Here is a 144179-nt window from a genome sequence, read left to right as displayed (position 1 = left end):
AGTTTAAACACCTGTAAAACAGAAACCACAAATAGTTCACAGCTGTAATCTGCCACATAACCCGTGGAGATATAAATCATTGCACATGCAGATACAGCTAGATCAGACAACTAGAAGTGGTTCAGGGGCATTACTTATTGCACGCCCTCGTATATATATATATATATATATATATATATATATATATATATATATATATATATATACGTTCTTTTACAGAAAATCAAGTGCACATATATATATATATATATCAGAGAGGCGGTAGCACTCTCTATATAGGGATGGCCCGTACACGCCTATATACGCCTACAAAACAAAACTATCCAAATCTCAACTAAAATCAACTTGTAAGTTTCAAAAAGCTCATATTCTTACAGAGAAGCGTCTTACGAATCCAGCGAGTGTCAGAACGTCGGTTAAAATGTCAAAAGAGAGCAAAAAAAAAAAAAGGTACAACAATGGCCAATTGTTCTTCTTTCTTCTTTCTTCTTTCTTCTTCTTTCTTCTTTCTTTTGAGACGATGTATCTCGGTGTACGAACGGTCTCTGACAACAGTTCAAGCATCAATCGACTGCTCTTTACACGGAGAAGTGCAGTGACCCATCGCTTTTTAGCTAACTCCATAACTAAATAAGATTACATGTAATAACAAGTTTTAAACACTATATACCCAATGTAGACAGACCACTTCGAACACGGAACTTCTCTCAAAAGGGACAGCTCCAAATAATACACCGGATGCTCACAGACGTTCCAGTTTGCCAGTGGCCTATATTTCTTGGACGCTGAATATTTGAGGTGAACGTTAAGGTTTTTTCTTTAAACAGTAACTCACCAGCGTTAATGAAACCACGAAATCTTTATCTCAGTTGATCAAAATTTTATAAGAGTAACCTATCAGCAAGTACGACGTCAAAAAACAATGTTATAAAAACAAATAATTCTTCAGATTTTGGACTGTAAAATATGTACAAAATGTCAATGCTGTGACCAGGATTCGAACCTAGGTTAGCACGGCCACAACGTGGAGTCCTAACCTCTAGACGATCACGGCTAACACTGACGTCTGTCGCTCTTGGCAGAAAGACATATGACTACTGTCAAACTATTGAAAAATAAGGAGGAAACTTGAAATTCTCACGCATGCGCAAAAATACACTATAGCAACCATTGTTAAATGCAGCTGAATCTCTTCGCTCGCTAAGAAAAGTAGATCAGACCAGTTCTTCTAAGAACTCACCAAACGCCAAAGGAAATAAGTTAAATTAACCGCAAAAGAAACTGCAAGAAAGTCATCTTCTAAGAACTCACTGGAAGCTGACCAAAAAGAATCAAAATCCAAGCCCTAGCCACAAGAATAACTAGATATTGTGGCTTCTATACACAATCTACTAATAAAAACAAGTAAGTTTTCTAAAATAAACTACAATAAATTAACCAAGTAACCTCACACTGTCAATGATTAGGACTTCATATAAAGATAACAACTACACTATTGGTGTATATACCGTTCCACACTTTAACTATTGGTGACGGGGCAGTATCCCAATTCTACGAGAGTTGTCTTGCTATAAGATAAGTGATATTATAGTAAGATACACATAAGTGTTATATGTTTACATTTAATAAAAAATGCCAAAGTCAGCACGTAGTAAAAAAGCTCAGAGAAATATAGACTATGAAAAAAACAAAGTCAAGGTATTATCTGAGCAAAAAGAATACTATCAGAAAAATGCTGAAATAATAAAAATTAAGTATCATACAAATCATGAGGCAAAGATGGCTGCCTCACGTGCTGACTCAAAAGCACGGTATAACAGGGATCCCGAGGGGAAAAAACTGCCTCACGTGCTCTTTATAACAAAGAACCAGAAAAAAGAAGGCTGCTTCACGTGCCGGCTCAAAAGCACGGTATAACAGGGATTCCTAGGGGAAAAAAGCTTCCTTACGTGCTCTTTATAACAAAGAACCAGAAAAAAAGAAGGCTGCCTCACGTGCTGACTCAAAAGCACGGTATAACAGGGATTCCGAGGGAAAAAGCTACCTCATGCGCAAACTATTATAAATATAAATATCAAAAACTGCCAAATCTTTGCCAAAACGCCAAAGAATGAACCAAGAAAAATTTAATAGTGAAGGTATGAACATTTTAGAACTTTATAATACTCTAACTGTTTTATCAGAGAGGCGGTAGCACTCTCTATGTAATATAGAACCGATGGAGGACCAAGAGGCAACTCCTAAGGCCCAAAACCCAAAGACCTAAAACCCAGCAGAAAGCGACCTGCTACTAATGGAGGCGGCAATGAGCCGCCTCCTAAAAAAGACAATACTATCATGAATGTAAGTTTAAAAATAAGACTGTAAGTAAAAATACTAATTAACAAGAATAAAAAAGCATTGGAAATGCAAAAGGATATAGGGATGGTATGCCAAAAAGTATACAAACAAGATAGCTATGAATGGCTAGGCACATGGAAATAGAATTGCATCCAAAGTATAGCCCGATAGCTTTTTACAACCGTAATGATGGCACGGAATGAAGATTGGAGAAAAGCTATAGGGCTATACTTTGGATGCAATTCTATTTCCAGATGCCTAGCCATTCATAGCTATCTTGTTTGTATACTTTTTGGCATACCATCTCTATATCCTTTTGCATTTCCAATGCTTAGTGAGTTAGAAGAAAAGAGTGAGCTCAATTCTAAAGAGGAGACTTATCGGGACAATATAAAGCTCAACAAGTATTATTGGAGCTTATATAGTAGATTCTCCTATCTATCTATCTATCTATCTATCTCCTTATCGATCTATGTCTCTATCTATCTATCTATCTATCTAACCAACGTATTTATCTATCTATCTATCTATCTATCTCACCAACGTATCTATCTATCTAGCTATCTAACCAACGTATCTATCTATCTATATATCTAACCAAAGTATCTATCTATCTATCTAACCAACGTATAGATCTATCTATCTATCTATCTATCTATCTATCTAACCAACGTATCTATCTATCTATCTATCTAATCAAAGTATCTATCTATCTATCTATCTAACTAACCAAAGTATCTATCTATCCATCTATCTATCTATCTATCTATTTATCTATCTATCTATCTATCTATCCAACCAACCAACCAACGAACGTATCTATCTTTTATTTTTACAAAGAACTCACTACTTATGATAATCACTCAAATATAAGGATTAATCAATGAAGGTAGTAGTGTCGTAATCGTAAATGCTGTAAGTTAGGTGGAAACTGTATTATTTAAACAAAAAACTCATCAAGGAATATATATATATGTATGTGTGTGTGTGTGTGTGTGTGTGTGTGTGTGTGTGTAGAGAGAGAGAGAGAGAGAAAGAAAGAGAGAGAGAGTGTGTGTTATATATATAGTTACCGAGATAGATAGATAGATAGATAGATAGATAAAGGGGAGTTAACGAAAGTGAGATTTAACTATATGAAAAACAAGATGACCATAGATTGATAGATAGATGTTATCTGTAAAAGTGTTTAATTTTCTTTAGTGATCTGCTAGTCAATAGAAAGAAAATGTCGATCGGTTCCCGAAAGAATGATTGCTATAATCGATAGTTTTGGGATGGATCGAAGTCAGACAAGCAGAGAAAAAGAAAGAAATGTTTCTGATCTGGGGATGGTTTGGTGTTTCTGATCAACTGGAGTGCTTCTGAAAAGCCTATTATATTGCAGGAGTTAGGAATGATTGAAGTGAATATGCACTTCTCCAAGCGCTCATGTGCGAGGGGAATGGAATAAAACAGAAAGCACTGAAAAATCTCATAAAGTAATAATGAGAATAACAAAGAATAGGATCAAATTAATATATATACATATATTTATAATATGAAGCTGAACGTCTGTGTGTGTGTGTCTAGTCATGAATAGGCTCCTATATGGTTGACTATTATAGAAAACTGATCACATATAATGATAGAATATGTATCGAGACACAGGAATGGGTATGTTTGATCTGGCATAATGATGATTCATTAAATTTGTGGGGTCTGTGTACGTGCCTGGTCAACAAAGAATGGAAATAAAAAAATTAAAAAAAAAAACGTTTGCAAGTGTTTTTGATATAGATGTACATAATAATACTTTGATAAGTATATTTTAACTTAAATAGGGATGGTATAATAAAATTGTGGCATCTACATTCGCGCCTGGCCTCCATAGAATGGAAATAGACACAAACTTTAATAAAGACTATTCATATCTATCTGCGTAAGTATACTTTGATAATTATGTTTCAGTTTGAATAAATATGGTATAATAACATGATGGGGAGTCCGTTTGCGCCTGAACTCCATAGAATGGAAATATGTCACAAAGTTTAACAATTTTTTTTAATATAGATCCACAGAATATTGTGATAAGTGTTTCAGTGTGAACAGGTATGGTATAATAAATTATGGGGTTTATCTACTTTATTTTTACTTTCATCATATTTTGCTTTGGTTTGGATACCCCCAAATTCGAAGCTATCTCTTTACAACTCTTTCTTTTCATAATCTATCATACTTTAATAAATCAGAGTCCATTTTCTGTAGGCTGTTTTTGAACCCAGTCAACGACGCGTACTTTTGCTAGTATATATATATATATATATATATATATATATATATATATATATATATATATATATATATATATATATATATATATATATAGCTTAATGTAAAAGGAAAAGAGAGAGAGATCAATTCCACAAAAGGAGACTCATCCGGATAATGCCAAGCTCAACAGTAATTATTGGAGCTCATACAATAGGACAACAAGAGTATGAAATGAAGACACAAAACTATACATTATTAGATATAGAATGGATCATTTATTGAATAATGGAATACAGGTAAAATCTGGGGGATAGAAGGGACTCTTTATGCCAGGGCATTTCGAAGCCTATTGCTTTTAATCAGAAGAGTAGAGAAGGTGCACCTTATCGAATAGAGATGAAAAGCAATAGGCTTCGAAATGCCCTGGCATAAAGAGTCCCTTCTATCCTCCAAATTTTGCCTGTATTCCATTATTCAATAAATGATCCTTTCTATATCTACCTATATAGTTTTGTGTCTCCATTTACCACTCTTGTTGTCCTATTATATATATATATATATATATATATATATATATATATATATATTAAGAAGTAGGATAATATTTTTAGGGCAAGTAAACTACAAAAAAGACGTTCATGTTTAATTTCAAGGAAAAATCATCAGGCATTTTGGTGGTAGTAAAACATAAAACATTAACAAAAATCTACCTCTCCTCCTCCCACACAATCTCTCTCTCTCTCTCTCTCTCTCTCTCTCTCTCTCTCTCAATAATTAAGTACAAGAAGAAACAGATCGAATAAGTACACGTGAGATTATATATAGGGTCATATCTCATATATTAGTCTTTTTTATTTCTTTCAGTATTGTTTCTGTTTTTGTCTCTCGAACTCCTAATCTTTCTCTTGTGATATATATATATATATATATATATATATATATATATATATATATATGTATATATGTATATATATACATATAAACATATGTATATATACACACACGCACGCACACACACACACGCACACACACATACACACACATATATATATATATATATATATATATATATATATATATATACTATTATATACAAAGAATTGTGTCTTTGTGTCTTAGTGTGTAACTTCAGTCTCTATTAACTCGAAAACGGCTCGGTCGATTTTTAAGAAATTTAATACGAAAGTACTGTATGTGCCTGGCAGTGTTTAGGTTTAGTATCTTTATGTTTTCGATAAGTATAGATAATCGATTGTTGAAATAATCCCATAGAAACGGAACATACGATTTAACCACAGCCTGAGATAACATGCGAATTTGTGAAGTTTTATTACCATACAAGATATAAGGTCAGGCATATAAAATCAAGAGTAAGTTGTTTGATATGACAGAGGTGGGTTCTGAGCACGATTGACGCATAGTAATTGACTTTTGCATTTTAAACTTTAATGTGATTTGGTTCTCAATATATTGTAGTCTAAATTGCAATGTATACTACAATGTATTACAGCCTAGTCACTACAGGAAGGCATATAAAGCTTTCTTTCGGTGCATGTTGATAGGTCCCAACTAGAGTAGGTAATCAATTGATTTAATTGAAAAACGGTCGGTTTTACCGATTTGGATTACAATAAAAATATGGGAGTGTTAAACATTTGTCGGTGATCATCCAACCACGAGTCTCGATGCTAGTACACATACCCAGGAACACACACACACACACGCACATATACAGGGTGTCCTAATAAAATGTATACACTCTTCAAATGATCATAAAAACAACATCTATATTTATATATATATATATATATATATATATATATATATATATATATATATATATATATATAAAGCAAAATGTGTGTTAGTGTGTTAAAGTGTGTGTGTGTGTGTGTGTGTGTGTATGCATTTATGTGTATGTTCGGAAAAGGCTTTTTTGGAGGGAGTTCTCCGGGAGATTACTAAGTCCTTAGAACTTTTTATATACTGCTTAGATTAAAATATGTATCATTTATGAAACAACGTCGTAAATATCTTTTATTTCAGCGACAAAATTCGCGCAGTAAATTCGTTTCTCTACTACTACTACTACTATGGCGTGATATTTGACCTGGAAAACTATGTTGACATTCAACCACCTGCGTTTTTGCACGTTTATTTTCGGCTGTTCTGAAGTCCCTGCCTTCGTGAAGTCATGTTACGTCATCAGACTATATACCTCAAGGTTTCGGGTTCGAGTCTACCTCCCTCCCAAAACTTGTTTCGGTGTTTTTTTTATTTGTTTGTTTTTCCGATTGTTTTTAACAAGTTAACATCATTTTTTTTTTCATATTTAAACAGGGTTATTAATTCGCTTATTATTTAGTTTCCATTTTGCTTTGATCTGTCCCTCTACACACACGTCTCCAAACATCCGGGCAACGCCGGACACCCCCGCTTGTCTAATAAATGAAAGGCAAAATGTGCGTGAGCGTTTGTGTATGTCCACGAAAGGCATTTTGCGTCGGGGTTCTGGCATCGGTTAGATTCCGGGAGAAGTTTACTTATACTTCCTAGATTGTAATATCTCAGATGTGCAAACGGACATTGTCTCTATCCTTTTTTTTAAGCAAGTTTTAAAAAATCCCCTCATTTCAGGGTTTTGTTTGTCTTTTTCGTATAAATAAAGCGAAACAAATCGAATGAAAAACGCAAACGCCTGGCCTTCAAGCCGGGTAGTACCTGTTTTGTAATTGGTCCCTGGTCAATATAGGAGAAACCCTTCATACTGACACAATTACTATTTATTTAGATACTGCCAGAGTGCTCCCTTTTTAGGGGAGCTTGTCTTCTCCCACATTAAAAACGACCTTATGTCTTATTTGCTTTCGTGTGGAAACAAATAAATCCCAAGACAAAAAGCGGGAAGCTTAACTGGCCCCAGGCCAGGTTTTAAAGAAACGTTCATATCTGCGCATGCGTGGCGACTCCTTTGATTCTTAACGTAATTACTAACTCATTGAATTCACTATCCTCTTTCGACTAATTGTCAGCGAGGAAGACTAAAATATCCTACGTTTTCAAGATCGATCCCACCTCTCTCTCTCTATCCTTTTTTAAAAACTTATTTTTCACGTTCTTTTCCTCCTTCACTGTTCGGATCTGAGTCTGCCTGCCTACTACCTCTTTTTTATTGCTCAACACACACCCCAAACAGCCGGGCAACGCCGGCCACCTAGACCAGTCTATATAAATCACACGTGTCTGTTTAAATGTATGTATGTGTGTTTGTTTGTATGTCTCGCAAAAACGTTCGACAGAGGCGACGGATCCTGACAAGTCGATATCATTTTGAAGCTCGGCGTCTCGGACGACAAATATCGAAAAAATGGCTAAAAACATAATTTGCTTCACCCAAAACTTAGCCGTTTTGTACTAGGAGGAGTCAATTTTTCGCCGATATTTTAGCAAGTTATCGTCACCGTTGGATTGACTGCGGTTAATTTCGACGCTTTTGAATTTTGGTCGTGTCATGGAGACATCGACTTAGACGTCAGATTTTATTTCACTTTCTCTTCCGCGTTCGTATAATGGGTTCGAGCCTGCCTACCTACCACCACTTTTTTTAACACGTTTCTTCACCCTGGCTGTCTACTAATGTATTGATTCCCTTCCCACGCCACTACCATTTTTTTAAAACTTCTCTCTCCATATTCACAGGTTCGAGCCTGCCTGCTTTTACCACTTTTTTTCTTACTAAACACACACCTCAAAACACCTGGGCAACAGCGGCACCCAGGCAAGTCTATTATATAAATCTCACCTGTCTGTTTTAATGTATGTATGTATGTATGTATGTATTTAAGCATGTATGTTTGTATGTCTGCGTAAAACGTCCGACAGAGATGACGAATTTTCACAAAATCGGTATCGTTTTGAAGCTCGACCCTTTCTGACCACAAATATCGAAAAAAATGGCATAAAACATTAATTCCTTTACCCTGAACTGGGCACATTTCTACAAGGAAGGGTCGCTTTTTTTCGCCAATATTTTCGAAATTCATTCCCTCATTCCGATTGATTAATTTAAGCCTTCGTCACTTCCGGATTTGCGTTGGATGCAACGGAAAAGACGTCACTTTTTTTTTATTTCACTTTCTTTTCCTCCTTCGCGGGACGTGTTCGGGCCTGCCTGCCTACTACCACGTTTTTCTTTTTTGTTTTGCTCAACACACACCTCCAAACACCCGGGTTATGCTGGCCACCCAGGCTAGTTTATAATAAGAAAGAAAAGTTTCATACATCTAAATAGTGTGAACAAATACAGAAACTAGTTAATTATCGAAAGTGTTCAAATTATTGGCCATGGTGGTCCATGTATACCTTAAAACGCTCACTGATTGGATCAAAAACATTCCTAATCATAATCTAATTGTATATTGACACATCTTCTTTCAACTCAATCATTGTAGCTCGTTTTGCAGTGTGAATCCTGTGTTTAACATACCCCCTACATCGTCCCCCAAAAAGAGAAAAATCCAGGGTGCTCAAATTCGGTGAACGTCGACAGTACTCGATATTCCACTTTGTCTTTACTATCTGTTTCGTAGATGACTATCAAAGTATGCTCTTGCGTCATGATGATAGTGGGGAAGTACTCCATCCAGCTGGAAGTGCCATTCTTTATTCCTAAACATATCTTGGGAACGTGGCATAGCGTATTCATGTAGCAAATTGAAATAATTTAAAGAGTGTATACATTTTGTTGGGATTCGAGATAGATAGATAGATAGATAGATAGATAGAAAGATAGATAGATAGGGAAACATCGGTCTGGAACCAGGAAACAAGGAAAGCAATAGAAAGGTAAGTAGATAGCTAACACTTATAATATAGGGGAAAATATATAAATTACAACCACTCGCCTAGACTTCTGCCAATATATAATCAGCTGTATAGAATGGTCGATTTTCCAGAGATAAAGTAGAGTAAATAGAAGATAAAATTAATACATGATCATTTAGGTATGTTCTACGAATTCAAAGCCATAACAACGTAGAATTGTGACGATCGTTTCAAAGACTATATCATGTGTGCTTATATCCTATTTCTTTACTCACAAACGCGAGCAGGGGAAGGATCGGAACTAAGTTAATGAAATAACGACATCATAACTCTTTCGATCTCACATCTATTCGATGAGTAGCTAATCCTGTATTATAACGATGATATGGAATTGAATAAAAAACCATGAACATAGCCAAGAAAACTATAGAAGAATTTAAGGACTGAAAAAAATTGATATTCTTTCTAAAACAGTTGTACATAATTTAAAGTTGTAAATTGCTTTGACTTCTTCGAACATATGTAAATGATTTTTTTATTAATTTCGTTTACTTCGTATTTACCATGTCTTTCTTTCTCTCCTACCACGCTACACCCTTACACCTTTATCAGCGATTTGCTATTATTAATTAATACAAACCTCTTATCTCACATACATTATTTTAAAAGGGACAAGATTAATAATCGTAGGTCTCTAACTACGCTGTTAAGAAACCTTAAATTAATATATTGATTAATATATATCTTAAAGTCGGCCATCTTGAAAACGTCTAATGCGTCATACCCCAGCTATACATTCTGCCAACTCATCCTTTCAGAGGCAGCTTTAATAATATCCTTTTTTAAAAATAAAAAAATTCATATTGTAATTTCAAAGTTTACATGATTATATGTATTTGCGCATGTATGAGTGTGTGTACATATATATATATATATATAGAGAGAGAGAGAGAGAGATGATGGTATTTTATTTACTTTATATGCATATGCTTACCGATTCCGATATGCTTACTTGTACGTGTATATGCGTGATTATTTGTGTGTTGCTATCCTTAATAAAACATTGCTTACAAGCTATGTATTGACATCTTATTTGAAACCCTGTCTGCTTTCCCTCACATTACACTATTTAACTATTCTTGTTCTATTTCTCTTCTCCGTTTTACATATCACATTTCGGATTTTTTTGTTCTGTCTACTGAATTTCTTTACGTTTTCACTCTATTTTATTTTACCACGCTTTCTTCAATCTACCCATTTCCATCTTTTCCCCCTTTGTTTGTTCTTTCTGCTTTCCTTATCTTTCAACAACGCTTTTATACATTTTTATATTTATATTTTTATTTATTTATCTAGTATTGTATTTCTTTTTAATGATTTATCTTATATTATTATTTTTAATTATTTTTTTTTATTTTTTAATATTTTTATTATACATATTTTCTGCATTTAAATTTTTACTTATAATGCACTTTCCTTCTGAATGTTATAATTTTAACTTTCTTACTGTGCATTTTTAAATTATACCGAAGCTTTACAAACTTTTTGGAATAAGCATAAAAGTTTTTCGGATCTATTCTCAACATATAAAATTCTCTTGAGTGCTTTTTTTTTACTCAGGAACTTGTGCTGGAGTTTACTTACAGTGCAATTTACCTTAGAAAATTGTCGTATTTATCCGAAATAGAACTTTAAGGATATCGATTGGACAATCGATACAGTTTGGATTTTTCTTCATTTTGCTTTTACTTAAAATTTTTTTTTACTTTATCTTTCATAAATATATATATATATATATGTGTGTGTGTGTGTGTGTGTGTGTTACTTCCGCCTGCATGTTTTCTGTATTCTGTATATATTCCTTTCATTAGCAGTATTTTTGATAGGCTAATGTTTTTTTCTTTATTAGTTCCCATTATTTTATTCCTCATATTTTTTATTTCTAATCTAAATGTTGGTATTTTTGTTTTCACTTACGTAATGTTAACTTTTCTCCTCTTCTGGTGAGAAGCAATTAGCTTCGAAATGTCGAGGTATAAAGACGTTCTTTCCTAATCTGTTTTTTATTTTTTTTGTCCTTATAGATATAATGCTGCAATCGAGTTTGTGGTTTTCTATTATCTTAGTAGGTTCTGGTTAGTTAGGATAATAATTTGCAGATACCTTTATTACACACACACGCGCGCGCACGCACACACACACACATATATATATATATATATATATATATATATATATATATATATATATGTATATATGTATATATGTATATATATATTATAGTAAACAATAATTTCAGCTCTTATAGAAACTCGTTTCTTATCGTTAAGCAATTTCAAGTCGGTCAATTTAGCTCTTATGTGCAGATCATTATAGAACGACATCATATTATGACGTTTAAAAGCCTTTAAAAAAATAAATGTTTAAAGTCAACAGCATTTCCTGCGGTTCACGGTAGCCGAATTGATTAGTTCCTTGCTAATGAAGCCAGGGAGTGCTTCTGTTGCTGGGTCCGTATCTATCGACTGGTGTTAATTGTGACACCCAGCACTGATGATTCCCAAAAGGATTAAACACAAGGGTCTGTAGGTATTTTATAATTATTAGTAAATAATTATATATATAATTTCTTATAATATAAACGTTCAGGGAGCGAAGTAATATGAAGAAAAAATTTCAACAATCTTACATTTATAAGCGATAAAAATCGTGCATAATTATGGCAAGGACCCGGTGGTCCCGTGGTAAAACAACAGACTACTTATCGAACCGTTGTAGGATCGATCCTTGTCAATAAAAAATCTAGCTATACTGATGAAGAGTAAACTCTGAAACATGCATGTATATAGATGACTTATTTTTATGCACGTAATAATTAATATTTAAATAATATATATATATATATATATATATATATATTAAAGCAAATATTATTAAATGCAACAGATGCACTTTGCTTTATGATATTTTTTTTATTTTTCGATTTTCCGTTTTTTATATAAAAATCAAAGATATTAATAAATTTCCATAATTATTACTGTAACGAGCGCTTTCGATTCGTCCAGGAATCATCTTCATGTGTTGAAGTAAAAGTGCGAAGGAGCGAAAATGAGAATTAGAAGTGAACACTAAAATATACAGTAAACGGCGTTAATGGATGACAAGTTCAAATATGTAGAGAGGATATATATTCGATTAAAATCATAGGCCGATTAAAAATTCGTTGACACTGTTAACAATGTCCGTCCACTACAAACTACGAAAGATAGTTTAGAACATTACTGCTTTTCTCGAATGCAATATTATTTAGGTTGAAAGGTTCTAATATATGATGCTTCAAGATTTTTTTATTTTTTATATTATTTTCATGTTGTATAATTTTTATGTTATCGATGAAGACGTTTTTAAGATCGGAGAGGGATAATTATATTTTTTTTATCAAATGTTCATATATAGCACTAGTATTATATATATATATATATATATATATATATATATATATATATGTGTGTGTGTGTGTGCGTGTGTGTGTGTGTGTGTGTGTGTGTGTGTGTGTGTGTGTGTATATAAAACTCCCGATATTAGATGATCTGTAACCAATGGCATATCTTTTTCCATTTCTATTTTGATAGATATCGTCAATATTTTATCACATCATCCACAGAGATTTTTTTCTTTTTCTGCTTGTCTGACTTCAATTTATACCAAATCTATCGATCATATCAATCATACTTTAGGGAATTAATTGAGACTTTCTTTTTTATTAAATAGCAGTTACCCATCTCTCTCATTTGATTGATGAAATAATCTTTAATCAGATTTGATCTACTCTGCTCGTTCATCCACAAACTGTTTTTTTTTAATATATAAAATTAAAAAGTGATGACATCATCCATTCTGCAGCGTATCAAGAAAGTTACGTGGTTTAGTAGTATAAAAAACCTCGGGTCTAAACGATACCCCTAGTATGCATATTACATTGATAAGAGTATGCGCTGTATCTTCGGATTCAGATAAACAGACACTAATGATCCATTAGTTAGGATAAAACATATACTTAATAGATACGCACCAGTTTTATTGTGTTACATTTAACGAGCACATTATTGTATTTCTAGTACTGTTTCAAATTTTGAACCAGACAAATTTGGTCAAAATCTTCTAGTGGTCTACATAAACAGTCCAAAGATGATGGGGCGTTTAGCCAATTAAATGTTTCAGAAGATCACAACAATGCTGAGTCATTGGAAAATATGACCCCGCAGAGAAAAGGCGATTCGTGTTTATAATACGAACCTTCCAACATCTTCTCTATTTCCAAAAGAAAGTGAGCGAAATTTTCGTAAATTAATGAAAGAATTATTGCAAAATAATTTTGTATAGCTTCTGAGCCAGACAAACACCTTTTACACTAACCCTTAACAAACCTTTATCGAACCTTTACTCAATTAAAACTAAACACTAATCTATTATGTTTTTGTCGTGTTTAAAAGGTGTACTGTCCCACAACAAACATAAAGTTTATGAGAGGATCGTTTCATTGATTATAACCTTTGCAATCTATATAAAAACACAAGTTCTCAAAAATTATTTGATTTAGTTTGGTAGTCTAAATATAGATAACTAGTTAGAAAAATAAGTACACGATTTTTTTCATTATATTTTTTCTATTAAACAGTCGCCCTATTTTAATTTTTACACAGGTTCATTTAATTACGCTTTATCGGACTGTTTCATAGTATGTTAATAAAAGTTGGGTTTTCATTAGTTCTAAATCTGTACTATCACCGTAATACTCATTCACATGTATAACATCTATTATAAAAATAATGAGGTATTTGAAAGTTTAGGGTAGGCACGTACAAAATGAATGTCGATACTAAAAATGTATAAACATATACTTAAAAATTCACCAAAAATCAGTAAATTAACTAATTTTAATGAAATGTTCAGTATTCATAAAACAATGATCGCGGAATATAATCAACTAATTATTTTGATTTAAATATTAGTGAAAATGTATTATCTCGTCTAAACAAAAAATACCTTAACTAGTGTTATGATTTTCAGTAGTAAATAAAAAACGCAAGAATTTATTTTTGCTTTTTTTATGTAACTAAAGCATCGTAATTTGTAACAATAAAAAAAATTAATGGAACGTTACGAAAAAAGCCCCTAAAGTCCATATTAATGAAGTCGATATAACTCGAAGAAAAATTTATTTCCCGAAATACCAATATTATAATTGAATTAAGCATTGTTTATTAAATATTTTCACACAAAAAATTTTAATTACAAAAAATTAGTTCTACTTTTTATTACGCTTACATTTTTAACGTAATATTTACATTTAAAATTCTAATATTTCTATTGCACGCATGAACGTATGATCTTCAAAGTCAGATAATGTTCATATAATCTTGAAAAAAAATGAAAAAGATTTAAATTATAAAACAGGAACATAGAAACATAAACCAATTAAAAAATGGTAACAATTTTCGAACGTTCCATGTCGGTAAGTATGGATGTACAGATTAGAAAAGAAAACCAGTTTGTTCTGTCCACCCTTCTTCTTTCTTCAACGTTATGACATCTTTGTGTTTATCAACTTTAAATTTCAAGTAAACATTATGATAGTTTTTAACGTAGGTTTGTATTTTTTAGTGTGTACTTTTTTCAATAATTATAAATTGTTTACTTAACCGATTGTAATTCTGTATTAATATTAATAAATAATGGTGCTATTTTTTTTCAATGAATAAATTGTCAGTAGTATAATTAATGCATTTAATTAATTTTATGCATTTTTAAATAAACGACGGTGGTCTGCGACTCAAAAAAAAGTCGCTCAGTATGCCGGAATAATGTTAAATAAAGAAATAAATTATGTCTAATTTGTCCTTTCATACATATTTGAATTTTGCCACCGGAGTGGTTTTTTATACGATAAAGAAATCTCGTTCCTACCAGTGTCACATTTTTGGATAATTATTACTTTTTTTTAGCAAAAGTTAAGTACAGTTATTGTATTAATCCATTATCTTAAGAGTTTAACTTAATACTTAATTTGGAAATAATTCCAGAAAACTTATATTTTTCTTGGCAGAAAAATATAAACACGTCTTTGTCATAATGAATTTTTACGTGAAATGTAGTGTTTTTCAGATTTGAGATAAAATTATCTTATGTGTTTTTATTCTTGGAGAAATTAACTTTAAACTATAATCTTTCAAACACAAAAAAGTAATCGAAAATGAAAAAAAAATTATTATGATTAACCGGCGTTAAAATCCATGGCCCCCTACCGAAGCAGCCATTAAATTGCCCGTACCTAGTTTAGGGTAATCAAATAAGTATATTCGAATCCTCTATTTATTGTTTGACAACTATTTCTCTGACATTTGTGAGGTGGTAAACGGCAACGGGATAGGAATGCGGAGTCTCTTAACTGTATTCTCAGTAATTACTGCCTTCCATAGTTGTTGTCATCTCACCATGCTGTTATCCAACTAAGCCTTTGGCCGGATTTGAGTAGGATCGGAACCGCTATCCTCAGACAATGCTCACCCGGCACCGAAAAGATTAAACGTCTCTATCCACTGCGCAATAGGCCCCGAAGGGGTAATCAAGGTTGGATATTTTGGTCTTATATGTCCAAGTTTTTTGTTGTTGTTGTTTTCGTCGTCGTCGTCATCGTCGGCGTTGTTGTTGTTATATATATATATATATATATATATATATATATATATATATATATATATATATATATATATATATATATATATATATATTACTATGCTCCAAAGGATTCAAATAATAATAATAAAATATATTCGAACTTTTGTCATTTGAAATGTTTTAAAAAAATAAGAGTCTCTACTACTAGCGGGGCCTGGTATCATTTTATGGATGTTCGTTGTAAATGGAGACGTCTTGATATTATTGTAGCTTTATTATTAAAACTGCAAAAGTATTTCTCTAAGCTAGCAAGGACAGTCGGCAGAGCCGGTTAGTAAAATACGCTTTAATATGAAATTTCAATTTATGCGTATTTCAATTTCCTATCGAGTTTTATATATTATAAAGTTGGTATTTCAAAAATAATAAATATACTCATATTACTTGGAAGCATCAGCTTGTATTGAAACCGAATCTAAAACTTATGAAGAATATATATATATATATATATATATATATATATATATATATATATATATATATATATATATATATATATATATATTCAAATAGTTTTCTTCGCCGATGAGTGTCGAGTGAGTTAATGGACCCGATGGGGAGGGGGGAGGATAGTACCATAATGAGGGTCTACGTTCCCAAAGGATCAGGCCTCAACAAGGAGGTGTTGGTGTGATGTTCTGCGCTGCAATCATTGGCAATGAGCTGGTAGGACCATTCAAAGTCGCAGATGAAGTGAAAATTACCGCCCAACTGTACATTGACTTCATTAAGGAACACTTGGAACCCGGTCACAAGAAGAAGAATGTGGCATTCCGGAAAAAAAAGATGGTATTCATGCATGATAATGCACCGTCTCATTCTGCAAGGATAGCCACTGAATATTTGGAGCGAGTTTTTGCTAGACATTTGAAAGTAATGCGATGTCCAGCCTGTTCTCCAGATTTAAATTCCATCGAAAATCTGTGGAGCATCTTGAAACAAAATATTTAGTCCGGAGGAAAAAAGTACAACTCCAATGATGACCTCTGGAATATTATTCTGACTGCTTCCACAGACATTTCATCAGATGAAATCGAAAGTTTGACATCTTCAATGGACCAAAGGCTTTTTGCTCTTATCAATAAAAATGGCAATTATATAATATATTGATTTTACTATGAAACCATATTGAAATTGTTTGTTATTTATTATTGTTGTTCTCAATTTACAAATTACTAGAATAATCAATGTTTCGATGATCTTTTAACATTTCATCATATTGAAGCATTGGTTTGCATATAAAGTTGGCACGCTGAAAAAAATGCAAATCACCGAAATGGTTGCCAATTGTTAATTGCTGTACAGATTAGCTTAAAATTTTAGATCTGCGCTTATGTTAGTGTTGCCATATAACGTGAAAATTTCTAAACTTTTCTTTGAAAACTATCGGAGTTAGTACAAAAATATCGATTTGCATATTTCCGGCACGGGATATATATATATATATATATATATATATATATATATATATATATATATATATATATATATATATATAAAATAAAAATTACAATTTAATTTACTAAAATGATCCGAGATGGTAAAACTAAAGTATATTTTAAATATTAAGAATTAATATTTATAAAGTAATCTCAACCAGATGTAAAGGCTCTATAAAACCAAATAGGAGATAGAACATATAATAAGAGCAAACAGTTAATAAACATGGGAAAAAACACTTTGAAAAATACTTAAAAACATATTCAATCTGTAAAGGAAACACTTGATAAGTGGATAGTCCTTAATCGGCGGAGTTTTGAAGAAATACTTCCCTACTCATCAGAGGGTAGGATTTAGCAAAATGCGGAATCGGATTTTGCATACAAAATTATTTGATAAAACTGCAAGTAAGTCAAAGATCTTACTTGATAACATAAAGTGAAGCAGGGGGAATAGGGTGAGGAAAAAGGTGATTTCACGTGAATGGATAGTCTGGTGAAAGGTAAAGTATCCAATGATGGTAAAATATTATAATTTTGGATGACAAAGGTTATTAAGTTAGGGAGGTGCTTATTTTTAAGGGAGAAAAACCAATTAATTACGGAATCTGAATTTAGCCAAAGAGAGAAACTTACTTTTTCATTAATAGAAGGGATTATTCTATCTAAGATATTTTTGCTTACCGCACCTAAGTCTGAGTTAGATGCGCAGATCAATCTCATGGACCGGTTGTCTTAGAAATTAGGTTTATGATCTTGAGGATGAATCTAGGGGCACACGGAGAAATTATTTCAGTGAAGTTATGAATATTCATAGAAGTCAGTAAATGTTTAGCTTCAGAATTAATGGAATCTAAAGTCTTAGGAGAGACTATTTTTTTAAGATTTATTAAGTTCTTTATACAAAAGTCTTTTATATGTTGGATAGTCAAGTTTATAATATTTTTTGTCTTATCAGCAGGGACGAATATATGTTTATTCTTTTTACCTTTTTCGGAAAAATTATTTATTTTTCGAGTAACGGGATTATAATGGTGTTTTTGTTTCTTAAATTTAATTTTTTTGACTAAATTTAACATGGAATTCTAAAACTCCTCAAGGTAAGGGTTGTGTTTGGGGTGGGCAGTGGTTTTTAATCCGTAAAATTTGGCAGCGATTCTTTCGATGTTCTTTTGTTCTCTATGAGAGTTGATAGGGAGTTCAATTATTAATATTTATGGGTGAGGTTGGTTTTCAGAGGAAACAGGCGCGTTAAGTTTATTGTTAATGCTTAAGTCATGGTGATAAGCCTTACACCTTATATTTTTTAGGAAAGTGTTCAAAGCGATAACAAATTTGTGGATATATTCTGTTGTGTAGGAATAAGGATATTTTTGGCAGACAGAGGAATGTGTTCCTTTTAAAAGATATCTAGAGAGAATAAAAAGCTCAACCAAGCGGGAGCTTATAATAAAATAAAAATTACAATTAAATTTACCAAAATGATCCGAGATGGTAAAACTATAGTATATTATAAATATTAAAGAATTCATATTTATAAAGTAATCTCAGCCAGATGTAAAAGCTCGATAAAACCAAATAGGAGATAGAGCTTATAATAAGAGCAAATAGTTAATAAAATATGTTAAAAAACACTTATATATATATATATATATATATATATATATATATATATATATATATATATATATATATATTCAGGAGGACTGGAAACAATACCGAGATAAGGGGAGAGCACATACAGCACCAATAATTTCCAAATGGTCACCCATCTTGTAATAAATAGGCTCAACGTTGCTTTACTTCGGTGATCGTACGAGAACCGGTGTGTAATTGGGATTATGTTTTGTTTTCACTTCTAATATATAAAGACAGTTTTCCTCCCTGGCATCATTTGGTTATTTTCCTAGCAATAAGTCTTCTAGAAATTTTTATAGATTCAAATTGTTAGTTGTAAAGTTTTTCAAACTTCCAAAATTGAATGCAGCCGACCTTTTATTTCACGTCTCGTCGTTATGGCGGTAATCTTTTAATGTGTTCTAAGATCCCGGTAAAGTTTTTTTTTTTAGTTGTTTTTGTTATTCGTCTTTTCTTTTTATTTACTTAATAAATGATTTAAAATAAAAGTCTCGCTTTTTTGTGTGAGTAATGCGCAACTCAAGATTATTTCTGTGGCGGAAAATCGCATGATTTCCGTCCAGGTGAACTTTGGGTAAAGTATGTATTACAAGAACTACAATTAAAGTTCCTAATTTTTTTTACACAAGTCTGTAAAATATTTATTACAGTACGGAACTAACGCAAAAATGTAGATAAAACATCAAACACTTCAATTCTAACGACTGTGTTACGTCGGAAAAGGAACCAACATATTCTTTTTATAATTAACTAATAAGAGTCATTGTGAAGTAGGTTTGAGTTTACATCGGTCGAAACGTTGTTAGATTAACATTCAACATAAAAACAGTAGCCCGAATCCAAATAATACAAACTTTCATTAACGTTTACTGAGAAAGTTCGTGAGAGTCTAAACTAAAAACTCATTCATGTTATTAAATATGTGTTTTTGTCAACGTACGTAAGAAAGTGAATATCAACGTAGATTATATAAAAATAGGAACATTCCAATAAAAAAAATACTCAAGAATGGTAAGATTTAAGAAGAACATAAAGATATAATTCACGTTTACAATATTATAAAATGAAACTGAAAATAAATCGACAAAATAAAACCGAAACCAATAATAGGATTGTTTATCTTAATGAAAGATAAAAACGATCAACATATATAACAATTACGGTAAAAAAAAAATCAGAAAAAGTAAGAGATCAATTTTACATCCGCTATAGATACGGCGCGGTTTTGTAAAGAGAAAGAAGGTTAAACAAATTAAAAACACCTATGACTATTACTATAAGACTGATGCAAAAATAATGTTATTTTTTGACGTATATATATATATATATATATATATATATATATATATATATATATATATATATATATATATATATATACTAGCAAAAGTACCCGTCGTTGACTGGGTTCAAAAACAGCCTACAGAAAATGGACTCTGATTTATGAGAGTATAATAGGCTATGAAAAGGAGGGGTTGTAAAGAGATAGCGTCGAATTTGGGGGTATCAAAACCAAAGCAAAATATGATGAAAGTAAAAGTAAAATAGATAAAGCCCATAATTTATTATACCATACCTGCTCACACTGAAACACTTATCACAGTCGCATTGCATATATATTTATACTAGCAGTTCAACCTAGCTTTGCTCGGTCCTATGTTCTGTTCATAACTTTATGTGCATATATATATATATACATATATATATATATATATATATATATATTAAACCTACATCTAAAATTATAAGTGTTAAGACCGAAAATTCGCGGAGAAGTTTGGTAGAGTCAAAAGGTCAACCCATTTAACTTCGACCTGTTGGAAGCCAAATTATCGCCCAATATCTGGTGTAAAAGCTTGCGCATGTCTAAATACTGTTTATGTAAAATTTCACTTATTTAGACCCCAAATTGGCTGAATAGTTTGCTAGATATCGCAATGGTCAAATCTTTTGAACTTTGACTCATTTGGAAACCATATTACTGGCCAAAAACTGGTAAAAATTCTTGCCCTATGTCTGAATATACTTTATGTAAAATTTCACATGCTTAGACCAAAAATTGGCTGAGTAATTTAGTAGTGACCGCTGAGGTCAGTTTTTTAAAACTTTTACCCTTATTTTGACTTTTGAACATTTATTGTTTTGGGCTCAAATCACATGAAAATGTTTGATCCATGTCAAAGAAACCTACATCTAAAATTTCATGTGTTTAGATCCAAAATTGGCGAAGGAATTTTGAAGAGTTTTGAATGGTCAAATCGTTGAACTTTGACCCTCTTAACAACCAAATTTCTTGCCGAAAACCGATGAAAAAGATTTTCCCAAATCTCAATGCCCCTTTGATGTATATATTTATTTATTGTCGAGTTTAGCTCCTAAATATTAGCTTCTTTTTTACATCCCAAATATTTGCTTCTTAATATTTTACGATTCCTCCGGAGGAAAATAAATACAAACTAACCATATAACAATTAACAATATAACCACATACGAACGTTTATTTGTTAGTTATTTTATCACGACTACGATGACGGCGATGACGACGACAAACACATTACGTGTACATTGGTGATGTTTTTAAACAGTTGCATTGCATATATATATATTTTTTTATATTGCCGCTTTCGCCTCCCAAATACTTGCTTCTTTTCATTATGCGATTTCTTCGGAGAGGAGATTAAATACAAACTAAAATAAACAGCAATTAACAAAATACGAACGTGTATTGTTATTTATTTTATAACGAACACTATGACGACGACAAACACAATCCTTGTACATTTGTGATTTTTTTGTTTATATATTGCCGAGTTTACCTCCCGTATATTTGATTCTTTTATATTTCGATTTCTTCGGACAAATACTAAACATGATATCTTAATTTATGGAGATTGTGTATGTATTATTATAGAATCAGTCCTCTATTGAATTTTATATATTACGAGGAATAGTTCGCCCGGTGGACTAATTCACACACACAAAAATAAAACTAAAAATAAAAACTAAAAACTAAGAATCATAATGCTGTTTTACCATATTCTGTCTGTGTTTGTTTACAATATCACAGCAGTGGCTCCCACTAACAACCGTAGTTAAATTGTTGTTTCTGTTTTTTACAGGTGGGGTGTGGGGCATACTGCCACCGGGCAACGCCGGTACACAGGTCCTGCTAGTTTAAAATAATAATAATAATAATAATAATAATAATAAGAAGAAGAAGAAGAAGAAGAAGAAGAAGAAGAAGAAGAAGAAGAATCTTTAAGGTAATTAAAGTTGGGCTCTGTTTGAGGAATTAATAAAATGCGCTCAACTAACGATATGCAACATTCTGACTTCATATCGTTCAATTGTTTTCTGACTGCTGACTGTGTTATGCCAGCATTTGGCATTCGGGTGTTTAATTCCCCTTATTTCCGATGGCTCAGAGATAACGTCCCAGCCTATGAAGTCAAGAGTTATTTTGTGACTGAATTCGAATCTCCCGACCAGCAGCAATTATAATTTCTTAAACTGATGATTGCGAAAGCATAAAACAGTAGCGTATGTAGGTAATAAATAATTATAGACATACATAATGTCTACATATATATATATATTTATATAAAAGCGCTCAATCTTAGCGCAATGCAATATTCCGACGTCTGCCGTTGAATACTCTCTGACTGCTTACTGTTTATGTTCGTCTAATCGGTATTAACAAAGCTGAATTTCATTATCTCTCATTGTTTATCTGGAGTAAGAATACTTCTCAAAGACTGACTTTATGACCGGGTTTTAATCGCCCTACTGGCAGTAATTATGATTTCCTACACTAATGATAATGTGAGTTCGAAGCGCGCGTGCCTGTCAGTTTAAAAAATAAATAATAGCATTTATTCACAATTTATTATCGATATATATACATATATATATATGTGTGTGTGTGTGTGTGTGTGTGTGTGTGTGTGTGTAGCAAGGAGAAATTTGGGTTAAACATTTGGAACTCTAGCTCGAAAAAGACAAACCATCTACTGTATCCGTGATAAATGTGTTTTACTCTCTACCTACTTATGGTTCACTATATGTATTCCTCTTGGCATATATCGCACAATTTCTTACTGTCTACCTAGTTATGGTTCACTATATATATTCCTCTTGACAACATATATCGCACACTTGTTCTGTTCGTCTTTAAAAGTTCTTTAATAAAAATATATTTTTATTTTTTTAGAATATATTTACGGTTAGCACAATTAAGCCAATTTATTTTACAGACATAGTTTAAACATTCCTCTTTTATTTGAAGGAAACTCATTAATATACAACGCATAATACTTCGGAAGTATTAATTTCCTACCGGAAGTTGACTTATTTCACGAAGCAATAGCTAGACAACTCAGTTTTGTTTGAACAGTCTAGATTATGTAAACAATAGAGGTACTTGAATTTCTGATTTCTGAATCATTCATAGAGAAATGATTTAATCAAGTAGTTCTTACGTCATCAAAATAAAATAAAAATAAATTTGAATGAAATAAATGACCATGTGTACTAATATTATATCGTAAGGCTATAAATTTATCCAAAGATTACTGAAATAAATAATAAATGATGTTTGATCGTGTTACATATGTAAGGGATTAGCTCCTGGATGCTAAAAAAAGCGAACACTTGCAACGTCTAATCACATGGCAAAAACAAATGCTTGTAGCTGATAATATTTTCAATATTTTTATAATAGAAAAAATTGGTATTCTTTAGCGTAAGATATAGCTCTATGTAAAAAGAACTTCATTTTTTCCAGTCGATAATGAAAATATCAAAGGTATATAGTATAAAAATTCACTTAGATTGTAGCTAGCACAATGACACAGGGTAAAAATCCTGAATAATGATCAAACAGCCAATTCTCCAATCTCAACGTGAAAACTCACCACAAATAGCCACACTGAAATGCAATTGTACAATAAAATATTGAATAGGAACATATATTTGTATATCTGCACATTTTAACGATTCTGTGTGTTTAATTTTGATCATTAAGCTTTAAATTAAGTGGCTCCTTCCTCGAACCAACACATGACCTCTTCAATGGCATACATAGATATCCACGTGTTAAGTTAAGCTACTTCTTTCCTTGTGTAAAATTGTCTTAACAAGACAATGAAGAGTGTGAATTTCCTTCTCCTTATTTATCACTTGAGTACGTGTCATGAGGAATTGTCTATTCTCTCATAATGGACTCTTTTAACCATTATAAAAATTCCAAAAGTTAATACTCTCGTGAGAGAATTATCGAGACACAACACGGAATAACGTACTGTTTAACTTAACAATCAGAAATACCGACAACTTTGCTTGCATTACTTTATTTTACAGTATATTTTTTCTACTTGAACCTTCTGTTCGCATCTTGTTTTATGACTCTTTTCTATGGTAATAACAAACTGACATAGTCTTTTCTTGATTTTGTCGGACTCCAGTCCAAGGCTAATGGAGTCTACAAGTACTCTAATGGTGAATGCTCTGACGCATTACAAGCACTTGTACCCTCTCGACGTGAATGCCCTCGACAAACTCGACAAGCAGCTAAATCCCACCTCTTCACTGTAGAGATGTCTTGGTGTAAGAAAGCCTTCTGCTCCAACAGTTTCTTCTCCAGAACTGCTAGATTTGAAATTCCCTTCCCGGATTCTGATTTTCCAACTGTACTGACATGCAGAAGTCCAAATTACCAGACATTTTGCTACCTATCTCCTTTCATAATACCCCTGCAACTTATGTACCTGATAGTAATCCCCTACTTCAAAGTAGCACTGTGCTTTGTTTGGGAGTCATTTTTTTTAAGTGCTACTTCTGAGGGAAGAGAAGGTGCATACTTTCTTCGTATAATATAGTTTGTTGTAATACCTCAGAATATTTATTTGTATGTCTAATACTACTGTATTTTTAATATTTTGTCAGGGTTTATTTGTAAGGCGAATAAAATGCTTATCAAATTTTCTTGACTAACGTTGTACAAAGTGATCGAATGCACTCGAGTTTCTTTTCAAACTCTCACTAGTAGTTATTTTTTATGTATGAGGGACGTTCCAAATGTAATGCCCCCTATTTTTTATTCCGTCTGAATGGATGAATTGTTAACTGAACTTCTGAAAGCTTATGAGATGTGACACTAGAAAGTGTCATATCTCTGTTGCAGATATTGATGCTATGAGACTCCAAGATAAAAGCCACCTCTCATGGTCGTGCATTAGAAGTAGAGATGCAACATTGAATTTCTACATGCAGAAAAAATTGAACCGAACAGCATTTATTACCGCCTGTTTAACGTTCATGAAGCCGATGAAGTTGATGTTAGCATAGTTGGGAGATAGGTTTGTCGATTTCAGAGTGGCGACACAGATGTGAGTGATAAACCGCGCTCCGCTGACCCATGTAGAACCAAATAATTCATTGCAAATGGTCGTGGTTATGTAGAAAAATAAATTTTGGAGAACAAATGCTCTTTCGTTTTAATGGTGCAACTCCCGTCTTTGTAGAACTTCCAGTTTTTTAGTAAAAATTTTGGATGCATTTCTTTTAGAACGACCCTCGTATATTTGTGTGCAACTATCATTTTCAATCCGTGAATGTAGATAAGAGCATCAATTGATGTTAGCCCTTTTCTGTTTTACCTTCTGCCTTTTGTCTTTATATTTTAAGTCATAGCTGAATGAAACGATTTCTTTTTTTGCATCAAACATTAAATTTATTTTCAAAAGAAAAAAGTTAAACATCTCAAATGCACTTTCATGTAATACACGTATAAACGCCGCATATATCCTGGTGTCTTTTTAATGAGATCCAACTTATCAAGTCTAAAAGTCGGGATAATTAGTTAATTACATGTTTTATATGACGGTTATAATTATGAAGAGTATCATAAGCGACTTGAGAAATAAATTTTATAAAATGAAAAAAAAATGTATTATTTATGAGATCAATTTATTATAAGTATTTTAAAACGTCGGATTGGTAAACTATTCTTTTGTAGCCTGTATGGAAACAATTCTGTGGTAACGTGGTCCACATATGGGGAATTCTTGAGGAGGAAGTGTTTGCAGTAGTGGTGGAGTTCTTGTGAAAATGTTACAAGAAGAAACAACAAATTGGAGCTCAGTCGAACAATTTCCATGAAAATAACTTTAGAAGAGACACGGATTTCTACATTACTAATACAGGAAATGAATTGTGGAGAAAAGAAGAGTTCATCTATTATTATTACTGCTGATATGTTTCTTAGCCCAGGAATGAAGGAGTGCTTTCAGCGTTACTCTTCCAGCTGTCGAACTTACGTGCTATCTTATGACGTATCTGACTATTATATGGATATCATTCATATGTCTTGTATCCACAAAGAAGTAAATTAAAATTTTTATATTAAAATAAAATTTTAAATATTAAACAACGATTATTTTTTAAGTTAACAATTAATTATTGATTCTTAAGACAAGGATTTATATTTTCTTTCATATAATTAACAGAAAATACACCCACACCCACACGTATATATATATATATATATATGTGTGTGTGTATGTATATATATATATATATATATATATATATATATATATATATATACTTACATTTATGTTTATGCAAAGTTTTCAATCTGTTGTTGTCTAATACTAACTAGTTGTCACCGTGAGCAAAATGGAAAGTGGATTTATATAATAGATATAAATATTTGGAGATTTAGTAAAGAAGCTAACAAACGAAAAAAAGAGCGAACAATACAAATATATAACTAATAAATGTTACCAAAGGCAAGTTACATTTCTACTTACCTGGATGATTAGTATTTTAACGTATTTTAACGCTATTTTCAGTTCGAAAATCAACCAACGTTGAATTTATAAGTAAAACTGACACTCATTATGGCCGTATTCGAAGCGTGAAAAATGGCTCAAATGTCCCAAAATAAACAAAATACTGGTTAAAACAACTCAATCTGTGTGACTGTGAGACTTCGTGGCACTTATGTATGGGCGAATGGTGGCTTTGTAGAGGTGCATGATACTTAGAGGCATAGACTGGGATGTATTAAGTACTTTTCTTTACACCAATCGTAAGAAATTTATAAGAGAACTGCATAATTAAAGTCTTTTCATTTTATAGATTTTTAATTGAATACTGAAGCAGTTCATTGATTAGTTTATTTTTTATATAAAATGTTAATTAGCCTTAAGCGGAAACCGTACTTTTTGTCGTCATAAAACAAATCTATTTTTGCAAAATATATAAAATTAAACTTTATTCCAAATCTGAAGTCGTAGAATATATGCTACTATGTTTCAATTTTTCTTATTTTAAGTCCATTAAATTTAGTTAATACTTCCGTTTTTGCTTTAAAACAAAAGTCCAAATTGTATTTTTTAGTAAACCCGTTGGCTTTCTTTTTGTATTATATCATATTTAACCAATGAAATGTCTTAAGTATAAGAAACATGCAAAGAAAGACAAAAACGTAATCAGAGATGAAAAAGTTTTATTAAAATTATATTTCTAATACTTTAAAAAATAAATTAGAATTATATTCCAGTAAACATAATCAAAATTAAAGATTATATAAAAGTTTTGAGAAAATCGAACGGTTCTCAATATAATTCGAACCGTTATTGCATAATTCATAATATACAAAAATGACTTTCATTTTTAGTCTTTTATATATGAGAAAAATTGTTCGAAGTGTTTGCATTTGGGCATAAACATTGCCATCCAGTGTCCAATTATAATTAAAAAAAACAACATCATCACGCTGTTAATATGGAACATCAACTTTAGAACAGATATCGAATCGAGTGTTAAACGCGTAGAAACACTTATGTTGATTTACAATATTCCCAATTTAAAAATGAAAGCTTTAGAAATTTTTGCTAGAACAAGGTCCATAAATATGTGACAAACCTTGGAAAACATCTGTGCTATAACTGCAATTCATATATACAGGGTGACGTTTTTAATGTTATCTGTTCTCGTGTAAAATATAATTTCATTCACAAAGGAAAACTGAGAATGGTATTATCCCAAGAAGTTTTATAAGGTAATTACCTAGCGAAATTAATTTAAGTGCCTAACAACATATAAATTATTTATTTTCAGAAAAAGTATTTTTATATGATTTGATTTTCTGATGATGATTTACATTTACCTTTTCAATGCAGACAACGTTTTGTTATATATTACAATCTGAAAAAAAAATATTTCATGCTTATATTACATAATGCTGATAATTTTATTAAATAGATAATGTTTATTTCTGAATGTTTTTGATAGATATTGGATGATTGTATTATCTGTATCATTCCAACAAATGTTCTCATATTCAGTGATATTCTAAAGAATGTATCGGTCGATGTAACCTCCGACTTTCTGCATGTGTATCTTGTCGACACCAAAGACTTTCCTGTCGAACACGGGAATCTGCACGAGAATCATTTATCTAATCTACGGGATTATCATACCTTTGTATCGTCAACCGAGACCGGGTAAAATCACAAGTAATTCAGAATCGTTGAATAACAGATAAAGTAATAAATAAAATTTAGTTTCAAGTGACACTTTTCTTCTGGGTGTTGAAAGTTCAATCCTCACTGCGGACGATAGAAATAATATAAGTAAGAATTAATTAAAACTTTTACTCGGTTATAGTTTACGTAATATGACTACGCTATCCTATGGATTTAATAAAGGATGCAGTTGGTAATCATATACAGATGAAGTGGAGAGCAAAGTTCCCGTATTCGACGAGATATACATGAAGAATAGCGTAGGTTACATCGCCCTAAACATTGTAGTCCGAAATTCCCGTATTCAACGAGATATACCTGTAGAATGGCGTAGGTTACCTCGCCCTAGACATTGTAGTTCGAATCTATATATCTATAAAAGTGAAAATGTATGTCTGTGTGTGTCTGTGTGTGTGTGTCTGTGTACATTTCCCTACCAAATAATCTTTTAACAATTTTCGGTCTAAAGACTCGGGATTTTACATAAGGAGTATTGCGAATTGGGGAAAACTTTGTAATCGGGTTTCGACCAAATATTTGGCTGTGAAGAGGTCAAAGTTCAACGACTTGACCTTTGAAAACTCTACCAAACTCCTACGCCAATGTTGGGTCTAAACACTTGACATTTTAAATGTAGATTACTTGGACATGTATCAAACCTTTTAACTTGATTTGAGTCCAAAAACTAAATGTTAAAGGGTGAAAATTGAGGTCAAAGTTTACAAAAAATTGACCCATGCTGTATCTACCAAATTACCCAGCCAGGGTCTGGTCTAAACATTTGGCGGTGACTAGCAAACTACTCAACTAATTTTGGGTCTAAACATTTCAAATTTATACATAACGGGTATTCAGATATGCGGCAAGCATTTTAATCTGCTTTGAGGAGAAAATTTGGCTGCCAAAAAGTCAAAGTTGATAGAGTTGACCTTTGCAGATTCTACCAAATTCCTCCGCCAATTTTGGGTCTAAAGTCTTGAAAATTTAGATGTAGGTAACTTGGACAAGAGTAAAGCTTTTATTTTGATTTGAGATACAAATAATAAATGTTAAGGTGTGAAAAATTGGAGTAAAAGTTTTCTTTTTTAAAATGACCTCTGCGGCTTCTACGAAATTACTCAGACCAATGTTGGTCTCAACATTTGAAATCTTACATATTCACACGTTAGGCTACTAGGCAACTTATGAACAGTACACAGGGACTGAGCAAAGCCGGGCTGAACTGCTAGTAAATAATAAAAATTAAAACATATTTAATTCAAGAATATTTAAAAAGATATGAATAATTTAACTATAAAGAGCACATGCATTGGTTACCTAATATTTCTTCAAATTTATTTTCGCGTTAGTCCAAAAAAGACAACAAAATTAAAAAGAATTTAGAATGTAATACATTCAGCAAAAAAACAGTGATTCAAGTATAGTTTATGAACAAGTTATTTGAAGATAATTTTGCCGTAAGTAATGGAAACAGTGCCTGCGCACCCAGACTGCAGAAAAACGTGTAACTTAACTGGAATACGTGTGTGTAAATGCATGTGAAGTGACGTCACCAGTCGGGGAAAGGAACTATAAAAAAGAGAAAGAAAACGACTACGAGGGAGATGAGATAACGTTCGAGATCTCGTGACAGACCTAAAGAACGTTATAAATAACGTGAGTGACGTCACGACTGTACCAATAAGGAAATAAATATTGCTGCTACAAAGAACAAACGAGTTATTCTTTGACTTGGTTTCCTTTTCTATTGAAACTTCACACAACGTGAGTTGGTCCGCGGACAACAGCGAAATTTATTAGGTCCCCATCATCCATTAATTTTAATGAATTTAACAAATTCATATTTTAACTTTTTTTTACAAATTAAACAAAAACGTAAATTCAGCTATGAAACCGCATATCCGTGCATTAAAACATGAGGATAGGCTAAGTCTAAGATTTCTCTATGTTTTATAGAGAATTCCGAGAAATTATGCTATGAAAATGGATTAGAATCAAAACGTTTTATCTTATAAAGATGAAATTACTGTTATCAAATAACATCAGCTCTGTTCATATAAAATTTCGCAAAAAAAAAAAAGAAGCAGAATTTTAAATTTCGTCCAAATTTCGACTATGGCCTACCTAGCGTTTTAAGATCGATCGTTAATGTTTAAATATAAGTTCTCCAACTACATTGCCAGTAGTCACGGTTGATTACGAACGTCTACGGTGACCAAACTTGAAGTTATCTTCAAATTCTGTAATGTAAGAGATTAAACTTATGCATTTAATATTGAGCTTTAAAAAAATTAAAAGAATAGTTTTTGAAATCCCAAATGAGAATAAATTCTGTTGCATATCCGATACCTCCAAAAACGTCCACTTGCAATTATATACATTTCGCAATTGCTATTTTGCTCATATACGATTACAATTGCTATTTTGCTTATATATTCGATTACAATTGCTATTTTGTTTATATATTCGATTACAATTGCTATTTTGTTCATATATGCTATTACAATTGCTATTTTGCTTATTTATACGATTACAATTGCTATTTTGCTTATATATTCGATTACAATTGCTATTTTGCTTATATATACAATTACAATTGCTATTTTGCTCATATATACGATTACAAAATCTTCTATTACTGTTTTTCTATTATATATAACTGACTTAGTTTGTTGGCATGTGCAATAGAAGTTGTTATTAGTATATTGTCTACTATTCTAAGATTAATGAGATTGTATGTTACATTTTTTTCTATTTTTGTATTCCGACTTCAAGATTATATCCAATCAACGAATTATCTTAGAAAATAACCAGGATTTATTTTTTATATTTTACGATCTTAGTTTCCACAACCACTAATGTATTTAATGAATATCTAATATACTCTGTATTCAAATTCCACAGCGAAAACCATTGCACTCGTTAGCTACCCCACAATAATGAACAGGTCATCTCATTCGAAATTTGCAAATTAAGACACACTTGAATGAAAAGGAACAGCATAATTTACTTTGCGAATATGTTAATAGTAAATTCCTGTCAATCGAATATTCAGAGAGTATTAGATTTATTTCATGGGTTGAATATGTCTGCTTATAAACGGTTATTTGTATAATGATTGCTTCCACAGACTAGGAATTATTTTGACTATAACGATATTCACGAAGCTTGTTAGAAATTTGTTAAATATATGAATATAAATATAACTATTCCTACAGTCAAACAATGCCGCTCCTCAAGCAAACCAAGAGTTTTAGACTCGAGTTCCATTCTTTATTTTGTTTATCAGTAAAACTTAGGATTCCAAGGCTATTACTCTGCCATTTGAGCAATTACACCATAAATTTCTGTGGAATATTAAAAAGATTCTAGAGAGTATAACATTAACATACTCTCCCATTTGAAAATTGAAACATTTCAGATTTGAACTGAATTTGATCTAAAGTGCTTAGACGCAAATTAAGCAAGAGTCAGTCAAGATTGAAAAATATTTTAAAACAATTGAAGTTTAAACGTATTTTTTTAACATTTTCTCAAATGAAAATTATCTAATGGATTTTTATCAAAATTGGAATACGGATTCAAGATATATAGTTTAGTATTAGTATACCTTGGTCTTAATTTGCACAATAATACTAATGCTTACTTTCTTTTCAAAAATGAATTTCCTTGTTTTCTGAGGAGTGCTATTTCTAGTGTATTCATGGGTCAAAAATTCAAAAGTGCGTATACTATTATAAACCCGATTTATAAATTCTCTGGAGTTATTTTTAATGTGTTGATATCTTTATTTAGATAGACACTACTAAAAATAACAAAACAATATTGATATTTTTATATTTGCTTTTATACTTTTTTTATTTCTTTTTTGTCGGTGGAGAATTGTCTACTAATCGCCATCTTTATTTTATTAAGTTTTGTGGGTTTTCTTATAAAATGGGGTCAAGCAAGTTTTAGACTCGAGTTTAACCCTTCTTCGTGTTCATTAGTAGATCTGCACTCAGCATTTAATAAAGAGAATCACTTACAGGCGAGGCGACTTTTCTGCCATTTGATCAACTACGCCACATACAGGAAAGGAAGACTTCAGTACTATTTGCGGTGTCAGTCAACTTGGACTTTTTTATGTGGTATGAGTTATGGGTGCGTAGTTTCAATCTCGGGCTTTAATGGTTTGTGTGAGATGCAGCGTTGTCTGATTGTTTAGATATATATTATCATCATCAGTAATCAAACACACATACGCATATATATATGTGTGAGTGTTTATATATATATATATATATATATATATATATATATAAACACACACACATATATATATATAATCTGAGGATATTGTTTTCCAGAGGTAACGAGGTTCATAGAAGAGTGCTCAATACCGAAGTAGAGCAAGATATACTATTTATTTGTTTTTACATAATCAGTAATATATTGCAACACAATCATGAGTATGTTTCAGTCAGTTTATACGAACGCAAATGTTGCTATGAAAATATCAGGTCTTCTTCGACACAGAGAGTCAATATCCGGAGGTTGCATCAATAGTTTTATGTACTATATTAAATAAATCTTATACATAACTTTCAAAGCACTAACTGTAAACTCTGACTAGTTTCAACCTCTCACAAATACCAATTGCACCATAAATTTCAACAGAAAAATTATGCACCGTTACATAACATAAACTTAAAGTCTAACTCTAAAATATTTTTATTTGAATCTACTCCAAATGAATAAAAAAAAACATAGATGTATTCATGTACATATATATATATATATATATATATATATATATATATATATGTGTGTGTATGTATATATATATATATTTTGGAGAGTGACTGGATTTCTGAGTTACTGGTACTTCCTTGTTTGGAGGTTGTACATGGAAAGTGTCATATAGCACTTCCATTGGTAACTCTTGGTGTCTGACTGTGTCTATGTATCGGGGTCTCAGTTGGTAAATATGTTTTTGTGGAATAAAGTCTGCCCTTTTATAATATAAACCATTCTCCCAATTCTTCTTGAGATTATGCCTTCTTCCCAAAAACTCTTCCCTGCCCGATAATTTTTGAAGAAAACTTTATCCCCGTCATTGTACCTTACATAATCCTTGATATTATTTTTACTTTTTCTCTTGGGATTAATCGGTCGAAGACTGTACGTACCTTCCAGGCAAACATAATTTCAGCTGGGGATAATTTAGCACTTGGGTTTGGATTTGGTGTTATCCTATATATTGCTAAGAATTTTTGAATGCTTTATTCTTCCGTGTCGATGTTATTATTTTTTTAAAGCTTGTTTTAAAGTATCGACAAATCTTTCCGCTTGTCCGTTTGATCGAGGGTTAAAAGTTCGTGTTGTAATGTGTTCAATGGCCAGTGCCTCACAGTAGTGCTTGAATTCTTGGCCTGTAAACATAGTGCGATTATCACTAAAAATTGTTTTCGAAACTCCGAACCGACTAAATCATTCGTCCAGCGCTTCTATTGTGTTTACCGCTGGGGGGTGTTTGTATTTAAAATTTTCTGGCCATTTTGGCATACTATCTACGATTACTAGGTAATAATATCCCTTCAGAGGTCCTGCGTAATCGATATAGATGCGTGTCCAGGGTACATCTGTTTTAGGTCAAGGTTGTGTCCGTATGGGGGGATTCTTGCGGCTAGTTGGCAACCTCTATATAATTTCACCATTTCCTCAATGTCCTGATCCATTCCAGGCCAGTATGTGAATCCTCTCATTAGGGCCTTCATTCTGGAGATTCTAGTATGTCCCATGTGGAATTCCTTTAGGATTTTCTTTTGTAATACTTGCGGTATTACCACTCTGTCTGCATATATCAGAGTTTAATCACACATAGAAAATGGAAATACTTTTAATCCTTTTCTATTCTTTTCGTCTTGTGCCACTTGTTTTTTTTATCTTGTTAATATATTTATCTGTTTTCGCTGCTTTCTTTATTTCCTCAAGTGTAACAGAACGTTCTCTAACAGTATTTATTAGTATATCTGTTAGTTCATTTTCTTCTTTTAGTGCTGCTATAACAGTTTCTCCAAATTCAGATTTACTGGGGATCAATCTCGACAAACCATCTGCATGTGCAATTTTACTAGATACTAGGTGTTTCATTTTGAAATCGTAATTGAGCAAAATAATACTCCATCTCTGTAATCTATTTGCCCTATGATTAGGAATCCCTTTTTTCGAACCAAAAATCGATAGTAATTGTTTAAGGTCCCTTTCCAAGACAAAAGATCTTCCATGAATGAATCAATGAAACTTTCTCACGGCATACACAATCCCCAACCCTTCTTTTTCGATCTGACTGTGCTTTCTTTCAGCCGGTAATAAACCCCTCGAGGCGTGAGAAATAGGTTTAGTAGATCCATCTTCCATTCTGTGTAGAAGCACCGCTACTAAACCATATTCGCTCGCATCTGCCACTACAATTAGATCCTTTTTCGGATCGTAATGTGCTAACGCTAGATCCGATAACAGACATCTTTTAATTATTTGGAATGCTTCCTCACATTTCTTTGTCCAGACCCATGTTTTATTCTTCTTCAATAATTCATTTAATGGTGCTCTTAGTTCATGCATATTTGGGATATAAGAATTATAGCAGTTTGCTAGATCCAAGATTGACTGTAACTTCACTACATTGTCTGGTCTATACATGTCTCTAATTGCTTCTGTTTTATTTGGGTTAGGTCTTCTACCTTTTCAATCAATTATTTGCCCAAATATTCAATCTTGTCCATACCAAAATTACATTTTTGAGAGCCACTTTAAATCCGTAGTCTTCTATTTTCTCGAATACCTTCCGAATATGTTTTTTATGTTCTTCAACATCTTTGCTTCTTATCAAAATGCCGTCTAATAAGCAATTGCAAAATCCAAGACTGCTAGCATGACATCCATAATTTGTTGGAATAAATTTGGTGCTACTTTAAATCCAAACGACAATCGTTTTAGGGAAAATAATCTTTTATGAGTATTCATTGTCAGGTATTTAGAACAATCTTCGTGGACTTTGACCTGCAAATATGCTTCTGACAAGTAAATTTTTGTGAAAATTTTTCCTCCATTTAATTAAGAAAATATTTGCTCAGGGATAGGGAGTGGATACTTATGATCCTTTAAGGAATCATTAAGTCCCGTCGAAAAATCTCCACATACCCTGATTTTTTTTTATTTTTATTTTTCACATAAACTGTGGATCATGCCCATTCACAGTAGTCCACTTTTTTATTACTCCGATTTCTTCGAGTCTATTTAATTCTTCCTCGAGTGTTTCTAATGCCGAATACGGAACCTTCCTTTTGGGTTTAAACACCGGTTTCGCTTCATCTTTCAGTTCAAATTTAACTTCCGTTTTAGTGCAGCAACCCAGAACTTCAGAAAATACATTTTTAAAATCCTTCTTCAAATCCCCAACAAATCTTCCTGCCAGTTTGGGACTTTCAGATCCTGTCATATTTACTCTTTTGCAAAATGAGTTTATTGGTTTCTGCCATAAATTGAAAAGTATCATCAAATCTATACCGAATAGATTATAATTTTTTTCCAGGTATCACATATATTTTAGTCTTTAACGTCTTTTCATTCTGGGTCACATTAGTATAAAATTCACCTTTAAATTTTAATCTATTTTCAGAAATTTCTCCGGCAATTTTCTTTGTGTCTTGCAGCTTTGGAGAACCCGATTTCGTCCATGTTGTTTCATCAATATATCACTTTCAGTATCCAAAAGACAGTTTACCTACTAGCCATTGATTCTAACTTCAATATATTTTCTTTTTTACCAATGGTCTTTATTTCAGGCTTACAGTATTCCTCCTTTTTTCATACTGTTGACTTGTGCCTTTTACGCCCGCACTTATAGCATATTTTGCTTTTGAAGTAGCACTTTTTGTGAAGTGATTCTTTCCTCCACACGTCTTACAATATTATTTTTACATAGTGGTCACCTTGCTTTACCCTTTGTATTTTGTCAACATTTTTCTCTTCGATGCTAGTATTATCCCGTTTTAAGTTAAAGAGTTTCTGCCATTCCTCAGTAACATTCTGTAAGGTTATTTCTATGTCTTGGTTCATAATGAATAATATCCTAGAACGAATCTCTTTACCATTCGAGGATGTTAACCGTTGCACACATATCAAGCATTTAGGTCTTTCAACTTAAATAGCTCGCATTGGGCATTTACTCTTGTTTCAAAATATTTAAACACCTATAACGAGTATAGGATTGGCTATCCCGTTCCTGAAAATGTTCGATAAAATTTCTATAGTCTCTTCAAAAGAAATATCTTCGGGTTTCGTTGAGAGTATAAAATTTGTATACTTGTTATTTTCATGGGAACCCAGTTTTTGCAACAATAAAATCATTATTTCATCATCCGACCAGGCCTGACATCGTTTGGAAAAATATTTTCCTATCTACGATGATATGCTGGAAATGTTAAGCCACTTGTTGTTTCATATACAAATTCTGTCAGCGAATTTGCAATTCCTTCCGGGGTGAACCGACAATCCTTTTTTTCTTCTTGTTTTATTAATATGGTTTTTAATACGTCACTTTGTTTTAACTGCTCTTTTTGTAAATATTTTATGTGACTTTGCTGCGCTGCCAATAATAATTGTATCGTTTTTGTAAACTCTGCTAATTGTTCCATGCTGAAGATGTTTTTAAACACAGTAATAAAAGAAAAGGTTATCAGTACTTGCACAAAACATTAATTAAATTCACAGAATATTTTTAAACCACAAAAACATTCTTCTGTAGACAAGGTTTTTGCAATACCAAATTGACACGAAAACACATCCTACACGTGCTTTTTCTGCCGTATTATTCTTCTTATTATGAAACAAATAAAATTTGAAATGGACACTTTCAAAAATTGTTCCTTTCAATGCTTCATAAAATGTGAATTTCTCTTTTTTCTGTAGGACTGCAACAGACTGAATTAAAAAAAATATAACTTACTTTTTGTGTGTCTTAGTTTTTTTCTTATCAGTAGTTGAATTTATCCGTGCCGTATATTCTTCTCTTTGTTTTCCAATACTTGTTGGCTTAAAGTTCTGCTTTTGTGAGTTCGAATCCTGTCGCCATTTGTTATATCCTTACTTTAAATAAGAATACAGAAAGAAACACGGGGTTATGGGTGAAAGACAAAGGGGTTTATTTACAAGGGAACGCAGGTGACATAGGAGTTACTCGACATCTTGTCTTATTCTCTTCCTCTCTTTTTTCTTCTCTCTCGGTCAGGTGAGAGGGTATAGTTCATTTTATCTATATGAAGGGGTGTTAGATCATTCCATTGCATCAAATATTAATTATTATTTTTTAAATTATGGACAAACGTCTTCTGAACCCTGTTCTTATCAATGGAACCTTGATTCCTGTAGATAGGTTTCTTATCCGAAAAATTGAAGATAAATATCCAGAAAGAGAACAAACTGAATAAATAGTAATTTTAAAAAATAATTATATAATATAGTGCTTATTAAAGAATATTTTTTATTCTAAATTTTTAAATTAAAAAAAAATGTTTTCTACTGATTCCCCAGTTTTAATTCATTTTTCGCGATTTCGTGCTTTTTAAATTTTTATATAAAAATAAGTTGTTTCTGCATAAAAAAAATGGATGGCAGCTTCGATAACACCAAGAAGAAATAACCTTACATATCATCAAATAAGATTCATTTAGGCTAAATAATCGATCTCCTTATATGGGTATATTATCCAACAATTTTAGATAAATTTAAGAAAAAAACTGTAGAATTCTATATAAATAAAACAGTACATGTTTGTGCCTGTATGAATATCTAACAGCTAATTTTTTAACTACTGGTCATATAACACTAAAATTATCACGAAATAATATCCATGCATCAAGGATTGTTTATAGCGAGTAATGTCTTTGTTTACATGCATGTATATCGCGTACAAACATTGGCAAATTTACATGCAAAATATCCATTTCCACTAGCCGACATTTTATTTTTATGCGCATGCGCCAGATTCGATTCATTCCTTCAAGTTTTTTTACTAATAAACTTAATGCATAAAACAACATCAGGCTGGAACGCTAGATATTTTGATTTTAATTCTTGCTAATGACACCAACTCAATTTTTTTGTACTGTTGCAGAATTTAACCCGGGTTCTCGGGGATCCCCGTCAAGCATTGGTCGGGCGCGATCGGGAATCATCGATATTTTTTAAATGTAATTTTTTTATTATTTTTTTTTGGGGGGGGGGTGATGTTAGGAGGTATTTTTCTGTTTATTTATTGATTTTATTAATTCAATAGCTTGACGCCCTTCGTTTCAGTAGAGTTGTTGTTCACAATAGCTGTACTTCATTTGTTTTGATAGCAGATTGTCTGCTCCGGTGTTTTCATTTCTTTTTCTAAAATGCATAAATTCATTCCCGTGCCTAGTATTATCGTTTTAGCGAATTTGAAACTAAATTTTTTTTTTTTTTATTATTTTCATTCAACCGGTGGGTCTCTCTCTCAATATATATATATATATATATATATATATATATATATATTGAGAGAGACATATATATATATATATATATATATATATATATATATATATATATATATATATATATCATCAAGGCTCCTGGAATTGCCTAGTCCTAAAATATACTTCCAGGAGCCTTGATGATATATATATATATATATATATATATATATATATATATATATATATATATATATATATATATGAAATGTGTTTTCTATTTGAATATACATTGTTATAAATAATGGAAAATTCATGTCAATTGCGACGTTTCTAAGTGATTCGTCTATCAATATATGTTAAATATGTTTTAAATTTACATTCTTTTATTATATACGAGAATTTGTGTGTAAAACGTTTTCGTGATAAATCTTGTACATTATCTCATCTCTTGCGTATTAATTAATTCCTATCCGAAATGATGCACTTCCTTACACATGGATAGTTCATGTTTATCTATCTTTTCATGGTATTCTTTAACTATTCAGAGATATGTATGCATGCATATATACATACATATATATATATAGACATGTTTGTAATATACTGAATTTTACTTGGTTCGTATGTTTCAGTAAATTTTTCATATACTAATGAATATAAGCCAAAAAGAGATGACTTAAAAGTAAGCTAAGAAACTTATCATATTTCATAATTGAGCATTAATATACTGTATTAATAAAACCAAGACTTCAAAAAAGGAATTGGTAGCAACAAAAAGTGTATTTCATTGTAAGTTACAATTGTTTCAATATCGGTTGGACAATTTCAAGCATTATGGCGTTTGAAAATCTTCACATAACCAGACTTTCATCACACTTCTTGAATAAAAAAACACTTAACGATAGAACATTATTTAAAGAAAATTCCCTTAAAGGAAATGATGCATGCGAAAAACTTTATCCTGGACGCATCCTTCGCCAAGAGCATATTTAAATATTAATATATCACCTAATTTTCGTATCCCTATTTAAAAACCTGTCATAAGAAGTTTCCACAAATCCCGTAGCCATTTTATATCTTTTCATAATGCTATTCATTGAATTACTAAATTCGATTTCTATATTTCTTTATTTAACATAGTTAATTCTTTTTTTTTTAATTTTACTTTTATTTTTATATTTATAATATGGCCAGAACAACCTAGCTATAATGTTACGGTTATTTTTAGTCTCGTATTCGCCCAATTGTTGCTTCAATATTTACAAAATATCGATTATTTTAGACCAATTTTATGTTAATATTTTATTAAATAGGGAAATAAAGAATGACATTACCTTATATTTATTAATCCTCATAAAACATTCAAAGTTAGGGAACCTATTCTATTAGTTTATTATTATTCAATATTTTATTATTCTCTCTCGTTCTAATCTATTGTGCTTCACGATAGTTGGAAAAGCTTAACTACGAAGGAAGATAATCCATCACCTTATAGATTTTCTAAAAATTAGTTAAAAATTATGTGGAAAACAGGTCGTAAGTAATTATAACATTTAAGCGGAAACAACTAGGACTGCTCGGTGTTTCAAGTCTAGTAAATACTAAAAAGTGTCTATGGTTTATTAATTAATTTAATTAAACAGATACAGAAAAGGCTATGATAGCTTATTTAACAAATTAAGAATTTAAAGTATATTTTAATCTTAAAGCTGACTACATACCCATGGGTTTAACCGACATCTGCCATTCATTCATAATTTACTGGGGGTTACTCATGGCTCCAAAACCAAAATTACAATTCGTGTATTGTGTTCTTAGATATCTAAATAAAATAATATATATCCTCATAATAATTATTCTGACAACAAAACCGGCCAATAGCTACATATGTGTTTCACTCAGATTAAAAGGTGTTGAACCTTGCATTTTTGGATAAAAACACTTCGAACAAGAGTAAATCAACCAGCAGCGATTCTACAAGCTTTAGTTTTCAGAGAACAATGTCAATTAATTTCCAATCCACTAATTGCTATTCTAATTTTTTAATAATTGTTAGTTTCTTGTGTAGTTGTTTTTATTGATCTGGAAACGGTACCACTTGTTTCATCATCAATACTACTACAACTAAATACTAAAAAATGGCCGCGGTTATGGAACAAGGTTTCTAATCTTTGTTGAGCTTTATAATTTATCTATATTTCTTATCCCGTTTAGAATAATAGAAACTATATTTGCTTACTAGATTTGGATCCTTCGTTTAGACTACATCATTCCAAGCTATTTAAGTCTACATTAAAATTTGGCCTTGTATCCAAGGATCCTAATTGTTATAAAAAGTTTTACCTCAGTTACATTTAAGGCGTGATAGCAGAAACGTATTCCCATAAGGAAATATATATATATATATATATATATATATATATATATATATATATTTATATATATATATATATATATATATATATATATCGATAATTTTTATATGTCTATTTCTATATATTCGACTAAGTATTTATTTGTCTTTTAAAATTCCGTGTGTTAATATCTATTTGTTGATATATATATATAAACATATCGGTATAAAACTCCATTTACTAAGAGCAAAGTTTAATATATTTTGCTGCTTAACTAATCTTTTCTATCGGAGGTCGTCTTTTCTAGAATAAAATAATCTTAATTTTTGTTTCAGTTCAAAATGCCCATTTTGCGGTCGAGCTAGATCTGCTCTATAGTAAAATCGACATTGTGTATTATTTTGCCCTCGCGGGGAGACAAATAAACAATATATATATATATATATATATATATATATATATATATATATATATATATATTCTACTTGTTTAATATTTAGTCTGTACGTTACGCTTTGGAAATCCAAATACAATTTCGATGGTCAAATTGCTTAAAAAAGCCAACTTCGCGAAATTTGGTTTTAAGAAGGCCTATCAATAAACCCTTGATAGGTCTATGAGTGGCCTCTCTTTGATGTAGCATCCTTTACAAATGTCATTTTAACAATAATATGTGATAATTGATGTAAATTTGTGATAAAGGAACCCAAAGTAATTTCGCTGTGCTGCGGTTCTTCACCGAACAAAATGTTAGTGAAACGTTACATAAAAAGGAGGCATTCGAAAGAAACAAATAAAATAAAGATAAACATTGTCAAAGGGATTCTGCACTGAAGGGGCAAATTAAAAATTGCCTCGTACAATCCGATTACACTATTTATATTGAACTATGTAACACAATATTACTTTTTGATTATATATTAGTGCTTATTTATTTTATTTGGGTCAGTTCTATATTTAAAATAGAATATAATGTATTTTCATAGAAATGTTAATAAATTCATATTTCCTGCATAGTACTGTATTTTTCTTTGTCGAAAAACTAATTTGTGAGCTATCCAGAAAATATCAGCTTTATAAAGTCTTATTTGTTGATGTATTCATTTTTTTTACGAATTGTAATCGTCATCTTCGTGGTTGTCGATCTTGTACAGTTTCAGGTAAGCATTGTCTTAAGATACCGATTTAAATCTTAGCCAAGCAGGCCGGAAGATTAGTTGAGCAAAACGTGGTGAGACAACAACAACTATGGAAGGCAGTAATTACTGGGGATACAGTTACGAGACTCAGCATTCCTATCCCGTCGCAGTTAATCACCTGAAGAAGGCCAGAGAACGAGTTGGCCGAAACGTAGTGAAACAAGAACTATGAAGATGAAGATAACAGTCCGTAAGACACAAATACACAAATATTAAAGCCTCATCTTAAAAGATTCCACAAAAATAAAAATAAATATAAATAAATTTAAAAAAATAGAATATATTTTTGATATTTTCGTTCCGCTTGTTATAAATAAATTACTTTATTTATTTGATAAGTTATTCAATCAATTATTTAAATTATTTAAAAACGCTTGTTATAAATTAATTACTTTATTTATTTGATAAGTTATTAATCAATTATTTATAAGTTATTTATTATTGTTGTAAAATATTATCTGACTCCTGCTCAGCTGTTTATATGCGCACAGTAATGATTCAATTATCCAGAAGATGAGGAATCAACATTTTACAGTGGAAGCAGATCTGACCCAAGACGCACATACACACGATTTCAGACAGAGTTCTATAATAATACCGAATTGAAAGCGACCTATTTTAATCTAACGAGCATGAACATAAATCTAGCGAACACTTTCGCCCAAGATCCGAGGCCATTGAGGACACTCAGCCATGTTATTCCTTATTCTGCTGAAACGTTTAATAATAAATAAAACTTAACAGATTAATGCGATTACAAAGAAGGTCCATTCACTAATAATATATTTCTATCCCACATATTGCATTCGTACGATATCAGTAAAAAAAAACGTTGCCTATTGTTTGATATATATTAACCACATAATGTAATAAAACATCTGTAAGTAAAAATATCGATCATTCGAAGATTTATTATGAGCTTGAAGATGTCCCGGAAAAGATAAGATGGTTATAAAATGAAAACAAAGCCGTACTTAAAACAACCGGGCAAAGTAAGACCTCTAGTTTACGGCATAAGGGTGGCTGGATAAAGCAGCTGACGTGGATCAGGCGAGGAATACTATACACCCAAAAAGTAAATGCCAAGAAGATGAGAGGGGTCTGATCTAATAAAAAAAATATAAAATAAATAATAATAATTGTGAAGTCAGTTGGAAAGAGCTAACTAAAGGAGTTTTTTAGGCTTATCTTTCTTAGACGTGTGGTTGTGTAGATATAGAAAAAATGTACTAGAATTTAAAAATGCGTACACTTTTTAAAAACAAGGATAGACGGAATGCTAGAGAATGGGTCGAGGGAGAGAGAGGAAGGTGGTAAATTATATTGTAGACACGTTGACCGGGTCAGGATCAGCTGATCGGATTGTGTGTGAGTCACGTGATCAGGTTAGCTAAATCAAGGAGATTTGGTTTGGACTTAAAAAGCGACGGACGGCTTCACGGACGTCTCCTCCTCACTGGGGGGGCGCTGACGTGCGTAGAAATAAGATCAAGAGAAACCACGCAAGCCAGAGATTCACTTTCCATCCTCCTGCGAGACATCTGGAAAGTGAAATAAACTATAAAACCAATTCATCGTTTTGGAGTGATTGAATCTTCGTCCAACAGGTACTAGTCTCCCTCCAAGACACGAGATGAATCCAGATAAACCAACATCGACGACGCAGAAAGTATGTCCGAAAATACATGTAACACACACGCACACATCGGCATATGAACATATCATAATAGACTGACCACTACACGATTACACAACGTTAACCCTGATTAGATATCACACACGCCATTCCCTTTATGATACAACAACACAACAAATACAAATTTTGGTGCTCGTTGGCTAGTCCACCCGTACCTGGGTGGAAAGAAAAAAAAATCGACACAACGAAAAAAATATTATACACGAGGCATAAAGATGAAAAGATAAAGAAAATTAAAGAAAAAAATCGAATCTGGAGGTTACCAGAGTTAAAACAAATATACATAGACACAACGAAAAAAAATATTGTACACTAGATATAAAGATGAAAAGATAAAGAAAATTAAAGAAAAAAATCGAACGCGGAGATTACCGTAGTAAAAAAAAAAGACACAACGAAAAAAAAGAAGAAAAATAGGCACATTAGAATTATATATAGATAGATTTATAGGCTAAATTAAAAAAAAAAAAGCAGATAGCTCGATCGACATGCAGATAACGAATTGTTGATTTTTAATATGAAAATTGAAATCACAGAAGAAAGAAACCAATATTAATACACCCAATGTGTAAAACGGAAAGAAAAAAGAAAAAGATGAGAATAGAACATATGAACTTTAGTTACAGTGTGGGTGAAATTTCCTGTCGCATTGAAAGAGAAACACGTCAATCAAAAATATTTGTCATGAATTAGAATGTTACATAAGTGTTGCAAATTTTAACTGTAAAACTCAGTGTACTTTTAGGAAAAACAATGTGTACTTTTTTGTGAAGAAACAATGGACAGGTTCTACTATCTCTTATATGAACACTCAAGAACACCTAATACATAACACATGGACTGCACTGAATCGAAGAGTTATTTATGCTATTTTTTTTCACTTTTCGCTCTGTTTTTTTTTGTTTTTGCTTTTTCCGAATATGTTCATCATTTTTTACCCTTATTTTGCTTTTTGTTTTTCTGGTTAGTTTTTGAAACCGGTTTACGTTTGTTTGTGTTTTTTTTTACGTTTTGTTTGTGTTTGTTTAAATTTTTTTTGTGGTTTTGGTTTTTCCGTTTTTTTAGGAAGTTTAACGTCGTTTTTTCTTTTTAATATTTAAATAGGGTTATTACTTCGCTTATTCTTTACTTTACCCCCCCCCTTAACACACTTTAATTTACCCCCTTAACACACACACACACATACGCACACATCTACAAAAACTCGGGCAATGCCGTCTACCATCGCTTGTATATATATATATATATATATATATATATATATATATATATATATATATATATATATATACATATATATATATATACATGTATATATATATGCGTGTATTTGTCTGTATTTGTACATAAATAATATCCAATATACCAAATTCTCATTTAAATATACATTGTAAAGGAAATGGAAAACTCATGTTTGCGTTTTTTTTTCATGAACTATTTCAAAAACCGAGGTAAACATTCATTTTATTTCTCAAAAGTTTCATTCATTTTTAAGTGCACCTTTCAGAACACATTACGTACTTCATTTTACGTTATTGTCAGTCGTAAAATGACGCTTGTTTCGAAGTGGAAACACTTGCATTTTTTAACATCGGAAATGATGGAAAATGAATGGCTATTGCTCAGTACATATTATGAATTCAGTGTTTTTTTTTCTTGATTCTAACTTATGAAACCTTCTTCATTCAAAGGAAAACTACGGTGTTACTTCATAGTGGCGTCGGTTACATTTTCAACAAATAACAAATTATTTTAATTCCTTGAAATCATCTAAAATTACCTCTCATCCATTCGGATAAAATAAAAAATAGGGACACCCCGCATCTATCTATCTATCTATCTATCTATCTATCTATCTATATATATATATATATATATATATATATATAAGTGGACGTGTCTGTCTGTGTGTGTGTCTGTGTACATTTCCATACGCAATAACTTTGTCAATTTTTAGTCTACAGACTCAAAAGCTGATATATAGGGTACTGAGATTTGGGAACATCTATGTGATCGGTTTTCGGCCAGAAATTTGGCTGTTAAGAGGTCAAAGTTCAACGATTTGACCTTTGAGAACTCTTCCAACAATTTTGGGTCTAAAAACCTGAAATTTTAGATAAAGGTTGCTTGGACATGGATCTAACTTAATAACTTGAGTTGAGCCCAAAACAATAAATTTTAAGGAGTCATAATAGGGGTCAAAGTATAAAAAAATTGACCTTTTTTTTTTTGTTTTTTTTTACTCAGCATATACCTCCAAACACCTGGGTAACGCCGAGCACCCATTCTATAAAAGTGAACGTGTATGTCTCTGTGTGTGTCTGCGTGTGTGTGTCTGTGTACATTTCCATACGCAATAACTTTGTCAATTTTCAGTCTACAGACTCGAAATCTTATATACAGGGTACTGAGATTGGGAAAATCGATGTGATCGGGTTTTGGCGAGAAATTTTACGATTAAAGGGCAAAGTTCAACGATTTCACCTTTGAGAAATCTACCAAACTCCTCCGACAATTTGGGGTCTACACACTTGAGATTTTAGATATAGGTTCGATGAACATGGATCTAACTTAATAATTTGAGTTGAGCCCAAAACAATAAATTTTAAGGGGGCATAATAGGGCTCAAAGTTTAAAAAAATTGACCGCTTTTTTTTGCTCAACATACACCTCCAAATACCCGGGCAACGCCGGGCGCCCATGCTAGTATATATATATATATATATATATATGTGTGTGTGTGTATGTGTGTGTGTGTGTATGTGTATGTGTGTGTGTGTATGTGTGCGTGTGTGTTGAATAAATATGTGTGTATTTTTATATATGAATATATATATACATATATATATATCGCAGTGTATACCATTTTTTCATTTCTAATATTTAAAATAGGTTATCATTGTGTAATCTGACTGTATCTAATATATGCACTAGGTCACTTTCCAAAATACCATCCATGGGATCTTTATATAAATACCGTAGTACCTTTAACGTACGTACGTACATATCTGTGTCGCGATTTTCTGATTTTAAATAATTCAATCGAAAAATTCTATTTACTAGAAAGGATGGTTAGAAGATGATAGCATACTACAAATATTAAACTATTAGTATATAGATTCGCGAGTCGCATGTTGTGTTACATAATTACATTCTATTCTCCTTTTTAATAAATACGGTCTCCCAATCACCGACGGCGCGATGTCAAATAAAATTCTAAAAATATACAGTCGCTCTTGAGCGGTAAAATAAAAATAAACATTATCGGTCTTCTGACAATGATATAAGGATAGTATATGTTCTGTCTAAAGATCGTATTATGATATCTTGGGGTTTCCGTTCGCGCCGGGTGGCCATACAATGGAAATATGTTACAGACTCTTAAGAGATAAACGTTAATAACCATATATATTCTGATACTACATTAACTAAACTACTTTGATAAATGATTTAGAGTTTTAACAAAAGGTGTACAATAATACCATGTGGTCTCTATTCACGTTGATCGTCAACAGAATGCCCAAAAGCAATATATTACATATGAAAGAGGCCGCTGTGAAATTTCCACAGGTCCTGCTAGTCATTATAAACATCCATAACACTTTCTGCAATCTAACCATATTTGCTACACATAAACGTCAGTCTATGCTTGATTTTGCTGTTATTCGTGTTATTCGTGTTATTCGTATATAAGTGTTATTCGTGTTATTCGTATATGAGTGTTATTCGTATATATTTAAAACGTTTATTGTAAAATGGTCACAACTTGTCAATGAGATGAGCTGTAAACATCCCTTCATTAATTATCTGGACATAAACATTACTTTTGACATAAATCGATAAAACAAAATCTAAGTGTCTGTGTGTGAAGCCCATTGAGGATCATACCTCGTTATGATAAGGCCTTCATAAAATGTAGAGCATATTCGGTGATAAAACAAAAACTGTTAGAACTTCACGATTGAGACTTAGTGGATTCCTCAAAAGTAGAACCGAGTTTACCTGGGTATTCAGCTTTATAGTCGACATATTTAAGGCAGCTTAAGCAACCAAACGAAACTCCGTATTATTTTTTCCTCGCTGAAATGCTAGCCAATTTTTAATGTGACTAATATTTAAAACGATTGCAAACAGTTAAAATAAAAAAGCTACAAAATTATAATGGAAAAGAGTCACTGTATGGTAATTTCGGTGACAAAAAGAGGTATTTGTGAAGTGTACGGCCCCTGTTGGAATAATAATTTTTTTACTTAGAAAGACGTGGTTACATAGAAAGAGCTGGGTAACTTTTAACTATTCTTTATGTTCACCTAACAATTTCATGATACCGTAATAAATTTATACACGAAAGATATATTTCGCCGATTGTCGGCTGCTGCGATTTCAATGCCTAAACGTTTCGGTACTTTACGGCGGTTTATATAATATGCCCGGAATGTGTCGTCGATAATGCGGTCCCTCTTATAATACATAAGTAACTTTCATTGCACCGAATATGATTGGATTTCATAATAGATTGTGGATTTTATTTATGATTTCATGGATGTGATTTTTTTATGCCACTCTCTACATACCATGACTTGTATTTATGCATCTAAAAATAATAAACAGTTTCATTATCTTCTAGCAGGGATTCCAGGCGTTGCCCGGGAGAGAAAAAAGTAATTTACTTTTATTAGTTACAATTGATTTCCGTCTGTTTTCATATTCGATGTAAATCTTACTGTAAAATCCGAAACTACTATTGGACATAAAAATTTAAAACAAAAAAACAACAAATACGCAAGTTAAATATTACTTAAACAACAAACACGCTGGTAAAGATTTACAACAACAAACACGCTGGTAAAGATTTACAACAACAAACACGCTGGTAAAGATTTACAACAACAACAAAAATATAGAACTATATTTTTACTACTTAAAAAAACAAGAAATTGCGAATTCATCATTATTCTCATGCATTTCTGAGGACAGCATCCGTGTTCCCGTGTATTAATTCCTATTTTAGTGCCGACAATATTTAGGGTGTGTTTTTGTGAGTATGAAAAAAGCAAAAAGTTCATTCCGTTATTTTTATTATCAGTTATCAAGATTAATTAGCATTTTCATCTATAATATAAATCTCGCCTATCTGTTTAAATATATGTATGCATTTATGTATGTATGTATGTATGTATGTATGTATGTATGTATGTATGTGTGTTCATGACTGGTTTGTTTTACATGTTGCATGTGTCGGATTTGTCATGAATCTCAGTGTTTTTTTTTGTTTGTTTTTTTTTTAATTGAGAGAAGCGTTTAAAACCGAGAGAGAGACTAGCTGTCGTACAAAGCTAAATCTCTGTTATAACATCTTTGTACAGATACTTCCTCGGACATTTGTCAAAAAAGGAAAAAAGAAAAAAGTTCTCTTGGCGATGGCTGGCCATATTAACAGGAACAGGAGATATGCTAAACGACACCCACTACAGCTTTGTTGCTGGAATGTGAGAACACTTATTGACAACGGTAAAAGACTAGAACGGAAGACTGCAATTTTGACTAAGGAATTGCAAAGATACAATATAGACATTGCTACACTCTCTGAGACATGTTTCGCAGGTGAGGATCAACTGGTTGAGCGTGAGTCGGGCTACACGATCTTCTGGTCTGGTAGAGCTGATAAGGAAAGGCGTGAGGCTGATGTTGGTTTTGCAGTTAAGAACCCCTTAATTGACAACATCGAACCCCTTGCTGCTGGTCGTTACATGAATGTTCTTTCTGTCAATGCGCCGACTCTTACTTCGTCTGAAGACGATATTACTTCCTTTTATCATATGCTTAGATCTGTTATCACCGGTTTGCCCAGTGCTGAGAGTTTGGGTGGTTCTTGGTGGCTTCAATGCACGGGTTGGATCAGACAATGAGACTTGTTCTCCATTGGGTTCATATGGCATTGGTAGAGTCAATTCAAATAGTATGCTGCTTCTCCATCTCTGCAGCGAACTAAATCTTGTTATCACCAACACTTTTTCCAACCAGAAAAACAAGGAGACCTGGTTCCATCCCCAAACATAACATGGGCATTTGCTTGATTACATACTGTGTAGACATGGTGATCTTGGAAATTTTTTGCAAAGTTAGAGTAATGCGTGGTGCTGACTGTGGTACAGATCATTTAATGGTCAGAGCTAAACTGAAAATTACAGTACGCAAAAAAGCCGTTTCAATGGTGTCAAAGTGCCTAAACGTATTGATGTTTCCAAATTGAAGGATCCAGTCGTACGAAGTTCCTTGAAATCTGCTTTCAACCAGGTGGATTTCTCAGATTGTGATTGGGAGATAGTAAGATATACAATATACGAAAAAGGTGTTGAAGCTCTTGGATTGAAGGTTCCCAGACATTGAGATTGGTTTGCTGATAATTTCAATCAAATTAAGCCTCAAATTGATAGAAAGCTGAAAGCCTATTTAAAACTTCTCAACTCTTCACCTCTGAACAAGCCAGCTTTCGCTGCCCACTTCTCTTCAGTGCCGAGTGAGGTTCAGTGTTGTGTGCGCCAAATAAAAAAGCAAATGGTGGTCAGACCTCTCCAGAGAGATACAGACGGCCTACGATCATAGAGATGTCAACACATTCTATACTTTTCTTCATCAGGTTTATTGTCTGAAATCCTCTTCAACTACACCACTCCTGGCGAAGGATGGGAAAACCTTGCTGAAAACCTCAGATGAAATTATGCATCGATGGCATGAACACTTTCATGATCTTTTTCATAATCCATCCAATGTTGATATTGTTGCAATAGAAAGAATCCCTCAATGTTCCCTTTGTCCGGAACTTATTGTTTAAGCGACTCTTGTGGAAACAGTCGACTGCATTAAACAGATAAACTCGAACAAAGCCCCTGGGCTGGATGGCACCCATGTCTAGCTGCTGATACGTTGTGGTGTCAATGTACATTGTGTGGTCCACTCTTTGATGCTGTCAGTATAGCAGAGTGACACGGTTGGCCAGGATTGGGTAGATGCCATCTTGGTTATGTTGTACAAAGTTAGGGGTAGAAGGTCTGATTGTGGAAATCATCGAGGTATCTCGTTGCTGACTGCAGTTGGAAAGGTATTTGCACGACTTTTGCTAAATCGATTAGAAAATGTCCTGATATCTTTCCGGAATCCCAGTCTGGGCGAGGAACTGTGGGCATGATGTGTTCTGCTAGACAGCTCTTGGAAAAATTATTGAGCAGCATATGCCTCTCTGCCAGGTGTTTGTATACTTGACCAAGGCGTTTGACACAATCAACCGCGAGACTCTCTGGAAAGTTCTGGAAAAATTTGGCTGTACACCTGCTTTTACAAACAAGTTCAAGCAACTTCATCATAGTATGAAAGGTCGCGTCAACTTCAATGGTCGGCTTTCGGAAGTATTCCCCATTGATAATGGTGTGAAGCAGGATGATATAACTGCACCAACATTGTTTTCGCTCTATCTGACTGCTGTGCTCTGGTATGGTTTCCACGATTTCGATATGGGTGTTTATATTAGATTCCGAACGAATGGAAAGGTGTTACACCTCAGAAGATTCCAAGCCAAAACACTTGTTAGTGATGGATTTGTTAGAGAACTGCTGTATACTGATGATACTCCCCAGTAGATATGCAACTAGTGATGGATCTCTTTACAAATGTTTGTACCTGCTTCGGACTGACAGTTAGCATTAAAAACCTAAAGTCATGTGGAACCTGAAATCTTCGTCTGTGGAAAGCGCCTTGAAGTCGTAAAAAATGTTGTCTACCTTGGGAGTACCTTATCAAATCATGGCACTCTTGATGCGGAAATAAGACAGAGAATCAGAAAGGCATCTGATGCTTTTGGAAGGTTATAAGATAGAGTCTGGTCTGACGGTAATCTAACTCTGACAACTAAAATTTCAATATATCAAGCATGTATAGTACCATCCCTACTCTACGTATCTGAAAGTTGGACCTTGTACCGGTCACATATAGAATTGCTCGAGAGGTTACATCAGCACTGCCTTAGACACATTCTTGGTTTAAAGTGGGATAGGTTTGTCCCTGATACATATGTCTTAAAAAAGGCCAAAACAACCAGTATTGCTACCATTGTTATTAAGAACAAGATGCGTTGGGCGGGTCACCTTATCCGGCTTAAAGACTATCGATTCCCCAAAAAGTTGTTCTATGCTGAGCTCTGTCTTAGAAAAAGACCCCAGCACAAGCCCAAAAACATTTTCGTGATAGCATCAAGGAGCGTCTGGTGAGCTTTCATATTCCCGTTGACAGTTGGGAGTCCCTAGCGTGTGATCGTGAGCAGTGGAGGACACTGATGTATAGGGGCGCGGAACACTTTGAAGCAGCCAAAATAGACCGAGCGAAGCTTAAGAAAGCGTGTGGGAAATGGCAAACGTTGCCAACCAACGATGGAGATCTGTGGATCTGTAAGGTGTGTGATCGGGCTCTGTTGTCTAAGGCAGGTTTTTTTTATCACATGAAAGCCCACGATGATACAGGTTCCGTGCTGTTAGTTACATACAAACCAGTGAACGTTTTCAGTGTCATGTCTGCTTGAGGGTGTGCAAGTCGCTGGCAGAGCTAAAAAGTAATCTTCGGGCACATGGACTTTTAGTGACTGAGGGAGTGGCTCTCGTCTGACAAGACGTTGCAATCATCATGTATGTATGTATGTATGTCTTAAACTTTCGACAGAGGCGACAGATTTTCAGGAGATCGGTATCGTTTTGAAGCTCTATCCTTCGGACGACAAATATAGAAAACTTGGCTAACGACATAAATGCCATCACTCTCAGCTGAGCACTTTTCTACAGGGTGAGGTCGCTTTTATTCGCCGATATTTTCGAAAGTCATTCGCCACTTTTCGATTGAATAGCCCTTATTTAAACTTTCGCATATTCCAGTTTGGCGATGAACGCAACAGCAAAGACGTCACCTTTGTTTTTCACGTTGTTTTCCTCCTTCGCGGTACGGGTTCGAGCCTGCATTTCTACTACCACTTTTTTTTAGCTCAACACACACCTCCAAACACCCGGACAATGCCGGGTACCCAGGCTAGTTTGTCATAAAGTACATTTCTCTACGTAAATATTCTTTTCTTATTATCAATTATTATTAATATTATGATGAAACCTTACTTGTTTCATCGTTAAAATAAAAATGCGTACGTGATTATTGAAACGTGCCGGACGGTCGTACGTTCACTCTTATTGCATAGATAGTTCAAGTCTTAAAATGTTAAAATAGAATCGATAATCAGGAGCATTTTACCGATCACATTTCATGCCAACTTGAAAGAATTCGAGCATAAAAGACATCAGCTTATTAATACTGCATAGAAACTTGGAGGAAATTTCACAGTATTAATCTGTATAAAATATTGTAAAGGATAATATACACGTTTAATATATAAATCTATACACGATTCAAAACTACTGATAAAAGATCATTCTTTCTTCTTCCGTAAAAATATTGTCACTTATAGCTGGAAAATCTCTTTAATAAAATTGGCATGTTTTTTTTTACTTGGATTCACCATCCATTGAGGCCCGAAGGCCACTCGAGGATAAGAGCTAATGAATGTAAAGTGGTAGTATACTAATCGTTAATGGTGTAGATTGGGTAGAATTGGATTATTTATGGAAACGGCTCAACAAGAACATGTTCCACAGGGGGGGAATTCTGGGAAAGGAACATTTTTCATGGAATCTACGTTTAGATTTAGACACAGATAGAGAGTGGGGGTATCTTATATAGTGGTTGTAAACAGTCGAGTGGTTTTGTTAAAGGTTGGGAGGGGAACCATAGATTGTAGTTTAGTTGAGCACTTGCCATGAAAATAACGATAGCGCAGAGACAGGTTTGCAACGTCTCTTCTGTAGGAAAGAAATTGCAGGAAAGAGTTTTAAAGGCCGGTTCTGAATTCTATCAAGGCTGAATAGGGAGCGCCGAGCAGATTCTACTCAGTTGTGGCAACAGTACTCTACTTTTGGAGCGTACCTGATTCTTATAAAGATAGATTATTACATCGGCAGTCAGATACCTAGTGGAGCGATGGAATGATCCAATCATATTTCCAACGATCTTGGCAATCGATTTGATATATGTGTCTCATTTCAAATCAAAAAGTTTGTAAATACATGTAGATTCCCCACAACGAGAACCATTCGTAACAATTGAGTGTGATGAGGCTCAGAGCGATTGTGATAAAAGGAGAGAAGCTTTGTTTCCGAGGCATTAAAATTAACCATCCACCTTTTTCCTCATTCCTTTACGTTCTCAAAATCAGAAGAGAGAATTGGAAATATCTTCATCATTGCTGGCCTTTAAAATGTTGCCATAGATTGTGGTGTCTCTCTGCATAAATGTCTACGAATGATCAAAGTGTGTGATTTGGAAGATCATTGTTGAAGACCAGGAAGAGGGTTAAGCCCAGGATAGAACTTTGAGGAACGCCAGTATTAATACTATAAGTTTTTATATTTCTGTCCATCAATGATTGATCTTATAAGTCTATCATAAAGAAAGGAGTAAATAATTAAGAGTACATTTCGAGCTATTACAAAGCTGGCGATCATGTGAATAGACTTTTATTCCATACCTTATCAAAAGCCTTTCATATGTCTAGAAACTAAGCTCCTGTCGAGAGATTTACTAATCCTGTGTAATTAAACAGGTAGTATATCAGCTGTAGATCCCGCAGAACGGAAACCATATTGCATGTCACTGAGCAGATTATTTTTGCGAAAGTGGTTGGCCACTTTTCTGTTTATCACAGATTCCAGCAACTTATTCATGATGCGCAGGATTCGTCAGTAATGAGAGGGAGATTACTGATCTTCGAAATTTTTAAATACCGAGCAGACTGATGAATTTTTTTTTGCGTGTTGTTGGGAAGCATTTCTTTTTAAGGCAATGCTTAAACAGCTTTGTATGTATGGGAGCTAGTTATGGTTGAACCTTATTGGACACTATGAGGGAATGCCATTCTAATTGGAATCACGGTTTTTGATGAGGTTGGCAACATTACATAGAGATATTTGTATCTCGCATAGTGTGTTTTCAGCCACAGGAGGAAATAATTAGACGGATTTGATCGCAATGGGTAAATTTGCTGCAAAATTTTTGACAAAAAATCTGGCTTTTCCAAATGTATTTTCCATATACATTTTAAGCTTTTTCTATGTCGTCTTGTGGTAAACACAATTATCAGATAAATATTCCTACTGTCATTAAAACGAATGGAACTTTGTGAAATCTATTTATTTAATTTTTTACAAGGGAGTCGCCATTTCTTAAGGCCCGAAGGCCACTCGAGGATAAGGGTTAGTTAATGTAAGGTGGGAGTGTAGTAAGCGGTTATAGTATGAATTAGGGAGAATTTGGATTATTTAATTGGACAGCTCGACAAGAACTTGTTTACATTGAACTTGAAGGCTGCTATATTGTAATACGCCAGGAAGTAGGCCAGCTGAACAGTGGTCATCAGGCGGGCAGTTTTAAGAAAAAAGCTGTGTTCATGGAATCTGCGTTTAGATTCAAGCACAGATTGAGAGTGGGAGAAATTCTTGATAGTCATTGTAGTTAGTCGACTGCTTTTTGTGAAAGTTTGGTAAGTGGGGAATAAAGATTGCAGTTAAGACATTTGCTATGAAAATAACAATGGAGCAGATACAGGCTCGCAACATTTCTTTTCTGGGAAAGAGTGGCAGACAAGAGAAACTATTGTACTATTTTCGTTTACCTGGCGACATGAATAGAGTCTTGGACCAATCCATTTTAAAACGCATAATATTTTAAAACCTTACCAACATCTGATTAATCATCAATCATCATCAGGCGATCTGATATTTTAAATATCTGTAAAAGGTGATAACGTACGTATAAACATAGACTATTGCGACAATATCAGAATTGAATGCTGCTTTCAAGATTAAAATACTTACTTTAATGTTAATAATAACACGCATTTTAAAATAATAATTGTCTTTCCGGTTAGGGGTAATTCTATTATAAAACTATTCTTTTCTCGTTCCGAAAATAGAATTATCATTATTAGCTAAGTATTGTTTACATAAATGAAACAAATAATTCTGTTGTTGCGTTTCTGAATTTGTGAGATGATGATCGGTTAATCGTATGATTTGGATTCTTCGGACTACTGTTCTCATCTTCAGTGTCATTTTCATAATGTTTACTTGATGTAACCACCAAATTTCTGAGTTCGATATAAATATTCCCGAATTCTATGAAATACACCTGAAAAAGGTCAAGGGTTACCTTCTTTAAATGGCACTCAAGATGAGAACAGTAATCCGAAAAATCAAAAAAAATACGTCTGCGTCTGTTCCGTGTTTTAGATTTTACCAATTTAATTCTCCAAAAACAAAAAAAAAACGATATTCTATGTCTTCTTACTGTTAAAAATAATTTTCTGCTAAATATTATACAAATCAATAAACTATATGTAATTTTTTAAAATCATATATTTTTTTACAAAGGAGTCACCACTTATTAAGGCCTAGAGGCCACTCGAGGATAATGGTTAATAAGTGTACAGTGGTCAATTGGGAAAGTGACGTGGTAATTGTTAGTGGTGGAAAGTTGGTAAATTGGATTACTTAAGGGGAACGGCTCATTAAGAACTTGTTTAGTCAGCCGGAAAGCAGGCAAATGGAAGAGAGTTCCACAGGCGTGCAGTTCTAAGAAAAAGATTTGTTCATGGAATCTACGTTTAGGTTTAGGCACGGGTAAAGAGTGGGGGAAATTATTGACAGTGTTTTCAACAAGACGAGTGTTTCTCGTGAAAGTTTGACGAAGGGGGACCATAGATTAAAGCCCAGACGAGCACTTGCCATGAAAATAACGATAAAGAAGAGACAAGCGTTAACGTCTCTTCTATGAGAAAGAGGTTGCAGGGAAGAGAAATGAACATCCGCCACTAAGCTACGAAGTTTATTTTGAACTCTGTCAGGGCATGATAAGATCTTTCTAGCAGTTCTTTCCCAAATGTGGCAGCAGTACTTTATACTTGGACGTAGCTGGCTCTTATAGAGGTAGAGAATTGCATAAGCAGTGAGATTGTTACTTGATAATTTTCCATTGATCCAGCAAAAATCTCACTGCTGATGCAATTCCCATCATTTTCTCAGCGACCTTGGCAGCGGATTTAATGTAGGTGTTCCTTTCATATCAGGAGTAATAGTCAACCACAGGAGCTTGTGAAAATATGGAGCCTCCCCAAGACGAGATCCATTCATTTCAATTGATGCCAGATGGGAACCAGAGCGTTGATGTTATAAAGACAAAAGCTTGGTTTTAGCTGCATTAAAAGTAACCAACCACTACGTTCTCCATTGTACCACATGCTCAAGGTCAGAAGGGAGAGAATCAGAGAGAATTCGGTCGTTTACGATCTTTGAGGTACTGCCATAGATGGTAGTGTCGTAAGCATAAATGTCTACGAATGATCTAAGGATATGATTTGGAAGATCATTTATTTAGATTAGAAAGAGAGTTGGGCCCAGGATGGAACCCTGAGGGATTCCAGCATAAATACTATGAGCTTCTAATTTTTGCCCATCAACTACTACTCTTATGAAACTATCAGAGAGAAATGATTTAATAATCGAGAAAACATATCCAGCTAAACCGTAACAGGAGATCTTGTGAAGTAGACCTTTCTGCCATACTCTATCAAAGGCCTTTAATATGTCAAGAGCAACTGCCACAGAAAGGAAGCCTCCGTCAAGAGATTCGCGAATCCTCTTAGATTATAACCATAATCACATGTGCTGCAGATCTAGCAGAACGGAAACCATATTTATGTCACTAAGAAGTTTATTTTTGCTGAGGATTATTGACTACTTCTCTATTTAACACAGATTCCAACAACTTACTCATGACGCACAGGAGACTTATGGGTCTATACAGAGGGAGATGACGATTACCTGAATTCTGAAATATTGGGCATACTGACGAGGTTTTCCAGGGTGTTGGGAAGCAATTCTCCTTACGACAACGCTTAAAAAGCTTTGTAAGTATGCGAGCTAGTTCTGGTTGAAGATTTTTAGCAGTATAATAAGAATGCCGCCAGGGCCGTTTGCTTTACTGGAATGAGGGATTTTGATTAGCTTGACAACATAACGCAGATATTTCTATGTCGCATAACGTGTTTTCTGATACAGGAGGAAATACTGGGGTTGGCGGCCTTGGTCACATAGGGTAAAATTAGCTGCAACTTTATTGGCAAAGAGTTTGGCTTTATCTGATGCTGACGAGATTACCTCAGGTCCATTTATGATAGTTGGGATAGAGCACACGCTTCTGTTCAGGATCCTGTTCACTATTTGACAAAATTGATTGGAACCAAGCCGCTGCTCAGATACTTTGGACTTGTCTAATTGAGCATACAACTCTCTCGCGTTCTTTATTATTTTTTTACATTGGTTGCTGGCAGTTCTGAAACCGTCTTTAGTCGCGGAACATCAATTACGTTGAAAGCAATGGAAAAAAAGTGGTTTCTAAGCGCAATGGCAGCGGCGCATGCTGAAGAGAACCACGTTGGCTGTTAGGTTTTTGCTGGAACTTTTTCGATGGAATAAAACGGTCTATACTTATGCTATAGAGAGAGGAGAGGTGCGAATGAACTCGAAATCTTGGCCATCAAAAATGGAACCTGGAATTGGATGACCTGGTCCTATGACGCAAGTCGGTTTATGGTTCAGACCGTTGAATGGAGCAAAGTTCGAATGAACTTAAACCCTGACCGACAAAAATGAAACCCAGAAATAAGATGACCAAGTAAGACCAAAAGCAAACGCAGAGAGGGTCAGAATGTGGGTCGATGACGTAAATTGATTAACGGATTACGAGGTCGAGAATTCATAAAAGTCAAATGATAAACAAAAGAACGAGTCAGTCAGAGAGTGACAGCAGAGAGGGGAGGACAGACGACGCTCAACTGCCTGTCACGATCGCAACCACAACCTCTCCACCACCACCTCCACCGCCGTATTATGTGTATATGAATGTTTATTAAATAAACCAAGTTTGTTTATAACAAAGTGTCTCGTTATTCATTGATAAATGAACAGCGGTCATTCCATTCACTAGATGACTTACAACAAACATATATGCATAAATGTCAAACGAACTATCTTTATATCTATCGAGATATTCCAAAATATCGGATGGTTAAAATACAGGCTTGGTGCTAATAAAATAGACGTCACCGCCATACCAACCAGTATATAAAATATATACGATTTGGTGCCGTGATCATTTTTTATTCTACAAGAATAAAATAAAAGAAAAAAAAAGAGGAACCACAAAAAAACGAACAATACCACTAAAACACAACGAGAAAAAGGGTCCTTTAAAAAAAACAACTTATTACCACGGACAGATTATTGAAAAAAACTCCCAAAATCAAGAAATCAAGACTGACAAATTAAAAACAAATAGGGGAAGAAGAAAGAAAAAAACATGAACAAAATACAAACGAGGTAAGTCGAATTCGATTCTTTCTTTGCTTGTTTCTGCTCTAAAGTTATATATATACATATATACATTAAAAAACACACATTTCAATTTTTCGGTAAAGAGAAAGAAAAAGAAAAGAAAGTAATTCGTGATTGTTTGACAAAATTACTCAAACAGAAAAAAAAATAATGTTTTTGTTTTCTTTTTGGTCTTTTAAATTGTACTTTTGTTTTCTCATGTGTTTGTTTGTTGTTTTGGTTTAGTTGACAAAAAAGATGGAACAGCAAATCTTTTCAAATTTCGTACAGGGCTTAACCATGGAACTTAGGAACGCGGTGGGGGCCATCTCAAAGACTTTACGAGGTGAATCCCTTCTAAAGAATATAAGAACTTTAGAAAATAGAAGAGACAGTGGATATAGGGTGTAGCTGCAAGAGTTAGAAAAATATTTTAGAATAGTCGGTGCTGGGGACGAAGAAAAATGCCAGGCAGCACTATTGACTACTAGGGGCCAGGTTGGACGCTTCATTAACGGATTAATGGCAAATAATGAAAGGTTAACTTGGCTAAAATTGAAACGGGCCTTAGAAGATTATTATGGAATAGTCGCAAATCCTAACAAGAACATAATAGAATTAGCTAATATAAGACAAGGTAGAGACGAAAGTATTCAAGACTATATGCAGATAATAGTGAGACTAGCAGAAGGAGCATACAGTGCCGTAGATGCAAGTAATGAATTAGTAAAAAACAGGTTCTAGGATTTTTTTATAGAAGGCCTCAGAGATAAGGATGTGAAAATGACCGTAATGAGGGATGAACCTACGGATATCCATGCAGCTTATGAGAAAGCTTTAGCAGAAGTAAGATGGAAAATTCGGCTCAACGCAAACCGTGAATACGATGATAAACCCATGGAGGTTTGTCATACGAGACGACAGGTTAGAGTCGAAGCCGTAGGTCCAGCAAAATTCCCAAAACAAGATAGGTGGAAAAGATTAGAGAATAGGGGGCCTGTATATAAGACTAGAGAAAAGGACAAAAACTAGACAGGGTATAAGGTGTTTCAATTGTGGTAAGGTGGGCCACATATAGAGAGATTGCAGACACCGTAGGCAGGGAAACGGATGCGCACCGTTCATACAACGCCCGACAGACGGAGCGAAGGCATACCGACGCATGTAATCGGTAACATGGGCGCTGCAAATTCCGTTTCTATTAGAATAGATATAAATAGACTCAGGGCTTTAGTAGATACAGGCGCAGAGGTTTCTGTCATAAAAAGTAGCGTTTTTAAAACACTAATACAGAGACCGGAGCTACATAGTGAATCAATGAATTTAAGAACAGCTAATGGGTCCCCATTAATTGTAGAAGGCATCGCCCGATTAAGGACAAGGATAGGAAGTCAATTCATCCACCATGATTTCGTTGTGGCGAAAAACCTCAATAGAAATATAATACTAGGCCGGGACTGGCTTAGGAAAAATGACGTGAGAATGTACTTTGACTTAGGGGCGATAAAAATAGGAAATGAATATATAGCGTTAGAAGAAGATGCTCAAATCTCAGCTATAGTAAGACTGGGGGGAAAAATAACATTAAAACCCCAGCACTTGCATACGTGCACAGCTCGTGCGGGTATTAAAAACGGTCAAGGCCTAGAGTATGAGGTGGAGCAAATAGATAGAGGATTTCTTAGTGATCTTAGTGGTATTTTAGTAGTAAATACCGTAGTAAAAATTATAGGATCAAAAGGTTTTCCGCTTTTAATAATGAACAACACCAACCAGACGGTTACCTTAAAGAAAAGGGTGTAAGATAGCTAGGTGTAGAGTGGCTGGTAAAATAATGGAGATTACCATGCCAAAGAAACATAGTGATAAGATCGCTGAAGAAAACTTTAAAGGGATAAAAGTGCCCGAAGAATCCAGTTAGAGATCAATAAGGTGCTTAAGCGGAATAAGGACTTGTTCGTTACGGGAGATAAGAACTTGGGCAGTACCGACACGGTAGATATGCGTATTGATACTGGAACGCATGAGCCCATACGGAAATGCCCGTACCGGACACCGCTTAAGCAAAGAAAAGAAGTAGAGTCTGCAATAGGGGAAATGATGCAGGCTGGAGTAATCGAAAGACCAAACGGCCCGTGAAGTTTTCCGATAGTTTTAGTAGAGAAGAAAGACGGAACTAAAAGGTTCTGTGTAGATTTTAGAGCACTAAATAAAATAACAAAGAAGTAGGCCCGAGCGTTACCAATTATTGATGATATTTTAGCCTCGCTTGGGTCGGCAAAGTACTTCTCAAAGTTAGATTTGAAGTCAGGGTACTGGCAGGTTAAATTGAATGAGAACGATAAGGAAAAAACTGCATTCACCTGTCACAAGGGGTTGTTCCATTTTAATGTAATGCCGTTCGGACTTGCGAACGCCCCCGGGGTCTTCCAGCAATTGATGTCCGTAGTATTACAAGGACAGGAGGAATTCGCTGTACCGTATTTGGATGACATTTTAATATTCTCCAATACAAAGGAAGACCATATAAAACATATAGATAAGGTCTTAGGTAGTTTGCACAAGCACAATCTTAGGTTAAAAGCAACAAAGTGTGAGTTTTTTTTTTAATAAAGAAATACAGTATATGGGGTTCCAAGTTAGTGAGAGGGGTATACAGCAAGACATGGATAAAGTCAAGTCTATAAAAATGATTTCGACTCCAACCACTGTAAAGCAAGCAAGAGCTTTCATTGGTATGACATCGTACTATCGGCGATTTATAAAAAAATTTTCCGATATCGCCGAGTTGTTAATCCGATTAACGAGAAAGCATGCACGATTTTATTGGGACGATGCATGTCAGTCTGCCTTTGATAGCCTAAAAACGAAGCTTGCAGATATGTAACACTGGCTTATCCCGATCCAGATAAGGACTACCGACTTTATACGGATGCCTTTGATCATGGGGTGTGTTATCACAAATGGTCTATGATCCAAAGGAGGGTAAAGAGGTAGAAAAACCTATTTACTTCTTATCCCATAAGTTGAGTAATACTCAAACGAGATGGTCAACGACAGAAAAAGAGGTATATGCGATACACTATGCCCTGAATAAATTAAATCACTGTTTACATAGTGCTACGTTCACCATCTATACAGACCATAGACCATTGGAGTATTTATTAAACTCACAAATTCCAAATAGGAAAATACAGACGTGGGTTTTAAGTATGAATAGCTATAAGTGCACCATACGGTACCTGAAGGGGAAAGACAACGTCTGTGCGGATCTCTTGTCACGCGCTGTAGATTCTAGCTAGGACAATGATGATCCCCCTGTAGAAATAGACAGTAAGAATTATACGGTGGGTGCAATAAACTCAAATCATTTTGAGCCAAAAGATTTTGCATCACATAAGGATGCTGAAGACTTATCGGTAACACACGAGCGTCCTACATTATCGGGTTTAGATGTAAGTAAGGAACAGGAAGCAGATAGGGAGATTGTAGATTTAAAGATGCGAATGAAAAACGGTAAAGCGTCCAAGATGGAACGAAAAAAGTACATAATAATGGACGATGTAGTATATTACTTGTCGCAACCCGACGACAGACCATTAATTAGGTTATATATACCGTCGCATCTAAGAGAAAGGGTGTTAGTTCAATATCATAATGATAATGGTCACATGGGCGTGGAAAAAACGTTTCACGCTATTAAGCAAAAATATTTCTGGCCTAGTTTATTTAAACAAATAAACGAATACATAGGTAAATGTATTTCGTGCCAAACCAGAAATTTGAGGAAACAAACAGCAACCTCAAATGCAGGATAGCGATTTGCCTCTCTTTCCTTTCGCTTAACTAGCGTTAGATGTTTCCGGGCCTTATCCAAAAACTCTATCAGGCAACCAATACATAGTGACTTTTATAGATATGTACAGCTGTTGGCCGGAGGCTTTTGCGGTTCCGAATAAGAAAGCAGAAACAGTGGTGCATCTATTGATTGACGAGATTTTTCCCAGATTCGGGGCACCACTGAAGCTTTTAACGGATAATGGGCCTGAGAACATAAATACAATAATGAAAAAGTCATTAGAGGACATCAACGTGCATCATGTGACCACATCGTTCTATCACCCCCAGAGTAACGGCAAAGTTGAAAGGAACCATAGAACGATGCATGACGTCCTAGCGAAGAAAATAGGGGACAATGAACAGCCGTGGGATATATACATGAATCAGATGTTAGCGGCTGTCAGATTCCATGTAAGCGAAACGACGAAATTTCCACCCTATTATTTACTCTACAATAGAGATGTTGTTCTGCCGTTGGACAATATTCTAAGACCCCGTGGAGTATACTCCATTAACATCATGAAATCGCTCTACAGGAAATGCATCGAACCTTCACTTTAGTAAGGAGTAATATAAAGAATGCTAGGAATAAAATGATAGATAGATCTAAGAAGAAAACAAAAGCCGTCGAATTTAAGGTTGGTGATTTGGTGTATTATAAAAACCACCGAAAGCGAGGAAAACTAGATGTACGATGGAAACCGTACTACGTAGTGATAGAAAAGACTGGGCCGGTTTCATATAGAATTAAGGAGCAATTAACGAGCTCTGTAACGAAGGCGCATGCAGAACATCTCAGAGCAGCGTCTATCGAGGAGTGGGAGATTCCCACTACAGAGAAGCCGTTAAGAAAAGCTGCATTGTCTGTTCCAAAGGAATCTAGTGATTCAGACAGCGAATCAGCCACAGACGAAGCTGATTATGCAATGCAGAGAAGTCGCCATCAACGGGAGGGGTCGGATGAGGAATCTGACGTACCGTTGATGGAACGAAAGATCGTGACACGGAGCATGACGGCGGGACGTGAAACCAATATAGATGAAATCAGCTGCCCGTATCCGTCGTATGCAGTGCACGAGAGTAGAAATAGCGACCAACCTCTCGTAAATAGAGTTAGTACGAGGTTTGGTAGCGTGGAGGAAGAACTGAAGAGAGGGAGTTGTTTAGGATGGGTTAGAAAAATTTAGGATGGGTTAGAAAAATACTCTGTAAATAAATTAAGGATCTACCGATTGAAGGCTGCAACATGACAAAACTGCTAATGAGACGAGTCTGGCCTACAGAGAGGTAGATTAAGTAAACTGCAAACACCGCCCTATTCAATAAAATAAAAAAATAAAAGATCCCTTATCTCCATGTTTAAGCAACTGACGTCTTAAGGAAAGATAGAGCTGCTTCACATTTCAAAAAAGTAATTGGAATGTAAAGTTAAAACTTAAGTAATTTGAACAGAAACAAGCGTAGTCTATCGGACGTCGGCTGCCTCAATGTCAATTTTTAAAATTGGGATGAAAATACCACATTTGTTATTTGAAATGAAATAAAAACATACATTGAGAGAGACCCCGGGAAAAAGAAATGAAAAAAATGTGTGTGTGTGTGTGTGCGTAATAATGGATTTGTTTTAATAATATTAAATTATGTCCACAAAGAAAAAATATATCTATAGAAAAATAAATAACTCAAATGCATTAACGATAGTGGACAAGAAAAAAAAATGATTTATTGTGGAACAGAAAGAGACGTCATTGGAAAAAGAACAATAAATATAAATAAATTTAAAAAAAAAAGAGAAATATGCATGAAATCTAGAATTTAAAAAAATTATTATATGTATATATAAAATTTTTTGGGGGGTGGTATGGGAGGAGTGTTATAGAGAGAGAGAGGTGCGAATGAACTCGAAATACGGGCCATCAAAAATGGAACCTGGAATTGGATGACCTGGTCCTATGACGCAAGTCGGTTTATGGGTCAGACCGTTGAATGGAGCAAAGTTCGAATGAACTTAAACCCTGGCCGACAAAAATGAAACCCGGGAATAAGATGACGTAATTCGGCCGCAAGTAAGACGAAAAGCAAACATCGAGAGGGTCAGAATGTGGGTCGATGACGTAAATTGGTTAACGGATTACGAGGTCGAGAATTCATAAAAGTCAAATGATAAACAAAAGAACGAGTCACTCAGAGAGTGACAGCAGAGAGGGGAGGACAGACGACGCTCAACTGCCTGTCACGATCGCAACCACACCCTCTCCACCTACACTATCTCCACCAACACCTCCACCGCCGTATTATGTGTATATGAATGTTTATTAAATAAACTAAATTGTTTTATAACAAAGCGTCTCGTTATTCATTGATAAATGAACAGCGGTCATTCCATTCACTAGACGACTTACAACAAACATATATGCATAAATGTCAAACGAACTATCTATATATATATATGGAGATATTCAAAAATCTCGGATAGTTAAAATACAGGCTTGGTGCTAATAAAATAGACGTCACCGCCATACCACCCAGTATATAACACTTATAATTACACCATTTTGTCAGGTCTGATACTATAGAGGACACATCTTTTTTAAACATGGAACGCAGAAGTAGATCTTATATAAATGTACAGAAGCTATCCCAATCAGCCTTAGTGTATCAATATACCGTACGATGGAGAGGTACGTCTGGGGACTTATTACATTTCGTATTTATTTTAACTGATACAACCGATTGGTCGGAAGATCTCAGTGGAGACAGAACGGAAGATGAACATAGCTCAGAGTAAGTTGTGAGAAAAAGGTCTAGGAGACTTGCATACTGTTCATCAGTGTGGGTTTGTGAACAATCTGAGTTAGATCATAAGTAATGGAGAAATCATGGCAGAACCTCCCTTCATCATCTGTTTTGTTTGAGTGGGTTAACCATTCCACACTGTGAACATTGAAGTCTCCACCGACGTGAATATTAGCCGAAGCATTAGCAGACAGGATGTGGTCAATTTTCTTACATATGCTTTTTATGTAATATTGTAGGAACGATAAAATTTTATATTGAAACAATTAATTATAAAATGTGTAAAGTCATATTTTTTCCTGCTTATCAGACGATCTCTTTTTATATGTGCCAAAAGTGAGAACGTACGTACGAACATGGCACGATTTAGCGTATTATAAAATAGATATGCTAAATCCGTGGAAACCCTATCCACTATCGTTAATGTAGTTTTATAATATGATAAGATTCTATTTGAAAATAATTTAAGAAGTTCAAATATATATTTCTTACGAAGGCATAGTGCGAATACATACTGCAGAATATTAGCGTAGCATTTTTAACAGAAAATACCTATCATATCTTGACGGCTAAAAAAAAATTATTAGTCCCCTGACAAAAGGATAGTGGACCTGCAAATTCACACCTGTCCGTTCGTCCGTTCGTCTGTTCGCACTTTTCTCAATAACTACGCCTTGGAATTTTATGAAATTGTTGTGGTAGGATCCACTTAATTAACATACGTGAAGTGTCAACCATATAAACATGGTTGGTACTGTTAAGACGGGAAAGACCCAACGAGAGGCCCAACGAGAGGCCCAACGAGAGACTCAGAGAGACAATGAGATCGAGTCGACGTTTACCCAGCCGACACCTTCTCCAGAGACGGTTTCCCATGACCTATAGTAATGGAATTTATGTAAATATTGTATGTACTTCCTTGCTTTAAATATATCTGTTCTATTTTACTTTTGTGTTGTAGTTATTTCCATATGTTCAGTCGAGTTTCAACAGAAATTTTGGCACAAACATTAAACATGATATGAATAAAAAAAAGTAACAGAACAGATTTTCTAAGAAAACTCTGGTTGACGGCCTTAGGGTGCCTTTTGGGTTAAAATGGCTAAAATGACATTTTTACGCTTACTAAAAAAAATGATGGTTTGGATTTTTATAAAACTTTCTGAAAAATTGTCACTAACTAATTTCTATATATTTTGTTTGTCTATACTTCACGATAAATCTTGGGTGTGCCCTCGGGTCCCTTTTAGGGATGATAAAACACTCTATTTTTGGGACTATTTTACCATATTTGGCCAAACTTTTCTGTGTATGTCTATTTAGCAGTTTCGCGTGGTGCTGAACTCAAATTTAAATATGTTAAGACGTTAGGGGCTTTTGGGGCTAAATGAGGGGGTCAAATGAGTGACTTGGTCATTTCTTTTTTTGCATGGTGCAGAACTCAAATTTACATATGTTGAGGCCTAAAACTGTACCGTTGGTTCATTTTCACCATGATTTGACGTCCCTAGGGACTTTTGGGGTAAAATGTGTGTATGTATTGTGGGGTGGGGGTACTGAACTTAGTCATTTTTTCATGCTTCGTTCACTGTACACTCACGGAGAACCATCAATGCTTCACTTTTTATTAGTTCAAGTTTCATGTTCGACACGATACGTCATTAGATGAAATTGAAATTATTATTTCATTATAGTTGCATTGTATCTGCGTCGCATGACGTATCTCCTTACATATAGAACGAACTTTGTGTGTTTGCGAGAGTTCGTTTTCTATGGACTCCAAAACGGCTGGATCGATTTTTTTTTAAATTTCACACAAATGTGCTTTATGTGGCTGGAGTGTCCTTAGACAGATTTTGTATCAGAATGCTTTCAAATAAGTATCAAAAATCGATAATCGAAGAAAATCCATTGACTAAGAGACAACCCAATTTTGACTAAAGTCAACACGTTTATACAGCCTAACATCAGAAGTGCGGTTGATGAGTTTTATCATCGCGCAAGCAGAAGATCTGGCATATAAAATCTTCATGTTGTTCTTTGAAAAGACGGGGATGCGTTCAAAATGAATGTTTCTGTTTAGAGCACAACTAAACCATTGTTCTTGATATTTGTTTTTAAACTTTATTTCAAGTTATTATATAAAAATAAATTTATAAAATCAACAGTAGGTTTTCTACAGTTCAATTTAGATTACTATGCTATGTGGAGTAATTCACTACGAGGAAACATATAAGCTTCCTCCCAGTGCACTGCGGTTAGTCTACGACTAGACCCGGTAATCGATAGATTTCATTAACGAATAGACGATTTCGCCGATTTCAATGACTATAAAAATTTTGGAATATAACAAAAATCTGTTGATCTTTATTCAATCCCGAGTAGTGTAGGATCTCGTTGCTGAGTCTTTTTTTTAAAAAAAAGAGGTGGAATTTACGTATATAAATTGCCTTGGTGAATTCGTGTATAGAATAGGCAGTGTTATTTTTACCCATGTACAAAAACAAACATGTCTTGTTGTATCCGTTTAACATGTTCCCGTAGAAACAGTTATTGCTTTTAAGCACATTAATTAAGCAGGTGTGTAATTCATTTAGTATTTCAAAGTATGTCTTCAGAGGGAGGAGAAAACAAATTGTAATCAAACATCTTTTGAGGGAATTCTAATCAAAATCGAAGGCATTGTCTTTGCAGTTCTTAGGGAGCAAAACAAATTTCAATGTATATTTTTATGAGTGTATTTTTTATTGTTTACTTACGTCGATGATTCTTCCTTATTCATTTTGTTGTTGGCGTACAATATTACCATTTATTTCTTCGTTGTTTTTTTTTTTCTCTTTTTCGCTTTAATTCATTCAAGCATGCAACATTTTTGTTCTTTTTTATTTTCTCTTTTTGTCGTACTTTCGTTTTTCTGTGTGTGTTTTTACATTTTAATTTCTTTCACCATTGTTTTTGTCTTTCCTTTTCTCTTGCTTTATTTGTATCTTTTCACATGCAGCGCGTTCTTTGAATTCCCCATTTCTCAACGATTGTTTTTTATTTCTCATTATTTATAATTACGATCATGAGATGCATCCATTTGATTTTCTAGTTTTTATTTCCTATTTTCCATATTTTTCGTCCTCCGTTATTCTGTTTTTATTTTTCTTTCAGTTCTGAATAAAACATTTTTTCTTTCATTATTTCGTTTATTTTATATTTTTCGATTTTTAAAAGAATGAAACCCTTCCTCTATTTTTCATGTAAATTTCCTTAATTTTCTTTGCTATAGTTATTTTATAATTGCATTTATTTTTCCTGTTTGTCTTTTCGGTCATGCGTAATTTCTCTTATAATTTCTTTTTTTTCTGTTATAGGATCCGACATTTTCTTGTGCTTGTCGTTTTTTTTTTCGTGTTAGGCATGGTATAGAAACAACGAAAATTTTGGATCCCTTAGTTCCCTACATGTGTAGTCCTTGTAACAAATGTGCATTGTACTCGCGAGGAGACATGTAAAATCAAGTCGGTGCCGCTTTAATTTCAAAATGTCAGCGCATAGCAGCTTGGGTCCAATTAACAGAAAGTGACAACTGCCTAATCAAATTTATTGTGCATTGAAGTGCTTCTCCAACAATAAAATCTGCAAGATTTTCAAACTGACAAGGTATTTGACTTATTTTGTATATGCACTTGTAATGTAAATCTCTCTTTCTGACTTTTCTCACTGTTTCTCTCTTAATAAGGAAAGAATTGAAATGATATTGTATGCAGTTCGGGTCCGATCACGGCCGGCGACAACAGTTGAAGTAGGGGCACAGAACGAAACAGGGCGCGTGCTTCGACTCTCCGAGTTGGAAATGTGAGACCGTCGCAGACGGTCGTACAAAGTTAGAATCTAAACTTGCGGGTTCTAAAATGCTCCTCGAATTGTTGAAATAAACCCATTCCTATATTTCTTTAAAAACACATGTATTGTTCTCTTGTTGTAAACGATGTACAATTTCAACAAAGTAGTCCTCGCCATCATTAAAGATGAAAACCCTGCCGGTAATGACACCGACAGAAGTCCCGGAAGATAGATCCGCCAGTAGACGTTGCTGGCATCGTATTGATCCCTTGATCTATAGGGGATGTGTCTATCGTTTCATCTTATTTAACAGTCGAGGAGCTGGGTACCGTGTTCATGACGTAACAGCCAACTCAGAGACGTCCCCACAACACGGACAAACCAAGTAACTCTCCCTGGCAAACGATCATGTTGTAATGTGACATTTTTGTTTATTCATTAATATTTCCATCTTTCATTATAATCAGTTTTCTTTATTTATGTAACGATTTTTTAAGACAATTATGTTTGTCCTCTTTATTTATTACTAGCGGGAGCAGGGGGTCGCCAGGCGTTGTCGTAAACTAATTCTGACAGCGGGAGGGGGTGCCCGGTCGTAAAATACGCTGAATTATATTTTAATTCATTTTTTGAAATGTGACAGTAGGGAAGGGGCGTTGTCTGGTTGTAAAATCTGCGTAGATATTATATTTTAATTTATATTAAATAAATCTGATTTCGACCAGAATGGAAACCGAAAGTAAAAATTGTAAGTAATAAACGGAGATAGACAGACAAATATAGTGAGTTTTTCGGTCGCACAATAATAAATAGAAGAAAATGGAGGGGCTTGGTAAGTGCACTTTAATTTGAAAAACAAAAGAAACGGTTAAAAATAGGAAAATGCTCCGTCACATTGTGAAACGGATGAAAATACGAAAATAAAAATAAACATGATTGTTGGACAGTTAGAAAAAGTTGAGAATATATGTTTTTATATTTTTTGTCTTAAAGTAGAATAGAAAAATCTTACTTATTGTGTTATTAAATAAAAAAGATGACGCGTGCCGGACACGAACTCGCAAAAGATGAGAGCGTGTACCAAGACGTCATTGGTATCAACACGTCACAAATTTATCTATTTAAAAGCGTTCGCGATTGCGCAGTTAACAAAGTGCCTCAAAACCAAGAGTTTTTCATAATCCTTCTTCAAACCAAATAAGATTTCTGCATGAAATAATCGAGGATATTTTCTAATTTTTCGATAATATTTGTCCGAGAGATCTTTTTTTCTAATGATATCAGGTCTATGCTGTAACGATGCAGTTGACGAAAGTTTTAGCGGGCATAGTAACACACATTTTTAATAACTCAGTCTAACTGTAATAATATATGGGTGCACTGTCCACATTACATCAGCCATTTTTGGGGTTGCCTTGTTTAATCGTATATATATTATTAAATTGGAATTCATTATTGAGATGAATATTATTTATTAATTTTTTTTTTTGCTGACTATTATCCTCATCTTTTTTAGTTGCTGCTTCACAACGTTTCGGCCAACTATTCCTCTGGCCTTCGTCAGGTAGTAACCGCGACGTGATGGGAACTCCGAATCCCCTGCATTCTCAGCAATTTCTGCCATCCATAGTTGTTGTCGTTTAACCACGTTTTTGGCCAAGTAAACTTCTGGCCGGCTTTGGGTAGGATTGAAACCGCTATCTTCATACAATGCTCACCTGGAACCGTAGAGATTCAATATCTTTATCCACTGCGCCACGGGCTCCGTTGATGCGTGTGTTTGTGTGAAAATATTTAACCGAAACAATCTTAAACTACTGGTCACATACTTACGGGCCCGTGGCGCAGTGGATAGAGACATTTAATCTCTACGGTTCCAGGCGATAATTGTCTGAAGATAGTGGTTTCAATCGTACCATAAGCTGGCCAGAGGCTTACTTGGCCAAAAATGAGGAGAGACTACAACAACTATGAATAGCAGTAATTACTGAGAATGCAGGAGATTCAGAATTCATATCCTATTATCACCTGACGAAGGCCAGAGGAATAGTTGGCTGAAACGTAGTGAAGCAATAATAGTCTGCAATAAAATAAATTAATTGTTTAATCGTCTTATTAAATTGTCTTGTAACCGTTGACGAGTATAAAGACAGAAAGAAACATCGAACAATGTCCACTAAAAATAAGCAATTACATGCAAACTATACTTAGATACATCAACTGTTTTCTTTATTCTGTTTGTATGCAAGTATTTAACCGAAACATTCCTAAACTACTTGTCACATGCACTGAAATTAACAGGAAATAATAATCATACACCAAGGATTGTTTATAACGAGTAATATCTTTGTTTGGGTGGATAAATAACACGTACAGAAATATGTGGGCAAGCTGAAATGCAAAATGTTCATTTGTGACAAATTTCTATTACTTTTCCGCATGTGTAATTTCGTTCAGAATCTGTAGTTGTTTTATTTTAAATATTTCTTATATATCTGTCGATAGCTTAAACGGTAGGAACACGGCTGGACCGCTAGTTATGGTTGCTTCGACTCTATATAACACTACAATGTATATATTCAACTTTAGAAATCAGTACTATGTATTAGGTAGAATATGATATTCAATAAAACAAACTATCTCTGTAATACTACATTCGAAATCTGCATGAATTAAAATATATTTAAGCGTATTTTACGATAGGTTAGGCCGGGTGCCCTTGTCTAATAGTAAATAAATAAAAATATGAAATACTGCGTGGTTTTGACGTATTTCAATATTCACTTTCGTTTGCAGAGAGAAGTGGAGAAGAGAAAGATAATGAAATAGACAAAGTGGAGAGGTAAGTAAACAGACCTTTAGTCAATACATTAATATTGAGATATTTTGTTATTCGCTGTCAACTACAAATGTTTAGTAATAAACTATTTGACTGTTGGTAAAATGATAAATAATTAAACTATTTATATTGTTTCCTTTGTCTTTGTCTTCAAAATAATTTCTTCTCCAAAATAATTTTGTCGTTCAAAATGGAAACTACTCTGTTGCTTATATATATATATATATATATATATATATATATATATATATATATATATATATACACACACAAGCACCCCGGATATCTTAGCACTAAGTGAGACTAACCTACACTCCTCCATCCCGTTTCACTTCTTTAACACGCCCGGATATCTCCCACTCTACCGTAAGGACTCTGACAGACATATGCACGGGCTTGGAGTCTCTATTCGAAACAACCTCCCCTTGACTAGAGAAACAAAGCTAGAATCGGACGATCAAGCCTTTATGTGCTTTAGACTTAACATGCAACAGAATATTAGTTACTTTTATTTTCTCTACTGCTCTCCCTCGATTCAGGACTGTACACTAATAAACAAAGTCTCTGACAGCATAAATACACCACTTTCCCTCGACACTAGCGCACAAGTGCATGTATTTGGAGACCTCAATGTCCACCACAACAACTGGCTTGGAGTTTCTACTTACACAGACGCAGCTAGTAGTACAACACATAGCTTCTCTATATCTCATTCCCAGATGTTCACGTTTCCAACCCGTTTCCCTGACCAGCAAGAACAACATGCATCACTTTTAGATCTGTTTCTTACCACAGTTTCTGATGATTGTGTAACGAACGCCCACAGCCTATTTGGGAATGCTGATCATGTAGTGATAATAGTTGAAATCAACCTAAACTCTAGAGACAAAATGGAATAGCCATTACTCAAAACAACGAGATATTATAAAATGGCTGACTGGGAAGCCATCAGGGATCTCATCAGATGCGCCCCATGGCGAAATATCTTTTCACTTCCTGCTGAACAGTGCGCAAAGGAGGCCACTGAATGGTTCAAAACAGCAATTGAAGCACATGTTCCCATGCGGAAATTTTATAGCAAGCACCACTCTCCCGAATGGTTTACTTCCACATATGCAACTGCCATTGCGCAAAGGCAGAACACGTACCGCAGATTTAACCGACATAAGTCCAGTTCAAACAGACAGAGGTATATAGAAGCCAGAAGTAACTGTAAGAAAGAAATAGCGACAGCTAAGAGAGAATTTATTGAAACCACCAAAAACGCATCGAAGCACAGAAATTAGGAACCCGTGACTTCTGGAAAATCTACAACAGTGTAGTAATAATGAGCAATAAAAAATTCCCCCACTATCCAACAATCATGAAGTTGTTTGCTCAGCAACCGAGAAGGCTAACATGCTTGCCAGTCGGTTTGCCTCCAACTCCACACTGGACCCTGCTAAACACCCTTTCCCGGCCTTTGCGGACGGATGCCACACTAGACGATCTGAAAATCACCCCTTCTCAGGTGCATGCTATCATAAAAAATCTTGACACTTCAAAAGCATATGGACCTGATCTCATCCCGGCTGTGCTATTAAAAAAGTGCTCCGCCGAAGTAGCTCCAATCCTCTCCAAACTTTACAACAACTGTCTTAATGAATCTTTCTTTCCTGCCTGCTGGAAAACTGCTTCTGTGGTACTAGTTTTCAAGAATTCTGGCGAAAGAACTGACCCAGTAAATAATCACCCCATTAGCCTCCTCCCATTTTTACCAAAATATTTGAGTCACTAATTAACCAAGCTCTAGTCCATCACCTTGCAGATGCTAAACTTCTGACCGACCAACAATATGGATTTAGGCAAGCCCGTTCCACAGCAGACATTCTAACTATAATCTCCGAGAGTATATACCATTCACTTGACAAAGTAGGGGAGGGTAGAGCGGTAGCTCTAGATATATCTAATGCTTTTGACAGGGTATGGCATTAAGGTCTTCTCAGGAAAATCAGATCATACGGTATCACTGGAAGAATACTTAACATAATTAAATCCTTCTTAGATAAGAGAAAAATCCAGGTTGTCCTCGATGGTCGTACATCTAAACAATATGATATAAATGCGGGAGTGTCTCAGGGGTCTATCGCTTGACTTCTATTATTCCTAATATTCATAAATGACCTCCCTGACAAAATTGTCTATGAGATGGGTATATATGCTGATGACACCATGCTCTATAACAGACACGACAGGAAAATAAATGACAACATATCTAAAGAAATGGCAGAAACACTAGAGGATTCCCTCCTCTCTGTAGTGGAATGTGGACAAAAATGGGTGGTCACATTCAATTCTGCCAAGACTATGGTGACATTCAATGCTACCAAACTTGTTTCCTTCAATAACTACAAGAAACCTTCTCTACCACCAATAGCAATGGCCAAAGACTCTTAATCTGAAAGCACATTTTTAAACTCCTCGGCCTAACGTTTAACTGAAATATGAGTTTGTATAATTACATTGAGAGCATTGCCAGGACCGCTGCAGAAAAGGTAGGTTCTCTCTACCGTGCTAGAAAGCTACGTACGTCCGAAAGTATCCTGTACCTCTATAAGGCCAAGATTCGCCCATGCACTCCTAGAAAAGGTTCAAAAGAGAGTCGCCAACCTAATAGGTCTTGAACTGTCATCCAAGCTTCAGCCTCTGTCCCATCGACGAAATGTAGCATCCCTCTACCTGTTCTACAAGTACTTTAACGGTGAATGTTCCGACAAACTGCAAACACTTGTACCCCCTCTACGTAAATACCCCCGACAAACCCGACAAGCAGTACAATCCCACCCCTTCACAGTAGAGATCCCTAGATGTAAGAGAGCCTTCTACTCCAGTAGTTTCTTCCCCAGAACCGCTAGATTTTGGAATTCCCTTCCAAGCCCTGCTTCCCCAGCTGTACTGACATGCAGAAGTTCAAGTGTAACGTGAATCGACATCTTGCTGCCTAACTCCCCACATATAGTCTGTGTCCCCAATATTAGCCCCCTACATCAAAGTGGCAATGTGCCTTGTTTGGGGTGAAAATGTAATAAAAAAAATAAATATAAAGCTTCAATTTGTATATAGTACTTTGGAAAAAATATTCTTAAACACTTTTCAAGAAATTAGTTAATCTACTTTAATATACATATACATATACATATACATATATTTTTGTTTAGATTGATAGAAAGAATTTAATAGTGTTGAATAAATTTTACATTAATTCTTTTAATTTTAAAATAAGAGCATGGTATTCATTTCTGAATGATGTTGGAGAATATCAAGTAAAATCAACAAAATACTCTCGGTGCATTTTAGAAATGAACAAATGTTATCCTCATTTATATTTAACACATACAGGAAGTCATGTGTCGGTTTGGAATAAACGTACACTATTTTTCTTTAAAATAAACGTGCACTAATTTTCTTTAAAATAAACGTACACTAGTTTTCTTTAAAATAAACGTACACTATTTTTGTTTAAAATAAACGTACACTAGTTTTCTTTGAAATATACGTACACTATGTTTCTTTAAAATAAACGTACACTATTTTCTTTAAAATAAACGTACACTATTTTCTTTAAAATAAACGTGCATTATTTTTCTTTAAAATAAACGTACACTATTTTTTCTTTAAAATAACGTACACTATTTTTCTTTAAAATAAACGTACACTATTTTTCTTTAAAATAAGCGTACACTAGTTTTCTTTAAAATAAATGTACACTATTTTTCTTTAAAATAAACGTACACTAGTTTTCTTTGAAATAAACGTACACTATTTTTCTTTAAAATAAACGTACACTATTTTCTTTAAAATAAACGTACACTATTTTCTTTAAAAAAAATATACACTATTTTCTTTAAAATAAACGTACACTACTTTTCTTTAAAATAAACGTACACTAGTTTTCTTTAAAATAAACGTACACTAGTTTTCTTTGAAATAAACGTACACTATTTTTTTAAAATAAACGTACACTAATTTATTTAAAATAAACGTGCATTATTTTTCTTTAAAATAAACGTACACTATTTTTCTTTAAAATAAACGTACACTAGTTTTCTTTAAAATAAGCGTAAGCTATTTTTGTTTAAAATAAACGTACACTAGTTTTCTTTAAAATAAACGTACACTATTTTTCTTTAAAATGAACGTACACTAGTTTTCTTTGAAATAAACGTACACTATTTTTCTTTAAAATAAACGTAGACTATTTTTCTTTAAAATAAACGTACACTATTTTTTAAAAATAAACGTACACTATTTTCTTTAAAATAACCGTGCATTATTTTCTTTAAAATAAACGTACACTATTTTTCTTTAAAATAAACGTACACTATTCTTCTTTAAAATAAACGTACACTAATTTTCTTTTAAATAAACGTACACTAGTTTTCTTTAAAATAAATGTACACTATTTTTCTTTAAAATAAAGTACACTATTTTTCTTTGAAATAAACGTACACTATTTTTCTTCGAAATAAACGTACACTATTTTTCTTTAAAATAAACGTACACTATTTTCTTTTAAATAAACGTACACTATGTTTCCTTAAAATAAACGTACATTATTTTTCTTTAAAATAAACGTACACTATTTTACTTTGAAAAACTATTTTATTTATTTTTTCTGGGGGTATTACTCAGAAAACAATTATACATAGATATTCGAATATTCTATTAAAGTCCCCCTTTACCTCTCAAACACCGAGTTAATAAAAAATAAAAGTTAAGAACAATTTTCTTCTCCGCAATTGAAATGTGATTTAGTGCATCTTCCTAGTGTTTTCTTGGTATTACTCGGTTTTAGAACAAGAATCCCTCTAGTCTGTTGGCGTATCTATTTTCCTGGTGTTACTTGGGTAACATCATTTGCAGAAGATGCATCATTCTTCGTACAACCCAATGTTGATTAGCTATACCGGATAGATTTATTAGGGCCACGAATACTATGTGATTTTGAATATTAAGCAAGAGTTTACTTGTATGGAAAATTTATCCTCTTGTCAGATTGTTCTTACAAACCTCTGTACAAAGAAACAGACACCAGAAAACAGTAACTAATAGACGTTCAAGCTGTCTCCACTAGTCGTTAAAGCTCCTCATATATGCATAATCAAATACTAGATTTTCTTGAAAGTTTGTAGTGAATTTTAAAGGAAATCAAAAGTACAGATAACATACGCAATTAAATATTTAATCAAATATTTATGATAAGTACAGTTCGATATGTTTAACCTTTCTGTTTATTCTCGTTTTGTGTAATATATGTGTCTTCATTTGTTATGCCCGAATCTTATTGACATTTATTATTTAAATCTACAGATATAAACTTTGCAAATCATTTCGGTATAATTCTGTTAACTAACACATCGAAGTTTGCACATATAGTATTTATTGTTTCCGGGGCATTTTTGTCATCAAGAAATAGAAAACTCATCAAGTATCCAAAATTTTCCGTTTAGAAAGGACTCCAAAATTACCACAGCTTGAATATTTGTTTTGATTTTCTTCCGCAAGGGTTATCTTAAAGTTTTTCTAACAGGAAATGTATATATACTTTATATATATATATATATATATATATATATATATATATATATATATATATATATATATATATATATATAAAAGCGAAAATGTATGTATGTATTTATGTTTGCATGTCTGCTAAAAACTGTTGACCGACGGAACAAAAAATCACAAACTTGGTATCATATGAAAGCTCCACCCTCCGGACGACAAATATCGAAAAATTGGTCCAAAAAGACCATCAGAAGTGCGTCAACTGATCGAGTTTCTGCAGGGGGCGCAAAAAGGTGACATTTTAATGTTAAACATTACATATTTTTAAATCGATTTATAACTGCCCCAAAAAATACGGGCGCTGACTCTTCTACATAAAGTATACACGGGGCTGTTTATTTTGGGTCAACTTGTACTTAAAACCCGCTGAGTCATGCTACGTGATCTTGACGTCAGCAAGTTGTAATGTCAGTCTGAATTAAAAAGAAACATTGTTGTTATCGGTGAAAAACAATTTAACCCACACACAAGCTAAACTATGAACTTCTACGCTATGACAACGTTACCAAAGTTATTAGCACGTTAAAAATAGTTAGATACGATAGTTAAACGAAAAATAACAAGCCAAAAATGTAAAGTAAAAAAAAATACGCTTACAAAAAATATTAACGATCGAAGATTTTACAAAAAAACAAACCCAGACGCCATTTTATTTTTTAGTAACAATCTTTAGAGTAAGGAAGACGAAGTGTGAGAGAGAGACGCAAACAGAGAGAGACGCAAACAGAGAGAGAGAGAGACGCAAATACAGAGAGAGAGAGAGTAGAGAAAAAAAGTTAACTTTTTCACCCCGAAATCGACAATTTTCGACAGGGGGGTCAACAACGCATGCATCAGATGACGTCATGACGTCTTGACCTGATTTACTTTAAATACTTTAAAAACCGAACAAATCCCATATACGTCGCTTTAGCTCAGGTAGTTAAGAACTTGTTCATTATTTAAACGTTTTGGGTTCGAATCGTGGTGTGAGATGGGTTTTTTTTTCGATTTTTTAAATTTAAATATTGAACCCTGTATTATTTAAGTTATTTTTCATGTAACGTTCGTTTTCCTGTTTTTTTTTTGTTTTTATTTTAATTCGCTTATTCTTAGCGACACCTCAAAACACCCGGGTACCCATCGATTTTTTTAATTTTAATATGGAAACAGGCTTATTTAAGCCATTTTCGCGTGTTTGTAAATCTGTTTTCATCGTTCGTTTGCCTTACGTTAGTTTTTTGGGGGTTTTTTCGATGTTTTGATTACCCCCTCCCTCGCTTAATTAAAACGTTGTTTTCTTTTCTTACTTCGCTTATAATAATGCTTACATCGTCATCATCGTCGTCGTAACGCTCGGCGACTTTCAAACAACTTTCACTTATTCGCTTATAACAATGCTTCATTCTGGCTAGCCGATTTTATTTTCAAACTTCGCCTCAGGGCTTCGGCTTCAATCCTACCCCCCGGTTTCTTTTTTATTTAACACCACACACACCTACAAACACCCGGGCAAGGCCGGGTACCCCTCGCTAGTCTAATATATAAAAGGCTGTCTGTCTGTCTGTCTGTTTCTATATTTTCAAACTCTATCTCTCAGAAACTAAAAGTAATAGAGCGGCGTTGGGGACCTCAAATAATTGTGGGTTTTTTTTAATGGAATGTTATTTTTAGGGTTTTAGCCGGTTAAATTAGTTTTCAAGGGGAAAATGGGTAAAAATTGAAAACATTGTCATACATTTTGTACATTTATCTTAGTTTATTTTTAATTTTAATCAGTTCATAAGCGTGTCATGTTGGTATAGTCGTAACGTTACCAGCTTTGAATGCCACAGTTTCGGTTTCGATTCTAGCTAATGACACCGAAATATTTTTTTTTTTTACATTTGAAATCACAACTCTATAATAATATATACGAAATCTGGACGAATTAAAATATCATATTTAAGCGTATTTTACGCCCGGGCATGGCCTCCCGCCTCTCACCTCCCGCCCCCGCCAGTCTATCAAGAATTTGATATCTCCAAAATTGATATCTCTGGATAATATAATGTGCGCACATAAATATATGAATTGCAAATAAACCAAATTAGATATATAACCGGCTAAATGTCTGTCTGTCTTCCATCTTTTCAAACTGTATCTTCTCCGAAACTAAAAGTCGCAAAGTGGCGCTAGGGGCCTCAAATGATTTGATGTTTTTTGGGTTTTTTTTTTTTTGCAGGCCGTGTTTTATGGGTCTTTAGCCGGTTAAATATGTTTTAAGCAGTAAAAAATGGGTCAAAATTGAAAAAAAAAACGTTAAGCATTTTGTACATTCATCTTAGGTTATTTTTAATTTACTATTTTTAATCGGTTTATATGCGTGTCACGTAAGTACAGTGGCAACGTCGCCAGCTGTGAATGCTACATCTTCAGTTTCAATTCTAGCTGAATGCACCTAAATCCCTTTTTTTATTTTTGAAATCACGGTTATATAATAATATATAGGAAATATTGACACATTAAAATATAACGTTTAAAATTATTTTACACTTAGATAAATCCCCCCGTTAGTAATAAAATAAATCTAAAACAAAAGAAAATATATAAATAAATTAAATATAAGTATTTGCACAATTTTCTTTTACTAATACTAATAGTACATCTAAATTATAAATTATAAGATGAAAAAATAAAGCTATCAATAAAAACTAAAAATAAATCAAATATCTAAGTTGCAAATGCGCTAATTTGTTAATGCGCTAAGCGGCTTTATGTTCGGACTTACATTATCACCTTTAAAAGACGGTTTAAAAATTAGGTGGTTCAATCAACAAAGCAGGTGATCGGTGAATTATCTGATGCCGCGAAAAAAAATCAGTTTTTTAAAAATTATTTTAAAACTAGCCTGGATGCCCGGCGTTGTCCGGGTGTTTAGAGTTGTTTGTTGAGAAAAAAAGTTGTATGCAGGTAGGCTCGAGTCCCGTACTGCGGAATATGGAAAGAACGTGAAAAAACGTAACGTCTTTGCTTTGTGTCAATCGCCAAACAAGAAGTGGCGAATGTTTAAATTAAGCCTCGTCAATCGAAAAGAAGATATGAATTCCGAAAACATCGGTGAAAATAGCGACCCCCTCTTTGTATAATGTGCCCAGTTGAGGGTGAAGGAATTAATGTATTAGCCAATTTTTCGATATTTGCATCTGAAGGGTCGAGCTTCAAACGATGCCAATCTCATGAAAATCTATCGCCTCTGTCGAAAGTTTTAGGCATACATACATACATACATACATACATACATACATACATACATTTTAACAGACAGGTGAGATTTATATTATAGATAAATTGATCCAAAATTAAATTATGCCAATTTGTGGACGCATACCACGATTGTGTCATAGCGCGGATGTGCGGATGCAAATGCATGGAAAATGATGTCAGCGGTACGGAAGAATAAAGACTTTAAAGTGGAGATTACGTTAGAAACAGAAATAGCATTTGAGATCACGTAAGAGGCGTGGATAATGTTCGGGAACACTATCACTTGAGGAACTTCACAGTGGTAATGAGAGAATAAGAAAATAAATGTTATTTTACAAAAAAAAAAAAAAATTCGAGGTGAATTTATATATATATATATATATATATATATATATATATATATATATATATATATATCTGTCCCGTTTGCGACTGAGCCTACATCGTGTTGGCTCTTGGATAACGTTATACAATTTTAAATAAAAACATTACAACAAAGTGACATTTGTTTTATTGAATTGCAGCATATTAATCTGACAATTATTTTCACACTATAAAGGTAGAGAATATTTATTGCTTTAAAAAGAATTAACTAGTTTCAAGTTTAAAATTTAAATCAATAAATAACGCCTGGGGCCTGTAGAAATTCCACAGAGGTCTCGTTTATATGTAATATATTGATGTTTCATTCTGTAGAAATTCAGTGTAAATGGAAATTCTCTTGTAGCTTCTTTGTTAAAAAGTATTTACTAAACTAGTTGCCCGGTCGTAAAGTACGCTTAGATTTTAATTCTTGCACATTTCGTATATATTATTATAGAGTAAGTGTTCTATCAATGTTTATATATTATAAAGTTGCGATTTCAAATATATATATATATATATATATATATATATATATATATCCATATGACCTGGGTGCATCAATTTGAATCGAAACTGAAACCAAAACTGATGAAATATATATATATATATATATATAGATACATATATATATGTATATATATGTATATATGTATGTATATATATATATATATATATAACTTGAAAACTTTCAGCTATAATCGAAACCGAAACCAAAACTTATGAAGAATTCTTGGTAAAATTATTAATAAAAAATAGATGACCTAAGTACCATCAGCTATAATGGAAACCGAAACCAAAACTTAAGAAGAATGCTTGGTAAACTTATTTATTACAAGCAGGATCTGCTAACCGTTGCCCGGTGGTAAGCATGCCCCCTTTCCTCTCGTAGAAGAATTGAAAGTGCGGTGGCTGTTGCCTAACAACTTATCTCTTCATGTTAGGAAAGGTTTTCGGAATAGACATTCGCAACCTTCTCATGTTAAGAACGGTATTCGGACTGGTTACAAGAAACATTCCTATATTAAGAACGGCTTTCGGAATGGTCACCCCATTTTGATAGTGTGGTTGACTGTCTAAATATTTTCCGCAAGTATAACTATGATAATGTCTGTCAAGATCCCCACGCGCAAATACTATGAATCAAGAAATAAGTTGGGGTGGCAGTGTCGGTCAGATATAATTAGATTTGATTCTCACCCGTGCATACTAATCTGGCGGCCAGTGATATAAAGTGCATAATACAGGCTTTATATGTGGAAAACTACTTGTAGCCGGCAAATATAAATCAGGTGTTTTTAATCAGCATAGCGGAAAATATCTTCATAGGAAAGTGTGTAGGTGGATCTAAGATAAAAAATTTTCTACCCAAAATGCTCTATAATAACCCTATCGTAAAAACAATACAGTACTGTTATTGTTGTTGTTGTTGTTGCTGTTGTTGCTGTTGTTGTTGTTGTTGTTGTCAACCTCCCAAACTCCTCATCGTAATAACGGCTTTCGGAACGCACCTCCAACCTCCTCAGGTCAGCCGCAACATCTCAACATTAAGGATGGCTCTCGGAATAGACAGCCCATATTGTGAGTGGGAAGAATTTCGTTCAAATATCATGTCATAATGTAGGACGCTGAAACGAGACTTTTACTTTGTTTTTATGTTTGTTTTTAGCGTCCAAAATTATGATGGCTAAATGAACGAATCTCAGTAAACGAGACAAACTTTTTTTTTAATGTTTGGTTACCCCCACCCCCCAAAAAATTAAACACACCAAAAACAAATGAAGGTTTTTCGTTTGTATTTGATACAAAAAATCCAAACAAATAAAAAGCCAACAAGAAAGACAAAAAAACAAATGTAATGGTTTTAATCAGAAATCGAAAGTTTTATAAATGAAAAAAAAGCAAAACACATGAGTGAACATATATAAATAATGAACCCCACCTTACCCCCTTCCTTTCAGATGGAAGAATAAGTATATAAGAAAACGAAAAATAAAAGAAATGTGGAGTATATAGTTTGGGTTGCTCATTATTTTTTTAATGTTTCTAGTTGGTTAAAATGCAACTTTTTTTTACAATGATACAACTTTTGTTTATTTTTCCATTTATATATATATATATATATATATATATATATATATATATACTAGCATGAGTGCCCGGCGTCGGCCGGGTGTTTGGAGGTGTGTGTTGAGCAAGAAATAGGGTGGTAGTAGGAAGGCAGGCCCGAATCCGTACGGCGAAGGAGAAAAAGAACGAGAAAAAACATGACGTTTTTGCTGTTACGACCACCGCCAACCCGAACGTGACGTAGGTTTAAATTAAGGCTAGACAATCGAAAAGAGGTGATGACTTTCGAAAATATCGCCAAAAACCGACTCCTCCCTGTAGAAAAGTGCCCAGTTGAGGTTGAGGAAATTAATGTTTTTAGCCAATTTTTCGGTATTTGTCGTCTGGAAGATACTGATCTTGTGAAAATTCGTCGTCTCTGTCGAAAGTATTGTGCAAACATGCAAACATAATATATAGATTTATATATTGGTAGCTCAAATTTTACACCCAACCCGATAAAAAAAAGCTTGCTCATCTCTGAATACCCTTTATGTCAAATTTCAAATGTTTAGACCAGAAATTGTCTGAGTAATTTGATAGAGACCGCAGAGGTCAATCTTTTTAAACTTTGACCCCTTTTATGGACCTTTAACATTTATTGTTTTGGGCTCAAATCAAGTTATTAAGTTATATCCATGTCCAAAAAATCGATATCTAAAATTTTAAGTGTTTATACCAAAAATTGGCGGAGGAGTTTGGTAGAGTTTTCAAAGGTCAAATCGTGTAACTTTGACCCCTTAACCGCCGAATTTCTGGCCGAAAACAGATTAAAAAGATTTTCCCAAATCTCACTACCCTGTATATCAAATTTCGAGTCTGTACACTGAAAATTGACAGTTATTGTGTAGGGATATGTACAAATACAGACAGACATACACTTTAACTTTTATATATATATATATATATATATATATTATTTATGTAAAAATTATTTTATATGTTTTTTTGTGATTCATAATTATTATTATTATTCTTATTATTATTATTTATTTATTTCATTTATTTTCTTTTATTAAAATTATTTTTTTGTATTTATTTAAGTTTGATTTAAGCTTTGATATATAAGATGTGTATTTTAATCTAAAATCTATAGTTGAATAGTCTTTTCTAACATTTGATAGTGTATCTTTAAGAAACTTAATTTATCCTTATAAAAATTTCATTTCTCCATGATATTTTGGATATCTTTAAAAGTAAGTATTTTGAACTATATTATTGGAACTACTTAGCAGGATATTTTCCAATATATGTTAGGGAATAGGTACACTTTACTATTTAAACCGATATATTAAGTGCGAATATAGTACTACAGAAAGTGTATTAGAGAAATAACGGCCAGAGCTTGGGTATTTATTTTATTGAAGGTTTTCTTGTTACATTAGTTAGCTTGGTGTTAACTGATGGAAAATTTGTATTTTGGGCTTATCTAGTTGTTAGTGGTAGATTTAAACAAATGTGGCACACATAGAATCATACATTATATGCATATATATGCATATATATCAAACCATACGACATATATACATATACATGCTCAAGCATATATATGTAAACATGCATACATATATCGAAATATACAGAAAAATACACACATATATATATGCATATATACTGCATGCAGATATTCTATCGTCTTCGTTAAGTTATGGATTTTTATGTACTTCCTCGTTGTATCAAATCAATTATTAATTTGTATCTTTAAAAGTGTATATATTAAACCTTATAAAATAATAATTATTATGACTTAGTATACCTAGATACACACACAGACACACAGACACACACACACACACACACATATATATATGTACATATATAGTTTGTGTTATAAAAACTATGTACATACGTATGTATTTATGTATATACCTATATCATGTATTCTTTTATTATTATTCATAATTATTATTGTTTACTTATTATTATTCGTTTATTTTTGTTTATTTATGATTTAGGTTTTATGTTTATTTATTTTTTAGGTTCTTTTATGTTTTAATATATAAAAATAGTGTATTCTTATCCAAATTTCTCATCAAAATTTCTTTCAAATGTTTTCCAAGGAAACTTTAAATGTGTTTAATATCATCTGTAATCTCTACTATTTGGAAGTTTTTTTCTAAAAGTCTATAGTGTTTTATTTTTAGGAACTAAAATTAATTTTATAATACCCCCAATTTTCTTAATTTTTTATATATGTTTTGAAGTATATTCTTTAGATTATACTATAGGGGTTCCTCAAGTCAGATTTATTTCGATATATGTTCGGGAATAAGAGCAGTTAACTATTTAAATCAATATATTAAGTACGAAATAAAATAAATACGCAAACTCGAAGGTTTTTCTCCCAACATGTTTTCTTTATTTCATAAAGCAGTGGTTGTCTTGGATGTGTGCTTTTGGGTCATTGCCATGCTGGAACACTGCTCTTCGTCCCAGTTTCTGGAGGAAGGGGATCATGCTCTGCTGCAATATTTGAAAGTACATGTTGGGCTTCCTGTTTCCCCCAATGAAATGTAACTCTCAAATACCTGCAGCACTTATGCAGCTCCAGACCATGACATTCTAACCATCATGCTTGACTGTAGGCATGATAAACTTAGCTTTGTACTCCTCAAATTGGTGTGCATGGCTGTCACCCCAGGAGGAAGACTCTTCTTAAGACAATACACAAAAAAAGTCCGCAAACAGTTTGCTGAAGACATGTAAACAAAGCCCATAGATTATAGGAACCATACCATATGGTTTGATGAGACGAAATTTAATTCGTTTGGTTCTGATGGCCTTATGCCTGTGTGGCGGCGAACAGGTGAGGAGTACAAGACAATCGCTACTTTACTGAAGAGGCTGAGGGTAAAGGAGATGGACTGGCCAAGCATATCTCCAGATTTGAACCCAATAGAACATATTTGGAGCATCCTCAAGCAGAAGCTGGATATGCACAAAGTCTCAAATATCCGCCAGCTCCGCGCGGTCGTAATTGAACAGTGGAAGAGCATTCCATGTGAAGCTCTGGTAAGCTTTATGCCCAGGAGAGTAAATGCAGTTTGGGATAATGATGACCACACAAATTATTGAGAGTTGATATGTTGTATATTAATATTGACAACTTCTCGTAATGAGAGCATTTTTGTTGCTAGGGATTTAGCTTTTAATGGCTATATTTTGAGTTATTTCGAGGGGAAAATAAATTACTTTGTTATATATGTTGCAGAAAAACTACTTTTTATTATTTCAACAAATCATTTGTTCAATGTTGTCCATGAAAAGTGACTACACCCCTCACATTTCTTCAAATATTTAAAGAAACGTGAGGGGGTGTATTCACTTTTGTGATACACTGTGCAGTAAATGTGCGATCATTGAAAATGCAAGGCAACTTACATATGTTCTAAAATTTCATCTGATATTGTCGTTGTAAAAATGAATATCAGGTAAATATACTTTCTTGGCTTTCTGCCTAAGATTAAAGTGTAGTAGTTGTTTTATAAAAAATAAGCTTGTGGGTTCTGCGATCTTGCTGGATCCATGAGATGAACATATGTCACAAACCTATTTAATGATTTTTGAGATACAAGGTGAAACAATAAAATTGCTGCCCTAAAATAAATAACAAGACAGCTTTATTTTAAAAATGTTATTGAAAAAATAAATTCAGATAACGTGGTTATGTAAAAACAAAAAAAAGCTGACATCTACACAAATTAGCTGTCTTCAGTCTTAATCAACTCCTAGATACGGGTCCGCAACTGGGGGCATGCCTTTCCACAAGCGCCGGTGGGAGCTCGGCGATAATTCAGCGGAGGGCGGCGATCAAGTTGGAAGTCATGTTGCTGGTATTTTCGACGTATGAGAAAACGAAGCAATTCAGGGGGTTCAAGTCGGTGAAGAGAGGGACCAGTGAGAGAAGAGTACAAAGTCGTAACATCCCTAAAACCAAGCCTGAGTCTCTTCGGACTTGTGATTCTGCACAGAGTCCTGCTGCCACACTCAGGGTTTTCCAGCGACTACCTAATTGCACCAGGGGATCACCACACTCTTCAACACATCCAGGTACACTTTTGATGTTTACTTTACAGATGTGAGGTGGCATGATGACTATAACCGTGTCCGAAAACTTTACGGAATTTTGTCCCCACGCGTTGAACCGTCCGGATTTACATTTTGAATGTGCTGGCAATGGTCCTGTTGTCATAAGTTGGACCGGTAGAGAGTATGAGTTGTACAGCGCCACATTTCCTATCTTGCTCGTTGAACATTATTACACTTTCAGACATGATAGACGCCTCCTAAAGCTCTTGAATTTTGTGCACAACAAGCGAACTAGAAAATGGTCTGCAACAAAGAACGAACCCGGTTTTCATCAAACGAAAATGGAATCATGTCGTCTTTTCTAGAGCGACAATTTTATCGCTGCGCCTTGTAAACTCTTTGCCTGCAATCAGATATATTCTGAAACTACATAAACCAGAATACTTTAATAAGTACGTTTAAGGTTGAATAAAAGTGTTAAAAGAATATCGTGCAGTCTATGTTCAACCCGAATGTAGAAATAATACACATCGCAAATATATATCAGATGAAATATAAAACCGTGGAATTTTAAAGATGTCACTTGGATTATTTTATTAATAAGCATGATCTGTGGAAATCCAACTGAATGAGTAATATATGGAATCAACAAATACGTATACAGAAAACGTGGACAGAAAAACAAATAGGAATTTACTAATATTTCTATGAAAATATTGTCCATTGTATTTTAATTATAGAACTAACCCAAATGAGATAAAATAATAAGTATAATAAATACCCAGAAAGTAATATTGTGTTTCATAGTTCAACACAAATAAGAAAATCACATTGTAAGTGACAATATTTAATTTTCTTTTTTAGTCCATCTTGGCAAAAATGTTTTTTTTTGTTTTGCTTTATTTCTTTCGAATGTTCCCTTTTTAGCGTACTGTTTCGCTGACGTCTTTATTCGGTGAAGAACTCTGCACGGCGAAATTACTATGGTTTCCTTTCTCGCACGATTACAACAATGATCATGTATTATTATAATGATATTCGAAAACGAGGCTACAAAAAAGAGAAGTTACTCTAATATTCTTGTCTAAAGTTTCCAGATTAGAGTTTTTAAAAACAAATTTTGTGAATTTGGTTTTTTTTGAAGATGTTTGACATTCGAAACTTATATGTTTATTGCATTTTCAAACCAAACATGGTACAGTGCAACTTTGATGTGGGGATTTACAATCTGGAACATAAATTGCAGGGATACTATGTAGGGGGGTTGAGTGGCAAGGTGTCTGTTTGCATTACACTTGAAGTTCTGCCTATCAGTAAAGTCATAAAAACAGGAACCCGGGAATTAATTTCAAAGTCTAGCAGTTCTAGGAAAGAAACTATTAGAGTAGAAGGGTTTCTGGTATTTGGGGATCGCTACTGTGTAGGGGTGGGATTTTGCTGCTTGTTGGTTTGTCGGGAGTATTTACTTGCAGTTCATTGGGACACCTATCATTAAAATACTGGTAAAACAGGCAGAGGGATGCAACATTTTGTCGATGGGACAGAGGTTAAAGCCTTGCTGAAAGTTTGAAAACGATTAGGTTGGTGACTCTCTTTTGAACCCTGGCCAAGAGTGAGAGACTAGTAACAGATGCACCAGCCCACATGTGGCAACAATACTCCATACAATGGCCAAATGGTGGCTTTGTAGAGGTACAGGATACTCTCAGGCGTCAGGAACTTTCTAGCACGATAGAGAAAGCCCACCATCCTCGCAGCAACCCTGACAATGCCTTCTTAATACGTAAGTTAGGGAGAAACAACCAGTATGTTATCTAGATTAGAAAACAAAAATCGTGAATAATTTCTGTCTTCAACTTTTTTTCTTTTTTCTCTTTCTTTGCGTAATTAGTTTTTTTTTCTATTTTCTTGAATTACTCTCTCAAATGTAGCCGCGTTTTGGGTTTAGACTGATGGATAACACGTTAGTTATCGACTTTTTTTACAATATAGAACCTGTTATAGTCAGATATGCACTAATATGTTTGTGAAAGATATGACTGGGAAATACTTTCCAGTTATCGATAAAATAGCAAATTGTGTTCAATCATTTTAATAGATTGTGTTAATAAAATCATTTTAGTAGATTTTGTTTATGGAGTAACATTTGTTGTTAAGAATTGTCTGTCTTTTTTTGTTTCGCCGATTATTATGTTCCAGCTCGATTGATGCATTGGTCTTGTGCGCTACATCAACACACAGTATAGGTACATCGTTAATCTATATCTTTATAATTCAGTAGCTTCTGTTTAAGAACTGTGGACAACTGGAACTTTCTTCCTGCTGAATGTTTTTTCTGCTTCCTATAAGTTTGATCTCTTCAACACTACGATCAATATGCATATACTGGTTTGGCGTCCTTTTTATCTCCTAACAGCAAATGGAATAATGTGTCATATTGGACGATTTTCATAGAAAAAACATGAAAATAATGAAAAATGGTTTATTCAATGTAAAAAAAAACAGAATTAGCATTTCGCAAATCAGATATAATAAAAGGAAATAACGAATCATTTTAACAAAGATTGTGTTTACGCATCAAAGAACACAAGCGAATTGATTTGCCATAAAATCAGCGAACCACAGTAAAACGACAGCATTAAAGTGTAGTAGCTGTTCTACTACACTTTTCCATGTTTTAGTCAGTAAAAAAGAATAATTTTTTTCTAAACTGATTCATTTTTTTTCTGTCGCAACTCAGGGCAACTCTTTTGGGAGAAATGATTTTTCTTCAAATTAAAAATACACACATATTCCTTGTGGCGACAGGAAAATTATTACAAAGCTGAAGAAAGACAATCATGAGTTTTAGATGAGTAAGTATGGTTTATGTCTCAGAATTTGACACCCGGGCAATGGCGCGTTGTTCTATAAGTTAAAAATATCAACTGAATCGCATGACAGAATTGGGCTTGTCCCTACGTCCGTCACAAATAAAATAAAAATCGGAAAGCGTTGAATAGTTTATACTTTTAATATCGGTCTTTATAATGTAGATCTTTAACTGATAAACTACTTATATATTTATGCTTGCTTCTCACCACATACGCACACTAAACCCGCCATTTTATGAGAGATACATAAAGATAGGAGAATATACGTAGATCCGAGCTGTACAAACGACCCTTATCTATTTTATTCCCCGTCGCTTCCCATTCATATCCTCATTTTTAATGGTTTATTTCATTAGTGATAATTTCCCCAGAGCGACTAACAGTGTACATTTTTCTTTATTATTCATGTTGCGTTCATTTCTATATCAACGGACATTAACGAGCTTCTTGCAGACTTTGTCCCAAAGCAGATGGCGCCATTACTGTTGATATATTTTCCCGCCAAAATTGACAACAACCTTTACATCTCGCCACACTCAACCAATCAGACTATGATCTATTTAGTTTTAGAGATATTGTGTGCTTATTAATATTCCATGGATATTAAAAGCATCACAAAAACAGTTAATCTAAAGAGAAGTAGCTACTTAAGTTCGGAGCAATTACATCGTCATGAAATAATTATTGCTTTGAGGTCTCGTGGACGTTACTTGGCTATTGGCACGTTCGCGTGTTCCGCGTATTTATCTTTAGAAGTAGGCACATATTATTTAGCATTTACACTTGCCTCTAATGCATTAACCTCTGTGAAATGTGCGAAGAACAACGCTAATAATTAACATAAATTTAGATAAATTAGCGAATAAGATTGGAGGGATGGGGAATAAAATATGACTATCATGAATTGGTCTCCATGTAATATTTTTTATAAACGAACGTTAAACAAACGAACTGTTCGTACATGTTCACACAAATACGTGTCTGTACGCATGTGTGGTTTTGCCACTGAGTAATCAACTTAACAAATAAAACACATGTTGTCTCTTTTAAACATATGTGAACGGTCGTTAGTTTTCATTCTTTTTATCCTTGTTAGACCGCGAGGCTCTCGTGGTTTGGGGGCTTTTATTTAAATAGAGAAATAATCTGCTCATGCATAGAAACACATGGAGACTTGCCGGCATTTCAAATGTTTAATTCAGAGAGTTTGTACTTGTAGAAAAGAAATCAGGTAAATTATTATTTAATTAAGGTTCTTACTTCGTCTTAACATGGTCGATGCGCGAACAGAGTCTCGGGGCAATATTCACTTAGATTTTTTATACATTTTTAGAACGCATATCGTATCTCTCGCTTCCCAGGCTCGACTGGTTAGAAACTGTATTCTTTGTCCGCGAACACGCGACGTAATCTCTATCATATATTATTAGAGATCTGCATTTCTAGCGCGTCTTGTCTAAGAAACTAGCATTTAAACCACTGCTTCAATCACGCTAGTTGCATGTGGTCTATTTTTGTTTGGCGCCTGGTTATGCGGACATGTACTTAGTTAACCTCGCTAAAATGCATACTAGTTACCATAATCTCTACCTACTTTCTTAGGGTCCCAATACATAACCGATTAGCAAGTGGTTATTTAACAACGGGATTTCGAGCATAAAACTGATAAAACATGCGTTAACGAACAAACTATATTTGTATCAGCAATTTCTTCGAGATTTAAAATATACTTTGAAAGACTAACGTTTGTTTAGAATTTTTTATGTTTTTGAATAAGAATTAGGATATTTCATCAGACAGTTCATTCAAATTCCGTTGTGCGTATGCTTATCTTCTGAGTGGCTGAGTTTAGGTATATAGAAGCTGGCTTAAATGTATTTCAAGGTAATTCCAGCCGATATATCTAGAATCATTGTTGTTGATGCTGAGTTTCGAGACACGTCGTAGATGTCACTGAGAAGAACGCTGATTTCAGTTTAGCCAATCACAGTTTTATAGGCTTCGTTAATTTGACAGAGGATTGTTATCGTTTGTGTTTGAAACGATTTGCCCTAGTTGAAATTATTTCGAGTTAACACGTTCTTGTGAAAACTAACTCACTTTAGAAGTGACATGGATATTGAATTCCAAAGAAACGGAGAAAGATAAAAAAAAAAAAAGATTCGACCAATTTGCTAACACCCTAATTGAATCAACTAACTGTTCCTATTGTACTTGTTATTAAGCTATCCAAACGGTTATCTGTTCTACATGGTCATGCTCGTTGGTTATAGCTATTCTTTAACTTGAGAGATACAAAAAGTTGCATTCAATTTTTCTCACGAATGTCAGTGAACATGCTTTCTTAGAAAGCATATGCTTTAAAACAGATTTTATAATAAAAATATTCGATATTCGAAAGAATAGCGTAATGAAAATAATCTTAAAGTTCAGAAAAGAAATAACACGAATGGAAGGTAATTAACACGAAATTGCATTACAAGAAAGTACAAAATTAATGTATTGGCAGGGGCTCCTTTTTAACTTTTATTCATAGGTCATAGTATTAAGTAGAGTTTTTACTGTGACGGAATAGGGTATATCATTTTCACGATAATGAAAATAACTACATAAATTTTCTGTGACAAAATCCTTTAATATTGATATTTTTTTTCTTTAAACGAGTAATGCAAGAGTAGTTATTCGCCGATAATAAAAATCAAAGAAAACTATTTTCAATCTTTTTTTTAATTAAACACAGATTATAACATAACTATGCAACATATGAATATGCGAAAGGCAAGAATAAGTAACTTTACTGCTAAAATAAAATTTTTAAAAATTACAAAACGTTGACATGTAAGATGTTTCTATCAAATCTGATTACTTACATGTAAAATTATCAGATAATTAAGTAACATGATTATTACAAACTGATTTACAAGTCACTTTGATTAAATTAAAATCCCTAGAAAAAAAGTGAGGCCTCGCTGTAGTTCTTTTTCCTGTGATAATATAGCAAGCAAGTCTCCATATTTGTCTGCAAAATGTTAATATTTGAAGTCACCTTCTGATCCGAACAAATTTCTTATTGATTATTCTATTGAAGGACACCGTCATTCTAAGATTTTACTTTTGAGACGAGATTTTCGCTTATGTGAAGATTGATGTTTTCAACTACCGTGGAATTTCCACAAGTTGTGCTAAGTAATACTATTATTATTATTATTAGTAGTAGTAGTAGTAGTAGTAGTAGTAGTAGTAGTAGTAGTAGTACTTTAGTTTGGATCTCTTATTACACGGTTAGCATGCTCAACGCTAACTTTGTTATCAGTTTTCCCAATTGCTTTTAGCATATGAGTGTTTACTGATTTTGGTAGTAATATAAGTATAAGCATTATTACTAGTAGTAGTAGTAGTAGTAGTAGTAGTAGTAGTAGTAGTAGTTATGGTAGTAGTTCATTAAAGAAAAAATAATAATTAAGAGCAAAAACAAATTGCTAAGGCAGATGGACTGCATAGTTGTTAGAGACGAATAAAGACAAATGCATGGATTAAGAATGATCAGAATACTGCTCCATTTCATTGGCTACAACAGCTAGATTTATTACAAAGGATGCACTATTAAATCAGCGCATTAAGCCTATGCGAGTTGAACCGGCTTCCTCCGATGGAGGAAGTGTCAAGGGAATATTAAATTTTTAGGAGACTTTCAGTCAAATGTATATCACGGTCAGGGGAAATAACGACGTCAGGCATTTGACATTTCTGCAGGGAGGTGTCGGCGTTCTACTATATACAACGTCTAGCATTCCCAAATGGTCAACCGTCTGAAACCGGCCAAGCTCAACGTTGCTTATCTTTGATAATCTAATCCGAACCGATGCCTCAACGTGATTATCTGCTATATATGTACGGGGGCGGGGCAGTCTTTTCTATATATATATCCGAACGTTAGTAGGGAGACATCAAGTAATATTTTTTGAAAATTATGAACCCGTGTGATTTGTCTCTATCCATGAGTTAAATGGCGGAATAGACTAGGGTCCCAAGTATTTGTTGTGTAACTTAAAGTCTTAAAGCAGAAAATATCCGGGATAGCAAAATTCATTATTTGTTTAACTTGTTCCCAATTGCCATTTCCTTCTTGACATATAACTAAAGCAGTGTTGTTTCAGACGATGTGAAGTTGTTCATTACTATGGACGCAGTATAGACTCTTCACTCTTGTGACTCTAGAGGGCAAACAACGACTAACATAGTGTGTGTTGTGTATACAGCGACATGTATGTATTATATGGATATATCATTGTATGCGGCCAAGCATTCAAGTATGCACGAAACACAGTCTATCCTGCCTTGACAGAGTACAAAATAGACTTCGTGGCTTAGTGGGGGATTCCATTTTCTCTTCCCTGCAACCTTTCTCCCACAAAAGAGATGTTGCGAGTCTGTCTTTGTTTTATCGTTATTTCCATGACAAGTGTTCGTCTGAGCTCTAATATCTGGTCTCCTCTCACCTATTTTTCACGAAAAACACCCGTCTAGCAGAAACCACTGTCATTAATTTTCCCCACTCTTTATCTGTGCCTAAATCAAAACGTAGAATCAATGAACAAAGCTTCTTTCTTAGAAGTGCACACCTGTAGAACACTGTTCCGTTTGCCTGTTTCCCACCTGACTACAACTTGGATGTCTTCAAGTTCAACATATACAAATTCCTGATAAACCTCTCCCTTAAGTAAGACACTTTATCAAATCTCCATTACTAACGATTACTACGATATTATCCCATTGAGTACTGTACATGCAATAACGTTTATCCCCGAGTGGCTTCCGGGCCTTGATAAGTGGTGACTACCATGTAAAAAAAGAAAAAAATGTATTCTCAAGTAGATTTGACGGTTGAGTTCTACTAATTGACTGACGTGTTTCACACACGTCGTTTTGGGCGGGAGAAATCGCAGGTATATTTTTTCCGTTCATGGATGCACACCGATTCGAATATAACACACACTTTAATTTGGCTGGTAGGGAAGAGAAGCGACAAATACATTACTCGTGTAAGGCTACTAATTTAAAAAGAAATGCTTGTCACTTGTTCGAAATAAAATAAGTAAAAACATAGAAATGGTGTGTTATTAATGTAATGAAGGTAGGAAATTTCTGATAGTCATTATCAAAGTAACTAATGTTTTCCTACGAGCCAAAATAACATAAACGAAACAAAAATAAGTTAAATGATTATATCGGCACTTTACGCCATCTTTACAAGCAGAATAAACGACAAGCTCTGAACACTCACAGCGTCCATAGCGACCTATAAGTAATACAAATACGCTGCTTTTCCACAGAGATTGCGTTTCAACCACGTGCGACTTCTTCAAAATCCTTGTTTCGTTGACTCACTTAACTAGGGAATATTGCTAGTTTCATTAGCTTTACGGGCGCGTATTAATCTCAACTATTCGTAGAAATGCTTTGAACCTGTTCTAAATCAACCAAGCCAGCAGTACATCCGGTGAAATATCCTAATACTTGTATATTGGGTTTTGAAAAATAATTTATTTATTAAACGGGATTATTATTTATTAAAAAAATATAATTGATCAAAACATTTCTGTTATTTTTTTAATTTTAGCTTATAAATATATATATATATATATATATATACATATATATATTATAATTTTCCAACGAAATACTAAAAATTAGATATAATTTTTTATATAGTTTGCAAGGTTTAAAAATGCTTCTAAGACTGTATACACACACACACACACACACATATATATATATATATATATAGAGAGAGAGATAGATAGATAGATAGATAGATAGATATGCTAGAAAAAGTACCCGTCGTTGTATGGGTTCAAAAACAGCCTACAAAAATGGACTTTGATTTATGAAAATATGATAGGTTATGAAAAGGAAGGGTTGTAAACAGATAGCTTCGAATTTAGGGATATTAAAACCAAAGCAAAATATGATGAAAGTAAAAATAAAATAGATAAACCCCATAATTTATTATACCATACCTGTTCACACCGAAACACTTATCACAATATTCTGTGGATATATATTAAAAAACCTTGTTAAACTTTGTGACATATTTACATTCTATGGAGTTCAGGTTCGAACGAACACCCTATAATTTTATTATACAATATTTCTTCAAACTGAAACATAATTATCAAAGTATACTTACTCAGATAGATATGAAAAGGCTTTATTAAAGTTTGTGCCTATTTTCATTTTATGGAGGCCAGGCACGAATGCAGACCACACAATTTTATTATACCATCCCTATTTAAGTTAAAACATACTTATCAAAGTATTCTTATGTACATCTATATCAAAAACACTTGTAAACGTTCTTTTTGTAATTTTAAAATTTTTTATTTCCATACTTTGTGGACCAGGCGCGTACGCAGACCCCACAATTTAAATGAATCATCGTTATGCCAGACCAAACATACCAATTCCTGTTTCTCTGTACATCTTTTATCATTATATGTGATCAGTTTTCTATAATAGTCAACCATATAGGAGCCTATTCATGACACACACACAGACGTTAAACTTTATATTATAGATATATGCATATGCATAATGTATATAGGTGATTGGCTTTATATATATATATATATATATATATATATATATATATATATATATATATATATATATATATATAAAACACTGGTCAACAGCAAATTTGGTGTCTCAGTTTTGTAAGCTGATTTTGGACAATTTTGATGTGCTGAATCCAAAAATAACACTCTTTTTGCTTGGTCAGGTCGACATTTTAAGCTATCGTTAATTTTCTATTTTTTAACTTTTAAGTACCCGAGACAGGTACAACAGAAGTATTAACCATTTACCGTTTAAAGTTCTATTCCCTGAACAAATTAAACATTTTTTAGCACTAGCAATACAAAGAATAAAAAATTTTTGATTAAATTTTAATTAAGGAGTCTAAGTTTTGCGATTATTATGCGATATTTAAAGATAAGATAAGACTTTATTTGGCCCATACGGGAATTCAATGGTAAAACTTGTTATTAAAACACACCAACATATGAAAGCAGACGAGAAGATAAGTCTTACGTATTGGTTCTGTGTGTTTCAGAGTCAAATTGTTTCATTACTATGCGATTAAAACTGTTCGCAGGACATAGATATAATTGTGCGGAATTTTTTTGATACAGACTTTAAATTTCATGGAGACAACGAACACAAATTTAATTTTTAATTTTTTTCAGGTATACAATGGCGACTCGAAGAATGTGTGTAAATAAGCCAGATGTTTTTTGCTATGTTTGTGGTGAATACACACTTGCACCAAATCGCAATACTGTCACCACCTTTATCAAGCGCGTTTACTATGCATATTTTGGCATGAAGCTCGGCGATCAAGAAAAAAGTTGGGCACCTCACATGCTTTGCAGAAGATGCACAGAGCATCTCCGTCAATAAAGCAAAGGCACGCGAAAGTCCATGAACTTTGGCATCCCCATGATTTGGCGAGAGCCTTCAAATCATGCAACCGATTGCTACTTATGTGCTATCAATGTCATGGGGATTAACAGAAAAAATCGCACAACACTGGAGTATCCCAATCTGCCGTCAGCTATGCGCCCTACTCCTAATAGTGAAGAAATTCCCGTACCTGTATTTGAAGATACAAGTATTTAAGAAAGCAGCAGTAGCCAGGATGAAACTCAAAGCATTACCACTACCGATGATCATCATGATGCATCCTTTCCCGATGACAATGATGAGCAGCAAAAATTGTTTTCCCAAAACGAACTAAACTTTCTTGTTCTCGATTTAAATTTGCCAAAAGACTCTGCCGGATTTCTTGCATCTCGTTTAAAGAACAAGAACATGCTAAATGGTAAAGTTAAGGTAAGTTTCTTCCGTTCCAGGCACCAGGAATTTTTAAGATATTTTGCTCAAGAAAAATAATTAGTCTATTGCAATGACATAGTAGAGCTACTGAAACATCTCGGCGTACCTGAATACAAATCAGAGGACTGGCGACTTTTTATCGACAGCATCAAAAGGTCTTTCAAATGTATGTTGTTACACAATAGAAATCAATTTGCATCTGTGCCATTCGCACATTCGACAACATTAAAAGAACAGCATGAAGCAATTAAGTACGTCCTAGAAAAAAGTTCTTTTGACCAACATGAATGGCTGATTTGCGTTGACTTAAAAATGGTCAACTTCTTGCTTGGTCAACAGTCTGGATTTACCAAATACCCATGCTTTTTATGCCTCTGGGATAGTAGGGATCGTACTCAACATTACGTGAAAAAAGAATGGCCAGCACGTGAAGAGCTTGCAATTTGTAGAGCAAAAAATCGGATAAACAAGCCTCTAGTTGACAAGGAACGTATTTTATTTCCTCCACTGCACATAAAGCTCGGTTTGATGAAGCAATTCACAAAAGCCCTGGATAAAGATGGACGGTGTTTTCAGTTTCTGTGTAAAACCTTCCCCAATTTGTCAACTGAAAAATTAAAAGCTGGTATTTTTGATGGTCCTCAAATTAGGCAGCTGATCAAAAACTCTCCCGCGTTTGAGGAGATCATGAATCCTGTTGAGTAACAAGCGTGGAATTGCTTTGTTCAGGTCGTGATGAATTTCCTAGGCAACACAAAAGCAGAGAACTATAAAGATCTAGTAGCAAACATGTTAGTGGCCTTTAGGAACCTTGGCTGCAATATGAGCATAAAAATGCACTACCTGTACTCGCACATGGACCGCTTGGCTCTTTAAGCGATGAGCATGGAGGGCGCTTTCACCAGGACTTGGGAGAAATGGAATTACGCTACCAGGGAACGTGGGACATGGTGATGATGGCAGACTATTGTTGGAATTTAAAAAGAGATGTGCAAGCACCAAAACATTCGTTACAATCAAAAAAACGAAAATTTAAACCGTAATAATGCAAACATTAAGTTTTCATTTTTAGTTACATGTACTGTACATGAAGTGTATATGATTCTTTGTTAGAATACAGCAATTTTATCATAAAACTGACATTTTGCCATTGAAACATCATTAGTAAATCTTGAAAACATTGTTTTCAAAAATATAAGTCGCATAATTTTAAATTCAAATTTACAAAAGATTTGACATCCGAGAGCAAAATGGATGTTATTTCTAGATTTAGCATGGCAAAAATATAGTAAATAAGTTTTAAAAATATCAGACACCTTTTAAAAAGTTTCTTTTTGTTGACCAGTGTAATACATACACACCTGTCTGTATATTTCTTCTATATTAATAAAATAGAGTAAATTTTTCTCAACTAGAAAAATCATTATATGAATACACACATAGACGCCATCATATAAAACATATATATTCATGCTACTTGCCAACACCGATACCTGTTTTCAGAATCTTATCAGTGGAGTTTGTTCAATATCGTAAATTCCTATAATATGTTATAGGAGAGCCACGTTTTTAGCAAGTCATTTTTACCGGTATTAGGAGGCTATTACGCAGTCATTATCATATTCCTTACCGCTTTCGGTTTTAAGCGCTAGAAAACATTTCATAATTTCAATTATTACGCGCGTTTGTTATGATTAATTTCCTACTCTCTTTTCATCAACAACCATCTACTGCTAATGCGGTTTTATTGCTTCTGTTAATTTGAATTCTCAAATTCGTACCCCTGTTAAAGAAATTGCATTTTCAAACCGTTTTAGAATCAGTTTCGTAAAATTCAACACAGCGCCCGTCATCATTCGCTTCGAAATAACATATACAATTTTAATTTTCCCATATACCATAATATGACACAGCACAGACATTTAAACTGCTTAACGAGATAATACAGTGTTATTATCTTCTTAAAACACACAATACAAAATTCTCTACGTTAAGTGAATACGTAACTTTCCACGTTTATCAGAGTAAATCATTCTGGAACTCCCGTAACTAAACAAGTAAGGTGTATTCTCTCACGGATCGATAGCCATTTTACTTTCGTGCTGTAAAGTCGACACTAAAAACAAACGTACGTGGTTTGATCACGTTCCGTTCAATAAAAACAAACTGTTTTCTTACATTTTTTTAAAGTATTTGAAACGGTCTTTATAGGAATAAAAGTATTATGGTTGCCACCATGTTTTCTTTTTAATGTTTCTTTTAATAATTTACATTAGAAGTATTTTTATCCTTAACTTTCTTATTCACATCGCAATAAAAATAAGCATTTTTTTTCGTAAATCTCAAACACTGAAGATGTTTTTATTTTTCATTTCGGTGGATGAGGATTTCCCTAAGATTAATTATGATTCAAATTTTCTTAATGTAGCCGATAGAACCTCCAATTCTTAACTACCCTATCGTTTATCTTATAGTATTTTATGTAAATTTTACAAATTACTGTTTCAGACAAATATTTATTTACTGAGAGGGCGTCCGGCGTTGCTCGGTCATAAATACGCATACATTTTATATTTTAATTAATGCAGAACTCTTATTTATTATAAACAGAAATACATACGGTATTTCTGTTTATAATAATAATATAATTTTAAAGTTCTTTTAAAACATGACGTAAAAAAAATGGAAAGAAACTGAGACATATTCATGCGAGTATTATGTATTTTCTAAAGTGTTCGCTTCTTGCAAGTACAAAAATAGCTTAGATCGACAGCAAAACCTAAAGACAGTGAGTCTAGTACAGTAACTATTATGCCAGCTTAACATAATCTTTTAAAAGTGTTTTCAAATCTACTTATGCTTAACATAAAGGAACTATCATGGTTCATGGCCGCGTATGCGTATTCGTTGATAAACATAAAAATCCGGTGTCAGCCAATTACTAACTTTTCAATTTTGACCATTTAACAGCTTTTTTCCGGATGAAAACTAGTTTTAAAAAATTCCATATGTCCGATATACCATATATACCCAATTTTAAGTCAGCAGATCAAGAATTCGTTGAGTATATAGGTCGAGAAGCGCCCTCACACGCACACATACACATTCACTCTTATACAGATATATAGATTGTGTTTAGTAATATTCTTAAATTGAAATGATATTTTTAGATTCTTTTTTAAGTCAGAATGCAATGTTTTATTTATCGAACAGAGACAAACTATTCATTTATAACTTTGCAAAATAAGTAAACAGAATATCTTCTTTACGGAAGGATAAAAATCGTGCTTTATAAACTTTGATTGCTGACGAAAGTAACTTTAACAAGTGAATTAAAACGGCTAATATATTCGTTTGCATATTTTCAAACTAAATCATATCTAAAAAATAGCACGGTTCGTAAACTGCAGAAGTACTAAACAGATAAAAACACCCGCATTTTTGTACTTCTGCAATTATTTTTCTTTGAGTGACGCTGAGACATAAAGCGACGCCCCCTCCTCCCGAAAAAAACCCATAATTACGTCGAAACTCACCCCCAGACAAATATATATTATCAACTAAATCAATTACCCAGGCAGGAAAACATAAGATCTTTCTCAAAAGAAAATCGAAGAAAAAAAAGTGAAAAAAAAAAAAAAACGCGTAGGAATATATCTGATATAAAAAGCATTACTTTATCTTGTTTCTTTTTGAAAGTATTATGGAAACGATAATAAAATTCAGACAGTCAAGTGAATAGTTGAAAAATGATTTTAAAATCGTCCGTAGGAAATAAATTTTAACCTTTTGGTAAACGTGCTCACGCCTTACAATGAATCGACATTTATAGCCGAGACTTTAATAGAGGACTAACGATTTAAAATATTTCGTCGAAAAATAAAATCATCCTTAGCCTAATTATCTATTTTTTTTATCAATATTTGTAACTTTTACATTTATAGAAACTTTTATATGGCTTTTATCGTTAAGCACTAATCTCAGCTGACATAAATGTGAATAAACACAGACGGAACTTGATTGTAACCTATTTTTCTTTTAAAATGACGTATATTGTGGAAAATGTTTTATTAAACCGTTTATCGTATGCATTATTAAGAAAAACTTTTACGTCTTTCCCAAAAAATATAGTATTGATTACATTGCATTTTTATTTACGAGTTCACAGTTAACGTCTAAATAAATTTTACATATACATTGACTTCTTAATTCAGAGAGGCGGTAGCACTCTCTATATATAGGGATGGCCCGTACACGCCTATATACGCCTACAAAATAAAACTATCCAAATCTCAACTAAAATCAACTTATAAGTTTCAAAAAGCACATATTCTTACAGAGAAGCGTCTTACGAATCCAGCGAGTGTCAGAACGTCGGTTAAAATGTCAAAAGAGAGCAAAAAAAGGGTACAAAAATGACCAATTGTTCTTCTTTCTTCTTTCTTCTTTCGTCTTCTGCTTTCTTCTTTCTTTTGGGACGGTGTATCTCGGTGTACGAACGGTCTCTGACAACAGTTCAAGCATCAATCGACTGCTATTTACACGGGGAAGTGCAGTGACCCATCGCTTTTTAGCTAACTCCATAATTAAATAAGATTACGTGTAATAACAAGTTTTAAACACTATATACCCAATGTAGACAGACCACTTCGAACACGGAACTTCTCTCAAAAGGGACAGCTCCAAATAATACACTGGATGCTCACAGACGTTCCAGTTTGCCAGTGGCCTATATTTCTTGGACGCTGAATATTTGAGGTGAACGTTAAGATTTTTTCTTTAAACAGTAACCCACCAGCGTTAATGAAACCACGAAATCTTTATCTCAGTTGATCAAAATTGTTATAAGAGTAACCTATCAGCAAGTACGACGTCAAAAAACAATGTTATAAAAACAAATAATTCTTCAGATTTTGGACTGTAAAATATGTACAAAATGTCAATGCTATGACCAGGATTCGAACCTAGGTTAGCACGGCCACAACGTGGGGTCCTAACCTCTAGACGATCACGGCTAACACTGACGTCTGTCGCTCTTGGCAGAAAGACACATGACTACTGTCAAACTATTGAAAAATAAGGAGGAAACTTGAAATTCTCACGCATGCGCAAAAATACACTATAACAACCATTGTTAAATGCAGCTGAATCTCTTCGCTCGCTAAGAAAAGTAGATCAGACCAATTATTCTAAGAACTCACCAAACGCCAAAGGAAATAAGTTAAATTAACCGCAAAAGAAACTGCAAGAAAGTCATCTTCTAAGAACTCACTGGAAGCTGACCAAAAAGAATCAAAATCCAAGCCCTAGCCACAAGAATAACTAGATATTGTGGCTTCTATACACAATCTACTAATAAAAACAAGTAAGTTTTCTAAAATAAACTACAATAAATTAACCAAGTAACCTCACACTGTCAATGATTAGGACTTCATATAAAGATAACAACTACACTATTGGTGTATATACCGTTCCACACTTTAACTATTGGTGACGGGTCAGTATCTCAATTCTACGAGAGTTGTCTTGCTATAAGATAAGTGATATTATAGTAAGATACACATAAGTGTTATATGTTTACAATTAATAAAAAATGCCAAAGTCAGCACGTAGTAAAAAGCTCAGAGAAATATAGACTATGAAAAAAACAAAGTCAAGGTATTATCTGAGCAAAAAGAATACTATCAGAAAAATGCTGAAATAATAAAAATTAAGTATCATGCAAATCCTGAGGCAAAGAAGGCTGCCTCACGTGCTGACTCAAAAGCACGGTATAAAAGGGATCCCGAGGGGAAAAAAACTGCCTCACGTGCTCTTTATAACAAAGAACCAGAAAAAAGAAGGCTGCCTCACGTGCTGGCTCAAAAGCACGGTATAACAGGGATTCCGAGGGAAAAAAGCTGCCTCATGTGCTCTTTATAACAAATAACCAGAAAAAAAGAAGGCTGCCTCACGTGCTGACTCAAAAGCACGGTATAACAGGGATTCTGAGGAGAAAAAAGCTGCCTCACGTGCTCTTTATAATAAAGTACCAGAAAAAAGAAGGCTGCCTCACGTGCTCTTTATAACAAAGAAACAGAAAAAAAGAAGGCTGCCTCACGTGCTGACTCAAAAGCACGGTATAACAGGGATTCCGAGGGAAAAAAGCTGCCTCATGTGCTCTTTATAACAAAGAACCAGAAAAAAAGAAGGTTTTTGAAACTTATAAGTTGATTTTAGTTGAGATTTGGATAGTTTTGTTTTGTAGTAAATAAATATGTCTACGAGTTAGAAACGTTGTTTTGAAGCGTCGATAATGTAAACCAGATTAATATCTCGTATTAATATTAATAGGCTTGCGTTTTCATTATTTCTGTACGTTGAAAAATTATCTCAATCTAAGAGGAATTCTCAAACAAGAAAAATATTCATATTATTTGGATTCATCGGACTACTGTTATCATCTTCAGTGTGATTTTCACAACGTTTCGGACGGTGTAACCGCCGACCTTCTTCAGGTGTATCTTATGGAACATGGTTATGTTTCTGTAGAACTCGGGAATTTGGACAGAATCTCGAGCGTAACTCTTTATTATCTTCACAGGGCTTGCATACTCTTGATCCCTCAGCCATGACTGGATAGATGTCCTAAGTAATTCGCAATTGTAATTTTCGGTCGCCCACACTGAGGATTGAACCTTTTAACTTTATCTTTTACAATCGATTTTTTTCAAGTACTTTAGCAACTGGGTCCCGGATCCTTGTGGACAATTCCAGTACGAATTTTAAACCTATTTTTTATTTTTAGTTGTAAATATCACTATTAATACTAATTATTACCATATATTAATGTGTTTTACTTATTACTATGTATATTAATGTTTTAAATTATCACTTGTATATATTATCTATTGTTTATAATTACTGGCTTCCATATAGTATTGAATTCTATACTAGGTCTACTTAGTAGTTGATTATTCCCCAACATATAGCCGCTTCTTCCAGTCGTTTTACTCTCCACCGTTCCTCTCTGTTTATATTTTTACTTTGTCACGGAATGGTAGATTGCTTCTCTTTTCCTTCCAGATATGGTCAGCTATACTTGATTTTCACCCTCCCCACGTACTGTGGCTTTTCGATGTTCTTCTAACTTTCAGTGGACGACACGTTTCACCTTTGTGTGGTTTTTTACATTTACATGGTATTTCATATACACAGTTCTTAGTCATTTCAGGGAGGGGGCTTGATTCTCACAAGCTGTTTCCGGAGAGTTGAATCACTCTTGAATACTGGCCTGATGTCATATGGATTACATATTCGTTGAAGTTTTTCAAACAAGCCCTTCATATATGAGATACAAACTGTGGTGAGTTTCTTAGTCGTGTCTTTTGTGTCTGGTCCAGATTTCTTAGAGCTGATGTCATGCTCTCTAAATAGTTGTGTCGGTGGAGAGTTTCTCTTAAACTGTCCATCTCCTCTTGATATGCACTGCTGTTACAACATGTTCCTTTTGCTCGGTGTTGTAGGCTATTTCTTTCTTTACATTATATGGGTGGTGGGAGTTGCAGTTTAGGTACTGTCTAGTGAAAGTTGGCTTTCAGTATACAGATGGCGTAAATCCCTGACCAGTGATTCAACTCTCCGGAAACAGCTCCCTCATCGTAAAAATTCAGAAATGTCAAGAAAATTATTGCAGATACTGAAAAACAAATATTTTAGCGTTTAATATACATATTTCTTAACAATGGTCTAACGAAACGACGAAAGAACAGAGATAACAATAACAAATATTTTCGGCATTTAAAAATACTCATGTCGACCAAATCTATACTTAGTCAGTCTCGGAAAATTCTAAAACAATAAAATATGAGAAATGGTGAAAACCAAATAGGTTCTGCATTTTTAAAATCGTATTTCGAACAAATCAATTGTTACCTCAATTGTGGATGAATTTCCAAAATAAAGAATATTAGAGGAAAACAAAAAACAAATTGTTTAAGCATTTTAAATATTTATTCAGGAAAAATTATAAAATCCCTAGTGGAAGAGACAGAAGAAAAATGAATCATTTCTGTATTTTAATTACCGTTAAGAGAAATTACTTTATGGATTTTGAAAACTTTAAAACGTAAGTGCGATCATAAATACAATTTTTGTACAATGATATAAGAAATATATCTCTACAGGCAACGCCGAAAAACAGGTCGTGTTAATATATATATATATATATATATATATATATATATATATATATATATATATGTGTGTGTGTGTGTGTGTGTGTGTGTGTACCTGATTTTATAAATATATCTATACTCGCAGGCCACCCAGCATTGCCCGGTCGAAAAATACGCTTAAATATGATATTTTGATTAATGCAAATATCGTATTTATTATTATATTATATTGGACTACTTTTTCTCTTTGACGTTAATGCTTGAGCTATCAATATCTGTTTGCTTCAAGGCTAAAAGTACAAAACATGAAGCAGTAGCAATTACGTAACGCATGCATATTCGTAATGCCATCGTTTCATCTTCACCTGCCAAATACCTTTTTTATTTTCCCCACTTTTGCAGCGAATTTCCCCGCCTAAAACCCAAATATAAAGTTTCGCATGGGTTCGAATACCCTGTATATAAAGTTGTATGTCTGTAGACTAAAAACTGACAAAGGAGTTAGGCAACAGTTTTAAACAAATATATATACGCATACATAAATATATATAAAAGAGGTTTTACACAAATATTACGCACGTATAAATCATGTATAATATCTGCATAAATATAATCGAACATAATAGATATCTGAAGGTGATCATCCTATAAGAAAACAGAAATAAACTAATAGAGAATTAATTAAAATAAATGTTTAAAAGAATATGCAAATTAACTGGATATTTGGCAGATGAATGCAATTCCTCGATCCATATATAACAAACATGTATTTTCCTTTAAAATGACTGAAAAATAGGGTTTTCCAAATGAATATCAATACACAAAAAAAATTCATATGAGTATAGATATATAATATGTGTATGTATATATATGTATACATGTACCTAAAATTATAATTATACATATACATTACGTTATATATTGAGAGAGAAAGACAACTTTATAAATATACATATACAAAACTTTATGTAGATATGCATACATGTACGTATAGAGAGCTCAGACAACGTTCAATATATATATATATTTATATATATATGTATAAAGCTGAACGTGTGTGTGTCTGTCTGGTCACGAAAAACTGATGACATATAATGATAGAAGATGTATCGAGGATGAGGAATGGGTATGGTTGATCTGGCAGAACGGTAGTTCATAAAAATTGTGAGGTCTGCGTTCGCGCCTGGTCAACAAAGTATTGAAATAAAAAATGAAAAAAATAACGTTTACAAGGGTTTTTGATATAGATATACATAAGAATACTTAGATAAGTATGTTTCAACTTAAATAGGGATGGTATAATAAAATTGTGAGGTCTACGTTCGCGTCTGTACTCCATGGAAATATGGCACAAACTTTAACAAAGACTTTTCATATCTATTTGCGTAAGTATACTCTGATAATTATGTTTCAGTTTGAAGAAATATGGTATAATAAAATTACTGGGTGTTCGTTCGCGACTGACCTCCATAAAATGTAAATATTTCACAAAGTTTAACAGGTTTCTTAAAAGGAGTGAGGGTCCACAATAAGACTTTAACTTTAATCTTAATTCACGTTAGCTTTTATTTATTTTTTTTAGTTGAATCATATTGTGTCGAATAAATTCACCTCATAAATGTATGTTCTTATTAAAGTGAAAGCCCCCCCAAAAGTCGGAACTTTAGACAATTCTAAACACACATTTTTCATAATTCTGTTTTTTCCTTCTCCACTTGCACGTGGCGCTCTTTTGACAATAGTTAAATAAATAAATAATAAAAAAATAAGAACGTCACTTGTTATCGTGTCAAAAGCAGGACAAAAATCATGCTCACGTGATTACGTGTCTTTTAAAAAAACATTTACATAAGATTTTTATTTTTTTTATTTTATCTGTTTAAGCTTTTTTTCTTAGTGTACTAGAAGTAATTTAATTGATTACAACCCTTTCTGTGTGTTCTTTACATTACAATAGTACAACCCTGAATCCGGCGGAAAAATACTACACCGTTCAATACTGTAAAACTGAAACGAAGCTGTTCTGCTTAAAAAGGGCACAATTTTCTTCTTATTACAATTTATAAATATACAAGAAATAAATGTTACCATAGTCAATAAAAGTACAGTCAATGTTTTTTTTGTTTTGAAATAGTTTTTAATGCTCTTTACTTGAAATAATTTCAGCGAACCGAAATTAAAACGAAATTTGAGGCGATAACTACTTAAATGAATTTTTATATAAACCACAAATGTCATAATCGAATATTCCTCAAACACAAAATAACGGAAAACATTAAAATATGTTTATAAATATTTCTTACGTTGACGGAACTCTCTTAAATACAGAATGTTCAGGTGCCCCTCCTTCGAAGTGAAAACGGGGCTCTCCATTTCAAAGTCGCTGCCATTTTGATTTTTTTAAAACCGGTTCGTAAATTAAAAGAAAAAATTACAAACTACTTAAAAATACAAACCTATGAACTTTTCTACCATAAAAGTAAGTTTTATTGACTATGGTAACATTTATTTCTTGTATATTTATATATATATATATATATATATATATATATATATATATATATATATATATATATATATATATATATATATACATAACATTTTCTCTTTGTAAGGGAGCATCATTTTGTTGGTCACTCTTGGCTACGAATGGAATCAAAGTTGATATAAAAAAATATATTTTCGCTTAGGGTAAAATTTTTGAGTATCAAAACCTATCTCTTTACAACCCCCTCCTATAATACTTTCATCAATCACAGTCCATTTTCTGTAGGCTGTTTTTGAACCCAGTCAACGACGAGTACTTCTGCTAGTATATATATATATATATATATATATATATATATGTGCGTGTGTGTGTGTTTTATATGCTCATCTCTAATTTCAATAGAAGATGAGCATATAAAAAGACAAACAACCACAGAATTCGCGCATAAGCCTGATGAATCCTAGAGTGGATGACACGCGGAATATTCAGTGTAGCTTAATCGCCATATACGTTTTATAACTTACTAACTTGCTCTACCTACGTATTGAGCACTTTTGAAGTAAATACTTAAAGTTTACGCATAAATCTATAATTTCGTATATTAATTTTATGTGAGTAAATTAAGTAGTTATATATATATCGATATATATATATATATATCGATATATATATATATATATATATATATATATATATAATGAGATCTGAAAAATACTTTGTAAAACGACATATCCGAGTCAGCAACCTTTGTCTTTCCGTATGATTACTCAAGCCGACTGGACTTTACAGTCTGTCAGTTGACTATCGTCTGCGACGACGGAGCGGCGATGATTGATTTCAGTGGAGACGACACTGTATAAACATCTTACACTTCTGTTATTTCATGCTGTTCGCATCTGACCATTTTCTATGTCCTATTTCACTCCATCGATTCGTTTACTTATGATAGATACTATTTATTTTGACTTTACCCATATACATACTCTTTCACAACAATCTTTTGTTGACATGTTCAAAACCGAAACAAATTTACACATGGTAGCCTTCGTCGCAGTCGTCTTGTTCTGATTTGACGTCAGTTGTCAACCGATTTTTATGAAAAAAATATGCTATTTAGTTGCCTTCCTTATTATTACGAGTAGATATATGCTATATCTCTGTTAGTATCAGAGTATGGTATTATGCCGCAGAAACATATGCTACACTGTCCCCACTAAAGGCGGAGATGATTATTGCATAATTATAATCGAACATACTCTACACAATCTCCAAAGAAAAAGGCTAAAGCTGGCAGAATGGTCTCATGATAATCTTCTATGATATAAATCTAATCTGTCTGTTTAAATGTATATATTATGTATGTGTTTGTATGTCTGCCTAAAACTTTCGACAGAGGCGACGGATTTTCACTAGATCGGTGTCGTCTTGGAGTCGACCCTTCGGACGACACATATCGAAAAATTGGCTAAAAACATTAATTCCTTCACTCTCAACCGGACATTTCTATACAGGCAGGTGTACCTTTTTCGCCGATATTTTCGAAAATTATCCCCTCTTTTCAAATGACTAGCATTAATTTAAATCTACGTCACTTCCTGTTTGGCGATGGACGCGGCACGGTTTCTATTCTGAGTGCACGTTTTTATTTATTTTCTTTTGCTAAACACATACCTCCAAAAACTCGGGAAACGCCGGGCACTCAGCCTATTTTAGTATATAGTAAACTATCTCGCATTATAAAGAAGGGAGTAATGTCTAGGAAGATTAAATGAACTAGATTCTTGCTTTGTACACCCATGCTTTTAGTCCGTTTTTATTCATAAATAATAGTATAACGCATACAAATATTAAATCTGTATGGCAAAGGGTATTCAATAATTAACCCCTATCTCTGATCAAGTTGAATTTTTTATATGCAGTGATTTATATTGATATAGATAATGTAGCAAATGATAGTTTATAACTTATTGTAGTTTCTGATTATATATATTAAACGGATTCAGGTGCGGAATCGAACTTATTGCGTGCCGTGAAGTAATCCGGTTTCTCTGTTTGAAGAGACGCACACCGCAGATAACTTTTGATAAAATAAAAGAAACGCATAATAATGATGCCTTATAATAATGATGCCTTATAATACGACCCTGTCAAATACTAGAATCGTGAATTTAAACATCACCGGAAATCTTTTGAAACCGCCTCCAGATTAAGTAGTCTCCTGTTATAAATTAAGAATCTGTCAATCAAGTTGAGGCTGTCATTTTGTAAGATTGATGCATGAATATTTGTCGAATAACTCAAGAGGTTAAGATATGTACAGTGGCTGTAGAAACTATCATACTGACCATTCACATATGTATACCATGTCTGCCAGATAAACTCCAAGATGGCCGACACCTGTCCACAATCGAGAATGCGTAGAGTACACGAAGATGAATTTGCTGAAGTGGCAAGAAGATGAAACAAATATTTTCGAAAGATTGAATATACAGAATCAAACCTGTGTCTATCACTATGATCCAGAGATCTAAGCCAAATCAATGCCGTGAAAGGACTTGAGCACAATCTCTGCAGCCTTTTACTGAGAAGGTGATGCTCACAGACTTCTTGGGCGGGGTAGTGATGACAGGGCTTCTGACAAAGAGTTCTTCAGTGAAAATGGTTTCCTTAGGCTTCAAGTCGGAAGAAATTAAAAGAGCATATAAAAATGGAGAGGCTGAGTAAGATTCGCAATTAGCAAAGCTATCCTCCCCTTTTAGACCAACGCGCTGGGCACGACACGCATGTTATCAGATTGGAAGCACAGGCTTGTGACTATGAAATCCTTTCGCATCTCCCTACTCTCCTGACTTTGCACCCACTGACTTTCGTTTTTTACAAGTTGCGATTTTTTCCCCCAGATTATGCAGCTTTTATATCCGAAGTTATGTCTAGGTTGTAAGATCAACGTAGTGTTTACGGTCTCCAGAGAAGCATAAATAGAGGAGAGAACTACATAAATCAAGTTCTCTATGCCGAGGTCCATTGCTATACTTCTATGAGAAGGGGGCCAAATGAATTTCTTATTGAGCATCTCTGGTAGTAATAGGATCATTCGTGTTTTAATAATTCTGAGTGTTACAGGCGACTCATCATCATAACGAACAGGGTCTGAGTGACAAAAAGTCTCCCTAGATTTGTAATACTCTCGACCTCTGTAGATAATCATTGCAAATAGATTTGCGTTACCGCAATAGTAGTCTAAAATTAATTTTTTGCTAGCAACGACCGTTGGTCTTTTCTGGAATCTAAGTTTCCAGTGCTCTTTGCAGTCTTCTCTCTCTCTCTCTCCCTCTCTCTCCCTCTCTCTCTCATTTACTCTATATCCTGAGTCATTCCATTTTCCTTTACCTTTCCTGATTATTCTATGTGGTATAAATCAAGACTGATGTCACCACATATCTGCCTTTGCTTTTTCTTGTTGTTGTTGTTCTCCTTTTTTTCTTCTTCTTCTTTTTCTTCTTCTTCTTCCTCTTTTTCCTCTTCTTCTTTTTCTTTTTCTTCTCCTTTGTCTTCCCTTTTATGTTCTTGGTGTTTCCGAAATTTTGAGTTATAACAAATCTCTTCAGATTTCCGACACTTTAACTCGCTAACAATTGCAAAGAAGTCTGCAGTATCATCACAGCAGATTACAATTGATTTCTCACTGGCACCCCCCCCCCCTTTGAATTATGCTTCAAAAACTTACCCCCTAAAAATTCCCGCACATACAAAACAATATATAGATATACAAGCCTGCTTTATCGCTTCTGTCTACTATATTTTCAATTCTCACCTCTACATGTTCATTTGTTTTTTGTCATATAATGGATACTGTGGATACGAACTGATACATGCATTCTTTTTAAATGAACAATGGAGAAAGTAATAATTTTAAGGCAGAAGTCAAAGCTGGAATGGGGATATTATCCGTTAAGTAGATCCGTGAAAGTTTGACCAGCTAGATACAGAGTAAAAAAAAACAATAGGAGTTTAGGAATACGCAATGAATGCCATATATAAGTCGTCAGACGTCAAAGGAGCTAACCAGTAACGTTCCAGAAAAAAAGTTTACTATTTTATGTAAAAGGTGCCAGAATTAGCGCTATAAAATAATTTATGTTTACGTTAAGCTTTTTAAAATGTTACGCATTTAATACGTCATGTTATTAATTGTAGGTTGCGATGTTTTAGGGGAGATAGCTTCGTGGATTTTACACATTATTAATTAGTTTCAGAATTAATTATTTTTGTGTTATAGACTAAAATTTATTTTAAATAAGAGCAAGTCTTTCATGAGTTATAAATGCTGGTAAATGTAAGTATGTCTTACTAGGTCCCTTATGCGTGTGCGGGAAAGGGCAATGGTTGTAATATACTCGAATTATATATAATAATTATTTTTATTTAAAACTCTTAACTTTTTTGTTTATTTGTGAAAAGTTTTATATATATATATACATATATATTTATATATATATATATATATAAATATATATATATAAATATACCAGTAGATCTATTGCATTACACCATTCTGATATATATATATATATATATATATATACATATATATATATATATATATATATATATATATATATATATATATACTTCAAAATCGTATAATGCAATAGATCTACTGGTATGGAAATCCAGTGATTATTGGTCTTACAAAATACTATTGACAGTAATATTTTATAAAGATAATCCCAACAAAATAAAAACTGCTCAATATACAAGATATAGCAAATAAATCATAAATTAGATATTTAAATACTATGACGTGAAATCGTTAAGTTTTAAATCTAGAATTATTTTTGTGGAAATTAAAGAATACAATTCAAAAAGTATATCTTCTTCACCGATAGGTTTTCGATGGAGACATCGGTAGACATCGAAAACCTATAGGTTAAGGATATATACTTTTTGAATTGTATTCTTTGTCTTGCATAATAAACATTATAGATTTAAAACTTAACCATTTCACGGCATGGAATTTAAATTACTAACTTATTATATATATATATATATATATATATATATATATATATATATATATATATATATATATGAGAGAGAGAGAAGGGGGGAAGAACCAGAGAGATAGCATTCTAATCTGTCAATTGACCTTGATAGATTATTATCAGCATATATAAGTAATCATTTGCAAAGAGTCAAAGGCGGTTGACTATTTCCGTGACAGATCTTGATGTGGAAATGACGTTCTTTCAAAACTATCAGTCAGATTCCATTTGTAGATGACGCTATCTCATCTTCCATGACAGGATGTCCTCCTAAATGATAGGGAAGACGTTTGGGCGTCAAGATGGCCAGTGACGAGCAGATTGCTATCTACCTTTACATTTATTTTACACACCTGAGAATTATTCATTACTTATCAACTGCGCAAAAGTATGGTAGGTTGATCGTTCTGTTCTGCCATGGAAACTGATTATAACCTTCTCTGGCTTTCCGCTTCCATTTGAATAAGTTTCTTCTCTGTGTCTACTTACGACCTGCTATGCATTCTCTCAGTCTTGCCATTTTATTATGCTTCCATATATAAAACATATAGTAAAGTATCTAAGTATACACAATGAATTATTCAGTGTCTTAATTATTCACTTTGTAAATAAATTAAAGCCGATTTTTTAGGATCAAATAAGACTTTTTTTGTTAGGATTATTTGAATATTCTGGATATACTTAAGAGCTTCTTACCACAACTGAGAACAACATCCATTCGTAATCAGGGGCTTAGGAATAGAGGTTGATCTTTTGCTGTCTGGTTGAGTAGAATATACTGTTGCTCGCATTGCGACTTGTCTAGACATTTTTGGTAAGTAATTCTTACAGCCATCTACCTTGATAATGCTGCTGTCAGATCTGACATAGTAATATGGAATAAGACAGAGTGCGGCAACCTTGGGTGAATTGAGTGTCGCTAATGATGGAGGTCGGAACAGAGCTGAAAGAGAGAAACAGACGAAATATCATGGTCTAATATATGACATGTAGAGAAACTGGAATCTTAGGGAGATATCAATCGCCCCAGTGATTTTAGGTGTCACAGGTTTTATGAAGAACTCAAAGCCTATCCAACCAGTTTTCCTGGTGAACCAAGTGAAAGCGAGATCCAGAAAATTGCACTTAAAGGGACAATTAGGATCCTGAAAAAAGCTCACGGTTGGAGTCAATAAAAGCGAGTGAATGTTAGCAACTAGTGTGGCTAACCCATACCTAGCTTAAATCCAAAAATACTACATTGAAAGTTCAGCTTTTATTGATAACAATGCTTTTCGTCGAAGTTGCGATGTTTTCTCCGTTGTTAAAATGTTATTTATTTAGTATGTAATGTTACTAATTGTAGTTTGCGATGTTTCACTGAAGATAGCTTTGCGGATTATAAACATTTTGGAATAAGTTTAAAAATTTCCTATTTTATTGTTGGTGAGTAAAATTAATTAGGAATAAGTCAAGATTTTCATATTTTATAAATGCTGGTAAATAAAATTAGGTTTACTAGGTCCCTATAGTGTGTACGGAAAAGGGAAGGGAAAAGGAGAAGAGTAATAATATCATCGAATTATATATATATATATATATATATATATATATATATATATATATATATATATATATATATATATATAAAGCTGAATATGTGTGTGTGTGTCTGGTCACGAATAGGCTCCTATATGGTTGACTATTTAAAAAAAAATAATTACATATAATGATAGAAGATGTATCGAGACACAGGAATGGGTATGTTTGATCTGGCAGAACGGTGGTTCATTAAAATTGTTGGGTCTGCGTTCGCGCCTGGTCAACAAAGTATGGAAATAAAAAAATTAAAAATGAAAAAAAAACGTTTACAAGTGTTTTTGATATAGATGTACATAATAATACTTTGATAAGTATGTTTTAACTTAAATAGGGATGGTATAACAAAATTGTGGGGTCTGCGTTCGCGCCTGGCCTCCATAGAATGGAAATAGACACAAACTTTAACAAAGACTTCTCATATCTATCTGCATAAGTATACTTTGATAATTATGTTTTAGGTTGAAGAAATATGGTATAATAAAATTATTGGGTGTTCGTTCGCACCTGACCTATATAGAATGGAAATATGTCACAAAGTTTAACAAGGTTTTTTAACATAGCTTATCTGTTTTGGGAATTTTTTACTTATTGTGCTTAACCTAGGTAAACGAATGTAAATTGGACATTTAGCCGCCATCTTAGATTTTATCTGAGAAAAATTATTTATTTTCCTTTTATGACGAAGTTAATCACATCAAGTGGGTACCCATTACTGGACAAAGTATTGATTATCGTTTTTCATTCTTCATCCAATTTAGATTGTGAACAAATCATAAGGACACGATCAGAAATTAAATACGTTTTAAGATTGACGATGTCAACATTTAGATTAAGTTTTATGATGATTTGTCAAGACATGTGAAATCTAAGGTATAATCAAACAGACTAAACGGAAAGCATAACAGGGCATGAGAAGATATGTGAGTTATAAAACCATTAATGTATCACTAGCATTTCCCTTTCAATAAACATATTCATGGGAATATAGATTTACTAACACTATTATTAAATGTTTACATTGTCTAGTCCTATTCGTTTTTGTTTCGAAAATATCGATTATTAATTCGTATACACGCTTTTAATGATTTGATGCCAGTTTCACGGAGCCAGAAAGTTTGAATATCAAATAGAATACATTTTATATCAAATATGTCCATATTTAATTTGCTATAAGTTAATAAATAAAGGAGGATATATGTCCTAAGTGTGGTAAATCTATGCATTTCAGTAGATGCAGTATACGATCTATTACACAATTTAGAAACATTTTAATGTTTTAATACATACATATACATGTATATATACACACACATATATATACATATATATATATTTATATTTATATAAATATAATAGGTATCTACTGATACGTGTTTCGCCGTCAGTACGACTCAGCAACGTGGTTTATTAGGGCAGGATTAGAACTAAAGACAACCGAGAGTATATTCTTGTCTAATATATATATATATAAAAATGTGATTGCAGAAATTCCCCTCTGTAGTAAATTAGCGTAGATTTGCAATAACAGATGTCACATACAAATTGAATATGTCTTATGCAACTGTAGAATGGCGTTTCATGTCTTATGCAACTGTAGAATGGCGTTTCATAAATATTTGTTCGTTATAAAAAATCCTATAATCCACCTTAGGAGCGCCATCAATACTATTTTCAATACCAATAGAGAAAGTAGTTGGTATTTTCCCCGCTATTAAAAAAGTACTCCCACCGACCCCACTCAATACCGGGAAATATGATTCACACTGCACATATACCGCCCAAACTGCCTTCGTAATTGCCTCATGAACTAATGCACTTCATTTTTCCGTTAAAATAAATAATACTTTCTCTCTTACAGACATCCGGCAAATCTCATTGGCTTGGAGTAAACAAATCACTTATTCCCGATTACGCCTACTCGTAAATAAACGAACACACTATACTTTTACAAAAAATGTCCGCACACTACTCAACCTGCAATGCTTACAACGTGAAACACACCAATTGCTTTTTTTCGGCACAATTACTTAAGCACACACACAGACACACATCCACAGAGAGAATGACACATAGTAAGAGAGAGAGAGAGAGAGAGAGAGAGAGCGTCATTTCAAAGGCCCGAACGTAACTCAAGAATCGAACACACACAGATACAGACAGAGAGATAGATACATAGAAAGAGAGAGAGAGAGGGAGAGAGGGAAAAAGACAGAGAAAGATATATAGATAGATAGAGACAAATACAAATATAGACGGAGGATTGTCGTTTAGTTATATGATTACTCTCTAACTGTATTTCGAGCAAAATCTAATAAAGTGGGTGACACAGCTATCACACTGAACGTAAACAGAATGTAAACAAATGAATAATATAAGTTACGAGTTTACATTAAAAATAATTACTTTTATTTTATAAGTAAAACTTTTTCACAAAAAACTTTTCACGATGAAAATAAAATAGAAAATTTTTAAATCACAAACACAATACGTTTTCATAAATAAAGAAAAAAAAGCAATTTTATCGCTACTGGTTTTATTTTATTGTAACTTTTGGGATATCATTTTTTACATCTTAATGTCATAGCCTCCTTATTGTTCTTGAATCCATGAAACATCATTTTTTTATAATTAAATGATTCATCTTGACATTGTTTAAACTTGAAAGTGTTTTTTCAGTTTTATCTTTATCCTGAATTTTTTTTTATAAGAAAACGTTAATAAAAGTTTGGAAGTCTTCATTTTACTTTTTTATGTTTACTTGGGTTGTCTATCGTCACAAGATTAATTACATGTACGTGTTAAATCGTACTTGCACTAAGACTAGATATTGCTTCGCTAAAATTCGGTAATGAGCTACAAGATCCAAAAGGCGACCACACAAAATGAAACAATGATTATTGATGGTTATAAAACAAAAAGGCACTGATTTATTTATTTGATACATGGATTTTAAACCGAACTTTTAAAATCTGCATAAGTACATTGTTTTATTGAAATCTGAAATCAAATTGAAAAGTTCTGTTTTCTGTTTATTTGTGAAAAGGTTTTAGTTTTAAAATTTAAAAAAATATTTTTATTAAAAATTCTTAACATTTTGTTTATTTGTGAAAGACTTTTACTTTTAAAATGAATTAAATTATTTTCTTAAACTCTTAACTTATATTATTCGTTTGTTTACATGTGAAAACGTTCTGTTTACGTTCAGTGTGATAGCAGCACCCACTTTATTCCTTTTTACTCGATATAGGGTTAGAGAATATTCTTACAACAAAACCACAATCCTGCCGATAGAGATAGATAGATAGATAGATAGACAGATAGATAGATAGATAGATAGATAGATAGATAAAGAGAGAGACAGAGAGAGATCAAGAGATCTTTAACCTCATTTCATTCATGCGCGTGGTTACGTAAAAATATTGTTATTTCGAATTTTCAAACGTCGTGGTTTCACTAAGGCCCATTCGATTAATATGTTTCTTTGTTTTTCTTTACATCTCCTTTTCGTTTTGCCATCGCTAATGCAGGTAATTTTTTATTCTTTTATTTTTGCGCTCGAACAGGTAAGCTCTGCTATTTACATAATTTATACATTTTTCTTTCCAGATATCCCGCACTATTAATATGTCTCCTTTTTTTTATTTTTACACACAAATGCGTCATAATGCAAAATACCATGGAAGTTTAAAACTATTTGTGCGTAATTTAATCCATTATAACTATTATTGACTGTTTTGTTATTCATTTTTGTTTTTACCTGAATAGGTCACAAAGCTAAATATACTGTTTTATATTATTACATACCTTACATTTCGGGCTATTTTCTTCCCAACCACACCCACACTCACAAAATGGGGTGTCTAATTTGAAAGCCAATCTTAACTTAAGTAGGATAGGGGTGTCCAATCCTATTGCCGTCTTAACATGAAGAGGTTGGTGGTTGGAATACAACAACAACACCAACCGCACTTTAATTTTTTACGCGTGAGCATATTACCACCGGGAAACGCTGGTTAATGGGCCATGCTAGTATATATATATATATATATATATATATATATATATATATATATATATATATATATATATATATATATTGTCATGCTTGACGGTCATCTTCGTCGCCAACTGTTATATTTGCAGGTTGAACCAAATGACGTATAAGGCAATACAAATGAAGACCCAACAAACAAAGGTAGATCAATAAGAAGTGTATTATAAAAAGTATATTCACAGTATATTTACATAATGGTTGTCAGGTAAGAGAGTCTTGGCTGGAGAACATATAAGCTCTCGGCTCGGCCTTCAGTGGCTTCTGGTTAACACACACTCAGACTAACCGAGTCTTGCTATTTATGTGTAATATTATCCACATATGTAAATGAGTGGGTGCCACCACAACATATACACACACAGACACACACATACACACACACACACACACACACACATATATATATATATATATATATATATATATATATATATATATATACGTATTTTCAGTTTAACATGGCGGGATTAAAAAATAGAGGATTTAATAAATGCCAGACTTGCATAATTTACTTGTTTCTAATAATTGGAAACATTATAAACTAATCGATATGTTCCTAGCAGTTCTAGCAAACAGTAAGTGACTGTAGAAAAACGATGGTAATGAGGAATTATTACCTCCTAAGGTGACGAACAAAAATATAATAATATGTAATGGGGAACTTTGTCAAATATTCGAAAATTTGACAAGTTTAATTTGAAAATTTAGAACACCAAATGGCATTATATATTTTTATTAAGGATTTAAATTATATAATATTACCCGAAACGTTGTATAAAAGAAAACTCAATATAAGAACACCCGTAATAATGATTAAAATATTAAAACAATGAATCCATTATGTATTTTTTATATTCTTTAAGAAAATATCGATAATATGTTTGTATATGTATGTATATATGAATGTATGTATGTATATATATATATATATATATATATATATATATATATATATATATATATATAATTCCATGTAAGTGCCATGATTTCGGAAGATTTATCTATGATATAAAATTGATTTGCTATCAATTTTGATTAATGCTTGTAAAAAGAATTGACTGCGGGACGAGACGATAACATTGTCGCCCTAGAAAATACGACATAATTGTATTTACGTGTGATGAAACGACGTTTTCTGTGTTTGGTGCAGACTATCTACTAGTTGGCCAGTTATGTACAAATCCCAAGAGTAGTAGGATCTTTCTGTCATGTCTGAAAGTGACACAATGTTCAACGATCAGGAACGGAGATGCGCCACTATACAGCTCTTGCTCTGTACCGACCCGAGTTATGACTACAGAATCATTACCAGCACCCTCAAAATGAAAATCAAGACGATTAAACGCTTGAGGGCATAACTCAATGAAATTTCCCGCCACAGTTATGGTCTTTATTCTGGTTTCAAGTGATTACCACATCATGCTACCTCACATGTTCGAAATCGGTTGGAAAGTCCACACCAAAATGTACCTGGATGTGCTGAAGAGTGTGGTGATCTACTGGTGCAATCAGATGGCTGCCAACCCCTGGGTTGGGGAGTAGGACTCAGCGCCAGCCCACAATTCTAAAACGACCCACGCTTAAGAAGGAGTTCTACGACTTTGTACTCTTCTCTCACTGGCTCCCCTACTTCCTCGACCTAAACCCGCTGAACGACTTCGTTTAGTCATTTGTCGAGAACATCGCCAGCATGACTTCCCCCAACATCAAAGCAAGCCTGATCGCAACCATCCGTCGAGTATACGCCAAGATCCTGCCGACGCTTGTGGAAAAGGCATGTTCCGGACTCTATCGAGGCGGTGATTGAGGCTGAAGGCGACTACATTGAATAAATGTCAGCTCTACTACACAATCAAATGACCTGCATTGCTTTTTTCAATAAAATAATGCTGTAGTGTTTTCTTTGGGGCGACAAATTTATCGTCCCACCCTATATATGAGGTGTTTTTGGTACGAGAAATAAAGTTTGATAGGATTATAACTGTGGCGTATTGAAATAGTTGAGATCAAGCGAAAATATGAAATAAGCAGGCAAGTTCGTGTAGATCTCCGGATCGTATAACCCATAGCTAATCTTTCAGGACACAAACCACGTTGAAAAGAAAAATGATGCACTATTAGTAAGTTTGAGTGCACATACTATCATAATATCTGAAGTAAATGTTATATCAACTAACCAGTAGATGTAACCGCAGGAGATTAACTTAGGGGTTAAGCATAAAATCTGTAGATCTATAGGCCCGAAACAGGTCGCATACTTTCCTGATGATTCGAAGCATGCTGATATTTTCCTGGAATATCTGCTGTTTGCATTCTAACATATATCTGCTCACGTGTGAATATAGAACAGAGTAACACGAAATTATTGACCTCGCTTCAGTTGCACATCAATCTTGTTTAATGATAATTTAATGTTTAATAATAATTTAATGATAATTTTATGATAATTAAATGTTTAATGATAATTTAATGATAATTTAATGTTTAATGATAATTTAATGATAATTTAATGATAATTTATTGTGTAATGATAATTTAATGATAATTAATGTTTAATGATAATTTAATGATAATTTAATGTTAAATGATAATTTAATAATAATTTAAAGATAATTTAATGTTTAATGATAATTTAATGGTTAATGATAATTTAATGATAATTCAATGTTTAATGATAATTTAATGATGATTTAATGATAATTAAATGTTTAATGATAATGCAATTATAATTTAATGATAATTTTATGTTTAATGATAATTTAATGATAATTTTATGTTTAATGATAATTTAATGATAATTTAATGATAATTTATTGTGTAGTGATAATTTAATGATAATTAATGTCTAATGATAATTTAATGATAATTTAATGTTAAATGATAATTTAATGATAATTTAAAGATAATTTAATGTTTAATGATAATTTAATGGTTAATGATATTTTAATGATAATTTAATATTTAATGATAATTTAATGATAATTTAATGATAATTAAATGTTTAATGATAATGCAATGATAAGTTAATGATAATTTAATGTTTAATGATAATTTAATGTTTAATGATAATTTCCTAGCGACGAATAAAATTTAATATGAAATAACTTCCTGGTTGCCATCTGACAAAAATATTTATCCACAGCTCGAATGTGCGAAGTTCGAATTCAGTTTGTTTTCAAAAAAACACTTTCACTTAGAGATGTTGGCAATTTTCACGTGGTTTCTTCCCGTGTGACCCAACCAGCTATGATGGTCGAAAATTGCCAACAAGGTTAATGAGAGCTGAATTTTGGCATTTTATTTATGTGACAATCTCAGGGGTATTGTCGAGTAACCCTGCTAACTGAAAAAAGAAGAGGAAACGGCTTTATCGCCGATATGAAATACTTTTACTAGGTAAAGGAAAAAACAAATTCGGTAGCATTAAACAATGTTGCAGTGAGAATTAATATTTTGAGTAATCATGTTTGGTTAGAAAGTGACCTTTTAAATGATAATTTTAATGTTAACAGTCGACCGGTGTGTGAGAAAGAAATTCATGGAATTATTTGTCGCTAACAGAAAATCACCTGGTTCATGTGCATATGGTGATGTGGCTAATTATCCAATCAAGATGAATCAGAATATGACGTAGCAAGCAAGAGTCAGTTGGATGGGAAAGTCCATTTTGGCTAAACCTTTCCCAACACCTACATTTAAAAAGGGCTGCAGATCAAAGAAAGATCATTTCTTTTTAGTTTGAGTCAGAAGTTGGAAGTTTTGAGTAAAGAGCCCGCGTTGTCGTCCACCGCCCCCTTACGCGTTAAAAAATCTGTTCACTGACCGATTGATAAGCGAGAAATTCGGTTTTTATAAACAAGAAAAAGTCCCCGTTGAACAACTATCGAGTACTGTCAGAAAGAAGAAAATATAATCGATATGTAATTTTTTTTATTTTTCATAACTGTACATGATTATATTCTATTCTGTCCTAATTAGTTCTTATAACGAAAACTAGAACCCAGCATCTGTGTCGATTATTCATCGATTATTGACTTCTGAGTTAACTTCTGAGACAAAAAAACATATTGAAGATATCTTTTTCAGCGAACAACTAGCAAGAGAGAGGATCGTTAACCTACCGTTCATGTCAACCCTGCCATCGTGGAAGTGGTTGAAACTGCATCGTTATACTTTTGTGGGTGTTCGACCGAACCATCTGGAATTTCACTTGTAACCGGGTGTAATTATCTGTCACATAGCATTTTTAGAGTTATATCGGTGATGGATATTACCCCTGGGAAACTTCTTTTTTTTTTTAAATTACATTTTCACCCCAAACAAGGCACATTGCCACTTTGGTGTAGGGGGGCTACTATCAGGGGAAACAATTACTGGGGTACTATGTAGGGATTTGGACAGCAAGATGTTGGTTCACGTTGCACTTGAACTTCTGCATGTCAGTACAGTTGGGGAAGCAGTGACCTGGAATGGAATTCCAAAGTCTAGCGGTTCTGGGGAAGAAACTACCGGAGTAGAAAGATCTTTTACATCTAGGGATCTCTACAGTGTAGGGGTGGGATTTTACAGCTTGTCGGGTCTGTCGAGGGTGTTCCCGTCGTGGGGCCACAAGTGCTTGCAGTTCATCAGAGCATTCACCATTAAAATACTTGTAGAACAGGCAGAGGGATGCAACGTTTCGTCGATGGGACAGAGGCTGAAGCTTAGATGCCAGTTCAGGGCCTTTCAGATTTGCGACTCTCTTTTGAACCCTGTCAAGGAGCGAGAGACTAGTAGACGATGCACCAGCCCAAATATGACAGCAATACTCCATAAATGGGCGAATGGTTGCCTTATAGAGGTACAGGATATTTTCGGGTGTTAGTAGTTTTCTAGCACGGTAGAGAGAGCCCACCTTCCTTGCAGCGGCCATGGCAATGCCCTCGATGTAATTGTCCCAACTCATGTTTCCTATGAACGTTAGGCCAAGGAGCTTGAAAGACGTACTCTCAGATAAAGAGTCGTTGGCCATTGCTATAGGTGGTAGAGAAGGTTTCTTGTAATTATTGAATGAAACCAGTTTAGTCTTTGCGGCATTGAACGTGACCATCCATTTTTGTCCCCATTCCACTACTGATTGGAGGTCATCCTCTAGTGTTTCTGCTATTACTTTAGATATATGTTCATTTGTTTTCCTGTCGTGCCTGCTATAGAGTGTGGTGTCATCAGTATATATACCCATCTCAGAGGCAATTTTGTCGGGAGGGCATTTATGAATATCAGGAACAGTAGAGGTCCAAGGATAGATCCCTGGGGCACTCCCGCATTTATATCATATTGTTTAGATGTATGCCCGTCGAGGACAACCTGGATTTTTCTCTTATCTAAGAAGGATTTAATTATGTTAAGTATTCTACCAGTGATACCGTATGATCTAATTTTTCTGAGGAGACCCTCATGCCATACCCTGTCAAAGGCCTTAGATATATCTAGAGCTACCGCTCTGCCCCCTCCAGCTTTGTTCAGTGAATGGTATATGCGTTCAGAGATTACAGTGAGAATGTCTGCTGTGGAACGGGCTTGTCTAAATCCATATTGTTAGTCGGTCAGAAGTTTAGCATCTGTAAGGTGCTGGACTAGAGCATGGTTAATTAAGGTCTCAAATATTTTGGCAAAAAGTGGGAAGAGGCTAATAGGCCGATAATTTAATGGGTCAGTTCATTCGCCAGAATTCTTGAATACTGGTACTACAGAAGCAGTTTTTCAACTGCCCGGAAAGCAAGATTAATTAAGGCATTTGTTGTAGAGTTTGGAGAGAACTGAAGCTACTTCGGCTGAGCAATTTTTAATAGCACAGCTGGGATGAGATCGGGTCCACATGCTTTTGAAGTGTCAAGGTTTTTTATGATAGCATGCACCTGAGCAGGGGTGATTTTCAGGTCGTCTAGCGTGGTGTCTGTCCGCATAGGAAATTGAGGTAGGGGGTGGTTGGAAGGGTCCAGTGTGGAGTTTGAGGCAAACCGACTGGCAAGCATGTTAGCCTTTTCGGTTGCTGAGCAAACAACCTCGTGATTGTTGGTTAGTGGGGGAATTGTTTATTGCCCATTATTTACTACACTGTTGTAGATTTTCCAGAAGTCACGATTTCCTAGTTTTTGTGCTTCGATGCGTTTTTTAGTGGTTTCCGTAAATTCCCTCTTAGCTGTCGCTATTTCTTTCTTAACGTTAGTTCTAGCTTCTATGTACTTCTGTTGTTTGTACTGGACTTATGTCGGTTAAACCTGCGGAATGCATGCTGCCTTTGAGCAATGGCAGTTGCGCAAGTCGAAGTAAACCATTGGGGAGAGTGGGGCTTGCTATAGATCGGACCGTGTTATATTGATTGCAACGAAAAAAGAATGACCACCGAAATTGAAAAAAATAGAGAAAGGAATTCTAGACGAACTTAAAATCGATCAGGAAACATGATGATAAAGAGGACGAAAAAAATCCATGAATCACGGATTTTTTTTTAAATTATTATTTTTGAAATTCCCGCACTTTTTCGTCACTGGTTGTGACTGATACGCAGAATTTCGGTTCGAGTAAATTTACTGATGCACATCAGTTTTCACCTGCTATGGCTGGTGCAGTCGCACAAGATTTCAGCTTCTGAGAATCGTGTCAACTACAGGTCGGTGAGTTCAGTTGTATTTTGTTTCTTTTTACTTCATTTATTTTGATTTTTTTTCGTAAGATAGAAGAAGAAAGGTTGATTTGCATCATATTAGTTTTGTTAATTAAAAAGGAATTGATTTGTCGCGTGTATATATATCGTTGATTGATTGATTGGTGCGTTTGATTTTCTAAACGATGTCGGGTGTGTATTAAAGAAAAAAATTAAAAAAAATCATTTTTAAGCGTGAGTCGAATTTTGAAAAAAAAAGGCAGAAAAAAAGAGAGAGAGAAGTTGCTTCGTACGCATGTTGCGCCTGCTATATTGTGTCGGTTTACATAATTGTGTGTATGTGTGTGTATGCGCACGCACGTGCAGACCGATATACGAAAAGTAGTAACTGCTTCCTGTATAGAGCAGAGATGCGAGCGGAGATGAACGCCTCAGTGAAACAAGCATATTTAGAGCCTTCTGATTTTTTTTATCATTAATTAAGAAAATAAAAGCAGAATATTAATGAATATCTGAATTTTTTTTATATTTATAACAGTTGAGAGCGAAGTTTATTAAACTTTTTTGAATGAAAAACTGTTACGTGAACTGGATTTTGAGCAGAGAATAGTTAATGTGTTGTATACAGCAACGACGCTGATGAGAGAATTACTAGTTGAGTTATTTCTAATATATGGAAAATTCACATTCGTAGCATCGCAATGTGTATTTTTTCTTTATTCAATAGCAAGATGTATTCTTTTTCTGTATTCAATAGCAATGTGTATTCTTTTTAACTTTTGCTCACTGAGTTCGATCTTAACATTCTCCTTTAATAAATATTATTTTTGATCCTATTTACTTCGTTTCTCTAATTACCGGGAGCTGATTCCTTCCATATACAACATATTCCCCCACCCACTATCCTACATGCCTAAACCTAAACGTGGATTCCATGAACAAACCTATTTTCCTAAAACTGATCGCCTGTTGAACTTTGTTCCGATGGTGTGCTTTCCAGTTGACTACAATTTTGTCGTTTTCAAGTTCGATGTAAACAAGTTCTTGTCGCACTGTAATAATCAAATTGCACCAAATTTCCATTACCAATTATAACTACGCTATTTCCCTTATGACTACCGTACGCAAATAAACTCTTATTCTCGAGTGGCTTCTAGACCTTCATAAGTGGTGACTCTTTTGCACATATATATGCATATATACATATATAGATATATATTTAGCAGCCTTCCTTGTAATAGGCATACGTCTTTGCGTGCTTTCAAAAATCTGTCTGCTTGTTAGCCACCCCCCTATCTCTTTTAGCCATGTAAAATAACATTCACTTCTGGTTAAATATATTCCAAACAAAACCAATAATAAATCCAATAAAAATCTTTTTTTCCTCTTTTTCGACAAAGTCTACAACGTATTGAGTTCGTACAGTGTGTGTAAACGTGTGCAATTTTACAACCAGGAAAGCTTTTCAATACCAGATCATAAGGACTATAAAAATGCATTACAGAAGAAACAAATCCTATTATAATAGGACCCCTACTCAATATCAAAAGACAATGTACACACTTACTTAAGGCTCATTAAAATATCACCAAAGAAATTTCCTGGCCTGCAAGGGAAACATACCTTTGGAAATTATTCAAAACAGAGACTGTTGCAGAAACAGTATTTCTTTTATTTATAATTAAAATTTTACTAAAATGTTCATCGTGCATTAAATTGTCTTTATTAAATAAGATGTGGCAGAAAGTCAAAATTGGGTGAATTCGTTTAAAAGTCGGCTGTCGTTCTACTGGTTTTCTTTATCTGTTAACCAGTTCCAATCACCAAAATTTTACATTCACATATGCAAAACATGTAACATTATCTCCGATAGTTTGAGATGTTCAGTTATTTACAAAAAATATATATGTATAAATTCATTGATTGAAAAAATGATTGAAAACGATAGAGATTGCTGAAAACTAAAATACTAAGGATGATAATCAGTCGATAGTTAGTCGCAAATCCATCTAGATATCAGCTGTTCACGGTCACAAACTAGCAAGAACATTTAAACTAGAAGGGAGAAAAAAGCTGATGCACAAATTGCCATGTCTTTCAGGATAAGTACCATTTGGGAGCTGTTTAGGGACAAATAAAAATGGTGAACGGGGTTCTTAGATTATCTCTGATACCAAAAATAAAGAAAAAGAAGAGGGGCAATATCTCATATATACAACTGACTAAAAAAACTTAGATAATTAATTTAGAGTCTGATAACATCTCGGGTTGGCATGCACCATTTCTATGTAGGGAACACATACCCAGATTCGTTCCTTCAAAACACACACAAGTTAGACGGGTGCATCCACCCTCTTTGTGTTATTTCCATCTATGCAACATTTGATGGCTTCACTTTTCAAACTTTGAGTAGTTGTTATAAAACAGTGGTCTGTTCTTTTGTGCAACTATCCATTACCAGGCTTTTAAGCCTCTGAGTTTTCTGTTTTATTTCTCTTTTTGTTGTTGTTGTTGTTGTTGTTGTTGCTGTTGTTGCTGTTGTTGTTGTTGTTGTTGTTGTTGTTACAATTGATGAAGATGGTTTTTTCATCAAACTTGGTGGCTGATCCTGGTTTGCTTTTGTCATGACTTAAATGCCAGAAATAGGAAGATCTACACCATTGTTTACATTCTAGTATAAACGGGTAAAAAAGTGCTTCTATATCCTCAGTGCTGTATACAAGTACATACTTTTTGATTTTGTACATATTTTACATAGGTTCCTCAGTGTCTATAGCTTTTAATTTTTTAATTTTTTAATTAAAGCTGCCCACTAATAATAGGATTACTCCGCTCGCAACCTGAGGGACATACTGGATGGATCTATGAGACGGCACACACTTTTTTAATATTTGGTCAAAGATTAGTTCACCTAGGAAGTATATGTCATATACTGAACACCGATAAATTTTAGACACCTAAGATTCACTTGTTGTCAAATTAATCTTAGTTTGCTTTGATATGTTTTTAGCAAACTATGATTAGTAGTTGTCGGAATATAAAAGAGTTTAACACGATCGTGGCATTACCGTTTCTTTACAGCAGGGAGTATTGCTATATCGTAGATCTCCCCGAATACTGACAGGTTCGTTTTTGGTTATCTTTGTACCAGACGACGGAGAAGCTGTTTCTCTTTAGTTTTCGCTTTTTTTATATACACTTCGTTGCAATGTGAAACAAATAAATCCAAACTGATTCTTTTATTTACCTATGTATCAGATTTTACGGAAACTATGATGCATGTTGATTCGCCAATGCGTTTTATACAGTTGACTTGACCGACACACACACATAGTGGAAGATTTTGTTGAACATCCGAATCTTCGAACACTTCACCAACGTCAGAAACATTCAATAAATGGGCATAAAATCAACCGTCACTATGTAATGAGTATTTAAGAATCATTTTGCATTACACTTTCCTCAATATCCTTATATCTATTACTAAGAAATGAGTGCAGGGAAGTATCAAAAAAGTATATTGCACCAGAATTATAGATCGTGCAGACCTGTTAGAAGTCATCTAAAGATTTCTATTCTTGAAGTTATATATACTAATTACACGTTTCCCAATCAGATTGAGCCCCGCGTGATAACAAAGCTAGCCGGCTATACAGAGGCAGTAATATCATAATAGAGTAATAAAGATCAATTACCAGTCAGAAATAAAAAAAACATCTTGATACTTGTCACAATCTGGAAATAGACACAAAACAACTAGGATCTTAGCACAACTGACGTGACTAATAATAAAATTGGTTGGCGAAATTTGCACTAGAATGTCACACACATAAATGTACAGCAGATTAAAATAGAAAGTTTGATATTGAACCTCTTATTAAAACCCAAATGTGCGTTATACTGAGTTATAGTGTTGTCCAACGTTACGTATGGTTTTAATCTGTATCTGTGCGCAAAGTTCAAACTCGCGGGTATCTCTATATCATGCGATAACTGCAACACCGGGTGAAATGGTTAACGACTAGAAAACTGGGTCTTCCAAATTCAAGTCTATTTTATTCCACGGAAACACTCCTACATAGGGATCCTAGCAACATTTACATAGTCCCTTCTGTAAGTACATAATGTTTTCATACACGAATTCAAACTAGAAAGATATCGGAGAAAGAAATGCCAAAAATATTCATCTGATTTTAGACGAAACGAATGAATGATGTTCAACAACAACAACAACAACAACAACAGCAACAACAAAAACAACAAATGCGACACCATTTCAATGTTAAATGATGGAACTATCGGCCAAAGAAAAACATCTCAGGCAACGTCGCAAATACACACACACACATATATATATATATATATATATATATATATATATATATATATATATATATATGTATATAGTGATTGGAAGTATCTATTTAAGTGCTGAAGTATCATAGTCTAAATAAGTAGACATACTAAATTATAAGGGTCTTTCTAAAAGTAATGTCCCATTTTTGTATTCAACCGAATGGATCAAAGGGGATTTAATATTGCCTTTTAATATTGATTTAACTTAGCAATCATGACCTGACAGTTTCATCTCTCTGTTGCAGATATTGATGGTATGAAACTCTAAGTTAGCAAACTCTGTTATAGGTATGCGTAAGAAGCAGAGAGGCGTCATTGAATTCCCCTATGCAGAAAAAAATTGAACAGTTCAACATTCACTGACCCTTGTGGAACGTTTATAAATCTGATGCAGTTGATATCACGGTTAGGAGATAGTTTTGTCTATTTCTGAGTGACGACACAGATGTGAGTGACAGAACATGCTCCTGGTGCACAGGCACAGTCATATCTCTAAAAAAATACTGTGCGTCTTCTACCAACTAATCTGCGCTTATCGAGGGATAACGGTGAACGAAATTTAAGTAGAGTTAAATTTGAGTGTCAGTGAACTAGAAACGATGTGGTTATCCCTATAACACAGCAAAGTGTGTACTAGGTGAGGTCAACGAAGGTTCGCGCAAAACTAAATGGACCAACGACGGGATGTCTATAAGGACCTTTTTGAATCAGTAAGAAGCCGAAAGTGACGGATTCTTGGATCGCATCATTTTGCGTGACGAAACGTGGTGTCACCACTATGAGCCTGAGTTCAAATGGCAATCGATGGAATGGTGCAAGTCATCTACTCAACAAAAACGTTCAACACGCAGACATTTGTAGGAAAAGATATGTGCACCGCCTTTTGGAATAAGAAGGGCGTCATTCTCCTGGATTACTAAAAACTAATGTTGACTAATAATTCTTAATGTGAAGTTGAAGAATTGACAAACATGAAGACTTAGATTGTCTGGAAACATTTTCTTTGCAATACAACAACGCCAGACCACATACAAGTTTGAAGATCTAGAAATGTGTGATAAAATCTGGCTGGAGGTGCTGTCTAATCCGCCGTATTGTTCTGGCCTGACACTGTCAGACTTTGTTCGGATCTCTTACTAAAAGCATTATTTAGGTAGCATTTTCTCGACAACAACGCCGTAATCGAAGTCATGAAAAAATGGACCGCCTTGGGAGTCGCTGACTTTCATGAGCGATACACCAAGACTCGTTCATCGCTGGAAAAATTGCATCGAGAAAAACACATTCTTTAGCACAAAAGATCGCTTGTTAAAATTGTACCTATCCCGTCTTTGAAGCTCTTCAACTATTTGAGTTAAAATAATAGGAGTCATTACTTTTGAAAGGCTCCTGCTACATTTAAAAAAGAAATATATGGTTTTATAAACAGACTATGTAAAAATGTAAAGAGATTCAGATGTAGAACATGAGTCATAATAATATCTTGGCTGTCAGTTAGCATATAATCAACAGAGATAGAGGCAGATAAAAAGTAATTGTTTGCTGGACATCACCAACGGATTTGATGGACAGTTAATGATATCGATTTTTTGTTGGTTTCTCCTTATGTCGGTGAGATTTTATCCATCTGCCTTTTTGTCTATCTAATAATCATCTCATTTATGTATGTGTCTGTGTGTAAATATCTACTCATCTATATATTGGGTTATCTTTCTGTGTGCATCATTGTTTCCTTCTAAAAGAAAAGACGCACACTTGACAATAGTATGCTTTCTTTCTTTTATTTCCGTCGATGTTCTCAGAAATCAACGGACTCTTCTCTGGGGGGGGCTAACACCTGAGCTATCTATGTGATACATAGATGTTCAAACATTCAATGAAATCATTATTCTACATCCCAAACATTAAGTTAGTAAAGAAGTTTGGAACGTATTTTCCTCTGCATTATTGATCATTTTAGTATGTCCATAGTATACCTTCCTTGTAGTCCATTAGTCTTACTAGATTCCAGAACACGAATTTATCTCTCTGATGGATTATCCAGTTTTGTGTTGTTACTTGATGTAACATGCATTTGAGAATGTCATCATTCTTTGTGAGAACTACATGCCGAGGAGATATTATTTGGGCTGCGAATACTATGCGATTTTAAATATTTCGTCAGGTTTTACTTGGAGGTGAAAGTATTCTCATACCAGGTTGGCCTGACAAACCCCTGTAAAAAGAGAAACCTTAGATAGTCGACATTGTCTACTGAGCATTCGAGTTCTCTCAAAAGACATTAGATACTCGAGGGCAGTATCTATCAGATAAACACGAAAGTTCTTGCGAATTTTAACTTTTAAATTCAAATGAATATATCTCGCTTCAAACAAAAGATTCTTGATCGAAATAAGCACTATCAAAATCAACACACTTTTTGCCAAATGCAAAACAAGTTGGTTATGAAAGCAACGTAAAAATTTTGCGTTCTGGAAGCGATGAAGTCGCTGAAGGCCTTTTGGATATCGCTTAGGTTTTTGAAGCATTTCTCAAGCAGAAGGTTGTCGAGATGCCTCAAAAAGTGGAATTCGGTAGGTGAGAGATCTGTAGAGTATGGCGGATGATGCAGAGTTTTGTAGCCCAATTCGTTCAACTTCTGCAGCGTTGGTTATACAACGTGTAATCGCGCATAATCGTGGAGGAGAATTGGTCCTTTTCTTTAAACTAATGTTGGAGATTTCATCCATTTTTGATAGTACTTAACCGCCGTATTGGTTTCGCCTTCACTCAAACACCTGTAATAGAAGAGACCGGTCGCAAACCACTAAACAGTGAGCATGGTTTTCTTTTTGTGCAACTCTAGCTTTGGGAAGTGTTTTGGAGCATCATCAACGTCAAACCACTGACTTGAGCATCGCTGGTTGTCGTAAAGAACCCACTTTCTATCGCAAGTCATAAACGGGTAGGGAAACGGGTCGTTCTTGCTGCGTAAAAGAAGAGAAGATGACACTTCATAATGGCGTTTCTTTTGGTTGTCGTTTAATTCGTGAGGTACCCATTTATCAATTTTTTTAACTTCCCAATCTTTCTCATATGGTTAAAAATTGTCGTATACGTTACGTCTAATTCAGAAGCAAGTTCATGAATAGTTGTGCGGGGATTGATTTTGACTAAGGCTCTTAATTAATCGTTGTATACATTTGATGGCCGTCCACTATGCCCATGATTTTCAACTCTCTTGTCTACACAAAATTTCTTAAATCACCCTTGTGCTGTGCGTTTGGTAGTAGTTTCTGGGACACACGTTTCGTTGATAATCCGGACTGTTTCAGCAGCTTTTCGGCCTAGCTTGATTTGAAATGAAACAATTATGCTAGTTTGCTTTTTTCTCATCTTGTATTCAAGTTCTGAAAAGAAAACATACTTTTTAAAACGATTTTAATTTAAACGAATAAATACAGCGAAAAACGCAGTTTAAAATGATATATAAATTAAAAGCATTATAACGAAAACGTATTTGAAAATACATCATTTGAAATCAAAATTAAAAATTTCACAAGAACTTTCTTGTCCAAATAATAGTAGCCATTCAAGTTTTCTCATTAGATCTGAGACATTCAAGGACAGTTTCTAGTAGGCATTATATATATATATATCTGCTTGCCTTTATATATGTTTTTATATCTCTTTATATGTCTATCTATCTCTATATTTACGTGTATAAATAATTTTAGAGCATTTTGAAAAAATATATAATATGCGTAATTACTCTATCCATCCTGCGATTAACATATGACAATTTATTTTTGGTAGCTTAAATAGCTTAAACGCTATTTATTTGGAAAAACGCGGTTCAGTACTTGTCCGCGTTGAACCAAATTCTTAAAACGTTACATTATGTGTCTTTACATTCAACAAATTAAGGGGTGAATCAAAGAAAAATGGAATAATTTTAGAAAAACAAGTGGCTTACTCCCCCTATACTCAGTATATCAGTTAATTAAATGGTGGTCTTCGGTTACATTTGACTATAATCGGGCATTTACCTTATTCACTTGGCAGGAAATTGTATCTGGTTTATCCAATTTTTTTAATATAGGATACTGTTATATTAGATAAATTGCTGGTGGCATGAAGTTAAGATGCTAACCTATAAGCTAAGGGTGAATGTGTCTCTAAGTTCAATAATTATCACTTCATACACTGATGATTGCATAAGTATTACAAACTAGTACGAATAGAGAAAGGTATAAAAAAATTGTTAATGTTCCTCTTGAAGATATTATATTATTATAGTGTGTGTGTGTGTGTGTGCGTGTGTGTGTGTGGTAGTATTTTAAACCTGTACGAAGATTAAAACAAATATAAACTATGCTTATCTTTATGTCTAGAATCCTTAAAATCGATAAAATGACTTTTCTTATTGAAAATTTATCATAGAAAGCTAAAACATCTTCAGATGAAATTGACATTCACAGTATTTTCTTTAATTACAATTGAATTGCTATGGATAAAATTCACTGCGGAATTATGACGCTATCGGTTTCCGGAGAGATACTTGTTTGAAGGAACCAACTCCCGAGTGTTAGACACGATATTAAACGATTGACACATGGAAACAGCAGATGAGATGAGGTTGAGATGTCGTCAGCAATAACCGGCTGGCATGGCTTGAGTCCCATTGCGTCGTTACAGGCAGCATTTCCATCGTCGGCATTAATGACAGGGACAGCGTGCTGAAATTGAACGCTTGTACAAAATAGCGAACAAATGTATTTTTATACAAATATATGATTTATTTAACATTAACAATGGAGTAGCATAGTTAGTCGTCGATCCATGCGTGTGAACAAAACTGCTATCTTCTTTTGTATCGTATAGGATGCACTCTCTAGCTGTTTAAAAGGATCAAGCATATTCATTGAAAGAAAAAGAAATGGGGTGAAAGAGAGAAATAGATAAAGAGAGAGAGAGAGAGAGAGAGAGAAAGAGAGAGACAGATAGAGACCCGCATGCAAGCCTGAGCTTTTCCGGATGATTTTGACGCCGCCAACTTTTCATAAACACTTCTCAGTCAAACCTGGTTGATATATTCTAACATTTTCCAAATCACAAAACACCTCTATGACACGTTTCCACTTTGCAAGTACAGAACAAGGTATGCACAAGGATTATTAATGTGGAAGCCCCAAGCTCCTCCAAAATGGGAGTTACGTCATTGTGCCATATTATATTTGAATATTTAAATAAAACGTTTTATCTATATTATGGCCATAAAACACTCTAAAGAAAGTTATGAGGAATAATTTTTATATTTATGTTCCGTTACTGAACACTAAGCATTACATTGGGTGGATCAAGGGCAAGTGGAGTAATTCTACAAATAAAGTGGCGCACTCCCTTATATATACCAAGTACTGTAAACATTTCACAAATTTTGGAAGCATGTGAATGTTCTATTTTTAAAATAATTAAATTAAATAAACCACGCATTAAGAAAATTCATGACTAGTAGATGTATTCATAAATTCAATATGATCGGTTGATTAATTTAGGATTGAACCATGTACATATAAATAAAAAATAGACATATACCTACTTGTATAAAGATTTATGCACGTATATAAATACACACATATACCAATGATCCACTTATAAGGCCTTTTTATAAATATCAGTAACATTGTGTATCTTATAAAGATATTTATTCTCAAAATGGACAGAAACATCTGTTTATCAAAAATCGCTTTCAAATAAAACACGAAATGCCTCCTTAAATGATGTCCGAGATTTCGTCAATAAGGTCTGCGCTGGCATAGCATACAAGTTATCAAAGAATTGTGCATGCGTCCTCAGAAGACTCATTGTCGCCGTACAGCAGGTTTGGAAGCAGGGGGCGTACCAGAAGAATGGTGTCTAGCTGATGGTAGTTGGATAATAAATGAATTGCAATAAAAAAGTATCGCAAATATTTGCTCCACATCCCTCCTAAATATAGAGGAGGATTTTTTTTAGTCCTTGTTCGTCCCATGAAGGATTTCCAGATGAACAATGCATGTATTCTTCGGATTAGTATGGCATTCAAAAGTTATATAGAATTCAATACAATCGACCAATAAAATACGAAACGAACATACATATGATCTGGTTAGATTTTGCGAATGTACCACTTAATCGGAATTGTTCTCGGCTTTTAAATTTTCCTTGTAAGGTTGATCAAATAATTATGAAATTTATAAAATTTACCGTCATAAATTCTCTTACAAATTGGCAGACACTCGAGGTCGGAATTATGATGCATTTTGCGGTTTTCTCACTTCTCTTTATCCACTGCGCAGAGGTTTGATTTTTTCGTCTTATAAATCCAAGTTGTCTTTTTTATCTGATCTTTCATTGTCGGGTCCGTATCAAATCTCTACAGTTTCAGGTGAGCATTGTTTAGAGATAGCGGTTTCAATCTTGTTTAAAGCCGACCCAGATATTAGTTAGCGAGAACGTGGTGAGACGACAACAATTATCGAAGGCAGTAGTTACTGAAGATAAATTTGATGATTCAGCATTCCTATCCCGTTGTTGTTAACAATCTGACAAAGGTCAGAGGAATAGTTGGGCAATACATCGTTAAACAACAACTATAAAAGATGAGGATAATAATTCGCAAATAAATAAATAAAATTTACAAATTAGTCATCTCAAAAGAATTCTAATAATTAAAAATCACACTTCTTGTCTCATCCAAAATTAATGTTGATTCACTGCTACAAAAATCTCATGATTTCTTCACATAGAAGCGAATGACGCCTAAGCCAGAAAAATCTATGCCCTTCATTAATCGGAGGATTTGTTAGGAAAATCTATTTCAAAATTAAGGGAGGTACGACCAACAATAATGAAGGTTCCAATTAAATGTTTAAACGTATTTATTCGATTCCTTAGACTAATAGAGACGCAGAAAATAATCTTAAAGAGTCCCCAATAAATTAACAAGACTTGTCTACCTGGAAGAATTAAAGTTTGGTGTTACCAACATGGTCTGCTACCTCATCTTCTTTTGGCGCTTACAGGCGTATAAAATACATTATCTCGCGCTGAACGATTTCAACAGTTTTGTAATAAATACCTACTTTAGTGGTTTCGTGTTTTTTTGTTTTTTTTTTCGAAAGTAGGTTTATATACCAATTCCGGAAATCTACAGCTATCAATATCTTCGCTGTTCTAAGTATTGAAAATTGAAAAAGTAGGACGTCATATGATTATGAGAAACTCAACGGACGAAGTCATTAAAACTTCGTATCCTGAAATGAAATCAGACATGAAATAATACAGAAGGCGGAATGTAGCCTACAAACAGAAGCTATATTAGGCGTCACTCAAACTAATAGCGCTGTACTGGGCAGCACGAGCAGCAAGATATTATTATAACAAGGTCAAAAAATAATTGAGATATAGTGATCAAAGAGATAAGGACGTTTGAAGAAAAACAGACGACGGCTATTGCTGCCACTGAGGCCAGAGAATGTGCATGAGCAAATTGGAGTCATATCGAGCCAATAGAATTATCGTGGAAATCTTTAATAGCAATGGAACCACTGGCAATGTTATTCCTTTTTCACTCTACATATGATCTACTACCAAATTTGACCAACCTAAAACTATAAGGATATAACAATTCAGACCTGTGCTTTTAGTGTAAATGTGACTGGGGTACATTGCGCCATGTATAGGGTGGAACGATAAAGTTGTCGCCTTGAAGAAAACACTACTAAACTTAATTTTAAAACTTTTATTGAAAAAATGTATTTCATGTGGTTTGATTATATAGGAGAGCTGACATCTAATCAATGTAGCAGTATTCAGCCACGATCACCGCCTCGATGCAGGTCTGGCACTGGGAGAGTGTTTTTTTCACAAGCATCGGCAGGAGCTCGACGAATACTCGGCGGATAGCGGCAATAAAGCTTGCCTTTGTGTTGTGAGAGATTATGTTGGTGATGCTTTCGATGTATGACCAAACGACGTAGTCAAGTGGATTAAAATTGGAGGACATAGCATTCTATTTGAAACCAATTCTGGGTCTATTTCAACTTGTGGGCCGGCGCGGAGTCCTGCTGCCAGGCCCAGGGTCTGCCAGCGGCCACCTAATGGCACCAAAGGATCATTGCACTCTTCAACACATCCAGGTACACTTTGCTGTTAACTTTCAAGCCGACTTCGAAGATGTGAAGTGGCATGATGTCGCCTTCACTTTAAACACACCCAAAGACCATAACTGTGGCCGGAAACTTCATTGAGCTGCGCCAAAAAGCGTTCAACCGTCTATATTTGCATTTTGAGAGTGTTGGCAACAGTTCTGTTGTCATAACTTGGATCGGTAGAGATTATACGTTGTACAGCGGCGTATCTCTGACTTCGATCGTTGAACATCGTGTCACTTTCAGACATGATAGAAAGGCTCCTTTTGTTCTTGGTATTTGTACACAACTGAGCAACTAATAGATGGTCCGCAACAAAAAAGCAAAAAACAAAAAGGAAAATCGGTTTGCATCAAACGGAAATTGAACTATGTCGTCTATTCTTTGGAGAAGATGCTATTGCTCCATTTTGCACTATCTACATTTCCACAATCACTTCAGGTGTACACATGCCGACATAAATGCGTGTTGGAATTAATCACAGAGTTGTTGAGAGCAAAAGGTGAGAGAGCAACGCAACTGTTACTATCAAGCAACTTATGATTCAGTTTCATACACAAAGGTGAATGCATTATGAGAAAGCAAGGAATTTCGAATGTGAACCTGCTGAATGTAACTAATTATTGGAAAATTCTATTCAATCTCAAGACACCTGTACGATTTTAAGTTCACATCCCCGAAACATAAAAGTTACTAGACATTGTAGCATGGTTCGATTCGAAGAAGAATGTCCTTCTTAAACAGATTATCCTCTTTGTGGAAAACACGGGAGGACACACACAAATGGAAGATACAACAACTACTAGACATTATGTGCCGACTTAATGGAAAAGGTTGGATATATGATTTGTATTAAGTTGTTGTCTTGGATTTCAAGGATGCTGAGTCATTTCGTCATAGTAATTTGATGTTGCGAATTTAAAGTTACCTCGTCTTCAGAAAATAGTTCAATATGACGGATTTGGTCGAAAACGAAAACTGATTAGCATAAACTGACGTTATAATTTCTCATTGTTGATCTGTATTTAGTTGTTTTTTTTTCTCATATCGGGGGCAAAAGATGCTAGTGCCAAGATATACCGATTTTATCAATTATTGTATTTTAACTTAATGGGTTGTGTATAATCTGTTCTGTTTTCATAAGCTCGTCTTTCGTAATCATTAACGCCTTCTTTTTCATCGGGCTGGCGTAACTCTTCCTAGTAGTTTACCCTTATTTAAAGGAAAGGATAGTGTAGTATTGTTTTATTATCATGGGATAAACTCCATTTAGAGGTGGTGGTACTGTAGTATCTTTTTGTTGCCATGATACCATATCCAATTTCCTCCCCTATTTTAAAGACTTCAATCGGTATCTGTTATGTTGTTATGATACATTAGAAAAGGCATTACTTCCTCCGTTTTTATTAGTGTAGTATATATTTCTTTATGATACTCTCCTTTCAGGTATTACAACCTATTTTTTTACGGAGTATCTTCCTTTGTGAGGTAGCGTCGTATATTTTCATTCATCATAATACATTACTTACAGATATAGAAGAAATATAGAATATGTTCGTTCCTCATACTTCCTACTAATACCTTCTCTTTTCATGGAAGGGGTAATATCGAATCTATTAAGTTGTCATATTCAGCATGATACTACATGTAATATGTTTTAGCAATAAGATCCAATGTCGGAAACATTCTCTCGTTGAGAATGCACTTCAAAATTATATGCACTTCAAAAATATATTCTTAGATAAACTCAAGAATACAGACACACACAGAAACACTTCTTGGTTTTCCTTTCTCACCAAATCTTTCTTAGAGTTCATATGTATGATTTAATTCACTCTCCTTCTACTGCTTGGTGTAGCAGTACGAACTTGAGCTACTGAAACTGTGCTTTCACTGGTCGTATGATGGAAATTGAAAAAGAAATGCACACCTGAGTAAATGTTCTCTTTTTCTCTTAAAAATGATGATTGTAAAATGATAGCAGCCTCTTCAATAATTTTATATCCGTCTTCGAACAATGATTATGACAATATATATATATATATATATATATATATATATATATATATATATATATATATATGAGTGTATGTGTGTATGACGGTACGTGTGTATGTGTGTAGGTATGTTGGAAAGGAATTGTCATCGGAAAGTAATTTATGAGTTTCATAATTCGTTTAAATGATTTAAAATTAAGATTCTAATCGTTTCTTTTACTGATAAGGCGTTTGCTTGTATTGAAAAGAAAGTTACATTAATGAGATTTTTTTTAAAAAAGGCTGTTATCTTACATTGCAATTCAGCTTCGTTATCATTAAACAAAAAGCCGGCAATGTCTAACAGAATAACTAAAACACATAACATGAATGCTAATGAGACAATATTGGCGATAGAATAATGCAAACTATATTGGGATGTATCTGTCTCTTTGTCTGAGAATGTGATTAGAAACAAAGCTCCGTAACAAAATCAAACACAACTTTTACCGCGTAAAATGTTAGAATGGTATACGTCATTTAGCGAGGGGTGAAAATAATATTTCCTTTCAATTTTATATACGTAAAAGGCGAAGATATTTACTATTTCAATTTTATAGTGGAAATAATGTGAATTAAAAATAAGTTAAAGATCTGTATGGAGTCGTGTGCTAGCTGTTTTTATTCATTCATTTAAAATATAATTTTAATATATACATATCTCGAAACTCAATTCTCTAATCGATGTGGCTATCATGATAGTTAAACAAAACGAGAGAAAAATTCCATAGAACACAGTAAGTATCAAAAGTGCATGTTTTTCAAGAGAAATACCATTGTATAAAATCTTGAATAGTAATTTTTCTCATATATTCTCGTAAGTACTTTCCCCTCAAAAAGTTTAAAAACTTCGGGGTAAAGGCTTAAAAAATTGAGCAAAAGGTGACTTCTTGACTGGATTCGAATTTCATGACCGGCAGGAATTGTCACCTCTACACTGATGATTGAATAAGCATGAAACTCTAGTGTCTGTAGGTATAAAGAATAATTATTGCTTAATTATAATTATCAAGCCGCTTTAGGAATATTTAAGAAAGCGCAATGTTCACAACTTCCGCTTGTTTGAATACTCCAGATTGTCTTATATATTCGTCCAATTTCGGCGTTTAATAGTTCTTAATCCCCTTTCTTCCCCCTGGCAATTGTTTTGTGGCCCTTCAGACTTATAAAACGGTGGCTGTGTGGCTGCGTTCGAATTTTCATCCCCTATACTGATGATTGCGTAAGCATGAAACACTAGTCTCTGTAGGTATAAAGAATAATTATTGGTTTATTATAGTTATACATATTATGGACATCGCTCGGACAAGGCATAAAGCTACTTGATGTAATGAGCTAATTAGAATGAAAGCTGATTATTGCAAAAGAAATACCTATTGAATTTGTCTTGAAAAGACAAAAGTTGTAGATAGAAAGAAAGCAGTGAATAATAAGAGAGTTCTACAAGCTTGCAATCCTTAGAAAGAAGCTATAAAAATAGGAAGCTGTATTACAATGAGGTATTAAAACAACGAATTAACGGATACCTCTAGATCAACGAGACAAGCTACCTGTAAAACAGGAAGCAAGAGATAGATCAGACAATGCTGATAAAAACATGCCATAATAGTGTTTGTAGAAAATACTGAGACAAGCCACATCACGTCCTTGAGAGAGGGAGAGAGAGAAATTTCAGTAAAGAAAAAGTGTAGGGACAATCAAGTTACAGGTACGTTTCTGCAATTTAGCCAGAAACTTCAAATGGAACACGGATTTACCGGCTTACATATGACAGCAGCACTCCATACATGGTCTGATAGTAGATTTGTAAATATAGAGAATAGATTCGGGTGTGAGAAAGTGTTTAAAGCGACAGAGAAAATTGGTACTACGAGTAGCGGGAAAGGGAATTAAATCATATATATGGACTCTAAGAAAGGTTTGGTGAGAAAGAAAAACCAAGAAGCGTTTCTGTGTGTGTCTGTATTCTTGAGTTTATCTAAAAAATATATTTTGAGGTGCATATAATCTCAATGAGGGAATGTTCCTGCATTGGAGCATATTAGTAAGACATATTAGATGTAGTATCATGCCAAACATGACAACTCCACCAAAATGATCTCTCACAACATCAAACCAACCTAATCGGCGCTATCCGCCGCTTCTGTAAAAGGCAGGCTTCCAGTTCATTTTTACGCTTCAACCCAAACAAAGCACGTTGCCACTTTGATGTGGAG

Source organism: Euprymna scolopes, chromosome 18, assembly GCF_053919585.1.
Source record: "Euprymna scolopes isolate OS-2025 chromosome 18, ASM5391958v1, whole genome shotgun sequence".
Lineage (NCBI taxonomy): Eukaryota > Metazoa > Mollusca > Cephalopoda > Sepiida > Sepiolidae > Euprymna > Euprymna scolopes.
This window is presented reverse-complemented; position numbering follows the sequence as displayed.